This window comes from Bubalus kerabau, chromosome 11 (genome assembly GCF_029407905.1).
Source record: "Bubalus kerabau isolate K-KA32 ecotype Philippines breed swamp buffalo chromosome 11, PCC_UOA_SB_1v2, whole genome shotgun sequence".
In the NCBI taxonomy this organism is placed as follows: domain Eukaryota; kingdom Metazoa; phylum Chordata; class Mammalia; order Artiodactyla; family Bovidae; genus Bubalus; species Bubalus kerabau.
In genome coordinates this window covers 48706206-48849652 of record NC_073634.1, presented here as the reverse complement: position 1 = coordinate 48849652, position 143447 = coordinate 48706206, and the positions used below count along the sequence as shown (strand labels likewise).

Sequence of the window (143447 nt, the reverse complement as noted above, 5' to 3'; positions counted from 1 at the left end):
CTCCCCACCGAAGTGTGGTTCCAAGTCCCACGCAGGACACAGCGTCTCCATATGCCTCTGTGTCGCCAGCATTTCCACAGCTCCTCAGTGTTGACATGGGATGAATCCATCCCATAAATTTGGTTTAAGAACAGACAGGCCTTTGTTCTTGAGAATGGAGTCTTGCAGCAAGAGAAAGCCGTGCAGGCAGGCCAAGGTCAGGGCGCCTGCCTCACATCACCCACTTCTCTTGGCGATGTCTCCAGCCCCGATGACCCTGAGGGGGGCAGTGTGCAGACTGGAAATGGCCTGCTTCCTCCTGGCCTTGATCAAACTGCATGTCACTATCCCCCACTGACATTAATGTTTAATATCACGGCAGCTTAAGCCTTTAAAGGCTTGATTCTCATCCCAACAGTCCTGATCAAATGCCTCCAATGCTCATCATGGTCTCCAGACTCAGGCAGATGGTGGACTCTTGCCTTTCACACTGTGGATTACATTCCATCCACCCCACCCACCCCCAGCGGCCTGGCTGTTCTCTGCCTCTGAGAAGCCGGCCCTGTGACTTCTGTTTGAGTCTGGACAGTGAGAAGCAGCAGCAGGAGACAGAAATATGGGAAGAGAGAGGTCTCATTTTTCTGTCCCCGCCCTGCTCAGGGTCACGCCAGGACGTCGGGGTGATAGGCTTCTGTCTGCACCCCATATCCGGATGCTCTTGCATCTCTCTCTGAGGCCCCCACCACTGCCCATGACCTTTTGATCTGGCTGAATTGGATTCAGTTTCCTTCCAGGACTGTCATGATGCAAACCCTCTGGAGAAAATACTGGAAGAGAAAAATCTGGTCTTCATTCTCTCTGACTGTCCCAAGGTGAACCCTGGGCTTCAAGGAGATTCCTCTACCCCGGGGCACCAAAAATCAGAGGCCTTCAGCTCAGCTGCATGTCAGAATTCCTCAACAGAAATGTCTTGGAATATCAGTTCCTGGGCCCCACCCTCAGAGCATCCTACCTCTGTTGATCTGGGGTTGGGGGGAATCCTGTGTGGCGGAGCACTGGGCAAGTGGATGAGATGGGGCAGCCCCGGGCCGGGGCATCGCTTGTGTAAAGTCTTCCAGGTGATGCTGACACATGGGCAGGCCCAAGAGACACTGTCCTAAGCATCGCTCTTCCTGCCACTCTGTTTCCGAAGGTCCTTTCCCTTCTCCACGGAACAGCCCATCTGCCTCCTTCTCATCATGGAATCATCATGGAATCCCCTTCCAAGCCCGTCTCATGTGGGCTTTTCCTTGAAACTTTCTCCTTCCTCCAGCCCAACCAGGCCCGACACCTTGGTCACTCGAACACTCATAGTGTTTACTTCCCGCTGTTACTCCCCGTCTCGGGCCTCATGTGATGGTGGTTGGCCAGGGAGCCTGACCACACGATGACGGTGTGTGCTTAGAAAGGACCTCGTGGACATCTTGCCCAACTTCTGGCTCTGTGAGGGAGCAAGGCTCAGGCAGTATTGGGTCTGAGTTCGCAGCTTGGTGTCCTGTTATCCCTTTTCTAAATTAAAAAGGCTGGAATTGATTCCAGTTCAAATTCTAAGGCCACTCTTCTTGCACCTCCCTAGCTGTGTACTTCACATCACTTTAAAATGCTTTGCAGAATGGGACTTCCCCGCAGTCCAGCGGTGAAAGCTCTGTGCTCCCACTGCAGGAGGCATGGGTTCAAGCTCTGTCTGGAAACTAAGATTCCACAGGCAGCACTGCATGGCCAAAATAAATAAATAAAATGAAATGTTTTGTAGAAAATCAATTCTATAATCACGTTGTAGAACAGAAGCATGTTGTTCAGATATTACATCTGAGTATTAATTAACTGCTACAAATCACAATCCATAGCTACAAATACAATCCAATATTTTCAAAACAACCCAATTTTTTCGATAATAAAAACCCTGATTGAGTTGGATTTCAGTTTCTAAGTTTACTACATGAAATACACTTTTAAAGAATAAGCTGCTACACTTTGGGGGCTTCCCTGGTGGCTCAGATGGTTAGGAATCCGCCTGCAATGCAGGAGACCTGGGTTCGATCCCTGTGTCAGGAAGATCCCCTGGAGGAGGGCATGGCAACCCACTCCAGTACTCTTGTCTGGAGAATCCCATGGACAGAGGAGCCTGGCAGGCTACAGCCTATTGGGTTGCAGAGTCAGACACAACTGAGAGACTAACACACACTTTGCTTCTGGGAGATGAGGTCTTTTGCTGGTTTCTCTCACTGGGCTCGGGCAGTGGTTTCAGTTGAACAGTGAATGAGCAGCTCCATCATCCTTTCTTACCTTCCTCTCCTCCCCAAATGCTCTAATCCCTGTAGCTGTGCTCTAAAGTCTTATGTGTTGGTCCCTGATACTGTAATTACAATAAACAGATAACCAGGATGTGGAAAAGGACCATTTGTCCTTTGTAAAGTTCTCCATGTCTTGCTGGTCTGGATGTCAGTATTCCTACCTCCATGAACTTAGGGTACCAGGGGACAGAAGATACACCATTCTCTGCACCACTAAGGATGAAAGATCTGGGACAAATAAATGGGCAAGCTGTCCATGTAAGATGCCATTGACCAGCCACCTGCGCCAATGTCACAGGTGTTAGCACATGAAAAGATATGTGTTCTAGCACCTCTGAGGTGCGGAGATCCCGTTCATCCTTGCTTCCTCCCTGGGAGTTGCATATTGACTCCATTTTCACCTCCCATGGTTGTCCAGAGTGGATTCTGGATCCTAAGTCCAGGATCCTTAATAGTGGCCACGTCACCTTGCTCCTCCTCTTGTATAATTTATTGGGTTACTTTGCACCCGAAGAGGCATTGTGTTAGTTGCTCAGTCATGTCTGACTCTTTGCGACCCCATGGGCTATAGCCCGCCAGGTTCCTCTGTCCATGGGTCTCCAGTCATTATCATTCCTTAAGAAGGGAGTTTTTCATTTGGCACAAGGCACTTTTATTGTGTAGCTGTAGCAGAGTCCAGGAGCTGGAAAACATGGTCTCTTTAAGAGTCAAGTTCAGTGGTACTCCATCAGCTCTTCTGGGAGCCTTTTCTGAACTCCTCAGTGACTTCCATGGCAGTAACTGAAGTTATTTCCTGTGACAGAAAAGTTCATTACATGATCCCCTTTTGAAACGCCACGATGTTTCTCAGTTGAAAAAGAGTAATGAATAGTATCACATATATTCTCATGTTACAAGCTGAAATCATTTTTTAGATTCAATTGCTTTCATCTGAACTTATTTTTTTTCCTTTGCTGTGCAGAATAAAATAGAAAATCTATTATATTCAATGCCTGCAATTTTTTTTTTTGGGGGGGGTGGTTTCTCACCAGTTCTAGAAGACTCAGAGATCTTAATAAATACTACTAAGGATGTAGGGGTGTATTTACTGTGACATGAAGGGCCATCCCCTGTGAAAATAGAACCAGATGTCTATTTTCAGCAAAACAACACATTCAATGGTGGAGGAGGCTCGAGGGCTGAGACCATCACTTGGCAGTAAATTTAGATTTCCCTTTCCTCGCTGAGATCATATTCTCTTTTGATGTTTAAAATAAACTGTTTCATTTGGTCCCTATGATCCTAATTTCTGGTAGGGGAGATGTTTGAGAACTTGAAAATCAAGTCCTTCTTTTTGTCCTTGGAGAAAATCAGAGACAGTACACACAGGGGTAAGAAGCAGAAACCTGGCCTCTGTTCTGGGCTCTTTAATTCCTAGCTGATTGCCTCTGAGCAAGTTGCCACCAGAGCCTTGTATTAAAGTAACAATCTCAGGGTTGCTGTGACCATCAAACAAGCTGGGTAATTAGGAACAGCCACCAACATTTTATTTATTTATTTTAAAAATGTTTTTGAATTATTTGGCCATACCTCACAGCATATGGGATCTTAGTTACCCAACCAGGGATTGAACCCATGCCCCTTGCATTGGAAGTACAGTGTAGAATCTTAACCATTGGACCTCCAGAGAAGTCCCCAGGAACAGCCATCAGCATTTTACTTAATAAATGCACCTACTTTTCAACCCAGTAGTTTTATTTGCATTTTCTTACAGGAATTTATGTTACAGATATACTGACACAATTGCACAAATATATGTGTGTGTATAGGCTTTCCAGGTGTTGCTGGTGGTAAAGGACCTGCCTACCAATGCAGGAGTCATGAGAGACGTGGGTTCAATCTCTGGGTCGGAAAGATCTCCTGGAGGAGGGCATGGCAACCCAATCCAGTATTCTTGCCTGGAAAATCCCATGGACAGAGGAACCTGGCAGGCTACAGTCCATGGGGTCGCAAAGAGTCAGACATGACTGAAAGGACTTAGCACACATTCACATGTGTGTGTATACATACCTGCTGCTGCTGCTGCTCCTAAGTCGCTTCACTCGTGTCCGACTCTGTGTGACCCCATAGACGGCAGCCCACTAGGCTCCCCTGACCCTGGGATTCCCCAGGCAGGAACACTGGAGTGGGTTGCCATATCCTTCTCCAATGCGTGAAAGTGAAAAGTGAAAGTGAAGTTGCTCCGTCGTGTCTGACTCTTAGTGACCCCATGGACTGCAGCCTACCAGGCTCCTCCATCCATGGGATTTGCCAGGCAAGAGTACTGGAGTGGGGTGCCATCACCTTCTCCGATACATACCTACTAATATGGAAATATCCAGGTCTGTGTATGTGAAAAAAAAAAAAAAAAACCCACCAGAAAGAAAAGTAGAAAACCAATTACAATGTACTGAAAAGGATGACTATTCTTAATATATGAAAAGCCCTAAAACTTAATCAAGGAAAAAACTCCATATTATAAAAATGGGCAAAGAATATAAGTTCAGTTAATTAAAGAAGAAATTGAAATACCTGCTATATAACACAGGGAGCCCAGCTGGTGCTCTGTGATGACCAAGAGGAGTAGAATGTGTTGGGGGAGGGAGCCTTAAGAGGGAGGGGATATATATATTATAATTATGACTGATTCACATTGTTGTATGGTGGAAACCAACACAACATTGGAAAGCAATTATCCTCCAGTTTTAAAAAAACATATGAATATGTGTCAACATTCATCACACGGTGTAAGTAAAATAAGTATATACTATGTGTACATTATAAAATTGGCAAGATTTTAAACATGGTAATAATTATCATCAGATATGTGAAAATGAATTTTCCATGCCATATTGATGGGGGTGTAACTTGTACACACTTTCTTGAGCATATTTTAACAGTATGTATCAGACATCCCAATCTTTGCATCCCCTCTAACAAAAGAGTTTCTCTTCTAGAAATCTATCCTGAGGAATTAAATATATATGTACTCAGATATTTGCCTACTTTGGAACGATGTTGATAATAGAAGGGTGAAAAGGAAATGATTCAAACTTGCAACAATAGGGACTTTCCTGGTCGTCCAGTGATTGAGACTTCGCCTTCCAAAGCAGGGTGCATGGGTTCCATCCCAGGTTGGGGAGTTAAGATCCCACATGCCTTGGGGCCAAAAAAACAAAACGAAAAACAGAAGCAATACTATAACAAAGTCAATGAAGACTCGAAAAATGGTCTACATCAAAAAAAATTTTTTTTAATTGTTCAATAAATTCTGTGTGAAAGTATTAGTTGTTCAGTCATGTCCAACTCTTTGTGACTCCCTGGACTGTAGCCCACCAGGGTCCTCTGTTCCTGGAATTCTCCAGGTGAGAATGCTGGAGTGGGTAGCCATTCCTTTCTCCAGGGAATCTTCCTGACCCAGGGATTGAACCCAGGTCTCCTGCATCGCAGGCAGATTCTTTACCATTTGAGCCACCGGGGAAGCCCTCGATAAAAGAAACACTATTCAGTCATTTAAAATCAAGTGACACGAAGTGTTGGTTGATAAGAAATTTTCCCTTTGCCCTTCTCTCCATCCTGACTCTGTTCTTCTCTGAGATCTCAGTTTCCTCACTGAAAATCCAGAAAAAAATTCCGGAAGATATGGGAAAGCCCCTCTTCCCCCTCCCCCTGCCCATATCTCACACTGGCTACATTCTGTAAGTCTTCTAGGAAGCATGCTTCGTAACTGTCATTAAGCTATTATTTCATTAACTAGCTCTTGGTCAACAGCTCCAACTGGAATACAAGCTCTAGAAGGACTAACAGAGAAGTTGGGTCTGGTTCATTGCCCTTGTATAGAGTGGTACCTTGAATACTGTGAGCAGGAGAAAATAAACTTTAACATATTTCATTCTGGGGGGAAAAAAATCTTGCTACGTGTGCTGGAAGATAATACCGTGGAATATTAATCTTTGCATTTTTCTTTCTTAAAGTTTTTTATATGCGCGTTTCTCCAAGTTTCATTTAGTGGTGTTCAGATTGCTAAGAGGCAAATTAGGATTGAAGATGGCTGTAGCAGGAATGGAAAGAGCAAGAAACAGCCGACATAATTTTTTGATCTCTAAAATAAGTTCTGGAGGCTGACATCAGAAGCGATCGTTTTGAAAGCCAGAGTTTCTGATTTACAAGTGTCAGCTTTTGGTTAAGAAAAGATTCTTGAGACTCAAAAGCAAAGGCCTAGGAAGATTAGGGTCTCGAGTTTGCCTCCACAAACTGAACGGAAAAATAGGAGATCCAGATAAAGGTCACCTGGGGAGGCGTGGGGGCTGAGAGCCACCTTGAACGGGAGGAGGAAAGCACCGGGGCAGCTGTGGGGTGGAAAGGCCAGGCCACACGGATAGGAGCGGCACTTCTGGTCACCTGCCCTGGGGACCTGTGGATGATGAGCCCGCCCACCATCCACCCCAGGACCCTTATGCCAAGGGACCATGAGAGCTGAGTTTTCTTTGGGGTCTAGCAAGTAGAACTTGGCCGGGTCTTAGTTTTCTAACATATAAAATGTGATTAAAATGCCTGACTTCCAGGGCTCATGCAAAGAGTTCATTTGTGATACATATTTGACAAAATAGATGGTTGATACATGAATGCTGTGACAGCCCATAGCCTTTAGACTTTTTGTTTTGATTAGTTTTGTGAATCACACGGACAGGGGAGCTTGGCAGGCTACAGTCCATAGCGTTGCAAGGAGCTGGACAGAGCCAAAGCGACTTAGCATGCATGCACATTTTACAAGTAGCTCTCTGAGTCATTGGGTTTCCTTTGCAGTGATGTTCAAGCATAAACCACCTGTGGGCCAGAATCTTTGCTTGCAACAACCACTTGGTCTTGGGACTTCCTGATGGTCTAGTGGTTAAGACTCCAAGCTCCCAATACAGGGGGCCCAGGTTTGATCCCTGGTCTGGGAACTAGATTCCACATGCCACAACTAAGAGTTTGCATGTTGCAACTAAGACCTGGTGCAATCAAATAAATAAAAATTAAAAAGAAAAGCAAAATCATTATGTCTTAAGTGCCATTAAACTGAATAAATCGAGGTAATTGACTTTTATACAATTCTCTCATTGAAAAACACTAGAAGACCTCAAGTATGGTATTTTTAAATCCTTATTTTTGTTATTTTTCTTATTGCACTGGGACTTCAAGTACAACAGGGACTAGAAAAAGTGTTAGTAAACATTCTTGATTCTTTCTGACTTTAAAGGAATAAATACATCAGAGATTACAAAGGGAAACCGAAGATCGGACGTTGGTTTGTTTTTCATTCGTGGTAATGAAAATGCAAAGGATAGAATTTCAAGTTCTACTTTGGCTACTTACCAGCTTTAGGATCTAATTTAGATTGCTTAAACTTTTCTGCTGCTGCTGCTGCTAAATCGCTTCAGTCGTGTCCGACTCTGTACGACCCCAGAGACAGCAGCCCACCAGGCTCCCCCGTCCCTGGGATTCTCCAGGCAAGAACACTGGAGTGGGTTGCCATTGCCTTCTCCAATGCATGAAAGTGAAAAGTGAAAGTGAAGTCGCTCAGTCGTGTCCGACTCTTCTCGATCCCATGGACTATAGCCTACCAAGCTCCTCCATCCATGGGATTTTCCAGGCAAGAGTACTGGAGTGGGTTGCCATTGCCTTCTCTGAGTCTTCACTTATTCAGCTATAATATAAGCATAACACCAATACATAAAGTTGTGAGGAGCACAGGAGAAAAGTCTATGAATAGCATCAGGCAGCTACATACTCATAACTGTCCCCCACCCACACCCCCACCACCCGATCCAGTGCCTTGTCCCACCTGTGCAATTCTCTAAGGGCTTAAGGCTATCTTTGAATGAGCTATAGAATTGGCCATAGACTCTTCCTCCACTGCTTTTACAAAATGAATTTATCAGTAAAAGTCATTTTCTAGAATGTCCAAAGACTCCCCAAGAGATTCAACTATAGGGAATAGAATTGGCCGATGGATGTAAGAAAAGTGTAGCTGAGCTGTACAGGGAAATAAAAGATTTCAATCCTACCACCTCTCAATGGCTTCCTTCTGTTTCTGGGCTCTTATGTGACACACCTGTGTTATAAGCCTATCTGATTCATCAGATTATTATTGTTCCCTCATGTAAGTTATTTCCTCCTGCTATTTGCTGGTAGAATGGATTTCAAGGGGGTGCAGACTGCCTCCAGACCTCTGAATGGATTAACCCTCCTGTTGAAGATGGAACTTAGAAGCTGATGGAGCCAGACTTCTCCTGTCCTCAGAAATTACCTAGTGACACACCCAACGGTGAGCTGAACTCACTGAGTTGTATGTTATTTTTTTTTTAATTGCAGTAAAATATACATAGGGGTTTCCCTGGTGGCTCAGATGGTAAAGAATCTGCCTGCAATGCAGGAGACTGGTTTAATCCCTGGATCAGGAAGAGCCCCTGGAGAAGGGAATGGCTACCCACTCCAGTATTCTTACCTGGGAAATCCCAAGGACAGAGGAGCCTGGCAGGCTATAATCCATGAGGTTGCAAAGAGCTGGACGCGACTGAGCAACTAACATATTTTCATACTTTCAAAATATAAATAGCAGGAAATTTACAGTTCTAACTATCTTTGAGTGTACAGTTTAGTGTCAGTAAGAACATTCACGCTGTCCTGCAACTTTCACCACCATCCACTTCCAGAACTTTCTCATCGTCCCCCACTGAAACTCTGCCCATTAAACCTCACTCCTTCCCCCACTCCCTGCCCCTGGCCCCCACCATCTACTTTCTGTCTCTATGAACCTGAGTCCTCTAAGCACCTCATGTAAGGAGAATCACACGGCATTTGTCCTTTTGCGAGTGGCTTCTTTGAGGACAGGTTCTCCATGTTGTAGCATGTGGCACAATATCTTTCCTTTTTAAGGCTAATACTCCACTGTCTTTTTTTGTTTTTTGTTTTTTTTAATGTGGACCATTTTTACAATCTTTGTTGAATTTTACAAACTTTATTGAGTGTGTTACAATTTTGCTTCTGTTTTATGCTTTGGTTTTTTGACCGCAAGGCATGTGAAGTCTTAGCCCCTGACCAGGGATTGAACCTGAATCGCTAGCATTGGAAGGCAAAGTCTTAACCATTGAACTGCCAGGGAAGTTCCTACTCCTGTGTCTTTAAGGCCACATTTTGTTTGTTCATGCACCTGCTGTTGGACCCTTGGGTTTCTTCTTTTCGTGATTTTTGTAAATAATGTTGCTATGAACATGCCACTTAAGTTTTGAATAAAGATAGGTAAGAATTTGAATAATATTTAAAAAAAAGAAACCTTGAGTGATTAGTGTTGACCCAAATGGGACACAGAGTGACTGAACTCACAGGACTACTGGGAGGCGCTCAGCCACGTTCCCAAGCCTCTGGTCTTAGTCATTGCAATTGACTCATCATTAGCTTGGTCCGAGTTCTTTCTTGGGAATAATTGTGGGAGGGAATTGTCTTGGGGAACCTTCATTCAAGGTCTGCTCATCAGGGTGTTTTCTGGACTCCCTCCTGAGGGATGGGGGCTTCCTAGAGGGGAGATGAGAGGAAGCTAGATTCAGCTTCCAGGAATGTTTCATTTCATTTCACATCACATGCTTGCCAATGTCTCTGTAGCGTCGTCTTGCAGGGAAGGATGCTGGTCTCGGGATTTCTCTGGGTTCACACAGCTGGTAATTGGTGGGGCTGGGACTCAGTTGAATCCTAACCAGCTCCACTCCCACCTTTAATTGAGCTCCACCGGATTTATAGAAATTAGGAACAATTCACAGTTCATATCATACACACCAGTGATTCTCAAAAGTGTGGTCCACGGACCAGCAGTGTCAGCACCACCTGGAAATGTTAGGGCTGCTTCTCTCCAGGCCCACCCTCGAGTTTTGACTCTGACACTCTGGAGGTGGTCCAGGCACTCTGTGCTTTATGAAGCGCCCCCTGCCTCGCCCCTACTAAGGGATCCTCCTGTCCTCTCAAGTGTGGGAGCCCTGACCCAGGAGGCTCTGTTGGGGGAGTGGTGGATGCTCGGCCCCTCCACACCCTCCAGGTAACAGAGGTGAACCCAGGGAGTGATGATGGGTAGTGAAATTCCAACACAGCCTGGCAGTATTTTGATCCCAAAGAGCTTTAGGTCACCTAAGGGGCAGTGCTAACTCTAAATTTTAATTTAGCCAATGACCCTACTCCCTCCACACCCCAGCTGTTGCTTCCTGCATTGAATGACCTCAGGCATCCGGCATTTATTGAATAGACAACACCTTCCATCTCTGAGGAATGTCCATTTCGTCATCAGCTGACACCTCTCCCCTCCCCCACCTGACCACCTTTTCCTGTGCTCATGTGCATTGGAAATTTTGGACACAGATTTTAGTTCTTTCTACGCATGGAATTTGGGGCAGATTCCTAGCAAAGCAGAAGACAGATGCCCAGGAATTTACCCTCCAACCATCGGATTTGTGCCATTTCCTGATGGTCTCTTGGGGACCAGAAACAATGAGATGCAGAGTTCAACTGTCTGAACAAGATTCAATGGCAATTTTCAGTCAGTCAGATGTCAACAGAGGTAAAATAGATGTATATGGTGACTTGACATTTCAAAGCCCTGAAGATATGATGGTGGTCCTTACATGATCACATGGAGAAGGAACACCCTTGCACGTGAAATGACCCACTGTGATACCCTACAGCCTCCATCTGTGGAAGAATTCAGTGAGTGAGTGGAAGGGCTTGGACATGAGCTGGTGAGATGGTCGGCAGAGAGTGTCAGGGGTGAGTCTGGAAGGAGGGTGTTTTCTGGACTCCCTCCTGAGGGCTGGGGGCTGCCTGGAGGGGAAATGAGAGGAAGCTAGATCCAGCTTCCAGGAACGTTTTGTTTCATTTCGCATCACAGGCTTGCCAATGTCATTGTAGCATTGTCATCATGCAGGAAGGCTGAGAAGAGCTGAGATGGAGTCATAGTGAATTAGGTCTTTGAACCTGGGCAATACAACTGACTTAGCAGGAGCTGCCTGTGCATTTAGGATGCAGAAGCCTTGACGGGACAGGGACGTTCACACTCTACTCAGACCAGATAAACCTGCAGAGCCAGGGAGGTGCAATGCTTAGAACCAGGTCACTGGTCAAAACCCGCCTCTCCGGTTACTGACCAGACCTGGGGGGTGGGGCCTCCCCCAATCTTGAGGTTTGTTTCTCTCTGAAAGACTGTTGTGTAAACAACCCCTCCAGTGCCTGCAGGCCTGGCTGATGCTCTGAAACTGTCGGCCAGTCTCTTTTGTTATATAAATATGCAGCCTGATTATTTGAGAAGCACAGTAAATGTTCAGGCATCTCAGATATCCACAAACTCTTTATGAACCCTCTCAGCGTGTGGATTCATTAAATCCATGACACCTCGAATGTTATCACAGCCCAGCAAAAAGGAGAAGGGAAATTAACACTGACTGAGCGCACAGCACCGCAGGCACACGTGTGTCCCAAGCTTCCACAGACCTTACACACACACTAAGCCTTAGGACAATGTTTTCATTATTCCTGGTTGTAAATAAACAGAGGTGTAAAGATATGTGTCTGGGTTCACAGAGGCAAGAATTTGAGCCAGGATGCCTGTTCTCCCTGCCTCGAAGTTCTGTCCATTTCCTTTGGTAGTGTCTCACACTCAAGGTCCAGCCCGCACTTCTCACTTTGTGCCCAGAGCCCAGTGTGGTCATGCCCTCCCTAGCTTGGCTGGGAACCAAGCTCCCTGTCTTAATTGGAGTTCTTGCTTGGCAGAAAATGCCCTGCTGTCATTTTGGATTAGCTCACGAACTGGCTCATTTCAAATGCAATAAAAAATTAAATCACAAGCATGTAAGTCAAGACAGGAAGACATCACAGCTGGACTTTTCATGACAAAGCGTGACCAGCAGTTGTACGTCAACTGGAAAGCCAGGGAATTCCCTGGTGGTCCAGTGGTTAGGACTCTGCCCTCTCACTGCTGAGGGCCCGGGTTCGATCTCTGGTTGGGGGAACTAAAATTCCACCGGCCACCAAGTGCTTCAGCCAAAACAAACAAAAACATACTCACAAAACAAACTGAAAAGCCAACACCCATATAATACTTTTGCAGTTAACTTTTCACAATTAATTTTGAAAAAAAGAAAAATAATAGACTTTGAAAATTTTTGTGTTGCTCAAACAGTATAACTCAACCACAGAACAGTCTAACTCAACTACAGAGTTGGACGCAACTTAGTGTCTAAATAACAACAACAATTTATTCATTTATTTCTGTCAAAAAGCCAGAGATATGTTTCCAAGTCTTTAGAAATAAAGTGGAAGACATTTGGTAGGGAAGAAAACAACATATGCAAGCATGTAATAGCTGACACCCTGAAAATGATTCAAATCAGAGGTGTCAGTTTTAAACAATTCCTTATTTTGTCAATCCTGAAAATTTGAAGTTTAACACATCACATTTAAGAGGAGTGCAATTGCATTAAATGCAAAACTTCTGTGCTTTTATTGTTTATTTATAATAACACTTTGCAATCTGAACATGGCAAATGGAGACACTTAGGAATGATTTTGGGCACCCAGATGCGAGAAGCCTGTCCACACTCTGTCTGCCTCCCAGACCACCTGGCTCCCTTTGTCACCGGTCTGCTTTTGAATTCTCTCCTTGGTTTACCTCTAGGCTTCTTCCTTGGGCTTGTGTTGGCCAGCCTTCATTCCAAGTGCAAGATACACCCCCTGAGTTTACAACTCAGAACAGAAGAGCTGAGTGTCTCTAAAGCACTGGCGAAGTTTACAAGCCAAAAATCACGCCTGTTTGAAGAACTGCCTAGAGAAGAATTCTAAATCTCTGATGCTTCATCTTGAGGGTCTGATGGAGGATATGCTGCCAACTGTTTGCATGATAAACAGCTGATTACCATAATTCAGAACCCCCTGCATTCTAGGTCAAGAGTGACTTCTAGACTTAAAAAGAAGGCTTAAGATGTAAGAGAAGGAAACACCAACTTCCTCCCATCATCTGTCTTGGGTTGAAGGTAATAAACATTTATAAATTTGGGCTAAAAATACATGCCCCTCTTTAGTTCATGTACAAGCCTTAAAATAGCTGCTGGCCTGACACCTTCCCCCTCCTCCCTCCCTCCTCCCTGCCCCGTCACTTCACTCTGCATTGAGAGGTAGAGCAGCTGAAACCTCAGGGGATCCAATTGCTCTGGCCACTGTGATCACCAGCCAGTCCTGCAGGATCCCAATGGCCCAGCAGTCGGGTCCAGACCAGCCGGTAAAGACTGCAATTCCAATGGAACTTTGAGCAAAAATAGATCTGCTCCTGGGTCATCTGGAACCATACAGGCTTTGAGTTTTAATGCGAATTGATGAAAGCCAGGGTGTTCCTAACTCATTTTGATGTCATGCTCCAGGAGTGTTCAGAGGAGTGACACCCCACATGGTCCCCAAATTGAGACTCTCATCTCCTCTCATCTACTCTGCATTTCAGGATGTGAGTGAACTCATCACACAGGTTCTTCCGTGTTGATACACGGTTTCCACACATGTATCCAGGGCTTTATTTAACTGCATGTGGGTGCGTGCTCAGTTGCTTCAGTCGTGTCTGACTTTTTGTGACATCATGGACTGTAGCCTGCCAGGCTCCTCTGTCCATTAGATTCCCCAGGCAGGAATACTGGAGTGGGTTGCTATGCCCTCCTCCAAGGGATCTTCCTGACCCAGGGATCAAACCTGTGTCTCCTCATAGGCAGATTCTTTTCTGCCAAGCCACCAGGGAAGCCATTTAACTGCATCACACAGATGCTATTTTAGCAGTGGCAGCTGACAGGTAACCGAGCTTCGCTCAGGTGGCTCTCAGTGCAGTTTCTACTAAGGGATGAGGCAGGAAACCGGTGCACAGAGATCTCAGCACTGTCAGATGCCACTTCTGTGGCACTGGAGCAAGCCTGGTCCCGAAACCTGGGCATACACCGATTAGCAAGCTCTGGAAACTGCCATGCAGCCGGGTGGGACAGCAGCAGACCTGCTGTACGTCAACCTCGATTTGGCACAGGAATTCTTTTAACCTTAAAAAGTCACTTTGTATGCAGTGAGGCATGGTAACATTCTGACAGGTGGGGACAAAATCCGATTACAGAGCAGGATTGGCCCTCTGGTACTGCGTGCCCTGCCGTTTCCACAGGGAGCCGTTGGGCATGCTGTCTCCAGCTGGATGGGGGGAGGGGAGCGTCTTGAAAGGATCTTGGCGTCTGTGATGCTGGGAGAGGTTGTCCTTCTCCATACCCATGTTCTGACTCAGGCAGTTACAAAGTTCTGGCAAGATGAAGACAGGAAGCCATTGTTTCCTTTTCTCTTCTGAACAGAGTAGTGTCAGCCACACAGACAGCTTACTGTGCAGTGTGGCCTCCTCACCCAGGTTGCTGTCTGCAGGTAGGAGCTGGATTTGCTTGGAGAGTGGGGACCATCATAGAAGCCCAAGGATTCTGCATCTTAGCCTGCAGGAGGCAGTCTCTGGAAGTACCTCAGTGACATTTACCTCCTGATGTTAAAGCCCTTGTAATAGCCTCCTTTTGAGGGGGCAATGGACCTAGTCCCTTGATCCTAATAAAGAGAATATGGGGTGGGACTTTCCTGGTAGTCCAGTGGTTCAGATTTTGCCTTCCATTGCAGGGCATGCAGGTTCAATCCCTGGTTGGGGAGCTAGGCCAAAACACCAAAACATAAAACAGAAGCAATATGTAACAAATTCAATAAGGACTTTAAAAAAATGGTCCACATCCAAAAAAAAAAAAAAAAAAAAGAGAGAGAGAGAGAATATGGGAAAAGTGATGTCATGTTCAAGATTAGGTTACAAAAAGGCTGTGGTCTCTGTCTTGGGTACGCTCTTCTGCATGGTCCTTCTGTCCATGCTAAGGGGAGTTATTGGCCATGATGTAAGCTGACCAAGAAGAAGTCCATGTGGGAAGGAACCGAGGGAGGCCTCCAGCCAATAGCCAGTGAGGAGTTTGAACTCCTAACTCAACAGCCTGTGTGGCTGAATTCCACCAACCATGCTGGTCAATATGGAAACTGGGAGACTGAACCTTGTACCCCATCAGATGAGACCACAGCCCTGGATGGCTGCATGACCATGCCCTCAGGAGAGACCTGGCTCAGATGCACCCAGGAAACCGTTCCAGGTGCTCATCCACAGAAAGTGTGATTTTGCCTGTGCATGTCACTCTAAGTGTTACGTTTGGGGGTAATTTGTCACACAACAAGAGATAACTGATACGTAGCCTGGGGCACAGCACCCTGATCGGAGATAGAAAAATTTCAATTGTGTGATACAAGGTTTGCCCAGAATTCATCCTACAGATATTTCACAGGGCAGCATGAAAGACTCAACTATTGTCCCACTTAATAATTCTAATAATTTACTCCACTAAAAGCTTTTTATTAATTAACAAACCATCCCCAAATGACCTGCTTTCCTTTTTGTTGTTGTTGTTGTTGTTCATATTCTACCCACCCTTTGGTAGAAGTAGACAATCAGAGAACCAGAGCAAAAGCAGCTTGAGAGAAGAGACATGGGGACTTATTCATACAAAGTGAATAATCAGAAAAGTTGGCAGGTCTGATTCAGACAGTGACTGAATAATGCAACTAGATCCCGCTAGGTAAAGCAAAGCTGGGACAGTAAGACAAGAGTTTGTGTGTGTCTTTGGTATATATGTCCATTTGGGTAACATTTCTGTCTTCTGGTTTAATAATTTTGGAAAATTGAGAGGTTCAAGTTCAAATTAGAGGAACAGAGTCTTTAGAATTGAGGAAAAATCAATTAAAAATCAATTGTGTTCATGCTCAGTTATTTCCAACTCTTTGCAACCGTTTGAACTGTAGCCCGCCAAGCTCCTCTGTCCATCGGATTTCCTAGGCAAGAATACTAGAGTGGGTTGCCATTTTCTCCTCCAGGGGATCTTCCCAACCCAAGGATTGAAACTGAGTCTTTTGTATCTCCTGCTTGGCAGGTGAATTCTTTACCACTGAGACACCTGGGAAGCCACAGAAACCTACACAATATTGTAAAGCAATTATTCTTCAATTAAAAATAAAAAAATTTTTAAAAACTCACTTAGTCTAAGGATTTCAAAATATTTTCCCCCAGAAGTATCTTACAAAGATAAAATCTTAAGTAAACTTTAATATGTTAAATAAAAAATATGGTATTTTGTTAACATAAATTTATTTATACATTCTAAAAGACTCTGATGCTGGGAAAGATTGAAGACAAAAGAAGAAGGGGATGACAGAGGATAAGATGGTTGGATGGCATCACCAACTCAAGACACATGAATTTGAGCAAACTCCAGGAAATGGAGGACAGGGAAGCCAGGCACGCTACAGTCAGTCCATGGGGTTGCAGAGTCAGACACTTACGCATTCAAATCCATAACACTGACTCATAAAATCCATCACTGAGATCTATAGTATGAATACAGAGTTTAGGATTAGGACTTATGGGTCTCAGAGGCAGTACGCCCTTTCAGTATAGCTGAACAGAATTCAAATGATGATAATTCACAAAGACAAGTAGTTCCAAATGGTAAACATTTTAAACACAACTTTTTAGCAAGTCAGGATACATAATCCATTAAGCCAATTCAGAAACTTGATGGAGAAATAGTAAGGCAATTTTTATCTAACAATATCAGAGAAGTGCTGTTAGTTCTTAACTGATAGTTGTTTAATTTGATGGTGGTTGATCAAACACTGCAGCTCATGTTAATGATCACTGGAAAGGAAACACTTTTCAAATGTAACCTTGAACAATATAAAATTATATTAATTTGAAAAAATCAGACACAGAAATGCAGAGTTCTTTGTCAGATGGTCATTTGAAGTTTCTAAATACCATGATCTGCTTTGTTTTGCATGCTGAGTCCAAACTTAAGCTCTCAGTTTCAATCCTGACATTGTAATTATAATTTAAGGCATGCTAGCATAGGGGGCCCTCAGTTGCCAAATTTAGTTCTTTAAAAATATCAGCAAGATGTGCAAACAGCACAGGCCTGCTAGGTTTGAGGATTTTAGCTAAAGATACTCCTGTTACATAATAGTAATGGTGCCTCTCAGTGTAACCCGTGACTTCAGTATGAAGAGAAAATTCTGCAATTCACCACATTTATCACCATAAATATCTGAGAAGCTTGCAGTGGGAAGACAATCCTTTAATAAAAGCTGTCAATTTGTATGACGCTACCCAACACCTAAAAAAAAAAGTTACTTTCTTGGTAACAACCAAGGCCTGTTATACAAACACTAGCACATATATTGGCAATAATTTTTATGGGAGCAGTTTTCCTCCACTGCTATCACTCATTACACAGACACTGCCACCTTTTTATAAGGTTATCTGTGGTGTGTTATTTGTGTTCTAAGCAGTTACAGTTCCCTTCTCCTAAAATGTCAGTGGTGAGTGTTTAATAAAATGATAAATAGCTTCTTGTTTGCTGCAAGAACACATACAAAACCACAAAAATGGAGAAACCACCAACATCCATATACTTGCCTATTCGCAGTATAAAGATTTTACTTGTCTCACTCTTCAAGCCGATGGCTTCAGAACCTTGGACCTGTGTGTGTTCTCAGGTTCTACTTTAGACCCTGTACTTGGACAGTGATAGTCAACTTTTGGTACAAACTCTTCTACCAGCCTGAATCTCATTACTAACACCAATAGTACAGGATTCAGCAGCATTTTTTTTTCTTTCAAAAGTTAAGTACTGCAAAGGGTCTGAGACTTTACCTGACCTGTGAGGTAAAAAGTTACCTTGCATAGACTCAAGAATGCCGCCAGAAGATACAAGATTCTTGGGTCAGAGACAAAGGGTTTAGTGCTCCCAGAGAGTGAGAGGCGTGCGCTTTTATCTGCACTGAAAAACCTAGAGCTCAGGGAACTTGAGGTTCTTACTACAAGCAGCAAGCCATCAAATCCGCTCACCCACTGCCCTGGAGGGAATCATAGTCCTTGTTACATTAGACAGTAAACAGACCCGCCCACTGGCCTGTTAGAAGATACTACCTGTGTTTCCCAAGGCTCTTTGCCATGCCACAGCTTTGAAAGGACAGTCTGGAATAAAGGTGGTCAGAGCCTCTGGTTGCAGGATGAGCAGAAACACGAGAGACCCATAACCACCTCCCAGTGCCCAACAGCCAGTGAGTTCTTCCTCTGTCAGTTCTTCTCCTGATATTTCTGTCATTTAACTTGAATGACTCTGAGGGCACCTTTTTGTATTCACATTTCAGTTTTGTCTGGGGATCTGGAGAATTTTTAAAGTACATCAGGGGAATTCTGTACTTTGAGAATCGCTTCTCCAGTTCAGACCCTTATTTCATAACATCTTACCAGTTCGGACCCTTATTTCATAACATCTTACGGAAAAACCTGAATTAACTTTTTGGCCAAACCAATACAATACAATAAGGGAGCTGAGGCATGAAGTTAAGTGGCTTGTTTGGTCACAACTATGTAAGTGTCAATCCAGGTAATGGAATAATTAATATAAATCTAAGCAGTACCAGATGACAGCCAAATACCCTTTTCTTTAATTTAGAAACAGATTGTTTAAAAGATATTAGGGCAAAGGACTTCCCTTTATTAGGGCCAAAGGTCTTAACTTGGAGTTCCCCATAAGCAATGTCTGAGATTGGGATTACAGCACAAGGTTATTTGGGAGTGGATCCCAGGAAACATTATCAGGGGAGCAGCAGAAGGGATGACAGAAGGTTTTTTTATGAAGCAAGTTACTACTGCGGACACCTGAAGCGTCATCACACTGGGAACCCTGTGAGCCAGTGGAACACACGCTCTGGCTATCCCACCCAAGGGAAGACGGAGCTGGTCTGTTTGGCAGACAGTTTCCATCAGTCAGTGGCTGGAGGACTCTGGGAGGTGTCCTGTCCTAGTACCTCTAACCTTCACTTGGAGAGAACAGACTCTGAGCCAGGGAGAGCCTGGAGCACTGTGCCGCTGGCTGCAGAAGTGGGGTCCACAGGCAGGGACAGGGTGCTTTCCTGGATGTGAGTGGATGCCAGCTGTGTCTGCTACCCTCAGCACAGCCAGCCTTCATGGATAGTATGCACCTGTGTGCATCTGCTGTAGTCTAACTCTCCATCTCTGCATTGGGGTAAGTTCTTCAAATCTGATAGGGAGAGTGGTAGATGGTGATAACAGGAAAGGATTAAAGAATACAGCAAGTGCTGATCAAGGTGAGGAGGGATGCCTCAGTTCAGTTCAGTTCAATCGCTCAGTTGTGTTCGACTCTTTGCGACCCCATGAATCACAGCACGCCAGGCCTCCCTGTCTAACAACAACTCCCGTAGTTCACTCAGACTCATGTCCATAGAGTCAGTGATGCCATCCAGCCATCTCATCCTCTGTCATCCCTCTTTCCTCCTGCCCCCAATCCCTTCCAGCATCAGTCTTTTCCAATGAGTCAACTCTTCGCTTGAGGTGGCCAAAGTACTGGAGTTTCAGCTTTAGCATCATTCCTTCCAAAGAAACCCCAGAGCTGATCTCCTTCAGAATGGACTGGTTGGATCTCCTTGCAGTCCAAGGGACTCTCAAGAGTCTTCTCCAACACCACAGTTCAAAAGCATCAATTCTTCGGTGCTCAGCCTTCTTCACAGTCCAACTCTCACATCCATACATGACCACTGGAAAAACCATAGCCTTGACTAGATGGACCTTAGTTGGCAAAGTAATGTCTCTGCTTTTGAATATGCTATCTAGGTTGGTCACAACTTTTCTTCCAAGGAGTAAGTGTCTTTTAATTTCATGGCTGCAGTCACCATCTGCAGTGATTTTGGAGCCCAAAAAAATAAAGTATGACATTGTATCCACTGTTTCCCCATCTATTTCCATGAAGTGATGGGACCAGATGCCATGATCTTCATTTTCTGGATGTTGAGCTTTAAGCCAACTTTTTCACTCTCCACTTTTACTTTCATCAAGAGGCTTTTGAGTTCCTCTTCATTTTCTGCCATAAGGGTGGTGTCATCTGCATATCTGAGGTTATTGATATTTCTCTCGGCAATCTTGATTCCAGCTTGTGCTTTTTCCAGCCCAGTGTTTCTCATGATGTACTCTGCATATAAGTTAAATAAGCAGAGACAATACACATCCTTGACGTACTCCTTTTCCTATTTGGAACCAGTCTGTTGTTCCATGTCCAGTTCTAACTGTTGCTTCTTGACCTGCATACAGGTTTCTCAAGAGGCAGGTCAGGTGGTCTGGTATTCCCATCTCTTTCAGAATTTTCCACAGTTTATTGTGATCCACACAGTCAAAGGCTTTGGCATAGTCAATGAAGCAGAAATATATGTTTTTCTGGAACTCTCTTCCTTTTTCGATGATCCAGCGGATGTTGGCAATTTGATCTCTGGTTCCTCTGCCTTTTCTAAAATCAGCTTGAACATCTGGAAGTTCTCCAAGCCTGGCTTGGAGAATTTTGAGCATTACTTTACTAGCGTGTGAGATTAGTGCAATTGTGTGGTAGTTTGAGCATTCTTTGGCATTGCCTTTCTTTAGGATTGGAATGAAAATTGACCTTTTCCAGTCCTGTGGCCACTGCTGAGTTTTCCAAATTTGCTGGCATGTTGAGTGCAGCACTTTCACAGCATCATCTTTCAGGATTTGAAATAGCTCAACTGGAATTCCATCACCTCCACTAGCTCTGTTTGTAGTGATGCTTTCTAAGGCCCACTTGACTTCACATTCCAGGATGTCTGGCTCCAGGATGTCACAATGAGTGATCACACCATTGTGATTATCTTGGTTGTGAAGATCTTTTTTGTACAGTTCTTCTGTGTATTCTTGCCTACCTGAAAATAATTAAAAATATAGGTAGGAGGAGTGGGATGAATTGGGAGATTGGGATTGACATATATACAGTATTAATACTATGTATAAAATAGATAACTAATGAGACCCTCGTGGTTTTCCTGGTGGTTCGGTCAGTAAAGAATCCACCTTCAAAGGAACAGACCACCTGCAATGCAGGAGACCCAGATTTGACCCCTGAGTCAGGAAGATCCCCTGGAGAAGAAAATGGCAACCCATTCCAGTATTCTTGCATGGGAAATCCCATGGACAGAGGAGTCTGGTGGGCTATAGTCCATGGGGTGGCAAAAGTCGGATGTGACTTAGCAACTGAACCAATGAGAACCTACTGTATAGCACAGGGAACTCTACTCAATGCTCTGCGGTGACCTAAACGGGAAGGAAATGAAAAAAAAAAAAGTGATAGATGCACACGTATAACCGATTCGCTTTGCTGAACAGTAGAAACTAACACAACATTGTAAAGCAATTATACTCCAATAAAAATTAATTTAAAAATAAAACATAGGCAGAAGATGAGAGCAAGATAGAGAAGCAGAGGCCAAGAAGAACAGAGCAAAGAACCCTGGGTGTGAATCCAGTTGAAGGGACTCTGCAGAGGATGAAGGGCTGTGAACAGGAAGCAAATGGCAGACTCTCTCCTGAGTCCCTGTCCATAGAGTTTCGGCTGAGTCAGAACTGTCTTTCTGTTACAGATTAGAACAGTGACTCCAAAATTTTGAGTGGGAGGATCCCTTTAAACATAAACATATTTCTTTTCAAATATCTTCATGTGTTAGTGACAGTAGTTTAAATATGATTAGCCAACCATGGGACTAAAAGCTACAGTGAATTCAGTAATATCACAAAATTTGTGCTTTATTCCTCATGATGGCATCTGCATGTACTTGAAAAATAGCAGGTAATAATGACTGTGCAAGAGGAGAGTTTTCTCAGATGGTAGGTGGGGAGAGCACGCTGGTCAGGGACCCACCACAGTGACTCCTGGGTGAAGGCAAGCCTCGGTCTCAAAGGGGGCCATGGGGGGAGGGCCCTGAAAGGCCTGCCACGGCACTGCCTTAGACATGCATCCACTGGGCTTCCCTCAGTGGGTTGTGAGGATCAGACAAAGGACTTGGCAAGTGGTAAGAATACAATGAATGAGCAACTACAGCGTCAATAACTTAAGCAATATAAATAGCTAAACATATATTACATTAAAAAAACACTATTTCCAAATTTTTTGTTGTTCAGTCGCTGAGTCGCTAACTCCGTCTCCTGCTTTGCAGGTGGCTTCTTTACCATCTGAGCCACCAGGAAGCCCCTTCATTTACTATAGTGCATTTTAAAGAGGAGATACCAACTTGCAATATATATTTTTTAAAATTTCAACTTATGTCCCAGCTAAAGGGGCTTTCTGGTTAATCCTTACCCAAAATGAAATTTAATTTAGCAGAACAGCCCTATTCCTGAGGCACCCTGATTAACTGAGGTTTTATTATGAAATACAGAAATGTTTCATGTGTGATATTCGTTCACCTAAAGGCAGATTTCAAAATGGAAGTGTCAGTAAAATCCTCTTAGTTTTTCTGAAGTTATGGAGCTCCTGTTAAAATTTTTCCTATCTAAAATTAATTCCACTCTGCTGCTAATAACAAAAAAAATTTCTTTGGAAGTTTGATCATTTTTCTATCTCAAAGGAAGCATGCTTCAAGTTTTAAAGTTCTGATCTGTGTGTTTATAACCACAGGAAGTATTCCTTGGCAGAACATATCCATTGATGGAGGAATGCATAAAGAAGATGTGGTACATATATACAAAGGAATACTGCTGCTGCTGCTGCTGCTAAGTTGCTTTAGTCGTGTCCGACTCTGTGCGACCTCATAGACGGCAGCCCACCAGGAATACTACTCAGTCATAAAAAAATAACACCATTTACAGCAACATGGATGGACCCAGAGATCATCATACAGAGTGAAGTCAGACAGAGAAGGACAAATATCATACGATATCACTTATATGTAGAATCTGAAAAAATGGTACAAGTGAACTTGTGTATAAAACAGACACAGGATCACAGATGTAGAAAATAACCTTATGGTTACCAGGCAGGGAAAAGGGGAGGGATAAATTGGGAGATTGGGTTCGACACACTACTATATATAAAACAGATAACTAACAGAAACCTACTGTATAGCACAAGTAACTCTGCACAATGTTTTATAATGACCTATATGGGGAAAGAATCTAAAAAAAGAGTGGATTATATATATATATGTATGTACAACTGATTCACTTCACTGTACACCTGAAACTAACACAACATTGTACATAAATTATAGTCCAAAAAAAAAAAAAAGATCACACAGCGCACTAACTTTTCTCTAATTTATTTTAACCCTAAATTGCAGTTGACTTTATGGTGTTGTTTTATCTGTTTTTCTTTAAACAATTAAATAATGCATATCTGTGTCCTGAAGTCCTGAGCATCATTCAAAGCCAGAAGCAGGAGAATTATATTGATCAGATGGGGAATACAGCTTACTTTATTTGGTTTGTATGAAATTGACTCTATATTTGTGTGTGTGTGTTTCTAAAGCTTAATCCTGTCTGTCCCTAAGAGATGGATTTCATGGGTTTCCAGCCAATTCTTTCTCAAATCTGAAGAGGTAATGGAGATGTACTTGGGAGTTTTGGTGAGAAATAGACAAAATGTGGATAAAATGAAGCACTGAAATCTGAAATTCCATCAGCATTTATTTTGAAACTCTTTTTTTTTTTAAGATTTTTTTTTACCTGTACCGTTAAAAAAAAACAAAACAAAAAACTCTTTATTGAATTTGTTACAATGTTGCTTCTGCTTTGGTTTATTGACCAGGAGGCATGTGGGACCATAGCTCTCCAACCAGGGATGACCAGGGATTGAACTCACACCCCTTGCACTGGAAGGTAAGTCTTAACCACCAGATGACCAGGGAAGTTCCTGAAATTCTGATAGTGAGTTCATCTAGTTCCAGTTCAGTCACTCAGTTGTGTCTGACTCTTTTCGACCCCATGAACTGCAGCACGCCAGGCCTCCCCGTCCATCACCAACTCTCTGAGTCTACTCAAACGCATGTCCATTGAGTCGGTGATGCCATCCAACCATCTCATCCTCTGTCGTCCCCTTCTCCTCCTGCCCTCAATCTTTCCCAGCATCAGGGTCTTTTCAAATGAGTCAGCTCTTTGCATCAGGTGGCCAAAGTATTGGAGCTTCACCTTCAACATCAGTCCTTCCAATGAACACCCAGGACTGATCTCCTTTAGGATGGACTGGTTAGATCTCCTTGCAGTCCAAGGGACTCTCAAGAGTCTTCTCCAACACCACAGTTCAAAAGTATCAATTCTTCAGCACTCAGCTTTCTTTATAGTCCAACTCTCACATCCAAACATGACTACTGCAAAAACCATAGCCTTGACTAGATGGACCTTTGTTGACAAAGTCATGTCTCTGCTTTTTAATATGCTGTCTAGGTTGGTCATGACTTTCCTTCCAAGGAGTAAGCATCTTTTAATTTCATGGCTGCAATCACCATTTGCAGTGATTTTGGAGCAATCACCATTTGCAGTGATTTTGGAGTCCCCCAAAATAAAGTCTGACACTGTTCCCACTGTTTCCCCATCTATTTGCTATGGAGTGATGGGACCGGATGCCATGATCTTTGTTTTCTGAATGTTGAGCTTTAAGCCAACTTTTTCACTCTCCTCTTTCACTTTCAAGAGGCTCTTTAGTTCTTTTTCACTTTCTGCCATAAGGGTGGTGTCATCTGCATATCTGAGGTTATTGATATAAAGGCCTCTTTTCAGTCCTCTTTGCTAATGCTCACAGCCCTCTGTTCTCCTTGGCAAACTCATAAAGGTTTGGAGTTTCCATCCATCATTGAAGATGTATTAAGTGTCTGCCTTGTCCTGGGTCCACAGGAAAGGTGCTGGAGCCACAGAAGAGAATCTGACATGGTTCTGCCCTCAGGCTGTTTACATCTGAGCCAAGAGGGATAACACAATTCAAGGGCAATAAAGCTCATTCTACAGGTGGAAGACCCACAGCACTAATGCTAGTTTTATAGCCAATAGTCACTTGAGGGCAAATACTATGACTTGCTCATTTCTGGCTTCCTGTGGAGCACTCTCCCATTTAGTAAGTCCTCAATAAATATTAATTAAATGTAACCGAATGACCAAAAATAGAATTGTTTATCCCACACAAACCAATTTACCCAACTTTTCTGTTTTTGATATGGGCACTTTTTCTTTGCCGATACTCACATCCAAATCCCTCGGCGACAGTGGAAGCCTGTTCTCTTCTGCCCCCACATCCAATACTGTCCATTCCTTTTGAGCTTCTCCTCTCAACTTTCCTAGACCTGTTCCCACCCAGTCACACCATCCCAGTTTGAGTTATTACTTTTCTAACTTCCAAACTTCTATTTTTATTAAAAATTTTTTTTTTAAGTGTTGTAAACTTCTGACAGCACAGCATTTTTTGGCAAAGACACCAAATGAGTTATCCCGCCACCACGATGATGCCCACACTTAATTCCTGCTGCTCTGGAGCTTAGAACCCTGAAGACAGAGCCGAGGCTAGGTCCTGCCAAGGTCAAGCTCAGGGAGAGGGAAGGAAGAAGTCGAATTGCAACAAGGTTTCTCTCTGGAGCTGAGATGCCTGATGGCCTTTTGTTGCCTGTGATCATTGGAGGAGGAGCTCCATTGGGAAGTTTCATTTTGAACCTGATAAAACTCAAGAAATTGAGTTGCCTAGAGGAATGGCAGATGAACTGGGAGCTCCCTGAGGCTGCAGGTTTGAGAGTTAATCCCGGAACATCAGATCGGAAATATACAAAAAATGATTGAGCCTCTCTAAAAAGAAAGGTAGACATTAATGAAAACAAACGGGCCAATATTGTTTTGGGTATATGACTGTTGGAGGTTAGAACATGCCAGATAAGAACAGATGTGGGCAAGTCAGAAAGATAGTGATGTTAGATAAATGAACAGATAGATGACTGCTTTTCAGGAAACAGCAGAAATGCCATGTGCACAGAAAACTGTGCCAGATAAAGACTGAGAAAGAGATGTTGGGTTTCAGACAGAGAATGTCCTTGGTGAGTTTATAAAGACCCAGAGAAGGAAGAGGACTTCAACTCTCGATTCAGTGAAGGTTACAAAGCAGAGGAGTAGCAAAAAAAACTGGATCAATGTTGTTATACCTATTTTGAGTAAACTAATTTAGAACTGGGCCAGACCATTTACTATAAACTCTGCTTTCCTTCTTAGGAAGACAAAGTTTTCACAAAACAACAGACTGAGGGAGCTTCTTTCTCAAAGATGTAGAACAGGTGGCTGTCTCTGACACCCTGACCTTGGACTGATGGTGGCTCAGTGGCCTGATCCCCTCCAGCCACTGACCACTGAGTGCTTCCTACTGCCTGGAAGTATGCCAGGGACTTCCAGAGGAGCTGAGCAAACATTATTTCCATGTTGGATAGATTTTAGCTAGGGTAAGACACCCTTGTTCCACAGTTGAAGAAGCAGACAGTCAAACACTCACCTGGGACTTCAAAGCTATACTGGCTGCAGGACCCTCCTTGGGTACTTGTGTTGGGGAAGAGGCATTCATTCAGTGACATCATCTTGTCACCTGGGGTAAACTACGATTGCTTTAATATAATGAGAGGCCAGGAGCCTAAGGAAGACCCTCATTAACATGGATCCGGGCTATTCCACCAGGATATCAGAATCATTTGAATAGTAGGATTTCCTTTGGGGAAGCCACATTGGGGGAGATTGATGACAGACTTCTGGATACATGTGCCTGTTTAAGGAACCCTGTGTCTTGCCCCTCCTCTTGGGTTTCAGTCTTCCAAGTGTGTTTACAGGTAAGCATGCGGCCAGGCGGCCGGACGGTCCCACCGCCAATGACAACTCCTGGGACCTACATTCCTGCAGTTCCACCCAGGATTTCGCCCCGTGGGCGGGTTCGAGCTGGACACAGAGACAGGCACAAACATCGTGGTTTCCTCTTCTGCTTTTAAGAACTGCTTCCGACGATAATGAGGGAGTCAAAAAGTGTCTGGTTGGGAAAGTAAATAGATACGAGGAAAATAAATAAAAATGCCCAGAAGTAACTACACAGAGGAAGTGACATTTTTCTGTAAGTCACTTTTCTGATGGACCGCAGGCCTGCTCCGCCGAGGGTGTCGTGGGAAGGCTTCCGGGAGAGGGGGCGGTGGCCAAGCCCCAGGGCGTCCTGATAAGAAAATCAAACAAAAAGGGGATGGACCGACCACCCGTCGGTCCTTCGAGGCCGGGTTGCTGCTGTTCTCGCCTCTCCCGTCTTCCTATTCGCTCCCGGGCGCGCAGGGTCGGAGCCGGGCCTCCCCTCCCCTCGGCGCCCGGCACGGCCCGGCCCGGCCCAGCCCAGCGCAGGGTCCTTCGGGCCGGGCGGCGCCCGCGTTTGAGCCTCGAGCCAGTCCCGGCGCCGCCCGAGCCGGGCCGCCGTGCGCGCCCAGGTGGGTCCCGGGCGGCGGGCGCGCGGGCCTGGGCGGCCCCGGCGGCGTCACTGGGCGGAGCGGAGGAGGACGAGGAGGAGGAGGAAGGGCGCGCGGCGGGCGCAGCCGGGAGGGGCGGGGGCGCCGCGGCGGGAGCGAGGCCGGAGCCGAGTGGGCCGGCGGGCGCGGGGCTCGGCGGCGGAGGTCGGCCGGGCCCGCGGGGTCCGCCCGGGCCGTAGCGTCGGCCGAGCGGCGGGAGGAGCGAGCGGCGCAGACAAAGAGCGGCGCCTGGGCGGGCGCAGGGCGGCCGCCGCCCGGGACCCGCGCCGTTGCCCCGGCCTCGGCGGGCGGCGCGCGAGGTAAGCAGGGGCCAGGGGCTGGAGCCCGGGGGTCGGGGCTCGGGGGTTCTTGGCCCGGGCGGAGGCTGCCAACTTGGGCGGCTTGCGGAGTTGAGGGGCAGCCGGGGCGGGGCGCGCCGGGGCCGGAGCCGGGGTTGGGGGCCGGGTCCCTTGCGCGGCCTGGCCTCGCGGCAGCCGGCACCTTCGGCTCGCCCCCTCCCCGGGTCGGGCGGGCGGGGCAGGCCTGCGCGGTGGTCCCGGAGCGGGGACCGGGGAGGCCGGGCGCGCCTCCGGTAAGGACCGCGTGGATCGCCGGCCCCGCGCAGGCAGGACCGGGAGGCGAGCGCGGCCCGCACAACTTCTGGGATCGGGACTGTTGGCGACCCCGCGCGGAGCTGCTGTCACTTGGCGTCCGGGAGGCTTCCCGCGGCCCGGGGCGCTTCGTGCCGGGCTCCGCGTCCGACCGGGGATCGCCGGCCCCGGAAACAAAGTTTCTCACGATCGCGCTGCCCTGGTAGCTTATTCTGGGCGATCGAACCACCCAGCGGTTCTGGAAAAATTCGGTGTGTGATTGTAGGCGTAGACGGTAACTCCCTCGTGAGCGCATTCGGCGTGGAGCGAGTGGGGGGCGTGATTGCAAAGCGCTTTCGTGTGTGGACCGTAGCGGTCGCCCTGAAAGGGCTGCGCGTGTGCCGGGGCTCTGGGGCTCACTGGCAGCTCGTCCGCGTGGGGACAAAGCGGGAGCCGGCGCGGGGCGACCTCTGGCACTCAGGCTAGGTCGGGTCCCCTGTGTTTGCCTTTGTTTATTTTGCCAACAGGTTTGGGGCTGAGCCTGGCAAGTTTGGGTATGCGCAGGGGATGAGCAGGCCTCAGCGCTGGGCCCGCGCAGGCCCACTCCTGCCCTTGACCCCACAGAAAGTGAACCCCCGAGAGGCTACGGGGTGTGGCCTGGGGGTGGGGAACCCAAAGGTAGGGGAGTCCCGCCTGGTCCCGGCCCGGCTTCCTCCTCGGCTTCGCCGAAGGGATTTGGCAGGAATGAGAGTAATTTGGGGCGTGTTTTGTCCCTCTGCATCAGGTATCGTTGGCAACAGGGCTTTTCAGGGCTAAAAGCGACTGAAAATGAAATCAATCTGGGTGCTTTGAGTTATCACAGCAGACCTAAACTTTGTTTCCAAACACTGCCCATAATTCACTTACCCAGTGTCCCCAGATATTAATAAACGGGTAAATTAATAACAGGAATCGAGCCTGGGCCAAGGGTTTAGTAAATAGGAGGGCAGTGGTGAACAGGAGGAGATGAAGTGGATTCAACTGCGAGACTGAGCTGTCCATGTAGATTTTTAGATGGTCGGAACAGGGATTTCCCCAGATGTGGGTGTTAACCATGATTCTGAAGCAGTGACCAGGAGGGAAAATCCTACATTGATGTTTCTCCTCTCCAGGTTGATTAGATGTAGTATTGATTGACGGAGAAGGCAATGGCAACCCACTCCAATACTCTTGCCTGGAGAATCCCAGGGACAGAGGAACCTGGTGGGCTGCTGTCTATGGGGTTGCACAGAGTCAGACATAATTGAAGTGACTTAGCAGCAGTATTGATTGAAGAAAGTGGCCAGATCTTAGTGGTCCTCTGGCTGCCGCTAGCTGAGGCTGAAATTGGAAACTTAAAGCAGTGGTAAGCTGGTGGTAACAAAGAGGCCTCATCTGGGCTCCAAGCTTCTCAGCTGTTCCCTAGACACATTGCGGGATTGGTCCTGGAACATGGGATGAAGTTGGGTGGTGAATTGCATCCAGAGAACAGACTGACCCAGCACCTTCTCTCCCCACTTAAGGTGGGGCCTGATTAAGGTGATTTCAAGTAGCTGTGCTCACTTGTCAGGCTCTGAGGTTTTCTTTATCACATGCCTTGCACTTCAGGTCTCTCCATCTCTCATCTCTTGGAAGCTGTGATGTTTCCCAGCCTCTGTTGTTTGCATCAGGCGATGACTGAGATTTTCCAGCAAACGCATCATATGTACACAGTATTTGAGAAGTGCACTATTATCCATGTTAAACATACCCCAAATCTTTCTTGTGTGTATACAAACTGAATAACTTTTTTTTTTTTTTAATTTTTCATTGCTCTGGGTCTCTCTTGTCACCCACTGCTTCCTCTTGTTGCGGAGCATGGGCTCTAGGCACACAGGCTTCAGTAGTTACTGTATGTGGGCTCAGTAGTTGCCGCTCCTGGGGTGTAGAGCACAGGCTCAGTAGTTGTGGCACGTAAGCTTAGTTGCTCCACGGTATGTAGGATCTTCCTGAACCAGGGATCAAACCCGTGTCTCCTACATTGGCAGGCAGACTCTTCACCTCTAAGCCACCAGGGAAGCCCTGGATAAAATACCCTAAAGTCTTCTTGATTGTCTGGAATGACCAGATTCTCATCCTTTGTCACGTCAGTTGCCCCAACTAGATGAGGCTGTGTTGCACCATTCTCCAGGATATGCATGCTTGTAACTACCCAGCATGGCCAACAGTGTGAGCCGAGGGCGAGGGCCACACATGTTTGTCCCACACGAAGAATGGAACCGAAGGCTGCTCCCTAGAACTGCATGGCAGGGCAGTGGACCATGTTTGGAAATCTAGTAAGCTGACTTTTCAAAAATGGACAGGAAACTCCCCACAGCTCAACCCCAAGGCTTGCGAAATTAATTTTCCCATCCAGATGAGTGGCAAATGGCACTTCCAAATGGTTTCTCTTTCCTCAAATGAGTGATGGAAACCCCATGTTTTCAGAGGCTCAAAGTGATACTGTGATGATATTGTTAAATGCTTAAGGCAGCTTAGAAGGACAGGACAGCCTTTTAACAGTTTTGAAAGTATGTAGCCAAAGTAAAAATAGTTTATTTCTTTAGGCCATTTTAGTGGCATTGTTTTGAAAATTAGACTGTTTTCTTCTGCATTTCGCTTTGAATGGATCCCAAAGTATGTCAGTTTCTGAAGGTGTAATCGACATTCGTCAATTATAACTGCTTCCCTCTCCCTGCCCTAACAACACACACACAGGCATTTGTCATAGTCGGCCCTGTGGATTCTTTGTGTTCTTTCCAGAAAATACTGATTGAGCTCGTGAATGTTGAATTCTGAGTCTGTCAGTCATTAAGGCTCTAGGTTCATAAGGTTTTGTCCGCAGTGCATCCAGGTCCAGACAAGGGGAGGATTTGGTCTGGTGGCCTCTCTGTTTGAGAAGTTCTCTGTCCAATGAATCATTTATAGTCCTGAACCTAAAACTAAAAAAAAAGAGAAAAGGCAAGATGAAAAACAAACCCAACTGCATAAGCCCCTGGTGGGATGACTGAATATTTAACTTTTTCAATAGGGTGTCTGTGCATGTTAACCTGAACTGGAAACTCTGGACAGAGCATTTGTTATCCTGACCGCGGGAAGCTGGTCATTTAGTGTCCTTTTCTTTTTATACCGTTTGTGTTTTTAAATGTTTTTAAGAAAAGAAGCTTCAAGTGCACTCAGAAGGGAAATATTGCAGTTTCTCTTTTTGAGACAGTTTTGGAAAGTGGGATGTTTTTGCTGGTCGGTGGTTAACGTAGATCTGAAATGCCAAAGTTGGATAAAAATAATAAATGCTCATGTTCCGATGATAGATTACAGTTTACCAATTACTTTCCCATTCACCATCATATTTAGTATTAAGAGAACTTGGGGACCTGGGCTCTGGCCTTGACGTCAGTGTGAGGACCCCGGAGCCCAGGGACAGTGGCAGGGTGACAGAGCCCCCTGCCCTGCTCAGGAGGAGGACGTGACCCCAAAAGGTGCTGGGTGAGGTGGTCCTGAGGAGGCTGTGGATATGCCGGCAGGTCCCAACAAGGCCAAGTGTGTGGCCCCTGCCTGGCTGCTAGTGGGACCAGGGTCAGTAGGTGACCTCATGTACTGGTTTCAGTGTCTGAGCCTCATTGGCCTGGATGGTCTCTGTGGGTTGAAGGGCGCTTGTCCCGGTTTAGCGTATGCACGTCCACTCAGACTGTCCTCACAGATCCACAGACTGAGCGTCAAAAGGAAGCTGATTTCTTGCCGTTCTGGAGGCTGCAAAGTGATCATCAAAGTGCGGGCAGACTAGGTTCTCGGTGAGGCTCTCTTCCAGGCTCCGTTGGCCGCCTTCACTTTGTGTCCTCAGATGCCTTGTGTGTTTGTCCCTCTTCCTAGGAGGTCACTGCTCCTCTTGGGTTAGGGCCCCACCCTTCTGACCTTGTTGAACTTTAGTTGTTGCAGAGGTTCTGTCTCCAGATGAGTCACTTGGGTGGTGAGAGCTTCAACACTTGAGTACAGGGACAGTTCTGTCCACGACAGTCTCTCTTCAAAACCAGGCTGATGATTTTAGGCATTTCATGGCTTTTGTCTCCCAAGTGCTTGAAGACATCACTGGGGCAGGAGGGGAGGGGTGACAGATCAGTTTCCCTCACAAAGCCTCGTACTGCTGTGGTAGATGGGTGCTGGGCCCAGATGCTTCAGGTCTTGAGGAGAGAGGACAGCCCTGACCGATACCCTTTGTGGACATTTCCCCTTAGCCTGTGTTGGCTCAGCTGCAGCATGGTTTTGGGACCAGGATCAGCATCAAATAGGAGCTATATGCAAGTGTTGAATTTTGTGTGGAGACGAAGGCGTTTCCTGTGGATGGAACCCGCAGCCGGAAGTATCACTGGGACTGCCCTGTGACTGTGGGTTCGCCGGGAGCCAGGCAGGTACAGGCGGGTTTGGTAATGTTCACCCCCATCACATGTGTGTTTCTGGCCAGGGCGAGCATGAGCTGTTCCAGGTGGTCACCTGTGTGACCACAACTGCAAACCTGTCCATTCATGACTCACTCGGTCATTCAGGTGAATCATGCGACTTCTCCCCGCTCATTTCCACCGGAAACTCTGAACATCTTGGCTGGGAGTACTATCTCCTGACCTGCCTGCCTGGGTTAATGTCCCCAGCATTGCCTCACTGTGTCATCCTGGGTTCTCCCTCACCTCCCAGATCCCACATCTTATCAGTTTTACCTCTGAAGATCTCTTCCATCTGAGCCTGAGGTACTTACTTCTCTCTCACTGGCGCTGGCAGACCCCTCTGTTACCACACTCGCCTGATCACTGCACCCTGGTACCCAAACCTGGCTGTGGTCCCAGCATTGGCTCTCCATTGCCCTCAGGTCAGTGTCACCAGTGCCCAGCATGGGCCTGCACCATGGGCTCCTCCCTGCTCCCCCAGCCTCTACGTACACCTCCCACCCCTGTACACAGTGAGTGAAAGCCTGCTAGTTGTGATAACAGAATACCAGCGTTTATTGTCAGCTTATTTTTAAAGACTTGTGTACTTTGGGGCTGATTCATTGCTACCCTTGTAATAACAGCCTCGTGACACACAGCAGCTTTGTACCCCAAAACTGTGCTGGACCCTTAAGGAAGGAGGAGAAGCTGGTGCCAAAAATGCTGTGTCTTTTTTAACATGGGGTATTTCCTGCAAACACCCCTTGAAGAAATCAGTTGTTAAGAGCAGTGCTGTCCCCTTCAAATATACACATGTGAGTCACAGATGGGATTTTAAATGTCTGGTAGCCACACTGGACTCCCCAGGTGGCTCAGTGGGAAAGAATCTGCCTGCCAGTACAGGAGACAGGGGTTGGATCCCTGGGTTTGGAAGATCCCCTGGAGAAGGAAATGGCAACCCACTCCAGTATTCTTGCCTAGAGCATCCCATGGACAGAGGACCCTGGGACAGTCCATGGGATTCCAAAGAGTGGGACATGAATGAGTGAATAAACAACAACAGTAACCACATTAAAGATGTAGGAAGAAACAAGCAAAATTAATTTTCACAATGTATTCTTTTACCCAGTAGAGCCCCAGTACTTTTATTCCCAGTGTTCAACGTAAAACCCTCTTAATAAGATGATGCACATTCTTCTGTTCATGTGCAGCCTGTGAAAGCCTGTGTGCATTCTTCATCTGTGGCATGCCTCTTCCCTCCCCACATTGGGGTGTTCACTGGCCCCCTGAGACTGGTGACTCTGTGTGGGAGAGCACAGGTCTGTGCACTTTCATGATTCAAGCTTCATTTAGTCTGGGTTTTCCTAAGTTGAGATAGCTAAGAAGACATAGTGAGAGCAACCTGGAATCATAATCATGGTAATTATTATTCTTTAGCAGAAAGGTATAATCTCTGTCATGCTAAGGAAGACTGTAATATTCCATGTACTCACGCAAGTTTAGAATACTAGAACCTGATTTGCTTACCTATAATCAGAATGCTTATATATTTTACAAACGTTTTAAAATGTATTTTGAATTCTAGAGGTTAAATTACCAATGTGAAATAACTGTTTTGGGGTGTTAGTTTTCAGTGTACTTCTGATATATGTCAAATACTTAATTTCTAAGTACAGAATCTAAAGTCATAGTTGTTTTTTTTTTTTAATTTTTTTTTATGTATTTATTTTTGGCTGTCCTTGGTCTTTGTTGCTTCTCCAGCTTTCTCTGTCTTTGGCGCAAGGGTTTCTCATTGCAGCATCTTCTCTTGTTGCAAAGCACGGGCTCTAGGGCTCTTGGACTTAGTAGTTGCAGCACGTGGGCTCAGTAATTGCAGCTCCTGGACTCTAGAGCACAGGCTCAGTAGTTGTGGCACATGGGCTTAGTTGTTCTGAGACACGTGGGATCTTCCCAGACCAGAGATCAAACCCATGTCTCCTGCATTGGCAGGTGGACCCTTCACCACCGAGCCACCAGGGACGTCCTAAAATCATAGTACTTTAGGGATCATTGGGTTCTTCCTAACACACACACATCACACACATTGTAGTGATGGTACTAACCATGTTACACACAATATTAGCTCATTCAGTGCTCACAGAAGTTGAGTATGTTTGGTTGCTGTGTTTCTCTTCAGAGATGAGAGTAGAGAGACCTAGCAGGTTAGGCTGAATAAGGTTCCAGAGCTGGTCAGCAGATCTGGAATTCAAACCTGTCTGATTGCTGAGGCTCTGCTTTTATCCCCTAAGCCAGGCCACCATCTCTTCATTAAAAGAAAAGACATAAACAGAGCTGTAAACTTTTATGATGGTGTAGGATTAGAGAAACATGATGGAGAATCACAACAGTGGGTGGAGCTTGGGTGTCACTCATTCTGGACCTCTTATCAGCCCTGGACTCTGGAAGGATGTATGAGCAACCTTGGCTGCTCCTATGGTCCTGGTGGGTGTGCTCTGGAGGTGGTGCAGCAGAGCATCCCCGGCCTTGCTGCTCCTCCCTCAGCCTGCCTCCTGAGCACCACAGGCCAGGGAGCCCCAGACGGACCCAGCTCAGAGCTGGGTCTCAGCTGTTCCGCCACCCACCCCAGCCCAGAAAGCTTCCAACTCAGATGGCTGGACCCACCCCACAGAGCGTCTTCAGGGGTGCCTGAGAATTTGCTTTTCTCATGAGTTCTCAGGTGCTCTGGAGTTTTGGAAGACTGCTGCTCCAAGGTCTTGGTAGGAACCTTGACATTGACTGTCATCTTAGGCGAGGCTTGTAGTACCAGACCATTCTAAACTTCCCCTTCTTTTGTCAGAGGACCCTTGTGACCCTCTGTGCTGGGCAGCCTCCCTTAAGGGCAGATGGAACTGAGGTATAACTGAGAGTCTGGTTCTTTGCGTATTCGCAGGTCAGAAAGGCTGTGGTCTCCAATGGGCTGTAGGGCAGGCAGGTGCTCTTAATTCACAGGCTTAGATTTGCAGTCCAGCTGCTGCTCCTGTGGCAGGTTCCAGGAGGAGTAACAGCAAAGATTTATTTACTTAAACAAGCTTAATAATTCTCCCAGCTGCAGTGGGGGCGGCCAGCTGGGGAGGAACCTTCCGAGAGGGAGAGATGGGCGTGAGATGCTTAGTAAGGCGCCAGTGGCTGACGCCTTGGACAAGTCCTTCAGCATCTGCATCCATCTTCCTTAAAGGATGTGCCTTAGTTTTATAAGCCTGTGAGTTTTGGCTGAGCATTTAAGGATGTCTGCAAGTCAACAGGTATTTTAATGATGTTACTTGTGAGCCTGGCTAAAGAAGAAAAGAACAGTTCTCTATCCCTCTTTCCAGCTGGGTTTGTTTTTGTTGTTGTTGGACTTTTTTTTTTTTTAAGGATTAATACAAGAGTTTAATAAGGTCACTGGATACAGACCGAAGTTATACAAATCAATACCCTACCAGTTCTGTAACATTATAAAATATGATAGATGAAAAGTACTCATTTTCATTAGAAAAATGTTTCTAATAAAATATATATTATGCTTCATTAGAACACTAGCTGTGTTCATTTTAAGGACAGTCCCTTTAAAAGCTCATGTCCCTGTTTTCAAATGTGTGTGTGTGTTGGGGGCGGGGACACACCGGATTGGCGATGATGAGCTCTCTTGTTGCTCTGAGTGACGGGAATCAGCTTGGAGACATGGGTGTTAAAAACCACAAGCTGCTTGAGTATTTTTAAGAGACCAAGAAATATCAAGGGATTCAGGGAGTTACTTTAGAAACAGTTTCTGGACATTGGATCTAGGTGAATAGTGAGTTTTCATCAAACTGCTTTTTTTTAAGGAATATATTTAGGAACAGAATCTAGCAAGACAGATATAAAAAAAGACTTTTCCTTTCTTTTGATTCTTTTCTGTGTATTTCATGTTTGTGTATGACTTCCCCACCCTGATGGTGCGACTTCAGTCACCTGCCTTCGTACCTGCACTCAGATGGTTTTTCTTTAGGAGTACAGTTACCGCCGTCCATGGACCAGCCTGGCTTGTACGTAGAGGCTCTCCTCCCTTTATTCAGCCATCTCTGCTGCTTCATTTCCCTTCTTGGAGTCTCCTTCATAGGTCTGTTTCATGTGGTTCAGGAGATAAGACTCAGAAGTGACTATAAAGAAATTACCCTCTTTAAAAAAAAAAAAAGTAGGGGAAGGACAGCAGATCCTCTGCTGTTGTCCTTGTCATGCTGAGGGGGGCCTGCGTGGAACTGAGGCTCTGTTGAGGATCCCAGGTGAGGACTCTGGTGTTTAATTGTTGCTGCTTTAACTTGTCTGTGCCTTGCACCCCCAGGCTCAGGGCTGAGTGGAGGGAGGGGAGGGAAGGGTGCCCCGCTTTCTGCAGGAAGGAGATCCTCTTTTTCTTCACGTCTCAGATCAGAGAGGGTTGTTATCATCAAGAGCAGAAAATGTTTTCAGCATAGTGCATCTTCCCACAGAGCAACATAGTGCAAATTCCCATCTGTGTTTGGATTTTCCTAGCTGTTAGGTTTGGATTGAGAAATAGTGATTCACTTTTGCAAATACAAAGTAAAAATACCTTTTCAAATGTTGATATTAAAAGAAGAAACTTGAGACTTGACCCACTACTCTTGTATATAAATTGGTGGTTCTCAGCTGGGAGTGGTTCTGCCCTTCTGGACAATTGGCAGTGTCTGGGGACATTTTCCAGTTGTCCAAACTTGAGAGTCGTCCTGGTGTCCAGTGGGTCATGGCCAGGGATACTGGCCCATCTTGGCAATGCACATTACAGTCCAGACTTCAAAGGGTTAACCGCCCAACGATGTCAGTATTTCAGCAGCCTTGTTTTAAGTGAGTACTGCTGTACTTGGCTTAAACCTTTCAGTTAATGGCCCATGTATTCTTTCATACAGTTGCCCTCTTGGAGATCATCCCTATCCCGCCATCCCCAGAATTTTTATAAACATGAAAAATAATGCCTATTTAGAAAGCTGAAGGCAAAAGGAGAAGGGGGCGGCAGAAGAAGAGATGGATAGATAGCATCATTGACTCAACAGACATGAATTTGAGCAAATGCTGGGAGATAATGAAGGACAGGGAAGCCTGGCGTGCTGCAGTTTATGGGGTCGCAAAGAGTCAGACACAACTTCCCAATTGAACAACAACAACAACAGAAAGCTGAAAAGTATTTCTGCATCTCTGCAGTTAAATATATAAAAAGGAGAAACTTTAACTGACATATCATGGTTTATCTGTTGGTGGAAAAGTAGGGCATGCATTGTTTTTTTAAATTTTCTACTTCCATTTGGACCATAGAAATATGAAATGCTGATTTTGTAGGACGCATTAGGAAATCTAGCTGAACTGTGGTGACAATACATTCTCCTTAGAATATCCACTAACAGGAAAGTGATGGGGTCCCTTATCAATTGCTTGTAGTAAGTAATTGATTTTCAGAGTTTGGTTTGGTGAAATACATCTATTTACTTAGGCTCAGCGTCCTTACAATTGGTGATGGTCTACAGAGAAAAAATTCCTTTGTTATTACTAAAGTTTATTAGGTTCTAGGTTCAGCCTACTCTTCTTTGAGCGAATCACATCTGTTAGCTTTTGAATGCTTTATTTCCTTTTTTTGTAAGGTCTAAAATAAACCCTTCAGGGGAGAGAGAACGAAAATATCACAAATTAGACGTTATCCAGGGAAAAGGAAGGCGAAAATGATAATTTGGCTGTTAGTTTCTGAGTCTCAGGGTCTGGCTCAGGGCAGAGCTGCTTGTTAGCTGCCTGGTCTGGACTGTGATATTCTGTGTACGTTTTCTTTTTTTCCTCTATGAGCAGGTCCTGACTTGAGAAAGTCAGAGAAGCCTAGATATCCAGAGGGCAGCCAATTAGAAGTTTTCTTGGCTTAATCTTGATCTGTTTTCTGTAAATCATTTCCTGTTGCCTTGCTCTTCCTTTTTGGTTGGTCGCCTCTTATCTGCTCTCTTCCTGTTCTGTTACCAGGATAAACACAGAATCAGCACTCAGGGCGTTTTTGAACTTTTCTTGGTGGAGGTGGTTAAAGGTACAATCAGTCTTTTCTTTCCTTAGCCTCCCATCCTTGCGGGCACCGAGAAAGACCTCTTAGACAGTCATAGTAATAAGTCTTTGGACAAGCTTGGAAATTTGGCAGTGGTGTGCTGGCGGGCTGGGTAACACTGTGTGTTTCTAATTGTTGTGTGTCATTGTATCATTCAGTTCCGACACTGGTGGAGGGAGCAGGTGTTACTTGGCCACCTTGGAGAGGGGCAGCTGAGGGGCACAGGGGACAGGGGTTGGCTGCAGGAGCCCTGCTACCAGGTGATGCCCCAGCTCTGGAACTACAGATGCAGGACTTTTGTAGGGCTTTGCATTTACAGTATTGAAATCCCCTCCTTCCTCAAAATAAACCATTGGCCTGAATGCAGTAACGTCTTGACTTTTAATTATAACAGTGTGTGCCAAGTCGCTTTAGTGGTATCTGACTCTATGGACTGTAGCCCACCAGGCTTCTCTGTCCTTGGAATTCTCCAGACAAGTATACTGGAGTGGGTTGCCATGCCCTCCTCCAGGGGATTTTCCTGACTCAGGGATCAAACCTGTGTCTCCTAGGTCTCCTGCTTTGGCAGGCAGGTTCTTTACCACTAGCACCACCTGGGAAGCCCAGTTATAACAGGGGCTGGATTAAAACAGCCTCATCCTGAACTTCATAAATAGCTGGTCTAAATGTGAACTTGAAAGGTCTGGCTTCCTGTGAGCAGTAGAGGTACGCATGCTCTTTTCCACCTACTAGTAGTTTTTTTTTTTTAAATTAATTTGGCTGCATCGGGTCTCAGTTGTGGGACTCAGGATCTTTCACTGTGGTGCACAGACCCTAGCTGTGGTGCTGCATGGGCTTTGGTACCCCTCGGCATGTGGGATCTTAGTTCCTCCACCAGGGATTCAACCCCTGTCCCCTCGAATACTTAACTACTGGACCATCAGGGAAGCTGCCTCACCCCCCCTACACACACTGCTGGCTTGTCCAAGGTGCACAGCTCATTTCTAACTCCTCTCCACCTCTGTTTTGTGTTCTGGGAAGCAGAAGCTTAATTCTGATGTGTGTGTGTGTGTGTGTGTGCATGTGCATGTGCATGTGCATGCGCGCGCCTCTGCATACCCTGTTTAGGAATTGCAACTGTGCAGTTCCTTTTTCAAGAAGGGTCTTCAGAGCAGCCAGCCTGCATGGTAAACTGAAGATGCTGTTCCCTTTTTGTGAATCTGGCTGGCGGACCGCGTGTGTTGAGGACAAAGCTGCCTTCTGCATCCTGATCTGACTCACAGATCAGATTACCCCCCAGTTTGTTGTCACCAAGTTGTTGAGTGGTGGCTGGAGAGGAGCTGTGGCAGGAGCTGCTGAAACACACAGGGGGACCAGACAGATCTGCTCTCAGGGAGCTTGTCAGCCCAGCCTGGGTAACTTTACCCATTCATGATTGACTCTGCTCTCAGTTAACACGTTTCCAAGATGAGTGTCATGCCTCTGTGTGGGGTTCTGTGGGAGGTGCGAGGAAGACCCATGCAAAGTCCCCAGGCCAGTTAGAATTAATTTCAGATACCCCAGGGAGGGACTTCCCTGGTGGTCCAGTGGTTAAGGCTCCATGCTTCCACTGCAAGGATTGTGGGTTCAGTCAACTGTAGGGGAACTAAGACCTCACATGTCTCAAAGTGCAGCAGAAATATTAAAAAAAAATGTTTTTTTTTAAATAAAACATCAAATATTTCAGGGGAAGTGAGACAGCCCTGGAGACCATAGGGTGTCTGCTGAGCAGGGATTGCTTCACTTGCCCGTGGTAGAGCTCTGTGGTTGCTGTAGCTGGTCAGCACCCTGCCTCCACCGACCACCCCTCTCCATCCACCCTTACTAGGATAGTGCTGTCATCCAGAGTCTGCTTGAGGCCATGCTGTCGGTTTACTTAGGATAAACAGATGGCTTTGGAGTCAACTAGTCCATAATTTGCAGATTATATAAACTCTGCTTACATGTGATTTATTTGCTGAAGACTTTTATCCAAAAAAATAGCAAAACTACTTATTGTTGCTTTTAGTGGAATGCTGGAGTCAGGAAGCCCACTGATACTTCCAATTCCCTTTTTTAAGTTGATAATGTTGTAAATGCAGTATGCCATTACATTTTAACCTAGGAAAGATTTATTTAGTCAAATAACTCCTTTGCCTGGATTCGTAATGAATACTGTAAGTCAGCCCGGATCAGGCATTTTGCAGGCTTGTTTTTTATCCTGATAGTCTGTTCAAAGTGTTTCTTTAGTTTGTTTCTTTTGAAATGTAACTGTATTTTACTTCCTTATAGATTTTTTAAAAATCTTTTTCAAATGCAGTGTTTCTATTTGTTGACCTCTGCTACATCTAGTACCAGATTGTTGTGCCCTGTTGACAGTAAGGTGGTGGACCAGTTTCTGTGTGTATGTTTAGCATCTGGAAATACTTGAATCCTTAGCATTCAAAACAATTCAAGTCATAATTAGTGATTTGTCCTTTTGTTTCACACTGAACCCGTTTACAGTTCCTTTCGCTTCTGATGAGGTGGATTAGTGTAAAATAGTTTTTGTGATATACTGTAATTAATTTGTGATACACTGTAATTAATGCTTAGTGTTTAAATAAACGTAATTTGAGAATAAAGAGAATTTAATTTGCAATACAGATTTTATGTTGCAATTTTAAAAACTGATTGGAATATATTGATTCCTGGCTTTCAGAGACCTTAACAGGAGAGAATTTAATGCATGCCAAATAATTTTTCTTGGGTCTTGTTCAAGGGAGCAAGATCTTTTGTTATCAGTTCATGTATTTATTATTTTACACTTTGTAGTACATTTATTGTTCTATTTATAGAAGTACACACAAGGTATTCTCTGAAGAACAATAAGAGTTGTACAAAAATTCAACCATATAATTATTCTATTGTGTTAAGCTAATCAGTAAGTGTGTTTACGGAGAAGGCAATGACACCCCACTCCAGTACTCTTGCCTGGAAAATCCCATGGACGGAGGAGCCTGGTTGACTACAGTCCATGGGGTCTCTAAGAGTTGGACACGAATGAGCGACTTTACTTTCACTTTTCACTTTCATGCGTTGGAGAAGGAAATGGCAACCCACTCTGGTGTTCTTGCCCGGAGAATCCCAGGGTCAGGGGAGCCTGGTGGGCTGCCGTCTATGGGGTTGCACAGAGTCGGACATGTCTGAATCGACTTAGCAGCAATAGCAGCAGCAGCAAGTGTGTGTATCTCCTTCTGTTGAGTACATTTTGTTAACTTTTCCAAAGTACACTTTGTAATTGTTCAAAGGTATTCATGTTATGCTTTGCATGTATGGATTTATATATAGTATGTGTAGTTGTTGTTTAGTTGCTCAGTTGTGTCTGACTCTTTACAACCCCATGGACTGTAGCCCGCCAGGCTCCTCTGTCCAGGGGATTTTCCAGGCAAGAATACTGGAGTGGAGTGCCATTTCCTTCTCCAATAATATGTACAGTACATATATATTTAAAAATAAACCTTTAATTTTAGAAAAGACTTAGATTTATAGAAAAATTCCAAAGAGAGTACAGAGTTTCCACAACCACCATCCCGTCCCCACTGTAAATAGCATCTTCCATTATTCTGGTACATTGGTTGTTAACCAAGGTCCATACTTTTTTGGATTTTCTTAATTTTTCCTTAATGTTCTCTTGTGCCCCAGAATCCCATCGTGGAAACCACACTGTTTTTACTCGTGGTGTGTCCTGAGGCTCCCTTGGCTGTGACAAGTTTCTAAATTTTGCTTGTTCTGATGGCCTTTTCAGTGTTGAGGAGGACCAGTCAGGTGTTCTGTGGAATGCTCCTCAGTTGGGGTCTGTCCAGTGTTTTTCTCATGGTTGGACTGGGCTATGGGCTGTTGCGTCTTGTCAGAGTGTATGGTATCATCGAGGCTTATCCCCACTGACCCTGAACCCCCGGCTGAGGTTGTGTCTGCCAGGCTGACTACTGTAGGTCCTCTGAGGGGTGACCAGGTACTCCCCTGTCTATATTGAAGTCTTGGGAAGGAAGCTTGATGCCCTCGGAGGTCCGGTGGAGGGAAATGGGGTCACATCCGTGAACCCTGCCCTGGACATGTCAGTCAGGACCAGAAGAGGGAAGTCCTTGGGGCCAGGTTCATCTGAAATGTTTTCTTTTTCCATGTTATTGTAATAGATATTTTGTTTTTTATTATTAGAGGAAAATTGCTTTACAATGTTGTGGTTTCTGGCGTATGACAATATAAATCAGCCATAATTAAACACATATCCCCTCCCTCTTGAGCACCCTCTGTTCCCCCATCCCACCCCTCTAGGTTGCCATAGAGCACCAGGCTGAGCTCCCTGCACATGTGTAAGAGTAAGTGAGAGTGTGTGACAGAATGTCTGTGGACTTTGTCCAGTTTGGGCAAATAAAAACTAGCAGATCTTCCTGGTTTCGGCACACGCCTGATCCTTGGTGCTCTGAGACAGACTCTTGGGTCCTTTGGGTCCATCCTGTGCTCAGGCGGACCCCTGGTAGGATGGGGGCCTGAGATCATTCTTCTGAGGGAGGAAGTGCTCTGTGGTGATGGTGCTCCCACTGAGATCTCAGCCCGGAGCAGGTGTGCTCCCTCTGAGGACTCAGCCTCTCGGGTGGCCCCTACCACCTGCCCAGTTGCCCTGGCACAGCTCCAGGTGTGCGTGCCAGTAGGTGTGGGCCTGGGAGCTGGCTTGGGGAGGGCTGATCAGGGGAATGACCTTTCTCTTGGGTACAGAACAGGTCAGGGTTAAAGGCAGCAGCCTATTTCACTTTCCTGTTTGCCCCTCCCCTGCCCCCTAGTGATGGTATGATTCTAGGGAGGGGTGGTGGAAGGCCCCTTGTGGGGACTCTACTTACCCTTCTGCCCTCCCTAGAGCTACTCTGATTAGAGAGAATCACTTACATTTATTCACATAAATATAACCTGTATTGGTGCATTTTGTTCATTAAAATTGACTGCAAATAAGCATCTACAGTGACCTTTTTGGGTGTTATTTTCTTTAAGTCCATGCCTCTGTGTTAAAGTATAATTTACAATTTCCATTTTGACCTGTGGGTTTCTAAACATTTTTTAAACCCTTTTTCTGAGTTTTTGCTTTGACCGACATTGTTTCTGTGAGTGTCGGCGTCTGTGCGCAGAAGAATCATGACCATGAGGGCTCCCACTTTGTTGGAAACATTTAAGGAACTGGCTGGTCTTGGTTTTCTTCCTGGCAATTCTGCTGGAAGCATCCTTCCTGTGTAAGAGCAGGGGTGCACAAGGTGATCTCTTCCGCTTGGTGGAAGAAGCCTTGCCAGATTCCGGAAGCAGGCAGCAGGTGTGTGGCAGAGCGTCGGCCCCAGGGGGCTGGTCCAGCTGCCTGCGCACCTCCTGTTAACAGCAGCACAGGGGCCTCTGCTCTGATGGGTCCCCCTGCAGCCCCACCTAAGTCTGAAATCTAGGAATTTGTTGACTCTGACGGCCCCAGTTCACTACATCCTGTGACATTCTGAGTGGTTCTCCAAAGTCGTTCTTAACCCAGGGGCCCTGCCCAGAGAGGATGGACTTTAGGAAGCCTATGACCTTGGGGTGAAAAACTCACATTTCTATCTTCATTGGCTATTAGCTGAAATTGTGTTTCCTTCCACTGGGATTGTACACAGCACAACCTCAATTCACGGCTTTCTGAGAAAGAACTGGGGCTTTTCTATCACCTTGTGGTGGGTGCAGATAGGTTGGGATTCAGGCTGCTCTCATCGTCCTTTATTACACCTGCCAGACCCTCTGGGTCGGTGTATTAATAAAGGAGCACATGTTACTATAAGGGCTTCCCTAATGACTCAGTGGTAAAGAATCTGCCTGCAATGCAGGAGATGGAGGTTCAATCCTGGGTTGGGAAGATATCCTGGTGAAGGGGATGACAACCCACTCTAGTATTCTTGCCTGGAGAATCCCATGAACAGAGGACCCTGGTGGGCTACGGTTCATGGGGTTGCAAAGAGTCAGACGCAACTAAGCCCGCACGCATGTGTTTCTATGTCTCTAGTTCTTCTTTTAAATAATACTTCAGTAACTGTCTTTTAATACAGTTGCATAAAATGAAAACCATTTCAAAGCATCCTGAGAAGGAGGGCCTGAGCCGCCTCTCCTGATGTGGGATGGGGTGTGTGGCAGGGGGAGGGGCCAGGCTGATGGGGTCTTGGGTGCTGTCTTGTCTGATGTTGGAACTGCTGGGACCTAGGCCTTGGGCCAGAGATGGTCCACACAGGCATTGTAGAATGTAATTTAATTTTACTGCCTCATGGAACTCCCTCTAGTCATGGGGTGCGTATCTAGAATCTGCCTGCAATGCAGGAGATGCGGGTTCGATCTCCCCCCCAGTGCATGTCATAAAATCCATTGCCTATAAGAAAAATCCAAAAATAATTTTAAATTCAGTAAAAAGCCTAATTGTTGCTTTTTAAAATTTATTTAAATTGTTATAGTGGGAAGGTATATATCAGTTTATTATCTAAAAAAGCTAAAGTAACTAGTGTTGTGAGGTTTATGTTGATTTACTATTCTAGTGTTTGGTTTGCATTGTGGATTTGGGACTTAGGGATTTGTAGTAACTTCTGTTATCAGGAAAATGTCAGTGACTTTTAAAAATCTCTTGCATGAAAGAGTTGGACTTTCTGGTTCTCAGGGGTTACAGCAAAATGGTCCTTGGAGTTTTTGACCTTGTATTTAGAAGAAATATTTTATAAAATTAGAAATATTTTGGGAAAGGTTTGGGCTTCCCTGGTGGCTCAGACAGGAAAGAATCTGCCTGCAATGCAGGAGACCTGGGTTCAATCTGGGTCGGGAAGATCCTCTGAAGAAGGGAATGGCTACTTGAGTATTCTTGCCTGAAGAATTCCATGGACAGAGGATTCTGTAGGCTACAGCCCATAGAGTTGCAAAGAGTGGGACACGACTGTGCACTGAACACTTTAACTTTCATGTTACAAAATTAGAAATAGTTGGGGAAAAGAGTTGGAACATGGAGCTGTAAATGCCAGCTGCTGGTGGTGTGGAGGAACCTTCCTCAAGCCTGAACAAGGCAGTGACAACCACTGATATTTACCTAACGTTCCATCTGCTGCGTCTGATCTGATCTTCTCTGCGCCCCTGCAGGCTGCCTCATCCCTGTGTAAACAGGGAGTTTATCCAAGTGCAGTCCTGGCAGAATGTCTGGAGCATTTTTCGTTGTGGGTGTGTTATACTTGAACTCGTGTGTGGTGACCCTTGGCGGTGGCTGGCTGGGTGTCTTTGCTGGACAGGTGAGTGGGGGGCAGACATCTGCATCCCTGATGCACCCCCAGGGCTTGGTGGGCTGTGGGCTGTGGGCTGCCAGGACCGCATCCCGAGGGCGCCATCCTGCTGTGCCTCCAGCTCCTGGCTGCCCCCTCCCTGGGAGCTGGATGATTGGTCAGTTGCTCAGGTCTCCCTAGGGGGATTTGTGACACTGACAGGTAACAGTCTGAAAGTGCAGGCTGAACACACACATGCTGAGTAAGACCTCATATTCGGAGACTCATCTTTTCTGGTACCCCTCTTTTTTGTGGGATTTCTTTTATTAAGCAAGGCAATGTACTAACTCTTCTTAAAAAAATTGTTTTCATTTATTTATTTGGCTGTGCCGGGTCTTAGTTGTGGGACACGAGCTCTTTAGTTGCAGTATATGGGATCTAGTTCCCTCACCAGGAATTGAACCCAGGCCCCTGCATTTCTTGGGCTCCAAAATCACTCCAGATGGTGACTGCAGCTATGAAATTAAAAAACACTTGCTCCTTGGAAGGAAAGTTATGGCAAACCTAGATGGTATATTAAAAATCAGACACATCACTTTGCCGACAAAGGTCCATTTAGTCGTGAACGAATATACAAATGTAAAAGTTGGACCATAATAGCTAAGTGCCGAAGAATTGATGCTTTCAAACTGTGGTGCTGGAGAAGACTCTTGAGAGTCCCTTGGACTGTAAGAAGATCAAACCAGTCAACCCTAAAGGAAATCAACCCTGAATATTCATTGGAAGGACAGAAGCTGAAGCCCCAATACTTTGGCTACCTGATGTGAAGAGCCGACTCATTGGAAGAGACCCTGTTGCTGGGAAAGGCTGAGGGTAGGAGAAGAGGGTGACAGAGGATGAGATGGTTGGATGATGGCATCATCTACACAATGGACATGAGTTTGAACAAACTTTGGGAGATAGTGAAGGACAGGGGAGTCTGGCGTGTGTCAGTCCGTGGCGTCGCAAGGAATTGGACACGATGAACAACAACAGCAAGTGTTAATGATCCTATTGGCTTTATTCCCTGATTCATGTGTCAGGCAGCTTTCCATCAGCAGACAGGAGTCCTGGGGAGCTGGACAGAATGAAGGACTTTATGGGCAGAAGGGAGCAGAGACCAGGAGGTCAATTTGGACAGAGTGGGTTGGTTATTAAGGTCATTATTAAGGTCATTATTAAGTATTAAGGTTATTAAGGTCACAGGTTGGTTTTTTCCTGTGTGGAACGGACAGCAGGGGTCTGCCAGGCAGGTGACCTCACCAGTGCTGGTCACATGATCCCTGATGGACTGAGTTCAGATTCTGTTTGTGGGAGAGTGGAAACTGTGTTAAGTCTCCACTTGGTGATGTGGGGCTTACACTAGGTGATTCCACTTCAGGACCATGCTCTTATTTTTAACAGCATAGAGCAGGGGTTGGCAAACTCTGGCCCTGGCGCCAAACCCACTCCCCACCTGGTCTTGTGAGTGGTCATATTAGGACCTGCCCTGGCTCGGTCATTTACATGTGGTCTGTGGTTGTCTTCCTGATTCCAGGCAGGGCTGAGTCATTGCCTTAGAAACTAACTCCCAAAGCCTGAGATATTTATCTGGTCCTTTTCCAGAAAAAGTCTACCCACCCTGTGTACCAGGAGACAGGGAGGTGAGGTGAGATTGGAGGTCTTCCTCTGTCACTTTGCTGGTAGGAGCCCAGCGCTTTTTCCTGTGATAAGAGACAGGGATGCTTGTCACTGGGGGGGTGGTAGGGTAGGGGTGTTGAGGGGTTGGGGGAGTGGGGTTGGGGTGAAACTGCCCCACAAGCCTGGGGGGTTCCAGCACATCACCTGCAAACACTGAATCCATATCAGCGCCTCTCCCTGTGTCACCCAGAGCCTCCCATTCAGGTAGCCACTTTCTTTCTACATGTGAAGATTGGAGATGCCCAGAGGATTCCAGGCCCTGAATTTTCAGAAATGAAGGCATTTAAAAATAGCGCCCCCCCCCCCAACCCCCGCCCCTACACACACACTCACTCACTCACTAGAACTGTAATATAAGCTGCAAACATGAGCTAAATACCTGTGCTTAGTCATGTCTGACTCTTTACGATCCCATGGACTGTAGCCCACCAGGCTCCTCTGTCCATGGGATTTTCCAGGCAAGAATACCGGAGTGCGTTGCCATTTCCTCCTCTAGGGTATCTTCCCAACTCAGGAATGGAACTCAGGTCTCTTGTATCTCCTGCATTGGAAAGTGGGTTCATTATAACTGTGCCACCTGGGAACTTTAAATTTTTAGTAATCCCATTAAGAAAGCAGAAAGATATTAATTTTTGTAATGTATTAATTTAGCTAGCACAGTATCATTTTAGCTTATAAAAATGGCTAGTGGGATTGGTGATTTTTACATTATTGTGTGTGTGTGTGTGTGTGTTTTTCTTTTTCAGTCTCATCTCTGGGACCTGGTGAGACCCTAGAGCAGGACACGGCAGACTGACTGCATCTTAGCGTTCAGTAGCCATATGGCCAGAGGCTAGAGAATGGATGGGTCTCATGTTTTCTGATACCAGCTGTGTGTCCTGTAATTTAGTTGAATTCTGATACCAGCTAATAGAGGTTGGTGCTATCAGTTCAGTTCACTCACTCAGTCATGTCTGACTCTACGATCCCATGAAGCATGCCAGGCTTCTCTGTCCATCACCAACTCCTGGAGCTTGCTCAAACTCATGTCCGTCATGTCGGTGATGCCAGGCAACCATCTCATCCTCTGTTGCCCCTTCTCCTGCCTTCAATTTTTCCCAGCATCAGGGTCTTTTCCAGTGAGTCAGTTCTTCGCATCAGGTGGCCAAAGTACTGGAGCTTCAGCTTCAACCTCAGTCCTTCCAATGAATATTCAGGACTGATTTCCGTTAGGATGGACTGGTTGGATCTCCTTGCAGTCCAAGGAGCTCTCAAGAGTCTTCTCCAACAGTTTAAAAGCATCAGTTCTTCGACACTCAGCTTTCTTTATGGTCCAACTCTCACATCCATGCATGATTAATGGAAAAACCATAGCTTTGACTATATGGACCTTTGCTGGAAAAGTAATGTTTCTGCTCTTTAATATGCTGTCTAGGTTGGTCATAGCTTTTCTTCCAAGGAGTAAGTGTCTTTTAATTTCATGGCCGCACTCACCATTTGCAGTGATTTTGGAGCCCAAGAAAATAAAGTGTGTCGCTGTTTCCATTGTTTCCCCATCTATTTGCCATGAAGTGATGGAGATGGATGCCATAATCTTAGTTTTTGAATGTTGAATTTTAAGCCAGCTTTTTCACTCTCCTCTTTCACTTTCATCAAGAGGCTCTTTAGTTCTTCTTTGCTCTGTGCCATAAGGGTGGTGTCATCTGCATATCTGAGGTTATTGACATTTCTCCCAGCAGCCTTGATTCCAGCTTGTGCTTCATCCAGCCCGGCATTTCACATCATGTACTCTGCATATAAGTTAAACAGGGTGACAGTATACAGCCTTGATGTACTCCTTTCCCAATTTGAAACCAGTCTGTTGTTCCATGTCTGTTTTTCCATGTTCAGTTCTAACTGTTGCTTCTTGACCTGCATACAGATTTCTCAGGAGGCAGGTAAGATGGTCTGGTATTCCCATCTCTTGAAGAATTTTCCACAGTTTGTGGTCATCCATAGTCAAATGCCTTTAAGTAGTCAATGAAGGAGAAACAGATGTTTTTCTGGAATTTTCTTGCCTTTTCTATGATCCAGTGGATGTTGGCAATTTGATCTCTGGTTATTCTGCCTTTTCTAAATCTAGCTTGAACATCTGGAAGTTGTTGGTTCATGTTCTGTTGAAAGCTAGCTTGGAGAATTTTGAGCATTACCTTGCTAGTATGTGAGATGAGTGCAGTTATGTGGTAGTTTGAACATGCCTTGGCATTGCTTTTCTTTGGGATTGGAATGAAAATTGACCTTTTCCAGTCCTGTGGCCTCTTTTGAGTTTTCCAAATTTGCTGGCATATTGAGTGCAGCACTTTCACAGTATCATCTTTTAGGATTTGAAATCATTCAACTGGAATTCCATCACCTCCACTAGCTTTCTTTGTAGTGATGCTTCCTAAGGCCTACTTGACCTCACACTCCAGGATGTATGCCTTTGGTGAGTGATTGTACCATCATGGTTGTCTGGGTCAGTAATCTTTTTTGTATAGTTCTGTGTGTTTTTGCCACCTCTTCTTAATCTCTTCTGCTTCTGTTAGATCGATACCATTTCTGTCCTTTATTGAGCCCATCTTTTCGTGAAATGTTCCCTTGGTGTCTCTAATTTTTTTGAATAGATCTCTAGTCTTTCCCATTCTATTGTTTTCCTCTATTTCTTTGCACTGATCACGGAGGAAGGCTTTCTTATCTCGTCTTGTTATTCTTTGAAACCCTGCATTCATATGGGTATATCTTTCCTTTTCTCCTTTGCCTTTAGCTTATCTTCTTTTCTCAGCTATTTGTAAGGCCTCCTCAGACAATCATTTTGCATTTCTTTGTCTTGGGGATGGTTTTGATCTTGGCCTCTTGTACAAACCTCCGTCCATAGTTCTTCAGGCACTCTGTCTATCAGATCTAATCCCTTGAATCTATTTGTCATTTCCACTGTATAATTGTAAGGGATTTGATTTAGGTCATACCTGAATGATCTAATGGTTTTCCCTACTTTCTTCAATTTATAGGTCGACCCTATAGATGAAGGGCTTAGTAGATGCCAGGGGTTGAGTCTGGACCCTGCTATGCTTCTGACCCACTGGCTATAATTTCGGGATTCCCATGACCCTCCTCTTCGGGTTTGAGAATTTATTATAATGACACAGGGTCAGGGAGGCACTTTATTGTCAATGGTTTATTGCAAAAATACATCTCAGCAGCAGCCAGAGGGAAGAGGGGCACGGAGCCAGGTGTTGTGGTGCTGGCTGGGGGTCAGTGCTGGAGAGGCAGAGTGTAGGCACCCTCTCTGGGCACACAGCCCTCCCAGCACAGCAGGCTGTTGGCTAACCCCTGGGCACCTAGATCTGGTTCTGGAGTATTCATAGCCCAGTCTCCAGCCCCCTCCTCACCCTGGTGTCCCACCTTCCAATCTCAAGGTTGGTTTTTCCTGGCCAGGCCCCATGCTCAACTATGGGTGGTGGGAGAGGGCAGCCTTGGGCCACTTCATCAGCATCAGCTTGGGTGTGGCATAGGAGCTGGTTACCAGTAACCAGAGACACCCCCATGACTGAGGACATGCCCACCTTCAGGGGGTCCGTGCTGGGACCAGGCCACGCATGCGTTTGAGTGATGTGAGGATGCCCCACACTGCTTCCCGTCCCTCCTCCCCGGGGCCGTGCCCCCTTAGAGAACACTCCTCCTCTGTGGAACAGCTGACATGGCTTATGTCACATTCCTCTCCACCCTCTGAACTAACCGTGCCTCTCACTCCCCCTGTTCTTGGTTCTCAGGAAGCAGACGCAAGAAAAAATATAGTAACATTTCTAGGGAAGCTCAGAGATAAGTGCAGCACAGAAATTGTGACTCTGTTTCTAATAACTTGAAGAAGAATCATTAAACTGTGGAGGGGCTGTGGCTGCAGCTTTTCTGAGACATGGGAGGTATGGAAAAACTGCCACGCCTTCCGCTGTGTGTGGAACCCCGGGGTCAATTAGATCTCAGTCCGGGCAGCTCCCGTCCCAGGAGCCGGGCAGTCAGGCTCCTCCCTGGGTGGGAGGACCATGTGCACAGAGGCACTGCCAGGAAAACTGGTTTAGGAGGAAAAGCAGAGGAAAGCTGGGATTTTTATTCCTCACGTAGGCTTCGGTCTGCCTTCCTTGTGTGACGTGTCTGCATTCTTAACGTTTACTTTTTAGCTCTTCCTTAAGGCTTTTAAATCCAGGGGTCGGGAAACAGTTCATATCTTGGTCTCCCGGGAGGACCGTGTCTCAGGCCTGTGGTCTTGCCTCTTGAAGCCTCTGTTGCCTGCACTGGAATATGGATTGTTGTGGAGACGAAAATGAGGCAAAATGAGTAAAAGCGAAGTCCAGGAGCTGTGTGAGTTGAACACAATTGCTAAAGAAATATCTGAGAATCAGCACTAAAAAAAATGTAATATTTTACATGCGACTTGGGTGAAATTCCTTAAGCCTTAAGGGCATGATGAAAATTTCTGTTATTGGAGCTTGAATTAGAAGTGGACCTAGTTCTAAGCTCTAATGTTGAAGATCTTTAAAGAGTGGTATTTGTATCTGGCTTTTATTTTTCTGAGAATTACAGCTACATCAGTGATCAAATACAGTGTTTTTCCATAGCTAAGAAGTACTGAAACTGACTGTAAAATGTATGTGTGTGATCAAAATCACAGCTAAAATAATTTCCTTGTTGATAGAAGGCTACAGAATGTCTTTCCAAAGAGTGTGCTCCAGAAACAAGGGCTGTTGATTGGTAAAATGAGGAAGACCTGCTTTACTGTTTGAATCATCTGTCACGTCACAGAGGGCTGCCTGCCTAGGATATGGATGTTGATATTTAGGAGTCTGAGTTCATTATTTTACATTCAGACATCTTATTTTTAACAGGTCAAGAAAAATATGTTTGAAGAACATATTTTTAGCCTTTTTATTTGTTCAGATATTCAAGAAAGTCATTTTGGGGAAGTAAGCTATAGTGCCCGTCACTCAATCGTGTCTGACCCTTTGCCACCCACGGCCCAGCAGGCTCCTCTGTCCATGGGCTTCTCCAGCAAGAATACCGGAGTGCGTTGCCATTTGCTTCTCCAGGGGATCTTCCCAACCCAGGGATTGAACCTGTGCCTCCTGCATTGCAGGCAGATTCTTTACTGTCTGAAGCACCCGATGCTTGGATGGCAACACTGACTCAATGGACTTGAATTTCAGCAAACTCTGGGAGGAAGTGAAGGACAGGGAAGCCTGGCGTGCTGCAATCCATGGGGTTGCAAAGAATCAGATATGACTTCGGGACTGAACAGCAATAGCGAAACCATAGTGCCTTAAGTAGATTTTTAGATGGCTGATAATTTGGGTTTTCTGTGTTGACAGTCCTGCTGTTAATCTCACTGTCTCTATCCTCCTCCACAGTTTTCGTTCTGACTCTATAGGAAGAAACACAAAACTGAGTTATATTTCGGGCGGATATTTTAAGAGCGGTTTCCCATTCTTTCTCATCACATGGCTTCGGTGATTTATTTTAAATGTTATTTTCTTGTGAGGCAAGGATAAATTTTTTAAAAGCTAGTGTTTCTTAAATAGAGGCTGTCTTAGCTGGAACAGCTATACAAAATACCACAGATTCGGGGAGGGGGGTGCTTAAGCAGCGGACCTTTGTTTCTTGCCCTTCTGGAAGGAGACTGGAAACCACAGTCAAGGGAACAGCAGATTTAACTCCTGGTGGGACCCACTTCCTGGTCTGTGAAAAGTGCAAGTGTTCGTTGCCAAGTCCTGTTCGACTGTTTGCATCCCAATGGACTGTAGCCTGCCAGGCTCCTCTGTCCATGGGGATTCTCCTGGCAAGAACACTGGAGTGGGTTGCCATTTCCTCCTCTAGGGGATCTTCCTGACACAGTTCAGTCAGTCGCTCAGTCGTGTCCGACTCTTTGCAACCCCATGGACTGCAGCATGCCAGGCTTCCCTGTCCATCACCCACTCCGCGAGTGTGCTCAAACTCATGTCCATCAAGTCGGTGATGTCATCCAACCATCTTACCTCTGTCGCCCCCTTCTCCTCCTGCCTTCAATTTTTCCCAACATCAGGGTTTTTTCAAATGAGTCAGTACTTTATATCAGCTGGCCAAAGTATTGGAGCTTCAGCTTCAGCATCAGTCCTTCCAATGAATATTCAGGACTGATTTCCTTTAGGATTGACTGGTTGGATCTCCTTGCAGTCCAAGGGATTCTCAAGAGTCTTCTTCAACACCATAGTTCAAAAGCATCAATTCTTTGGCACTCAGCTTTCTTTATGGCCCAACTCTCACATCCATACATAACTACTGGAAAAACCATAGCTTTGACTATATGGACCTTCACTGGCAAAGTAATATTTCTGCTTTTTAATATGCTCTCTAGTTATCTTCCAAGGAGCAAGTGTCTTTTAATTTCATGGTTGCAATCACCATCTGAAGTGATTTTGGAGCCCAAAAAATAGTCTGTCACTGTTTCCATTGTTTCCCCATCTATTTGCCATGAAGCGATGGGGCTGGATGCCATGATCTTAGGTTTTTGAATGTTGAGTTTTAAGCCAGCTTTTTCACTATCCTCTTTCACTTTCATCAAGAGGCTCTTTAGTTCTTCTTTGCTTTTTGCTATTAGGGTGGTGTCATCTGCATATCTGAGGTTATTGATATTTCTCCCGGCAACCTTGATTCCAGCTTGTGCTTCATCCAGCCTGGCATTTCACATCATGTACTCTGCATATAGGTTAAATAAGCAGAGTGACAATATACGGCCTTTACGTACTCCTTTCCCAATTTGGAACCAGTCTATTGTTCCACATCCGGTTCTAAGTGCTGCTTCCTGACCTGCATACAGACCTATTGGGAGGCAGCAAGGTGGTCTGGTATTCCCATCTCTTTCAGAATTTTCCACAGTTTGTTGTCACCCACACAGTCAAAGCTTTGGCATAGTCAGTAAAGCAGAAGTAGATATTTTTCTGGAATTTTCTTGCTTTTCCTGTGATCCAGTGGATGTTGGCAATTTGAGCTCTGGTTCCTCTGCATTTTCTAAATCCAGCTTGAACATCTGAAAGTCCTTGGTTCACTCTTGAAGCCTGGCTTGGAGAATTTTGAGCGTTACTTTACTAGCGTGTGAGATGAGTGCAATTGTGTGGTAGTTTGAGCATTCTTTGACATTGTTTTTCTTTGGGATTGGAATGAAAACTGACCTTTTCCAGTCCTGTGGCCACTGCTGAGTTTTCCAAATATGCTGGCATATTGAGTGCAGCACTTTCACAGCATCATCTTTTAGGATTTGAAATAGCTCAACTGGAATTCCATCATCTCCACCAGCTGGGATCAAAGCCGCATCTCCTGCATTGCAAGCAAATACTTTACTGTCTGAGCCACCAGGGTAGTCGCTTCCTTTTTGCTGTGTCCTCCTAAGGTGGAGGGAGGGCTTTGGCCTCATCCCCTTCCTCTGAGAACATTTATCCCGTCAGGGGCCTCCCCCTCATGACGTCAGCTAGACCTGGAATCACCTCCACACGCCATCACCCTGGTGCTTAGGTCTTCAGTGTTTGCATTTTGGGGAGACACAAACATTCAGTCTTAACAGGAGCTACTGAGACTTGCTGTGACTTCATAACCCTTTCTACAAAAAGCACGGACCTTCTTTAACAAAAGCCAGACATGGCTCAGATGGTAAAGAATCTGCCTGCAATGTGAGAGACTCAGCTTCGATCCCTGGGTCAGGAAGATCCCCTGGAGAAGGAAATGGCCACCCACTCCAGTATTCTTGTCTGGCAAATTCCATGGACAGAGGAGCCTGGTGGGTGGCCACCCACTCCAGTATTCTTGTTTGGCGAATTCCATGGACAGAGGAGCCTGGCGGGGCTACAGTCCATGAGGTCACAAAGAGTCAGATACAACTGAGTGACTAACACTTTACACACTTGGTTTAACACAGTTTGCCACTGCTCCTAACGTTACTTTCTTCCATCTCAAGTGAAAGCCCTTCTGCTGTCAGAGATTCCCTTCTCCTGTGAGGCCCACCCACCCTCTCAACTCTGTGCCTCTCCTGCAGCTGTTGCCAGGGTTTCTGGCAGACTCGCTCCCTCCTGGGGCAGCTGGAGGGCCTAATTTTCCATCCCCTCCCTGCCACCATCCAGATACCCGCTGCTGCGGAAGCATCCAGGACTTCAGCTTGAAGCCTTGGGGAGATCAAGCAGGTGCACCATCCCCTGTTTGAAGCCTCACCTGGAAGCCCTACCCACCTGCAGCAGGTGTCTGGTGGGGAGGTGTCCTGCTGGGAATGCTAATGGGGCTTATAGAGCAGTTTCTCCTCAGCCTGTTGGAGATGCTTGTCTTTTCTGGCCCCAGGTTGGAGAACCTTGAGTGAGACTGTTGATTTTAATGTTCTGAAGGCCCAGCAAACACTCTGCTTAATCCCCAGAGAGAACCTTTGGTCTGTTGACACGAACACAACTGTGTCCCACCCATCTGTCCGTGGTCGGTGAGCGTGAAGCCTAGAAACAGGAAGGTGTCCTGCTCTCTCCTGTGAGTGTGGGCAGCGTCGTGGTTCTCAATTGTATCCGTCATGCACTCAGCCATCCATCCCAGACTTTCCAGGAGGGCCTGATCTCCAGGCGTGGACCACCCACCCCAGCTCAGGGCCAGCCTCGATGCCCAGCCACCCTGAGCCTGGACGTGTTGCTGGGGGCTCCACTTGGGGCCCTCCCTGCAGAGGACACGGCAGGAGGCGGCACAGCTGTGGGGCCTCTGAGTTCTGTTGTCTGAGTCCTCCTTTCTGGAGTCAGCTTCCTGGCCTCTCCCGTGGTCACAGAGAGGTCATCTTGGGGGCGTAGCCTCCCTTCTCTGGACCTCCATCTCTGGGCCCCCCGACCCCCTGAAACAGCTTTCATTCTGCATGTCCTTCTCCAGGGATTCACTCAGTCCTTGCGTCCCCCACGTCTGGGGAACAGCCAGGACCCATCCTGCTTCACTCACTCCACCCCTCCTCGGACGGCTGCCCCTCATCTCTAGTGCTCTGCTCATGACCCCCTGTGATGTGTGTGCAGCCTGCAGAGCAGGTGTGTGCAGCCAGGTTCAATGGAAAGATCTGTGCCCTGTCACACCTACGGCTCCCCCGCTTCCTGGTCCTATAATAGCACCCCAACCACAGCGTCTGGCTCAGCTCATACAGGTATCATGAGATGCCACACATTGGGTGTTTATAAACACGGGCATTTACTTCTCACAGTCTTGGGGGCTGCACATCTGAGATCCCGGGGCCAGCTGGTCAGCAAGGGCATCGCCCTGTGTCCACTTGGTGGCAGGCGCTGGCAGCCCTTGGGGCCTTCTTTTAAGGCACTAAACCCCTTCATGAGGCTCCACGCTCACCACCTGAGTGCCTCCCAGAACCCCCCACCCCCCACCAAGTACCATCACCTTGAGGGTAAGGAGTTCCGCACAGGAATTTGGGGGGCACATCAGGGTTCATGAATCATATACTGTGGCATCTGAGCGTGTGGTTATCTCTCCCTTGAAAGATTTCGTGCTTCAGTGTCCTGTTGGACACGTATGCGAGCATCTGCTCTCTGCTGAGCACTGTTCTAGGCTCTGGTGTCCTGTAAGGGGAGGAGATGATCTGCTCCCCGGGCCTGCGCCCAACTCCTCCGAGGGTGAGTGGTGGTGTGGACTTCTCTGGGTAGTTCGATGATCATTTGTTTAACTAGTTCAATTTGTTTAGGAAAAAGAACCCTGATTTGTATCATAAGAAAAGTACCAGAGACCTGAAATGAACCCCACGTCCAGGAACCCTAACTGACAGGTGTCTGCATGAAGGAGGCTTCAGGTGTGGGGTCCTCCCCACAGCAGCCCTCCGTCTGCCCTGTGTGGAGATGTTCTGACCGACGCTCAGTCTTTTCTGTTTGAGCAAAAATAAGGCTGATGATGAATCAGAATCTGGTGGCCTGCCTGGGTAGGATGTATTGAAAGTGAAAGTGAAGTCGCTCAGTCATGTCCCACTCTTTGCAACCCCGTGGAGTGGGGCTTACCATGCTCCTCTGTCCTTGGGATTTTCCAGGCAAGAGTACTGGAGTGAGTTGCTATTTCCTTCTCCAGGGGATCTTCGCAACCCAGGGATTGAACTCCGGTCTCCTGTGTTGCAGGCAGACACTTTACCCTGTGAGCCACCAGGGAATCCTTAGAATGTATTGCTGCTAAGTTGCTTCAGTTGTGTCTGACTCTGTGCGACCCCATAGACGGCAGCCCACCAGGCTCCCCTGTCCCTGGGATTCTCCAGGCAAGAACACTGGAGTGGGTTGCCATTTCCTTCTCCAATGCATGAAAGTGAAAAGTGAAAGTGAAGTCGCTCAGTCGTGTCCAACTCCTAGTGACCCCATGGACTCCAGCCTACCAGGCTCCTCTGTCCAGGGGATTTTCCAGGCAAGAGTACTGGAGTGGGGTGCCATTGCCTTCTCCGAGAATGTATTGAGTGCTTGCTTAATGCCGGGTACAAGCCAAGCACTTTACTTATTTGATCCTATGTGTGTGTGTTTAGTTGCTCAGTTGAGTCCAGCTCTTTGTGACCCCCATGGACAACAGCCTGCCAGGCTCCTCTGTCCATGGAATTCTCCAAGCAGGAGTACTGGCGTGGGTGGCCATTTCCTGCTCCGGGAGATCTTTCCAACCCAGGGATCAATCCCAAGTCTCCGGCATTGCAGGTGGATTCTTTATGGCTGAGCCAGCCTGGAAACCCCATGATTGATACACAGTATATCATCAGTAAAGCAAATTTTCTTTGGAATTGTGTGATTATCTAATGTAACACGGTTACAAAGTTTTATATGATGTGTAATTGAAAAAAGTACTTTCTAAAATTGCTACCAGATGGAACTGTTAAGAAATTAAGTAACGTCCCATTGTCCTTATATCCTGTGGTCTGCTTTTGACTTAACTATTTTTCGTGAAAATACTAATCAGTGATGTTCAGGTGTGGGGAGCAGGGGCACACGGGTGACGAGAATTTGGTTGGTTTTTAGATTCCTAAGAGATAGTTTTGAACTACAGAGAGTGGTAAATCCCAGCAATCACTCAGCCCCAGTGGTCATCTTCTGGGGACGAGTCTTGTCCCATCTTTGCCGCCTCGTGCCCCTCCCGACCATCACGTTCCTGTTACTTGTAAAGTGGACTCCAGGCACATATCATTTCTTGATACATTTTTAACCAGACTGTAATTTTTAATTTCAAATTGGTTTGTTTGAAATTAATTCTGTTTCCTCCCACTTGTTTATTTTTCTCACATGTCAGGATGGTCCCTTGATATTATGTTCTTCATTGTCTCCTTTGGGTTTTAAACATTATTTATGGGTTTACGGCTTAATTTAAATAGCTTCTTTTGTATCTCAGGCTACCTTTCAACTGAAGAATAATCAGTTAATTATACCCTGTTGAAAATTAGTTCTTTTCCCTCTGTGACTCCCATGCCTGGTTGGCCCAACCAGAGCACCGCCCCCTCCCCGTGTATGAGCTTCATGGGCTGCACTGATTCACTGGGACTCGTTAATGTGAATGTTTTTTCTTTGTACACTTGTCATGCTCATAATCTCCTCATCTGTGAGTGCGGTGGGCTCGCTGGTTGTCAAAGTTCCCATTTGGTTTTGTGGTTACAACACAAAACCCAGTATGAGGCGTGCTCCCCCCCCACCCCACGTTGTTTAGGGAGTTGATGACACCCACCCAGGAGAGTGGAGTTTGAGGAGAGTGGAGTTTGAGGGCCCGTGGTGTTTTGCTTTGGCCTGTTTGGCACAGCACTGTGGGTGTCCCTGACCCCGGGCAAGGTGGGTGTGGGGGAGGAGGCCACATGTGGCCCACCTCCCCTGGGAGCCCAGGGTCTGCACTGGTGTCTGGTGTGACCCGTAGCTCTCACTTCCCCTTCCTGTCCTGGGTGGGAGTGGGAGACGCCCTGCTTCTGTTCCAGCTATAACGGCCACACCTCCTGGATTTTCTGTAACAAACTCTCTTCCTACTGTTTCCCCTTCTTTCTGTAAGCATTCCAAATATCTTGCAATTTCAATGTTCTCTGGAAGCAGCCAAAGAAATTTTGGGGGCGGGTCAGGATCATCTGTCACTTCACTGGGCATTTGGCTGGTGGGCCATTCCTATGGCCGGGGCAGGGCCACCCAGCTGTGGTCGCCGGCTGCTTCCTGTGCCTCCCCTCCCCTCCCCACCCACAGAGCATGTGAGTGTCCTTGCTGTCCTCTGGCCCAAAGAGGAAACTTTGATACTTGGAACTTGACTAGGGAAGGGAACTTCGAATTTTCTCCATGTTTGGCCACTGAGTGACTAATGCAGTTTGCCTGCCTACCTTTCACGGCCCCTCTGCTTCACAAGCTGGTTCTGGTACCCCTGTCCTGCAGGGCGACATCAGCTTTTCCCAGTTTCCAGGGATCTTAGCCATCAAATCACAGGTGACAGGTGCAGAGTGACACACCTTCCTGGCCTCTTTCTGTTTCAAGTCCACTGGGAGTCACCACTGCTGTCTCCCTTTTCCAGGTGATCTCTGCTCTACCCAGGCCATGGGGTTCTTCCTTGGGGGTTCTCTTAGGAAACGGGAATCTCTTGGGTATTTTGGACGGGGAATGTGTATGAAATGTGTAAAGGATCGCAGCAGCCATGGGGCAGGAAGAGTCACCCAGAGATGGAAACCAGGAGCTGCTGCTGTCCCTGGTCTGGGAGCAAGTCCAGGACCCCTGCCCTGGGTCACCAAGCAGGAAGCAGAGCTGTGGGCCACCCAGCCCCCACGCTCCCAGCCCCGGAAGCAGCTGGAGCCTCCCTAAGTGGCGGCGGGGGTGGGGACAGCAAATGTGCCCTTCCTCTGGCTGTGTTGCACCAGGGCTGCTGTCCTGCAGAACTAACCAGAATGCGGCTGGCAGGGACCTGGGGAACACAGCTTTCTGGTTTTCTTTTCTGGCAGCACAGAGTGTGGCCAATGCCTGCATCCTGACACCAGCAGGCCACGCGTGGCTGGGGGGACACTTGAGGTGCTAGGGGAGCGAGTGAGCCACCTGCCTGCGGTGGGCGAGGGTGGCGGCTGCCGTGTGTCTCCCCTATGGGGTCAGCAGAGATGGTGGAGGGTCCACTCATCTGCAGACCCTGCTCACCAGCTGGTGTGGACTCGTGAGCTAAAGCAGGGCTGGCACAGGCGGCCTGGGCTGACAGGTGACTGCATGCTGCTCCAGTGTGGCTGGGCTTGGGGAGCAGGTCGTGGGCGCCGGTGTGCATGTTTCTCATCCGGGTGCCAAGTGTGAGGACTTGGGGCCCTGTGGTTACCCTGGCATGTCACATGATGGGTAGAGGGACAAGCTTGTCTTTGAAGCTCTGGTGCAGACAGTTCACCAGCGACAGACAGGAAACAGCTTCAGGTGCCCAGAGGATGCTGAGTCCCCAGGGGAAGGGGTTGGGGTGAGGGGTCATGAGGGTCAAACCAGGGCAGGGGGCTTTCCTCATCCATCCACCCCTGGGTCCCCTGTGACCTGAGGAGCTGGCTCATTTCAGGCCAGACTATGAGGCTCACAGCTTGTGGGCACCTGTACCTCTGTCTTCCCCAGCAAGCTCAGGGAGATGACAGCCGCCTTCTCCAGCTCCCTGAGCAAGACAGGAAGTTGTCAAGGGGCAGGTGTCTTGTAAAGGGATGTTGGCAGGGGACCCGGTGCGGGGCAGGGCTTGTAAGGGCGAAGTAAGCCCCTGCCTCAGTCCCCCTCCCAGTATCCATGGTGGGAAGTGGCCTCCGCTGGCCACGAAGGGTATGTGTCTGGCATTGACCCTGCTCTGAAGCCTGCCTCTCAGGCAGGGCAGTCAGCAGACCATCCCCCTCAGGGTGGAGAGTGCAGTCTGACCTGATGGTTGCCCAGGTCATAACCATGTGCAGGGGACGGGGAGAAGAGCAGCACAGGGCAGGGGGCAGCGTGGGCTCGGGCAGCCTCCTGGTGGTGTCTCCAAGCTTGGCTGGAGTCCTTGTACCCTGCTGCTGGATGGGAGGGAAGGAAGGATGCCCTTGTAACTGGTTGTGCACATAAACTGGGATAAAGATTATTTTTAAAAGAGCTTTACGAATATGCTCTAAGAATATAGTCTTCTAAATGTGGAAGTCTGGTTTTAGAATATTTGAGCAATTTTTGAGAATAATTTTATTAGGAACAGTTAGTGTTTATAAGAATACCTCCTGAAGAGACAAAAATGCCAGCATTCAGGACTTCTTCATCTTTGCTAGTGCTAAGTTGCTTCAGTTCATGTCCAACTTTTTGTGACCCTGTGGACCATAGCCTGCCAGGCTCCTCTGTCCAAGGGATTCTCCAGGCAAGAATAAGAGAGTAGGTTGCCATTTCCTTCTCCATGGGATTTTCTCAACCCAGGGACTGAACCCTCCTTTCCTGCATTGGCAACTGGATTCTTTACTGCTGAGCCACCAGAGAGCCTGCTTTAGGATAGTTCTCTTCTAATCACTGTACCATCCTTTGTCAGAGTGTGGCAGCATCTCCTCTACCCCCTGCCAGGGGAGGATGCGGTGTCACAGCCCAACTGGGCATCCTGGACAGAGTTCCGTCTCAGAGTCCAGACGCTGTGGAGGACACGCTGCGAGCTGTCACCCAGCTCGCAATGGAGGAGGCGGGGGTGGGAGAGGGCAGGAGGAGAATCTTATCCCCACCCCAGGGGAGGAGGGATGCAGGAGGAAGAAGGCGGAGGACTCTGATTTATCTTACTAACCAGGTTTGATGGGCTTCCCTGCTGGCTCAGCAGTAGAGAACCCACCTGCCAATGCAGCAGACTTGGGTTCAAGCCCTGGATTGAAAATGTCCCCTGGAGAAGGAAATGGCAACCATTCTAGTATTCTCACCTGGGAAATCCCATGGACAGAGGAGCCTGGAGGGCTGTAGTACGTGGGGTCACAGAGTCAGACACAACTTGAGTGAGCATGAGCATGAACCAGCTTTGGCTCCAAATCTATTGATGAGTCCATGAAGTAAAACACACACTCATACACACACACACATCCTGGGCAGAACGTTGATTTCGGGGAGCTCGTATATCTGTATGATGGGGTTAATTTTCTTTGCTGTAGAAAATGAGGAACTGATGTGAGAAAAACAGCACATGAGAACTACCGTCCAGGGGACCGTGTGTGATCAGACCCCCCTTGCCGCCTCATATCACACGTGTACCCACACACTTGGTGCTTGAGAACTCTCTGGGCTTTGTGTGTTTGCTGTCCTGAAATGATTTAATTCAGTTCTACTCTGACTTTCATAAGTGACTCCTCCTCCTGTTTATTTACTTTTGTCTTTCCTATATGACATGACGTTATTTTCACCAAGCATGTTTTGAATGCACGAGAAACGAGGCGTACTTTTTTTTTGAGGTATATGTTTTTTAATAGAAAAAATGTTCTGATTGCATGATTAATCAAGAAGAATGAGTTTTACTGTAGTAGACTATTTGATAAGTTTCAGAAGTGAAATTTTCAGTATTTAAACCTTTGCTTTTCAACCTCTAGGATAAGTTGGGGCCTGATGTTATAAACATGTAGATATCCATCACCGTGGTTTTGTACTTTGGCTTCATATGTGTGAATTTATGTAAAGGATGGCGCACGCACACACACGCATGCACACACACCCTTATTTTCATTTGGTCTCTGGCTTTAAATTCCTATGTCCATCCACATATCCTGCTTCTCCCGTGCCCCTCAACCTGTCCAGATGGGATGGATAAGATGACCATGTTTCTGTCTACATGGGGACCCCTTTGAGAGTGGAAGGTGCTGAGCCTGCAGCCGCAGAGCAGAGGTGGCTGAGGTCACCAGAGTCTTGAGCAGCCGGGCACGCCCTTCCCGTCGTCCATGCGGGGCCTCTGTCTCTTGCCAGCTGTGTGTTCGTGTCTTCCTGCTCCAGACCTTTCTCCCTCTCATCAGCCTCTTCACTGGGGTCGACCTTCTGATACATAGACTTACTTCTCTGGTCCCCAAGTCAAGAGGCTCTTTACACATCTGATTCTGCCTCATCGTCCACCAGGTAGCCCCTGTATGGTGGGGTTCCACAGTGGTCATTCCCAGCCAGGAAGCGTCTGCCCACCCCGACCTCTGCAGGTGCAGTTCCCGATGTCTTGCCCACCTCCACTGCCGCCTTGTGGGCCTAGAATGGCATCTCCCCTTTGAAGGATCTGCATGACCCCCGGGCCTTCCTTCTCGGGTTAATACACGTCATCTCCTAATTCCCCCACTCCGTCTCCTGGGAAGTGGGCACCAGTGTGCTGAGAGCCTGGTCCCCTGACCTGGATCCTGGCCCTCCTCTTGGCACTAACTTTGGGCTGGTAAGGCTCTTAGTGCCTCAGTTTTCTCATCTGAGAAAGGGGGACGATAGTAGTAGTTAGTTCCTGGGATAGTTGTGAGGTTTGTACAGAACAGGGCCTCAGAGAGCCTGCTGCTCGGCAGGCAGTAACCCTGCAGTTGGTGCTGTCCGTGGCCAGCGGTGGCCGTGCCCTCTCTGCAGCGCTCGTCCTACATACGTGTTTCTCCAGCTGCTGTCTGTGTGAGTGTAGGGGCTCTGGGAGCATCATCAGGCTCGAAGGCTTTACTGAGTCACTTTGTGAGTGTGCATGTATATATATATGGTTTCATCACTCAGTCATGTCTGTTTTGAGACACCATGGACTGTAGCCCACCAGGCTCCTCTGTCCATGGGATTTCCCAGGCAAGAATACTGGAGTGGGTTGCCATTTCCTCCTCCAGGGGATCTTTTCGACCCAGGATTAAAACCCTTATCTCCTGCATTGCCAGGCGGGTTCTTTACCACTGTGCCACCTGGGAAGCCCCATATATATATACGTACATGTATATTATTCCCTGCTTGTTTCTTACTGCAAATACCTTGAGTTGCGATTCCACATGTGCAGCTATGGATGTGAGCATATCTGAGTGACCTGAAGACTTGAGGCCACCTAATCCCTTGAGCAGAGGGAGGGTTTCTGATGAGACAAAGAGCTGCTTGCCCAGGTTGGACGTCTGTCCCTTTCTCCTTGTGTCCTATGTCCTGGAAGCTGGGGGCAGGAGTGGGAGGGGCAGGGAAGGATGACCACATGCCAGCCAGTGGCACGACTGGCTTGTAAGGAAGAGCCTCATCTGATATAGAGAGTGAGCTGTGAGCTGGGGATGGGCTGCTGTGGGGGTCCCACTTGATGGTCTCTTCCTCTGCCTCCCTCATCAGCATTTCTTACAAATTTAATTTAAAAAATTGGAATATAGTTGGTTTACAGTGTTGGGTGGTTTCAGGTGTACAGCACAGGGATCCAGTGATGCATCACTGGTTTGGGATAGTTTGAGTGGGAAGGTTGCCTTCCCGAACTGGTCGTGGGCAGGCAGGCTGGACGCACCTGGGGGCTTGTGCTGGGCCCTCCTGCTCGGCTCCCCAGCCACAGCCAGGAGGGGCCAGTTTCTCTGCCACCTGGGTTCCAGGTGCCACGTCTCCCGCTCAGGTGATGGTTGGAAAGAAGGCTTCTTGAGGACTCAGGAAAAAAAGGCAGTCTTTTCCTAACTATTGAACTTAATGCAACTCCTACTCGCAATCTTCCTAGGCAGTGCCTGCTGCACGTAACATCCCATGTTCCTGTCTGCCCACTCCTGACTTTATTAGTAGGTAGTGTCTGCTTTCCATACTTCTCTTTCTTTTTACTTCCTTAGAATAGTTTCATTTTCACGGCCAATTTAGCTCAACTCATATGATGTCTAATGTTAAAACCTGGTAACTTCTTAGTGTTGCAGGATCCTGCCCATTGAAATTGTCTGGCTGCAGCTGTCCTGACTGTGGAGAAGCCAGGGCTCGGGGTTGGTGGGGGTGGGGGAGTGTACAAGTCATGCCTCTTTTCAGCACTAGTGGCCACAGAGCAGGCGTCCCCAGAGCTGACCTCAGGTCATCTGGGCTAACACAGCATCCCTGACATTCCTGATTAGAAGGCTGTTTTCCGTGGGAGATGGGGCAGTAATGCTGACTGCTGGGCTGCATTCATGGGTGGGGTATAAGCTGCCCCTTTATTTCAAGGCCTAACAAGCCCCACTTGCAACTGATCCATGAGCACAGGCAGCGAGCTGCTCCAGGGCAGGCCCTGTGTGGTGGATGCCTCTGATCCATGGAAGGGAAGCTGCCTTCCTGAGTCTTGTTGGCCAGTGAGGGTCAGTGGAAGGCAGAACCCTGAGGTGGTTGTCACCCTTCTGGGATCATCCCTGATGCACCCTAGGAAGGATAAGCCTGGGTCTTGGTGGCTGCTGAACTTGGACCCAAAAGACAGCAACAAGTCTTCATGTTGGGCTCTCTGAGTTCTTCAAATTTTTTATAATTTTTATTTATTTATTTTTGGTTGCACTGGGTTTTCGTTGCTGGGCACTGGCTTTCTCTAGTCACGATGAGCGGGGACTGTTCTCTAGCTGTGATGTGCAGGCTTCTCATTGTGGTGGCTTCTCTTGTTGGGGGAGCACAGGCTCAGCAGTTGTGCGTGGGCTTAGTCGCTCCATGGCATGTGGGATCTTCCCAGACCAGAGATTAAACCCGTGTCTCCTGCACTGGCATGTGCATTTTAATCCACTGCACCACCAGGGATGTCCTGGGCTCTCTTTCAACTGTGTTCTTTCAGAAAGAACAAGCAGGGTGGCGAGAATGTGTCGAGTGCTGTTTAGAAGCCTCCAGGGTTCTCTGTCAGCTGCCTGAGCCTGGCTGGCCCCCAGTTCCTGCCCCCCGCCCTCCCCCCGGGGAGCCTGTGCTTTGTCACTCACTGGAGGAGGCTTCCTTAAGTCCCTTCTTACAAGTAGGTTTGTTGTGAACGAACAAGGGTGTCCCAAATCCAGGGGCATGGATGGCATGGCATACAGCATCACCAGCTCCTGGTCAGCCCCTGCTCCAGGGAGGCTGTGCTCAGAAATGCCAGTGGTCACTGCAGGGATCAACTGCCCGGGGACTCAGATCCTTTCTAAACTGAGAGCCTGAGTTTGTGTTTTATGGGAACATCTTGTTACTGTTTAACGAGGAGGCACGTGCGGGTACGTTTCTGTCTGCCAAGGATGGAGGCAGTGGGAGATGGTAAAATAAGATCTGCATCATCCTGGGATGTCTCCCTCCCCACGGGCATCTCTTCTCCCAAAGGCGGGTGGAGATGGCTCAGACAGGAAGGGGAAGAACACAGCGTCCCCTGTGATGCTGTTGCTGATGGTAGTTCAGGACCGCTGGGGCATGGGGTTTGCCTGAACCCTGATCACTTCTGAAGGGTGCTTGATAATCCGTGAAGTGCTTTGTTTTCTGTCTGCTGTGTGTATAAGAAGATGCAGGTTAGCTGCAGGCAGAGGTGGCGCGGGCGCACGAGGAACTGGCCCGAGGCGTGCGCGTGCGCGAGCGCGCGGGCACCCCGCCTCCAGCCCCGGAGTGGTTCGCAGCCGGCTCAGGGGGAAAAAAAAAAAAAAGAAGATGCAGGTTAGTAACTGCTGGTCCTGGCAACGTTACTGTTCGGTCAGTGTTGATATCTGGTTTTTCATGCGTACCCCCTGGAGGTGCTTTTCTGGACTCACTCCTATTAAAGCTTTTATTTTGTGGGAGTGAATGATCAAACACTTCTTCTGGTGTTGCCTCAGAGCATTATAAATTCCAAAGAGCTTTGTTTTGTGGTCACTGAGTTGAGTGGTTATTGCAGTGTCTTTCTTTCCTTGGATACTTGAGATCGCTGTCTGGTCCCAGGTGTCTTTAATTTCTTTGATCCATCTCTAAAAGAGAATGCTTCGTGTTTTATGTATGGCTTTACAGCCTTTTTTTTTTTTTTTTACACTATTTATTTATTTGGCTGCTTCCAGTCTTAGTTCTGTCACTTGGGATATTTCCTTGCAGCACAGACTTAATTGCTCCAAGGCATGTGGGATCTTAGTTTCCCAACCAGGGATCAAACCCATGTCACCTGCATTGTAAGGCAGACTCAAACCACTGGACCGCCAGGGAAGTCCCTTACAGCCATTCAGAGCCCTCAAATTATTAAACTTGAAGAAAAAATCATTTGGTTCTTTATTGAATTTGGCTCCTCGGTGCCACTTAGTTGCCATTGGACTGTGGGGTGTCGGCCATCGAGCCTGGAATTCCATAATTTATTTATTTAAAATAAAATTTATTAAAATTTGTTTTATTTAAAGTAAATATATAAATCTGAGCCACCAGGGAAGTCCATAAAAGACGCCAGCTGAGCTATTTCAAATCCTAAAAGATGATGCTGTGAAAGTGCTATACTCAGTAGGCCAGGAAATTTGGAAAACTCAGCAGTGGCCACAGGACTGGAAAAGGTCAGTTTTCATTCCAATCCCAAAGAAAGGCAATGCCAAAGAATGTTCAAGCTACCACACAACTGCACTCATCTCACACGCTAGCAAAGTAATGCTCAAATATTCTCCAAGCCGGGCTTCAACAGTATGTGAACCATGAACTTCCAGATGTTCAAGCTGGACTTAGAAAAGCCGGAGTTGCCAACATCCATTGGATCATAGAAAAAGCAAGAGAGTTGCAAAAAAACATCTGCCTCATTGACTGTGCTAAAGCCTTTGACTGTGTGGATCACAACAAACTGGAAAATTCTGAAAGAGATGGGAACACCAGACATGTCTCCTGAGAAATCTGTGTACAGGTCAAGAAGTAACAGTTAGAACTGAACATGGAAAAACAGATGGGTTCCAAATTGGGAAAGGAGTATGTCAAAGCTATATATTGTCACCCTGCTTATTTAACTTTTATGCAGAGTACATCATGAGAAATGCTGGGCTGAAAGAAGCACAAACTGGAATCAAGATTGCCAGGAGAAATATCAATCACCTCAGATATGCAGATGACACCACCCTAATAGCAGAAAGCGAAGAACTAAAGAGCCTCTTGCTGAAAGCGAAAGAGGATAGTGAAAAAGCTGGCTTAAAACTTGCATTCAAAAAACTAAGATCATGGCAATCCAGTCACATCACTTCATGGCAAATGGATGGGGGAATAATGGAAATAGTGAGAGACTTTATTTTCTTGGGCTCCAGTATCACTGCAGCTGGTGACTGCAGCCATGAAATTAAAAGACGCTTGCTCCTTAGAAGAAAAGCTGTGACCAACCTAGACAGCATATTGAAAAGCAGAGACGTTACTTTGCTGACAAAGGTCCACCTAGTCAAAACTATGATTTTTCCAGTAGTCATGTATAGTTGTGAGAGTTGGACCATAAAAAAAGCTGAGTGCTGAAGAATTGATGCTTTTGAACTGTGGTGTTGGAGAAGACTCTTGAGAGTCTCTTGGACTGCAAGGAGATCCAACCAGTTCATCCTAAAGGAAATCAGTCCTGAATATTCATTGGAAAGACTGAAGCTGAAGCTCCAATACTTTGGCCACCTGATATGAAGTACTGACTTATTAGAAAAGACCCTGATGTTGGGAAAGATTGAAGGCAGGAGAAGGGGGCGACAGAGGATGAGATGGTTGGATGGCATCACTGACTCAATGGACATGAGTTTGAGTAAGCTCCACGAGTTGGTGATAGACAGGGAAGCCTGGCATGCTGCAGTCCATGGGGTTGCAAAGAGTTGGACATGACTAAGCAACTGAACTGAACTGAAGGTTGTTTTTTTTTTTTTTTTTTTTTAATGTGGACCATTTTTAAAGTCTTTTTGAATTTGTTACAGTATCGTTTCTGTTTTATGTTTTTTGTCCACGAGGCATGTGGGATTTAGCTTCCCAACCAGGGAGCAAGCCCATATGCCCTACATTGGAAGGTGGAGTCTTAACCAGTGGACTACCAGGGAAGTCCCAAGGCTGGAGCCTTTCAGAAGGATGGCCACAGTCTGGTCTTGGAGGTATCCCTGAGTTCCCAGGTACTAAGTGTATAATTTTCCTAGGACCTTGGAAACAAAGTACCACACAGTAGGTGTCTGAAGACAAGGGAAACTGTGCTAGCACTCCCTCTGTGACCTGTCGGGCCGTCGATCCCTCCTGGCCCCTTCCAGCTTCTGTTTCCCAGACTGTGGGCTTCCCTGATGAGAAGTTTTTTTCTCCTGAGATGTCCTGGGAAAAAGCAGTCATGGTGTGGTCATGGGGAGAGACATAGGGGGTGTAATTTCTATGATCCCAAAAGATGGAAGGGACTCAAGTCAAAAGGCAGCTGGGGGAGAGCTGGGCTTTAGTTTTGCTCATGCTCTGCACAGACCCAAGTGGCTTTTCCTGCCCAGCGCAGGGGAGAGGTCAGACTGGCCACAGCACTGGTGATGTGGAAGCCGCCGGAGCTTCTGTGACTGCGGGCCACTCCTGCTCCTCTCTGGACATGAGGTTCTCGGGGGTTCCTCCTGCTCAGGTAAGTTTAGTGAAAGTTCATTAAACCTTGCAAAGCACCTGGCACCTGCCTGCTGCCCTGTGCATGCTGTCTCCCTGGATTAACTTTTCTCCTTAACAGGGATGAAACTACCCTTAAAAGGATGCAACTACCGTTGCTTGTCCTCATCCCTTGTCCAGTAAGAACAGGAACATGCTGTTTCACATTTCTATGTATTTAAATAGCTGCAGCATGTATCACAGTTTGTGTAGCTTGTGTCAGACTCGTCTGTTGACCAATGCAGAGCCTACTAATCTCCCCCAAGTGTCTTCTCCTAGGACTTTCTATTTTTGTTGTTGTCTTTCAATGTTCTTTTTTTTAAAGATATTTTTTGATGTGGGTCATTTTTTAAGTCTTTACTGAATTTGTTACGATATTAATTCTGTTTTATTTTGGGTTTTTTTTTTGGGCCCCGAGGCATGTGGGAACTTAGCTTCCCAATGAGGGATCGAACCCAAACCCCGCAAAGGAAGGCAAAGTCTTAACCACTGGACCACCAGGGAAGTCTATCTTTCGATATTCTTTTCCCATAAAATGCATACTTTCCCCCCACTAGTTTCCCATTTCCTCCTCTTTATTCTAAAGTAGCTTACATCAGTCATAAACCATTGCCATTCAGTGCTCTGTGCTTTGAGACAAAAACCATCTGTACTAATTCTGTGTGTGTTTGACGGAGGAGGAGGAGCGGGGGAGCCCGTGGATCTCTTGGTTACTGGTTTGCGTTCTTTAAAGTGTGTTCAAGTTGCATTTCATCATTTCAGAATTTTCAGTGGATAGAGACAAATTCCTACTTAGTATACGGTGAATGTGAACTATTTAATGCATGTTCTCTGACCATCTGCTCCTCCTCCAGGCCTTCAGGCTCCTGTGCTCGGGCTGGTCCAAGAATTGAAATTGTCCCCCTTCATCAGCTGATTGACCGGGACCCCCAGCCCCCCAACCCTGTATGGGGTGATGACCAAACCAAGGGTGCACTTGATCCCAAGTGTTCAATAACTTCTTTCATTAAAAAAAAAATTGACCTATTAATATTTCTTTCAATTCAGATAAGAGAGTTCTTTTCCACTGAAGAAGTTTCCCAGGGTCAGGCTGATGAAGATGATTCTCCTGCCAGAATTTGTTAATACCGTCCTATTAATATGGCCAGTAGAAGGGTCTGAGAGACAATGAGTAAAGCATTATTGCCCATCAGTCTCTTAGGAGGATCAGGCTCTGAGGTTCTTAAATTTGTCCCAATTTAACCAGAGAGCTTTTTAAGACAGAAAGCCACCCTTCAACCCCCACCCCTCTTGGTTTCTGTCTCAGGAGTCCAGAGTGGCCTCAGTTATTTGCATTTCTAAGAAGCTCCCAGGTGATGCTGCTGCTGCCGCTACTGGTCAGGGCATGGGTGGAGCCCCTAGATGAGGAGGAAGAGCCAACTTTGCACAGGTGGCTGTCGGCTCTGACTTCTCGCTGCTCTGATGGGGGGAGTGTCTGCTCGGAGTCTAAATCATAACATCCTCTGGCGTCCCTTAAATGCACAGAAACAGAACTGGCTGGCCTTCAGACACCTTGGCATTTATTGCTTTTGCTGCATGAAGGGTTATCTCCTGTTGGTGCGGTAGGAGGAGTTAAGAGTTGATTTGTGAGCTAAATACATGGCACCCAGTTCTCCTTCCTTGGAACCCACAGGAGGGCCTGCATGGATTGATAAAAGTAGCCATTAGGAAACTGCTCTGTCATGAAAACTGGTTGATCCTATGACAGTGACAGGCTCTTGTCTCCTCACTTCCTGCAGCTTGTATAATCGCTTACCTCCTATTTTTAGTGGCACTGCTGACTCAAAATGGGAACCGATTCCAGGCTCTGCCTCTCAGTGCCCTGTCTGCAGGGGGCTGGGCTCTTAGGCGGGTGAGGCTGGGGGCTGGCGCGGGTGAGGTGGCCTGCTGGAAAGTGGATCCCTGGGCAGGGGGCCTGGGAGCCCCACCACTTCCGCTGACCCCTTATTGCTCCCGCCAACCCAGGCCACCACCCAGAGGAGCCCTCTGGGGCCCCTGTTTCAGGGCAAGGCTGCATGGAGTGTCTCACCATTGATGGGGATCTCGCTGCCCCCCAGCCTGTCTTCACTCTTAGGGGACAGCTCAGCACCACGTGGGCTGGAGGCACCTTTGGCCTCTGTTCTGGGTGCAGCTGATGGAGGTGGAGCCAGGTGGAGTTTGTCTTCAGCTGCTTGGCCCCTTTCTGTAAGTCCAGGTGGCTTGTGCTGCCAGCTGGTATGCAGTCAGGGCATGGTTGGAGGATTGGTCCTTCAGCTTTGGCCTCTTGAGTCGTGCCCCAGGAGGGGTCTAGCCAGCTAGCCCGTGCCCGTGTATCCACAGGGATTCACAAAGAATCAGCTAGAACCCAACAGTCCTGCTTTTGCATCAACACAGATATGAACCTGAGGATGGTTCTCTTGTCACTGGAGCTTGGCAGGAGGTGAAGGACTCTGCCTTGGTGCTGCCCCTCCAGCTCAGGACACCCTGAGGCTCTGGAAATATACTGGACCAAAGTGACCATAACTGGAAGGTGCTTGATACCGTGTGAGCCACCCTGAAAACCTGTAGCCTGGGGCTCACCTGTCCTGCACCTACCTTTTCTCCTCGGTTAAAAGAAAGGCTTAGAGCAGAAGAGTTTCATCCTTTCCTTTAGGATTTAAATCTAGTAATTTGTAAGAGTGATGGCTCAGTGGTAAAGAATTCACCTGTCAATATAGGACATGCAAGAGACACTGATTCCATCCCTGGGTCAGGAAGATCCCCAGAGGAAGAAATGGCAACCTACTCCAGTATTCTTGCCTGGGAAATCCCATGATCAGAGGAGCCTGGTGGGCTACAGTCCATGGGATCACAAAGAGTCAGACACAACTGAGTGACTGAGCACACACACACATGCACAATTTGTAACAGAACGTTGACTTCGTCTGGAGGAGCCTGGGAAAGTAATGTCAGTTACAGCCACACTGTAAGGAATTGGCCATTTTTCCTGTCCTCCCTGTAACCTTGTCTGCCTTCACACCCTGGACTAGTAGCAAGCTATGTGGATTTCAGGATGCCTGTCCTGAGGGACTGGCAGGGGTTGAGGGTGTGTGGGGTATGGGCTTAGAGAATGCACTTTATCCTTCTCATGTCCTTACCAGCCAGCGTTTCCAGTAGTGGGATCTTGAGTCCCTGGGATGTCCTTACACTTTACTTGTACAATCGTGTGTGTTGTTTAGCGTATGTTTATATCACTTTGTTTTATAAGGTGAATGTCTCCAGAGTAAGGAGCATGTGTGATTGGTTCACTTAATGTCTAAGCTGATCACAGTGACCTCTGTAAGGAAGGGCTTCATGTAGGTTTTCATCTTTATAATTTTATGATTCAGAGAAATCAGTGCCTGGCATCCTTCCTGCAGCCTGTGACTGGGAGGAGCATGCCGAGTCTGATCGGTGTGAACGTGACACAGCTGCTGTTAGTCACTGTTTTTATAGGACACTAAATGCTTAAAAAAATTTTTTTTAATTGGAGGGTAATTGCTTTACAGTGTTGTGTTGGTTTCTGCCATACATCAACATGAATCAGCCATAGGTGCATGTATGGTCCCTCCTTCTTGAGCCTCCCTCCCACTTCCTATCCCATCCCACCCCTCTAGGTTGTCACAGAACACCAGGTTGAGTTCCCTGTGTCACATAGCCAATTACCACTAGCTATGTAATTTACATATGGTAGTGTATACGATTCAGTGCAACTCCCTCAATTTGTCCCACCCTCGCCTTCCCCTGGGTTTCCTTGGTGGTTCAGTCGTAAAGAATCTGTCTGCAACGCAGGAGACGGGGCTTTGATCCCTGGGTTGGGAAGATCCCTTGGAGAAGGGAATGGTAACCCACTCTAGTATTCTTGCCTGGAGAATTCATAGACAGAATCCATAGACAGAAGAGCCTGGCAGGCTACAGTCCATGGGGTCGCAAAGAGTTGGACACAACTGAGCGACTAACACACACACACTCCTTGCCTTACTGTGTCTACATGTCTGTGTCTCTATTGCTGCTCTGCAGATGGGTTCATCTGTACCTTTTTTCTAGATTCCACATACATGTGTTAACATATGATATTTGTTTTTCTCTTTTTGACTTACTTCACTGCATAACAGGCTCTAGGTTCATTCACCTCACTAGAACTAACTCAGATTTATTCTTTTTATGGCTGAGAACTATTCCATTGTATATATGTACCACAACTTCGTTATCCATTCCTCTGTCGATGAACATCTAGGTTGTTCCCATGTCCTGTTAACTAGATGTTTAATATCTGTTGTATATTCAACCTTTGAGTAAATTCTTAAGGCTGTTGAATGAACTAATTTCACTTTCAACCTGTTAAAAAGACATTTTTTTTTTGGAAGTATGTTCAGCAGCTGACACAAAGGCCTTAGTGTCTTAGCAGTTGACTGTAAACAGCAAGCTTCCGAGTGTGTGCAAGGCTCTGAGATTCCTCTTCAGCCTCTTCCTCTACCCAGTGAGGCCTTGACACCTGGAGGGAGAGGAGGTTCCCCTCGTGGCCCCACCAGCAGCACAGTCTGTCCTAGAGCTTTGAGGGCCTTTGTGTATAGAGAGTGGCCTGGAAGTTTCTGCAGGCCCTTCAAGCTCTCACATTTTCAGATTCTCTTCATTCTCTCATTGCAGCATGGGATTTCTTAGTTAACAGGATAATCAATTCAGTGTCGTTTTCTGAAGGTAGAATCAAAGAGGGAATCATGAATATGTCAGCTTCAGGACTCATCAGTTAATGGCTAGTCTCATTTCATCTAAACTGCCACCCTCTCCAGTGACTTTTGTTTAAAGCAGACCCCAAATATCCTTTCATCTGAAAATATAGCAAATATTCCACTAGCAAAAATTCCTTAATCATACCAAGTAGGCAGTTGGTGTTCAAATTTTCTAGCTATCTCAAATATTTTATTGAAAATTTGCATGTTCAAACCAAGATCCAAATAAGGTCTATAAATCTTCATTGTTGTTCAGTCACTAAATTGTGTCCAATTCTTTACAACTGGACTGCAGCACACCAGGCCTCCCTGTCCCCTACTATCTTCTGGAGTTTGTTGAAGTTCATGTCCATTGAATTGGTGATGCCATCCAGCCATCTCATCCTCTGCTGCCCTCTTCTCCTTTTGCCTTCAGTCTTTCCCAGCATCAGGTCTTTTCCAATGAGTCGGCTCTTCTTGTGGAGCTTCAGCTTCAGCGTCAGTCCTTCCAGTGAGTATTCAGAGTTTATTTCCTTTAGGATTGACTGATCTGATCTTGCCAACCAAGGGACTCTCAAGAGTCTTCTCCAGCACCACAATTCAAAAGCATCAATTCTTCGGCATTCATGTCCATAGATTACAGTGGAATTATTTATTGACTTCTCTGCCCTCTCATTTTTTTTTTTCATTGTGGTTTGATTGGTTGGGGAAAAATGGGTCTTTTGTCCCCACTTTGGGTTTCCTACCTGTGGTTCGGCATAGAGGCCCCTGGTTAGTATTGTCCTGTGTGCCCTTGTGTCCTGGAAGCTGCTGGCCACAATGGAGATCCAATTTTGGCAAGATGACTCTGTGATGTTGTGTGTGCTCCTGTTGGAGTGAAGCTGAATCTGGCCTCTGTACCATGATACTGAGTTAAATCTTAGAGACAGAGTTTTGGGTGAAGTAGGGAAAAATAGCTTTATTGCTTTTCCAGGCAAAGAGGGCCACAGCGGGTTAAAGTCCGCAGAACTGTGTGTCCTGCCCTGAGCAGGTAGTGAGGAGTGTTGTAATCCTGGTTCAAAGAGGGCATGGTCAGCTCTGGACATTCTTCTGATTAGCAGGTGGAGAGGTAAGTAGGAGTCAGCACCGTCAGCCTTGTGGTTCCAACAGGTCTGGGCTGTCCTTGCTTGTGGGCAGCAGACAGTTAACCTCTCCCAGCCGGTGGGGGTTTCAGTGTCTGCAGAAAAGCTCTAAGGTATTGTTGTATGTGTCCCTTGAGGGGAACCAGGACCTGCCCCAAGGCTACACTATTGTTTCTTGACTGCTCCTCCCTTGTCTCTGCATCCCCTCCCTTCCCTGATTAGCAACTGTTTGAGCTTGCCCATTGGAACTCAGGGAGACCTGGAGGCTGAATGAAGCCTATTTCCTGTAATCAAGAATCAAAAAAGCGGAGGACACAGAAGGCTTTCCTGCCCAGGAGTCCCGCAGGGTCCTGCTGGGTATCAGGGGCATATGGGAGAGGGCAGGTGTGGCGGTCTGGGCTCAATCCATGGTTCATCATTCCCATGGGATGCTGGCACTCAGCCCAGACTCCCATGCATGCATACCAGCCTAGGGCTGTGCCTAGGGGCCTGTTTTGCAGGGAGATTGGCCCTTTATTTGACAGTGTTCACAAGTGGTGTTGCTTCCCCAGGACTGTCATGAGCGAGGTTTCTGTTTGGTTTTAGAGAAATCAGGAGCTGTGATTTCAGGAGCTGACCTCCTTGCTACTATGGGAAACACCCAGCCGTGGCCAGTGCCCACTGCCCAGGGTTGGTGGGGTAGGAGTTGAGGGGCTCCAGTTCCCTTCCACTAGTGCCTCCCCTCCTAGCTGTGCTCCCTTCATCAGAAGATGGAATTTGGGGACCCTAGTCCAGGAGACATGGATGCTCAGCACTCCTGAGCATTTAATCTGGGCCTTTTCAGTGGCTAAAGGTGTAGAGTTAAAAAATAGTCACAACGTACAAGTTGAGAGTTATATTTTATTCTGGGGGGAGTTTTTAGAACTTCAGGAGACAGCACCTCAAGTGACCCCGAGGGAACTGCTCCAAGGAGATGGGGTAGGAGTCAGGTTATATAGAAGTTTGCAACAAAGGGCAGGTAGTCTGAACATCAAAACTGTTTTTGTGAATTAAAGAAAACCAGGTATCTCATGTTAAGGAATTTAGTGCTTTTCTGTGTATGGGAGGATGTATGATTCTGGGCTCACTGAAATCTTTGCTTTCATATGCATCTCAGCTATCTGGGGCCAGCTTCCTTCATTTTTCTTTCTTTTTTTTATTTTAATTGGAGGCTAATTACTTTACAATATTGTATTGTTTTTGCCATACATCAACATGAATCCGTCACGGGTGTGCATGTGTTCCCACTCCTGAACCCCCCTCCCACCTCCCTCCCCATACCATCTCTCTGGGTCATCCCAGTGCACCAGCCCCAAGCATCCTGTATCCTGCATCGAACCTGGTTCTTCAGAGCTCCTCGTAGGGAGTGGCTGCACGCTTGGTAGCTGCTGGATGGCAGGTATTGTCCTCCTTCCTGGGCACCCTCCAGGCTCAGGAATTGGCATTTGGAGGGCTGGAATTGCTGGTGGCTGTGACATCCTGGTTTACTGATATGGCAGGAAATACTTCAATTTCTCAAAGGTGGTTTCATTTACTTGTTTTTTTTTAAAAACATAATCTATTGTAAATTCACAGTATTTCTAGTTCAGAATTAGAATTACAAGGTGTTTTAGTTCTTTGATTTTATATTTATATCTCTTTTCTCTTACGCTGAAAATTTTTATCCCTGGGAACATGAACATAATTACCTATTTGCTTGATTATCTCGCTTTATTTATACACAACCCATAGAAATGTTTAGAATAGCTCCACCAATATTTTTACCCACACTGTGAGTAGTGAAAACAGCTGAAGATGTTTTTGTCCTCAGGATTTATCCCACTAGGAAACTGCAGCCAAATGACTGTGTTTCAGAGTCTTCCGGAACAATTCCCCTGTGTGTTCATGCCACCACTTCAGTATATAATTTGGTTAATTTGTTTCCATTTTGCTTTTGATTTTTAGAACTTAAAAAATTACTATCAGTTTATAATTATGTAAACCATTTTCATGGTTCCAGAGCCAAAGAGGTGTCTGCAGAGAGGTCTGCTTTGTGTTTCTGCCTTCTCTTCTTACTCCTTCCATCACTATTTTTAAAAGGGTTATTTTTCTTTCTCTCCTTTTATTTATAGCCTTGTAATGCAAAGTACGTACATGTCTTCATAAGTTAGATATTTGTTTTTAAATTTTTATTGCTGTTTAGTTGCTTTACAATGTTCTGTTAGTTTCTACTGTACAGCAAAGTTGAATCAGCTGTGAATCAGCTGGGAATCAGGTGTACATATAAACCCTCTGTTTTGAATTTCCTTCCCATTGAGGTCACCGCAGAGCACAGACTTGATTGCTCTGTGCTCTATAGTAAGGTTCTTATTAGTTATTTATTTTATACATAGTATCAATAGTGTTTATTTTTAATACTTAATGTTTTCTTAGATAAACAATAGCACAGTCTACCCACTTACCCCAAACTAGAACTGGAAGATTGTTTTCTAAGGATGAGGCAAGTTGTAGCTTAGTTAATCATGACCTTGAGTTAAACTGAGTATGCCTGTCGATTCAGTTATTTTGGAGTGGGTAATTACAGCAACTAGGGCTTCCCAGGTGGCTCAGTGGTAAAGAATCTGCCTACCAATGCTGGAGACACTAGAGATGCATGTTCGATCCCTGAGTGGAAAAGATCCCCTGGAAAATGAAATGGTAACCCACTCCAGTATTCTTGCCTGGAGAATCCCGTGGACAGAGGAGCCTGGCGGGCTGCAGTCTATGGGGTCACAAAAAGAGTTGGACATGACTAACTGACTGAGCGTACACAATTACAGCAACTGCTGCCCGAACATTCTAATCACATTCCAAAATATTAATAGTTAGAAAATACATGAATATTTCTGTCTTGTTTTTGCTGTTGGGAAAAAAAAAAAGGAAACTTGGTCTGTTTAATTTACATATATTCTAGTTCAGTGGGTCTCGGCCCAGTGATTTCATCCCCAGGGGACGTGTGGCAGCATCTCAGATGTCTGGGGATGTTTTTGATCATTGCAACTTCAGGCGGGGGGAGCCCTCAGCTCCTGCAGTGAATGGGGAGCTCCCCCAGCCAAGAAGTATCAGCCCTGTATCTGCCTCTGGTCAGAGCCCTGCACAATGGAAGAGGCCTTGAGACTTGGGGTCACCCCGTTCCCTCCCTCCCTCTCTCTGTCCCTCGTCCCTTTCCTCCTCCCTTCCCCCTTCCCTCCCCTCTTCCCCGCCTCTCTTCTTTTTCCTCCCCTTTCTTTCTTCTTTTCCAGTAAAAGTAGATTTTTACGTCTAGGAAAACCGTTTACAAAGACAAGCCAGAAGGACACCAGCAACTGTGCTTTACCACCTCGTGTGCAGAGAGTCCAGCACAGGAAGCCCTGTTCCGTTCACCCTGGTGTAAATCCCACGTGCAACTGCGTGCTTTGAGGGAAGCTGATTCTGCTTCAGGATGGGTCTCAGGAAGACGGATGTCTTGTTTGGTGCGGGCACATGGACCACCACCTGTAGGACAGCAGTGCTTGAAGTTGAGGTCGTGATGTGCTGACAGCACTGTGGCTTCACGGTGGATCCTGACGTGCTGCCCGCTTAGAAAGATGACCGTCAGAGGCACACGTGGGTGTGGGCGGCAGTGGGCAGCTGGCAGTTCTGTGCCTCTTAGGACATTCTCTTGTCATTGACAGCATTCTGCATTCCTCTGGGGGTCGCTTTCCCATCTCTGGACTTTCCATGCCAGAGTCCTATGAGATGCTCATTTTCAACTAACAGGGTGAGTGGTCCTATCTCTGTGTGGTTTAATATGATGTGGATGGGGGGCTCACTCCTTTTCTCACATTGGGGACCCTGAGAAGTATCAACAAGGTGCCTGGTTGCCCCCAGTCATTACCAGAGTGGGGCACCTGGAGTGTGATCACAGGGCGTTGGAAGCAGGTGTTGGAGGCAGTAGTGTCTGGTCCAGTGATGGGCTCGCTGGCCTCAGATCTTAGCATCCCTTCTGCCTGTGGTGATGGAGGAGGCAGGTGGGTGGTGCCCTTCCTCTAGTTTCTACATCACTGCTCTTCCCCAGGTACCACCCACACTCCAGCAGGTCAGTTCACCCAGCTGCACAAGTCACTGGTCGGCATGTGTCTGTGGCATAAGAGAGCATAGTACAGGTTGATTCTGTGGAAAGAAAGAGGTGTCTTTAGGAAAGTTAGCCGCTAAGGTGACAGCTTGCTGGTTTTCAGCCCTGGGGAGCTGGGTTTATCTGATCGTTTTGTTAAACATTTGCCTGTGAACTTCAACTCTTGAGACTGCTTTGAAGGGACCTGTGGGGGTGGAGAGCACCCTGTTATGGTTACGGGGTGGTCCTGCAGAAATAGCCCAAGTCACCAAAATTCCTTTTGATTTTAACTTTATGGTCCAAAGACACAATATTTATTGTCCTTTAGGCCCTTGACTGGAGTCTTATACCACCTCCCCTCCTCGTTCAGCGTTTCCCCTGCCTCCCAAGGATAGCCTTATAAGCCTTGGACACTGAGAACCTGAAGGGCTCACTTCTGTTTCAGCATTTCTACTGACTCTGGGGGAAGCCCTTAAATATTGACAAGGGTCTGAAGCCTTGGTTCATTTTTTTATTTTTTCGGCACAGAAATAAATGGTTTGTGCTATTTTTGAGTGGTGGATTTTGAACTCAGGGTGTAGGGCAAAGTAGTTTCCATGTCTTTCTAAAGAGGAGAAGCAGGCACCTCTTGCGGCAGGTGACCTTCTGATGGGGACAGTGGGAGGCAGTTCTTAACCATTCCTGGGCAGGTGTGGGCGGCCACGCTCTGGACAGCTAGCCTCTTGGGCTTCAGGATTGACAGGGGTGGTGGTCCTGGCCTTGCAGGATTCCTGCCCGGTGGTGGGGGAGGCATCTCCTAGCAGTGAAGGAAGACATCATGGGTTCACCATCAGGCTCCTGTGATCAGACTTACGGGCAAGTGCCAAGCCTTTTGTAACCATAATCAGTTAAGACAAAGCAAAGGGCTGTAAACTGTAGAATTCTGTTGGTGTCTGCCTTCCTGTAGAAACAAGATGCTTCTGGGACTTACCTGGCGGTGCAGTGGATAAGAATCTGCCTGCCAATGCAGGGGACTCCGGGTCGATCCCTGGTCTGAGAGGATCCCACATGCCATGGAGCAACTAAGCCTGTACAACCACTGAGTGTGCCCTAGAGCCCATGCTCCACAACAAGAGAAGCCACCAAAAGAGAAGCCTGAGCGCTGCAGTGAAGAGTAGCTCCCCCCACCAAAACAGAACAACATGACAAGAAAGAAACAGGATGCTTCTAGAAAAGAAAACCAGTTTGGAAATCTGGCACTGAAAACCTTTCAGTGTTGTAGTGTGGACTCGCTAGTTTATGGTTTTATAACTGGCTAAAGGTTCTGGCGTTAACTGCAGGTTTCCGAGTGGTTTCATCGCCCTCGGTCAGGGCTGACTGCAGGGTGACTAGTTGTGTTCATCTGATTCAGTTCATTTCCTAGGAGAACCAATTACAACCCCATTTTCACTAATTTACGGTCGTAATCCATCTATTTCAGAGCCAGGATTAAATTATCGCCTACCTCCAGAGGATGTATGTTTGAACTTAAGTATCTGTGGGATTTTCATATTCTATGAAAGACAAAGGGGTGAAAGTTAGCTCGTTGTTAAGTTTTGTTTTCTTCTATTTACTGTTATTATTTTGTTGGAAAATTTTTCCTGCATGTATTTTTTTAAAAAGACAACTGAAACCTCTAACATCAAGGGAAGCCTTCCTCCTGTCTCAGGCGCCCACATGACTTCACTGGAGCAAGACCACTGCTTCTTGTGTGTACATCCACTGTTCTGGAAATAGCTAACTACCAGCTTAACTTCAACTCCTCCGTCCATGGGATTTTCCAGGCAAGAATACAGGAGTGGGTTGCTGTTCCCTTCTCCAGGGGATCTTCCAGACCCAGGGATCGAACCCAGGTCTCCTGCATTGCAGGCAAATTCTTCACCATCTGAGCCACTGCTGCTGCTGCTGCTAAGTCGCTTCAGTCGTGTCCGACTCTGTGTGACCCTGTAGACGGCAGCCCACCAGCCTCCCCCGTCCCTAGGATTCTCCAGGCAAGAACACTGCAGTGGGTTGCCATTTCCTTCTCCAATGCATGAAAGTGAAAAGTGAAAGTGAAGTTGTTCAGTCGTGTCCAACTCCTAGTGACCCCAAGGACTGCAGCCCACCAGGCCCCTCCGTCCATGGGATTTTCCAGGCAAGAGTACTGGAGTGGGGTGCCATTGCCTTCTCCGAATCGGAACTACTAGGGATACCCAACTACCAGCTTTACTCAGGTCATTTCACTTTCTTGTAATACAAAGACATCTCTCCTTTACTTACTTTTAAAAAATAAAGTCATTGAATCGTACACTTTAGTTGGTGAATTTTTATGGTCTGTGAATTGCACTTCAATTTAATAAAAAGTAACCTTAGAGTCTGGGGACTGATTTGAAGAGAAAAGATGAAGAGTGGAATACTTTCATCTTTATGTCATCAGAGGTGACTAGAGAGGTTCCCCAAAGATCTTTGCAGCTTGGGTTAAAAACATATTTTTATGGAGCCTTTAGAAGGAGGAGCCTGTGATGAGCCTGCCAAGGTTCCTGCTACATAGTTAAGTTCACTGGGGTGATGAATCTCAGCATGAGGAGGGTGAACAGCAGGTCGGTAATTGCAGGCAGCTTAACCAGGCAGCAAAATGGTAGTTAAGTTTCTTCATAGATAAATACATGTGTGGAAAAGAATCTGAAATGTCCTTACCTTACTTTTCGGAGTTGAGAACGTAAGTTTGAAGTCCTGTCTCTTTAGAACCTAGAGACATCTGTCTTGTTTTACAAGTGGTTAGTTTTCAACGTGTGTTCACTCAGTCTTATCCGACTCTTTGTGACCCCATGGACTGTAGCCCATCAGGCTCCTCTGTCCATGGGATTCTCCAGGCAAGAATACTGGACTGGGTTGCCATTCCCTTCTCCAGGGGATCTTCACGACCCAGGGAACCTGTGTCTCTTGGCATCTAATGCATTGGCCGGCAGATTCTTTACCATTGAGCCACCTGGGACTTCCCTGTCATTCAGTGTCTGGTGCTGTTTAATCAAGCTGTTCCTCTCTGATAGCATCTCAGCCATGTCCTTTCTGTCCATTTTGACGTGTCTTGCCTGCATTCCCGGTGGAGCCGTGCCCGTCCACTTGGGTGGAGGACCATTGTGGGGAGTGATGGCTGGGAGTACAGGTGTCCCCAGAGTGTGGGCTGTTAGTTTGATTCTCCCCAAGGAAGGTGTCAGGTGGGTCCTGCCCTTGGCCATGGTCTGTACCACAGCATGGATGGTGGCCTGGAGACAGGTGTGTGGGGTTTGCAGGTGAGGAGTGGATGGAGGGGGGCGGGTTGTCCAGGCCTGAAGCAGAATGAGAACTCTTGAGAACCTGCAGCATTGGACTGCAGGTGGTGTGGAGGAGTGGACCAGGAGGGTCACCAGGGGCACATGTCTCTGCTTCCTCTCAGAAAGCCACCTGACAAGTGTAGTGTGAGGGGCCAGATGGGCTGTGCAGGTGTGAGGTTGCCTGTGGGGGACGCAGACTCAGCCAGTGTTCTCACGTGCAAAGCATCATCGGCATACCTGCTTTCTGCAGTGGACATCCCTGCTGAGGCCTCATACCATGTGCAGAGACGATGGGGGGTGACCCACAAGGGCCTGAGGTCCCCGCTTGGGCCCACTCCTCTTTCTGCTTTGTGGGGGTGAAGCCTACATCTGTCTTGTCTGTTGTATGTCCAGCACCCCACATAGTGCTCAGAAGACTTCAGAAATACTTGCGGAGTGACTTGTCTTCAAGTCTGTCCAGAAGAGAGAACTTTTAGGAAACTTGTCATTTTTTGACTTAGGAAGGATTTGCTTGCTGAAGAGGCCCTAAAGGACCTTGCAGCTCCTCTCACTGTTGGGAGGTTAGTCTCAGGAAGGAGAGATAAGACCTGCTTTCTAGTCCATCATAAACCACCTTTATGTAAAACTATTATGTTCATATAAGACACTGCTCACTTGTCTCCTTTAGAGATTTTAAAATTCTGCTCAGATACTAATGGGTACTTTGGATGGGACACATCTATTTTAGAAGTTATCTAGAAAAGTTGAACTGAATTTTTTTTAGGCAAGTTTTCTTGCAGCAGATAAAGCAGCACTGCCATGTCACCTCATGTCTGACTTGGGTCCCTCCCTGGACTGAATCCCCTAAGAAGGATGGCATCTGTTTTGTGCTTTATTTACATACAGTGTCTGCACAGAGCAGATATGTGTCACATTTCCATTGAATAAGTGTGACTTCCATTTATTTATATCAACGAGGTGACTGATACTCTCTCCAAGGAAACCTGGTGTCTGAGGCTAAATGGCAGTCTCTACAGTGCCCAGCTGGAGAAGGAAATGGCAACCCATTCCAGTACTCTTGCCTGGAAAATCCCATGGATGGAGGAGCCTGGTAGGCTACAGTCCATGGGGTCACAAAGAGTCAGACACGACTGAGCGGCTTCACTTCACTCACTTCATACTTTATCACTGGAGAAGGAAATGGCAACCCACTCCAGTATTCTTGCCCGGAGAATCCCGTGGACAGAGGAGCCTTGTGGGCCATGGTCCATGGGGTCGCAGAGAATCGGACACGACTGATGTGACTGAGCACGCATGCACAGTGCCCAGCTGCTAAGATGTGCACTGGGCTGTGCGTCCCCTGGAAGAGAGTCTTTGTGTCCTTTGTCACGTGTGAAGGCATGGCCAGCCTCATCACCTGCATGCCCCTTCTTCAGACAGGCCTGGTGTTCAGATGCTGAGGGTTTGGAGATAAGTGTTCTTGATTCTGTCCTTCTCACTTTCTCTTCTTCCCTTTGCATCCCTTTGTTCTTACCTGGGGCTGATGTCATAACCAGCTGCAGGTGGTCTGATTCAGCAGGTCTCAGTGGTTCTGTGTGCAATGAACAGGCAGTAGGGAAGGGGAACCCTTCCATTTCTGAAATGTGTGGTTAGAACACTCCTATTTCAGCTCTTACACATCATCCGAAGATAATTTTTGTCTTTTTGTTCAGTCATTAGGTCATGTCTGACTTTTTATGGCCCCATATACTGTAGCACTCCAGGCTCCTCTGTCTTCCACTCTCTCCCAGGGTTGGCTCAGATTCATGGTCCATTGAGTCGGTGATGCCATCCTGCCCTCAGTCTTTCCCAGCATCAGGGTCTTTTCCAATGAGTCGACTCTTGGCATCAAGTGGCCAAAGTATTGGAGCTTCAAGATCAGTCCTTCTGTTGACTATTCAGGGTTGATTTCCTTTAGGATTGACCGGTTTGATCTCCTTGCTGTCCAAGGGACTTTCAAGAATCTTCTCCAGCACCACAGATCAAAAGCATCAATTCGTTGGTGCTCAGCCTTCTTTATGATTCAGTTCTCACGTCTGTACATGACTACTGGAAAAACCATAGCTTTGACTATGCTGACTTGTGTCAGCAAAGTGGTGTCTCTGTTTTTTACTACACTGTCTTTTGCTGAGCTGTAAATTTGAATAATGAATCATAAGGTGCAGAGGAGGTTTAACTTGTTCCCTAACTTTCTTCTGTCTTTGTGTTCATGTTTTCACGGAACAAGTTACATGCATGGAGACCATGGTGAATTTCAGGATTTACTGATTTCAAAGCATCCTCCTTAAGGAGTAGGCCAGGGAAACACTGAATTCTGAGAGGGCTTGAAATCATGTCCTGAGTGTTTCCTCTGCTCAGAATGGCATCGTGGAGCCCAGTTTGTCATTTCTCTGTGCATGTAAGTGAATGGATCTCAGCTTTTCTTTGATGTGTACAGTGGATGAGGGTTGTTGGAGGAAACCTGGCTGCATGAGGAAGTGGGTTTTCTTTTTGCCAGGTGGCCGTTGAAATGTGTTTCCTCTGTGCCCAGTTGAAAGGCTGGGCATGTAGATTTTCATGCTCTTGTCGTGTTTTAGCTCTGAAAATGCTTACACAGCTAATCTGGCTTTTATGTTTATTTCCACTTGGAGCTCAGCGGGAGGCTCTTTGGAGATATTCAGACAGAAATGACTTAATTGGATTTCAGCCCAGACACAGCATATGAATGGCTTTATGGATGGCATTAATTGGGCCGTTGCCATGGGAAGTCATCTATACATTTTTGAGCTTGAAAGTTTAGAAGTCCTCTTTGATTCATTCAGTCTCTCTCACTGGCTTCTTGCTAGTTTATTTGATCAATGACATACTCAAGAAAAATAAATTTATAGCAATAAAATGAAGACATATGGTTCGTTAGCAGAACCATCATTCGGTTTTGGCACGGGTGCACTGATTTGTGATGAAGGCTTCATGTTGACACCCAAGAGCTGGATCAGGCTGTGTGTTAGGAATTCAGGGTCTCTTGGTTTGAAATTTGGGAGAAGAGGATTCTAAGCCCTGGAGCACTGAATGGTGCCATTGTTGTTCAGTCGCTAAGTCATGTCTGACTCTGCAGCCCCATGCACTGCAGCATGCCAGGCTTCGCTGTCCTTCACTATCTCCCAGAGTTATGTCTCTCAAATTCATGTCTATTGAGTCAGTGATGCCATCCAGCAGTCTCATCCTCTGCTGCCCCCTTCTCATTTTGTCTTCAATATTTCCCAGAATCAGAGTCTTTTCCAGTGAGTTGGCTCTTGGCTCTTCGCATCAGGTGATCAAAATATTGGAGCTTCAGCGTCAGTCCTTCCAATGAATATTCAGGGTTGATTTCCTTTAGGTTTGACAGGTTTGATTTCCTTGCAGTCCAAGGGACTCGCAAGAGTCTTCTCCAGCACCACAGTTTGAAAGCATCAATTTTTTGGTGCTTAGTCTTCTTTAAGGTCCGACTTTCACATCTGTACATGACTACTGGAAAAACTGTAGCTTTGACTGTACAGACCTTTGAGGGCAAAGTCACGTCTCTGCTTTTTAATACACTGCCAAGGTTTGTCACAGCTTTCTTTCCAAGGAGCAAGTGTCTTCATGGCTGCAGAGATTTTGGAGCCCAAGAAGGTAGTCTGTCACTGTTTCCACTTTATCTCCATCTATTTGCCCTGAAGTAGTGGGACTGGATGCCATGATCTTAGGTTTTTGCACCATTGTGGCAGATTCTATAGAAATCACTGAGGAAGTGTAAGTTTATTGGATGATGAATGTCTGATAAGAGTCATTCTATCGAGAGCCTGCCATGTGGCTGAACCATATGGACGGCAGCATGTGGAGGTCCCTTGCTGGAGGCACTTGTGTTGCCTTTGAAGGGGGGCGGTTTGGTTATAAAAGAGCAATCGCTGCAGGAATGAAGGACGTTCCTGTAGAATGTTCCAGAAGAGGGGACCTTTGGGTTCATTCCTCCTGGACGATGAGTTGGTTTTGGCTGGACAGTAGTTTTAGGAAGCTGCAGGTGTGAATCTCTTCCTGAATGGTGGAAGAAATAGACATAAAGGCACAAAAGTAGGAAATGTGGGTGAGTCATGTTGACCATTTTTCAGAATATTCAAAAGCAGCTAAATATACTTTAAAAACACAATGATATTAAAATTCATATTCAATTGGCATGATCATGAGTTTGTTCTCTGAAAGTATTTTTTTTAACCATTAGCCACATACAGTTAGAAATGTCGTTTAGATCACCTGTGTGTATAAGTTATCTCAGATGAGAATTCAGTGTCTATATCTTCTTTCTTTCCTGTCTTCCCTTCCTTCTGTCTTTTTCAACAAAAGAGGTTTTATTCAATAGTGTGTTTTCATGTTTAAGGTTTATCTTGGTCAGCATGCTTTCCATTTGTGGTGTAATTACCTGGACAACAATGAAATCCTGTGGACACTTCGTAAAGAATGCAGGTGACCCTTCGCAAAATATTTTGTGTAATTGGACTATCCAGTTATGGCATTGAGATGTGTATATATACGCAGGTATGTGTATATAGGGTTGTATACACACACCTACATGTATGCTGATTCTGAAAACTGTGATTTGGGTCAGTGGAAATAGGTTCAGAGAAACACCTATGATGCCTTTTGGAGGATGGGGACTGTTGTATTAAGAGGCTAGCATCAAATATATACACAGAATCTTACAAAGCATTAGAACAGGTGTTACTAATGTTATTCCTATCTGCTAGAATTCTGAGGCAGCGACCGTCAAATTTAAATCCATATTAAGATTTGCCTTATGATTTCCTTGTCATGGTATTTTAGATAAATGTATTAATACATTTTGGTTCCACATCATCAATTTTGGGTAATTCTCACATCCACTCCCGTGTGCTGAGCTCACAGCTACAGATTAGGGGCATTGAGACCTTGTCACAACTGAGGACGTGGAGGAACAGGACCAAGGTGGGAGGGGCGTGTGGGGGCTGAGCAGGTCTGGGGCCCACGGCTCCTGCCATGTCTTTTGGTCATGGCGTGTGTGGTCGACCCACTGCCGGCAGTTTTGTTCTCTTCTCAGTTCTAGAAGACTTGAAGGCAGATGTCTGCATTATTTCAGAACACAGAACCCTCAGAGCTCGGCATCTGACCAGTGACCCTGCTCCCCACACCTCCCCAGCCACATCTCCTTGAGGCTGTTCAGAGTTAGAAACTCATGCTCTTTCTGCCCCATTTTCATTAATCAACTTGTGATCCTCACACAGATGCAGTCCACTGATAACCAGTGTTATCATTTAAATTGATTCCAGCCCATGGCAGAAAAATCTGGTGGTTTCCTTTTCAGGACAGTTTTATCTTGAGTAAAAGTCCAAATTTGGTGGGACTTTCTGAAATGTGGACCCCACATCTGGCTGTCAGCACTGTGCACAGGGTAGTAAGAAGCAAGTGGGGTCCTGTCTCTGGAAGCATTAGCGTTGTTTTTTTCTTTTTAGTAAAAGAAAAAAATGTAATTGCCTTTAGCTTGACCTGCAGATGAGGGGTCTGGGCAGTTCACTGCGTGTGTCTTGCATGTTTATTTCATACTCATGTACTATGAGGTTTGGTCATGATACTCATCTGGCATAATCCAAGAGTCTTGAGCTTATATGCAGTGTTCAACAGTCAAACAGTGTAACTCAATAATTTTTTTCTGCATTGACATCTAAGAGAAATAGTGCCTTTGTTTTTATTTATGTATATACTTTATTAATTTTAACAATGTTGTGTTAATTTCTGCTGTATAGCAAAGTGACTCAGTTATACACATATATATGTTATTTTTTATATTCATTTCCTTTATGGCTTATCATAGGGTTTTTTAAAACTTTTTACTTTATATTGGAGTAGAGCTGATTAACAATGTTGTGATAGTTTCAGGTGAACAGTGAAGGGACTCAGCCATACATACACATGTATCCATTCTCCCCCAAAGTCCCCTCCCATCCAGGCTACCACATAACACCGAGCAGAGTTTCCTGTACTACACAGTAGGTCCTTGTTAGTTATCCATTTTAAATACAGCAGTGTGTTCATGTCCATCCCAAACTCCCTACCTATCCCTTCCCTTCATCCCTCCCTCCAGCAACCATAAGTTCATTCTCTAAGTCTGAATCACAGGATGTTGAATATAATTCCCTGTGTTATACAGTAGGACCTTGTTGTTTATCCATCCTATAGATAATAGCTTATATCTGCTAACCCCAACCTCCCCATCCCACCCCTTGGTAACCACAAGTTTGTTCTCGGATTAAGGTGGCATGTGTGGTCATGGACTTGCGTCTTAGAAATTATGACACTGTCCTTCCCTGATTTGAGAGGCAGAAGCCGGGCTCCTATTGTGGCAGACACTCCAGACTGATGGCAGTGATACACGACCTTTGCCCAGGTCTGGAGGTTCTGGCCCTTTAGTGGTGATCCATGTGGGGAGAAAGAGTCCAGTGGGGCTCTGCAGTCAGGCGGGCCTGGGTTTGAATCCTAGCTCTGGGCCTGAGGGTCTGGTGGTTTGAGGTGTGTCTCCTGGGCTGCCGTGAAGGTGGATGAGGCTTTGGTGAAGGTGGAGCCATCAACACAGTGTCCCTGGGACCTGTCCAGCCGCTTCTCTGCTTCTGTGGGTTGGGAGGTGGAGTGCTGGTCTTCATGGGGAGCCTTTAGAGGATTCACATCATCTGAGCAGTAGGCAGGACTGCATGTCCATCCTGCCCAAAGAGGGGGGGCTCCAGTCTTCGGCCTCAATGGAAGGTCATGAGCCTCCATTAATCCTGAAGACTCTACAGCAGGGAAGCCTGTCAATGATGGACACCAGCCCTGAATGGCCACATCCACTGAGGTTCAGAGGAAACCACTCAGGTGGCCCAGAAAAGCAGCCAGGGCAGGCTCCGTGGGGCACCTGGAGTTCAGGCGGGGCCGGGACAGATGGTTTGGGTGTCTGGAGGCCAGGCCCGTGGGGACAAGCAGGGCTGCTGGTTAGCAGCCACCTGACCCGAGCACCCTCGCTGGTGTCCTGGCTGAATGCCCCCCGAGACCGGGAAGAACCCCAGGTCGGGCCCAGGTTTTCAGAACATAGTGGAGAAAAAGAAAACCTCAGTATTGCAGAGAATTCAGATAGTCCTCTGGTTTTGCCGTGGTAGAATGATCGGGGTCCAGATCATTGTGGAGAAAGGGGTGCATTTAGTATTTGTGTTAATTTCCTTTACTCTGTCCTCATCGCTTTAATTCCTGTGGGGAGATGCAAGTGGTGCTTGTGGGGAAATGCCTTTAAGGACAAGCATACACTGTCCCCTCCTGCCTGAGTAGGCTGTGAAATGTCCCCCAGTGACCACCTTGGCCCCAGTGACCTTAAACCTGGCAGTGTTGCCAGTCAGAGGTGGTTTTCTACAAAGTGTATGCTTTCCTGGTGGATTCTATCACATGTTGTACTGAAGACCTGATCTGAAGTGCTCGTCCTTAACAGAGGCTTTAAATAGTCCACGTTAAACGTGGCAGTGGGTGGACTTCATGGAAACCCAGCAAGGGAGCAGCTTGGTCTTTGTGTTCACTTCTGAGGAAGGTGTGTGGTTCGTGCACTGACGCTTGGTCAGTGAGATGCTTTTCTTGAAGAAAACACCACCCCTCCATCTCACACAGTCGGATCTCAGGTGACCAGGCCATCTTTGTTGTTGTTCAGCTGCGTCTGACTCTTTGTGACCCCATGGACTGCAGCATTGCAGGCTCCTTCTGTCTCCCGGAGTTGGCTCAGATTCATGTCCACTGAGTCAGTGATGCCATCCAACCATCTCATCCTCTGCTACCCCCTTCTCCTCCTGCCCTCAATCTTTCCCAGGGAGGCTCTGGTTGGAACCTTGTCATTGGCTCAGATCCTGGGCATCCACCTGGATGGCCACAGCGAGTGTCAGAGGACAAGACTTCCAGACCCAGGCCGTGGCACTGGTGAGCTGGGAAGGAAGATAAATTTTCTGGCACTAGGCTTGCTGCTGGTGTGGTAGGTTCAGCTTTGGAGGCTTGCATTCCTCACTCCAAGACTGCTAAGGAGAATCTCTGCCTCTATGAGAACATTAAGTCCCGCGGCAAAGTGAATATTAGTATCTATCCCAGGAGGTTATTGGGAAGATTAAATCACACACACATATACACACACCATGAGAGCACCATACACACAGGGGGCAACTCAGACAGCCCCCCAGACACCCAAGGGCCTTGGCTTGAGCTCTGACTCTAGGCACATTCACTTTTCAATGAAAATTTTAAAGCTACAACTTATGTCCAGAAGAACCCCTGAAAATACTACTAATACAGAAGCGGTGTTTGCAGACACAGCAGTGTTTAGCCAGTGGGTTTCTTCAGTAAGTGGCATGTGTCAGGCCCACAGTGAGAAATAGGAATCCTTGGTCAGGACTGGAGTCCAGATAGCAAAGCGTCTGTTTTCTGTCTTGTTTCTGAAAACACACGGCAGAGAGAAGGCCTCCATCCTGGTGCGCATCTAAGATCTCGTCCAGGTCTCGTATCCCTGGTGTGTCTGCCCAGCACCTTTCCCTTGTGTTAAATCATACATTCAAACAAAACAAAACAAAAATCATTCAAGCCCTTAAAATAATACCAGAGAATGCATAAATGGAATTCATTTTTTAATCGACATTTGTGAACTTGCCTTAAAGCCTTCCCTGAATTATTCTTTTCTATTTGACTAAAATAGAACTCGACTCTTCTGTGGGGTGTTTAATAATGTTGTGAGTCATCATCATGATTTGATGAATTAATAGACCTTGTACAAGTGAATGGTCAGGACAGATCCCTTCAGGCTTTGAAGCATAATTAAAGATGCCAGTGAACCCTCTTGGAGTCCACAGTGCCTCAGGGTCCCCTCAAAGGACAAATCAGGACTGAAAATAGGTACCCAGGTGTCAGGGGCCATAAGGCCAAATCCCACAGCTGGGAGGGAGGGGGTTGCGGGACCCTCTGTCGGCTCCTCCTCTGTAATTTCAGGATGCTGTCTTCAGATTCCTGTAGCGATATTTTCTTTTTAAAAATTTTTATTGGAGTCTAGCTGATGTACAATGTTGTGTTAGTTTCCATTGTATGGCAAAGTGAGTCAGTCATACACATGACATATACATACAGTATAGCCTCTCTTTTTCAGATTCTTTTCCCGTATATGTCATTAGAGTATTGAGTAGAGTTCCTTGTGCTATACAGTAGGTCCTTGTTAGCTATCTATTTTATATATAGTAGTGAGAGAGAGAGAGTGTGTGTGTGTGTGTGTTCATCCCGATAAGGACGAAGCTGTGGGTCTGGCAGGGCCTTTCTCAGTGAATGGTCCGCGCAGGAGATGAAATCTCTACATGATATCCATTCTCTGCAATTCTTCTCCCTAATTAGGCTCCCAGACAGGCTTTTTGAATTTCCACTTGGCAGCTGCTCTTTTGTTTTCAGCAGGCTTGGAGGGTGTGGGCAGCGATATTGTGGGGAGGGGGCTGGAAGAGATCTGGGAGCTTGGGTCCCTTGGTTATCCCCAAGGGGGTCCCCACCTACCCTCTGCCTCCACGTTGACCCAGGGTCTGGAAAGTAGAGCAGGGCAAAGGAGTTTTTGTTTGGGTCGAGGTCAGTAAATATAAAGCACATTTTTTCCTGGGGTCTATTAAAAATATTTGGAGAAGGAAATGGCAACCCACTCCATTATTCTTGCCTGAGGAATCCCATGGACAGAGATGCCTAACAGGCTACAGTCCATGGGGTCAGAAGGAGTTGGACACAACTGAGTGACTAAACAACAAGTAAAATACTGATTTCAGGTAAACAAATAATCAGTTATTTCTCAAGCAGTAACTTAAAATCCAACAAGCAAGCTGCCCTGATAAATGGTCTCTTCTGTCTCTTTTCAGATTTCCTACGTTCCTTTTCTTCGAGCAACTTCCTGGATCGTCACTCTCTGCTGAGATTTGAATTGGATAGGAGAATTTGGAGAACTCCAGCAGCTTGGTGACTTCAGGTGCAGTCAGCTGAGGAACTCAGCCTTTGAGGAGCTCTGCGTTGTGTGTCACCTCTCGTAACTGGGTGCCGAAGGTGAGTGTGGCTTTCCGCCTGAGACAGGCAGGAGGAGTGACTGCTTTCGCCTTAGATGCCCACGTTGCACTGGGCGTACGCTTTACGTTAGTAAAACGGCAATAAATGTAGCTCTGATTTGTTTAGCCTTATAAAATGTAAGTTGCCAAGGGATGTGGTTCAGAAATTAGACTCACTGTTCCTGCTTTGGTACATGGTGGCAGCAGGTAAGCTAGGAGGCAGGACCGTGGGTGCCTCCAACCTGTGAGATGCCCGGCGCCTGAGCTCCTGGCTGGACAGGTAGCTTGTGTCTGTAGGAGATGGGCCTTCTCTGTGTCGCGTGGGATGGGTGTCCGGAATACGTAGGAGCTGTCTTCAGGGTGAGCTCCATCTTGTGAGGCTTCATCCTAGCTTGGATGCTGGGAAGATAAGGTTGCATCAAAACATCAAATGGATAAGGATTCCGAGGGAGGGTTTATGTGTTCCTATGAGAAATCTTCTCGTGTTAAAATTGTACTTGTGCCACAGCATATGGCTTGAGATTCAAGGCTCCTGGAATAACAGGTACTGGACAAAAGAATATCTCTACAATAGGCATTTCTCAGCCCTAACATGATTTTGGACCATTTAATTTAGATGATACAAGATGCTGGCTGGCAGTCAGTTCCTCTGGGGTCCTGGCTCTGACTGGGCAATAAAGTGCTTTATGAGAAGGTCCAATTCACCTTCAGAGTGTTGTCTCCTAAGTGGAGGTTTGTTGTTCACTCACTCAGTCGTGTCCAACTGTTTGCAACCCCGTGGATTGCAGCACACCAGGCTTCCCTGTCTTTCACCATCTCCCGGAATTTGCTTAAACTCATGTCCATTGAGTTGGTGATACCATCCAACCATCTCATCCTTTGTCACCCTCTTCTTTTGCCTTCCATCTTTCCCAGCATCAGAGTCTTTTCCAGTGAGTTGGCTTTTCTCATCAGGTGGCCAAAATATTGGAGTTTAAGCTTCAGCATCAGTCCTTCCAGTGAATATTCAGAATTGATTTTCTTTAGGCTTAAGTGGGCTTCCCTGGTGACTTAGATGGTAAAGAATCTGCCTGCAATGCAGGAGACCTGGGTTCAATCCCTGGATTGGGAAGATCCCCTGGAGGAGGGCATGGCAACCCATTCCAGTTGAACATAACTGAAGTGACTAAGCACAGCACAGGATTGACTACTTTGATCTCCTCACAGCCCAAGGGGCTCTCTAGAGCCTTCTCTAGCACCACAATTTGAAAGCATCAGTTCTGCAGTGCTTAGCCTTCTCTGTGGTCCAATGCTCACATCCATACATGACTACTGGGAAAACCATAGCTTCGACAGTACAGACCTTTGTCAGCAAACTGATGTCTCTGCTTTTTAACACACTGTCTAGGTTTGTGGAGGAATAACACCCAATTTATGAGCTTTCCTTTCAAGGCTTATTTTGCTTCTATTATTCACAAATTCCTTTATACTATTCTTTAAAAAAAAATTTTTTTTGTTTTACATTAGAGAATATAATTGCTTTGCAATGTTGTGTTTCAGGTGTACAGCAAAGTGATTCAGTCTTATATAAATACACACATACATTTTTTTCAAATTTTTTTCCTTTTTAGGTTATTACAGAATATTGAGTAAAGTTCCCTGTGCTATACAGTAGGTCCTTGTTAATTATCTATTTTTATATTAAGTAGTCTATACATGTCAGCCCCAAACTCCTAATTTATCTCTCCCCCGACCTTTCCTCTTTGGTAATCATAAATCTGGCTTTAAACTATTCTTGAACCCGTGACTTCAGACTACAAAATCTCTTGGTTTGAGTGTTGTAGATTTCTTACTTTTAATATAAATTAGAATTTTCTTTCATTTGGTCTAAAACTGCTACTAAACTTTTTGTAAATCAGGTTTTTCTTCTCAACCCCCTTTTTGTTTTTGAACCACCTGGATTTCAGTTACGTTCCCCTTTGATGTGTGGCCAGGAGAAGGTCATGGAGTCAATACGTCGTGTCTTAGAGTAAGATGGTGAATTCTGCTTTACTGTTTCCTTAGAGCAAGCGACCCTCTTCCCACCTGTTTGGGGAAGAGGCGGGGCATCCATTGTGATTTCCAGGTCAGGTCCTGATTTGGAATTGAGAACCTGGAGCTCATCTCAGCAGCTGATCCAAGCCCTCCTCCTCTCTGTGTCCCCGTAAGTGACCCCGAGACTGCCTTCTCCCCACAGGACGTTGCCGGCTCTCTCTGGCTTTACGTCCTCCTGGGCAGTGAACAGCCCCTCCCAGGTTTCTCTTCCAGACCTTGTGTGAGTGGACGGCATTGGGTGTTTCATGTCCAATCCTGGGAGGTTTCCTTTTCATAAAAAAATCTTAGCGATGACCACTCAATTTTTTAAATAGTTGTTGAAGGGAAACCTATTAAAACTTGCTCATTTGTAAGTATAGTCATATATCAATTGGTTTGTTAGATTTCATGCTAATCTAAGCTAGAAATTAGTGTAAATCCTTGAATCTGGTCAACAGAATTCATTAGTGATTCATCAGTAATGGAGTCTTGACATGAATTCTTTAGAAGCTCGGTCATGGGTGACATTAGCAGACTCTAAGTGACTGTCAGGGTCCTCTTCCAGAAGGTCATAAGTCAGGGGGAAATCACAGGCTTAATTGAGGAAGTGTTGATGTGTTCTGCGTAAGTGCCCAGCGAGAGTCTGTTATCAGCACGCAAACAAGAGGTGATGCCCGGTGGACAGTTATATGCAGATTATCATGCAAAGATACTTACAAAAATATTTGTATGCATGTAATTTTAAATAGACTTTTAAGTTTATGACAGACACAGCAAAACCATGATTTTCTTATTAAGAATTGCTTTTGTGGTTTTGAAAACTGTCCAGTGGGAAAATCAGTAGATCTGTCCTTTCACGTAATAAATATTGACTGTGAGCACAGCTGGATTCTAGGCTACTCTTCCTGCTGTGACTGTTTCAGTAGCTACAAAAATAGATGGAATACAGTTGTTCCAGACTCTTTTTCTTGTGGCCTTGTGGGATGGGGTGTGACCCTGACAGCTCTGGTTTCCGCTATGTCAGGTTCTTAGAGCAAGTCTCGAGTGCCCGAGGCAGGGAAACTGAGTGAATTTTAAAGAAGGGGACTTGGAGCAGGGGCATCATGGGTCTTAAGGCACAGGGCTGCTGCCGCTGCTGATTAGCTGCTAAGTCATGTTGGACTCGGCAACCCCATGGACTGTAGCCTGCCAAGCTCCTCTGTCCATGGGCTTCTCCAGGCAAGAATATTGGAGTGGGCTGCCATTTCCTACTTCTGGATCTTCTGATTCAAGGATCAAGCCCAGTTGCATGGCAGGCAAATTCTTTACCCTTGAGCCACCTGAGAAGCCCATGGTAATCAGTCTGCACATCATTTAAGCAGTAACAGGTGGGGACTGGCATATGCTATTGGGTCAGTGGTCTTTGATGTGCCCACAGGAAAGGTGACGGTTTGGTCAGCCTGTCACTTGCCTTGTCCTGGAGAGAAAGAAAACAGTGCCAACCTGGTTAGGTGCTAAGTGAGGAGTCAGCCTCGGAAACATTTCCACATTACTGGGCACCCCAAGTTGGTGTCATCTCAGCTAGCCGTCCCTGGGGCTGGACCGAGGGGAGCAGTCTTGAGGGATGTCAGCTGCATCTCTGGGTGCCCCCCGAGCCCCCTGTATCCAGGGCCTGTAGTCCCTGCGCTGCATTCTTTTCTCCCCTGACCATCCCTCCCATGTTGAAATTAAGGAGCCAGGTCCTGAGAACTCCCCGGCCTTGACTTTGCCTGATTTGAGGGGAGTGGAGATCATGGGAGGAGCGTGGAGACAAGCCCCTTCCATTTCCATTGGAGTAAACTTAACAATGTAGAGTCTGCCCTTAATTATTCCCTGGATAACTCAGCATTGACAGTGACTCACTATTGTTGGAGGCTGGCTGGTATTTCCTGGAGATGGAGGATGTGAATAGTTCATATGTTGTGCTGAAGATTGTTTGAAAATCTACTTGAGGACTTTTTCAGGAGAGCAGTCTAATAGGTGGAAGGACGTGGGTGTTATACAGGAAGACAGTGCGTAGATGACAAGACATATGGGCACAGAAAGATAATCCAGACTGGATTTCATGCTGTGGCAGTTGCTGATGTGAATACCCAAGGTGTAAATGTTAGCATAGGCATCATTGTACTGACCTTTTCTGTTATCTTTTTAGTCTTTATTTCATTTATTTTTTCTCTGATTACTATCCTTCCTTCTACTAACTATGGGCTTCACTTGGTCTTCTTTTTCTGGTTCCTTGAGGTGTAAAGTTTTCTTTATTTGGATCTCAGTTTTTTTTTAACGTGGGTTTTTATCACTCTGAACTTCACTGCTAGAACTATTTTTAATGCATCCCATTAGTTTTGGTCTATTGTGTTTCCATTTTAATTTGTCTCAAGATAGTTTTTTTTATTGAAATAGACTTGATTTACAATGTTATATTAGTTTCACATGTACAACATAGTGATCAGTGTTTTTTATGCATTGTGAAAGTGAAAGCGAAAGTTGCTCAGTTGGTCCAACTCTTTGCAACCCCCATGGACTATAAAGTCCATGGAATTCTCCAGGCCGGAATATTGGAGTGGGTAGCCATTCCCTTCTCCAGGGGAATCTTCCCAACCCAGGAATCGAACCCAGGTCTCCCACATTGCAGGCAGATTCTTTACCAGCTGAGCCACAAGGGAAGCCCAAGAATGCTGGAGTGGGTAGCCTATCCCTTCTTCAGGGGATCTTCCTGACCCACGAATCAAACCAGGATCCCCTACATTGCAGGTGGATTCTTTACCAACTGAGCTATCAGGGGAGCCCTTTATACATTGTACTCCATTTAAAATCATTACAAAATAATGGCTATATTTTCTTGTGCTTTAGAATACATCCTTGTTGCTTATTCATGGTAGTTTGTGTCTCTTAATGTCTCATATATTTTTTTATTTCTTCTTTGACCCATTGGTTGTTCAGTAATATGCTATTTAACTTTCATGTATTTATGAATTTTCCAATTTTCTTCTTATAACTGATTATTGTGATGGGAAGAGATGTAATTTCATTCTTAATTTTATTAATACTTGTTTCTGGCCTAATATATGATACTGTATATCCTGGAGAATGTTCCATGTGTGCTTTATAAAAATATGTGTTCTGCCTGCCCCTATTGGATGAAATGCTTTGTCAATGTCCAGTCCATCTGGTCTAGTGTGTAGTTTAAGTACAAATTTTCTTATTGATTTTCTGCCTGGATGATCTATCCATTGTTGAAAGTGGTATATTGAAGTGCCCTACTATTACTGTATTGTTGTCTATTTCTCCCTTTAGGTCTGCTAATATTTGCTTGAAATATTTGTTGTTGTTCAGTCACTAAGTCATGTCCAATTCTTTGTGACCCCATGGACTGTAGCACTCCAAGCTTCTCTGTCCTTCACTATCTCCTGGAATCTGCTCAAATTCATGTTCATTGAGTCCGTGATGCCATCGAACCATCTCATTCTCCGTTGCCTCCTTCTCCTGTTGCCCTCAATCTTTCCCAGCGTCAGAGTCTTTTGCAATGAGTTGACTCTTGGAATCAGGGGCTGAAGTATTGGAGCTTCAGCTTCAGCATCAGTCCTTTCAATGAATATTCAAGGTTGATTTCCTTTAGGACTGACTGGTTTGATCTTGCAGTCCAAGGGACTCTCAAGAATCTTCTCTAGCATGACAATTTGAAAGCATCAGGGGTTACTCAGTGTCTAGGGTTGGCTGTAGCCTTTGATGTTCTAGTAGATGTAGTGGCTAGAGCTGCAATAATTGGTTTAAATAATTGCCCAGTAAGTACTGAATGTTGCTTAACAAAAAATTTTATTGTGTTGATTCTACCACAGTTAACCTACTTGTGAATCAGTGGAGGCAGATGTAAAGTACCAGGTACTTATCAGGGGCTTGACTCAGGCTTGGCCCCTCCAGGACACTGCTGCTGCTGCTGCTGCTGCTGCTAAGTCACTTCAGTCTGACTGTGCGACCTCATAGACGGCAGCCCACCAGGCTTCCCCGTCCCTGGGATTCCCCAGGCAAGAACACTGGAGTGGGTTGCCATTTCCTCCTCCAATGCATGAAAGTGAAAAGTGAAAGTGAAGTCGCTCAGTCGTGTCCGACTCCTAGCAACCCCATGGACTGCAGCCCACCAGGTTCCTCCATCCATGGGATTTTCCAGGCAAGAGTACTGGAGTGGGGTGCCATTGCCTTCTCCATCCAGGACACTATCTGTGGCTGAAATACAGGTCCTTATTACCCCCTATTGCATAGGCAGAGACACTGAGCGAAGATGGTTCCCAGGGTCTCAGAGTGGAACTCACACAGCAGCGTTCTGCCCTGCCCATGGTCCACTGCTTCCAAGCTGGTATTCCTTCTGCTTCCTGTCTCTGACATCCCACAGAAGTGACATGGCGGAGACTGGTATTGGAGTGCTTTCCTTAAACCAGGGACCCCTCACCACTCTGAGAGATGAAACAACTTGGCCACAACCCAGTGCTTGTAGGACAAAGTGGGCTGTGCACCCACATCTTTCTGACCCAAAGCCTTTCATTCTTGCTCGACAGTGAATTTTATTTATTTTCCCTCGCAAAATCTCCAGCAACAAAGGTTGGTTTGGAAACCAGTCCCTTTGGAATCTCAAGGAATGCATGAAGGAAGCCTTTGGAAGGAGTTGAGGGTGGGAGCCGAGACCTGAATCCCCCAGAGGCTTCGTTCCTCCCGAGACCCCAGGGCCAGCTCAGTGGTCTTTGGACCTGCACTTGTGTCCGTCTCAGGTGTCACTGTGTGTTTGTGGCTCCCAGTTTACCATCTGACCTCTGAGAGAAGTCATTTGTGGAGGCAGAGGGACCTCTTACCCTTCCTATGTGCGTGATCATCCCATGTGTCCCCTGCGTTTTCCATAGTACCTGTGTCAAGAGCAAAGCCACAGAAAATCAAGATTGATCGTTTCTTTGTGCAGCCATGAAATCATCCTTTTCTGCTGGTTGAGGTGATGATCAAAGCTTAGGCAAGCATTTCCCTTTTCTGTCACAGCCAACATGCCCCATCAGTGTGACTTGCTTGAAGGCTGGACACAGATTGTTGCTGTTCAGTTTCTAAATCATATCTGACTCTTTGCAGCTCCATGGACTGCATCTCGCCAGGCTTCTCTGTCTTCCACCGTCTCCCGGAGTTTGCTCAAACTCACATCCGTTGAGTCAGTGATGCCACCCAACCACCTCATCCTCTGCTGCCCCCTTTTCCTCTTGCCCTCCATCTTTCTCACCATCAGGGTTGTTTCCAGTGAGTCAGCTCTTCACATCAAAGGTGGCCAAATTAAAAACACAAAAAGCAAACCCTTGCCCCTGCCACCCCCATTCTTTTCCTTAGGAAAGATTATAGAAATGAATTCATAGCTTTACAGTCATGTCTTCACTACTCTCTGAATTGTACCTTATAGCTTGCAAATGAATTTTCTTATAAATTCTAAGATCAGGTGATGTGGCTATCTCCCCCCCATTTTATAAAAGGTGGAAAAGAGTCTGAAGAGTTCACTTTATTTGCCAGGATGGCCCAGCAGATGGTGATGCCTGACTCAGGGCTGCATGGGGGCTATGGGGGCGCTGACCACATAGACGCTGTCTTGGTCTCAGCGTCCCTGGACCGCGTGTGTACAATTCTAAGAAACAGGCCACTCCAGCCACTTGGAGCTTTAAATAGAGCGCTGCTGCACTTGAGGTTCCAAAATTAGGAGAGGTGAAGAGTTTTTCTTGGCATCCTTCCTCCAGAAAAGCAAAAACATATTTGTCCTGTGTCTGTGTGTGTTGCCGGGTAGGGGTGTCAGCTTTTCAAAAGCAAACTAGACCTCAAATGGGTAAATTTTTTGGAGGTAATGGATGTATTTATTACCTTGTTTTGGGGATCAAGGGTATATGCATATGTCCAAACTCATCCATCTATACACATTTAATACGTGTCACTTCTAAGCGTACGTCAGTAAAGCTAAGAAATGCTGAACTCATCCATGGCCAGATGAGAATTCATGTATGTACCCACTGCAGTGTGTGCCAGTCTGGAGTTGTTTTTTTCTCCCCCTACACTTTTTCTGAAGTGTAGAAAACTGCAATGAGCAGCCCTAGTGGTCCAGGAACACAGTTGGAGGGTCACTGGTGGTTCCAGGGGTCCTACCTTCTCCTGTTGCTGGCCTGTCTCAGTGCAGAGAGTGGAAAAGCACCTTGAGTTTTAGGTTTCTGCTGATCAGAATCAACTTTGCTTTTGGCTATTATGGAAACTATTTGATTTCAAGATGTTGAGATGGTTATAAAATCATATTGAGTGATATGGTATGAATCAAATGAGTAACTGGTATGAAAGGTATGAATAAAGGGTATGAATAACTGAAACCATGAAAGATCAGTTTAAGGGGAGCAGTTTTTGGTGCTGTGTTAATGAGCAAGACAGTAGCAGAAGCAGTTTTGAATGCAGGCCAGTAGCCCTCAGTGCTTGCTGAGGGGGGTGACCGTGTCTACCTGCTGGTCCCCAACTGGGGGCCAACCCTGCATCTCACTGTGAAATAACATCTGCCTTCTGAGCCTCTCGGAGTCGACTTTGACTGACAGTCACATTGACATGTGAATTGACGGAGTTGGTGGAGGCTCTCTGGCCTGCCCTGGCTCTCCCACCTGTATGCAGACCTCCCCAGGCACAAGTGGGCAGGCCATGGTCAGGGGCAGCCCAGGGCAGCCCCCAGCTCACTGGGGGAAGTGGGATGCTTCATCCACAGGGGGCGTTTCTGTAGAAATGCTGCTTCCTTTCTGGCACCCCCACCCCTGCACCCTGCCATCCAGGACTTGGGGAATGAGTGGGAAATGCAGGGAATCTGAGGACCGCCCCCCTCCCGCCCCAAGTCAGCCTTGCTTTGGTTGGAGGGATTGGGCACGAAGAGCCTGTGCTCTTAACCTGAGTTCTTACAGCAGATTTTGTGACACGTATAGAGATAGCAGTTTGCCAACAAAGGTCTAGATAGTCAAAGCTGATGGTTTTTCCAGGGGTCGTGTACAGATGTGAGGGTTGGGCCATAGAGAAAGCTGAGTGCTGAAGAACTGACAGTTTTGAACTGTGGTTCTGGAGAAGACTCTTGAGAGTCCCTTGGTCAGCAAAGAGATCAAACCAGTCAATCCTACAGGAAATCAGCTCTGAATATTCATTGGAAGGACTGATGCTAAACTCCAGTACTTTGGTCACCTGATGGGAGGAGCTGACTCATTGGAAAAGACCCTGATGCTGGGAACGATTGAATGCAGGAGGAGAAGGGGACAGCAGAGGATGGTTGGATGGCATCACCGACTCAATGGACGTAAGTGACTAAGTCGTCTGACTCTTTGCAACCCCATGGACTTAATTCCTAAACAATAACAGCAACAAGCAACTCAGTATCAAAAATACATATAACCCAAGAAAAACTGACCAAAGATCAAAATGGATATTTGGCACCCACCCCCAGATGTGGTGGGCTTCTCTGGTGGCTCAGACAGTAAAGAATCGTCTGGCAGTGCAGGAGACTCAGGTTCAATCCCTGGGTCGGGACAATCCCCTGGAGAAGGGAATGACTACCTACTCCAGTTTTCTTGCCTGGAAAATGCTATGGACAGAGGAGCCCGGCTAGCTTCAGTCCACGGGGTTGCAAAGAGACAGACACGACAGAGCGACTGACACTTGCACTTTTTCAAAGCCCCTCTTTAACTGTCAGAAGCAGGGTTGCTCTGGACCGAGCACAATTTCTGTGCTGCGGATGAGGCGTGGAGATGCCTCCTGGTACTGTGTCAGCATCCAGCTTTCCATCCAACCCCACATCATCTTCCCAGGCAGAACTGCCTTCCCCCCGTCTTGGCACAGTAGGAGGATTTCCACTGCCTCCCAGCCTCCCTGATGCTCACATCATCAGCCTGGGCCATTTCTGTCCATCTAGTGTTAAAAGGCATTCCCCCTGTGGTCTTGGATCAGAAAAGCAGTGAGCTTTTCTGAGTTGATTCATCATCTGTGCTGTCCTTCTGGACAATGAATGACTGTCTCCACTTGCTTTCAATTGAGTTGTTGTTCTGTTGCTTCTTGAACTGCAGGACTCTCTATATATTCTGGGAACCGGTCTTTTGTCATTATATGTACTGGTTACTTTACAAGTATCCTATTTTTAAAATATTTTTTGATGTGGACTGTTCTTTGAAGTCTTTATTGAATTTACTACAATATTGCTTCTGTTTTATGTTTTGGTTTTTTGGCCTCAGAGGCATGTGGGAATCTTAGTTCCCCGACTAGGGATCAAACCTGTACCCCCTGCATTAGAAAGTGAAATCTTAACCACTGGACCATCAGGGAAGTCCCAATTTCATCATATTTTTTCTATTTCTTTATTTTTAACTAGAGGATAATTGCTTTACAACATTGTGTTGGTTTCTGCCACACATCAGTGTGAATGAGCCATAGGAATCCATTTATCCCGTCCCCCTTGAGCCTCTGTCCCACCTCCGTCCCCATCCCACCCCTGTAGATTGTCACAGAACACCGGATGGAGCTCCCTGTGTCACACAGCACATTCCCGCTGGCCGTCTGTTTTACGTATGGGGTGTATACGTTTCCATGCTACTCTTTCAGTTTGTCCCACCCTCTCCTTCCCCCACTGTGTCCACAAGTCTGTTCTCTGTGTCTGTGTCTCCCTTGCTGCCCTGCAAATAGGCTCATCAGTGCCATCTTTCTAGAGTCTATATATATGGACTCCATATATATGTACGATATATTTTTTTATCTTTCTGACTTATTTCACTCTGTATAATAGGCTCTCAGTTCATCTACTTCATTAAAATCGACTCAACTGCGTTCCTTTTTATAGCTAATATTCCATTGTATGTATGCATACCACTACTTCTTTATCCATTCATCTGTTGATGGACATCAGGTTGCTTCCTTGTCCTAGCTATTGTAAACAGTGCTTCAGTGAACATTAAGGTACATGTGTCTTTTTCAATTATGGTTCCTCAGGGTATGTGCCGGAGAAGGCAATGGCACCCCACTCCACTACTCCTGCCTGGAAAATCCCATGGACGGAGGAGCCTGGTAGGCTGCCGTCCATAGGGTCGCTGAGGGTCAGACATGATTGAGCGACTTCACTTTCACTTTTCACTTTCATGCATTGGAGAAGGAAATGGCAACCCACTCCAGTGTTCTTGCCTGGAGAATCCCAGGGACGGGGGAGCCTGGTGGGCTGCCGTCTATGGGGTCACACAGAGTCGGACATGACTGAAGTGACTTAGCAGCAGCAGCAGCAGGGTATGTGCCTAGTAGTGGGATTGCTGGGTCATATGGTAGTTTTATTCCTAGTTTTTTTAGGGAATCTCCTCCAATCTACATCCATAGTGGCTGTATCAATTTGCATTCCCACCAACAGTGCAAGAGGGTTCCCTTTTCTCCACACCCTCTCCAGCATTTTATTTGTAGATTTTTTTGATGATGGCCATTCTGACCGGAACAAAGTGATAACCTCATTGTAGTTTTGATTTGCTTTTCTCTAATAATGAATGATGCTGAGCATCTTTTCAAGTGTTCATTAGCCATCTGTATGTCTTCTTTGGAGAAATGTCTATTTAGATCATCTGCCCACTTTTTGATTGGGTTGTTTGTTTTTCTGGTATTGAGCTGCATGAGCTGCTTATATATTTTGGAGACTAATTCTTTGTCAGTTGTTTCATTTGCTATCATTTTCTCCCATTCTGAGGGATGCCTTTTCATGTTGTTTATAGTTTCTTTTGCTGTGCAAAAGCTTTTAAGTTTAATTAGGTCCCGTTTGTTTATTTTTGTTATAATTTCCATTACTCTAGTAGGTGGGTCATAGAGGATCTTGCTGTGATTTATGTCAGAGAGTGTTCTATGTTTTCCTCTAAGAGTCTTATAGTTTCTGGCCTTACATTTAGGTCTTTAATCCATTTTGAGTTTATCTTTGTGTATGGTGTCAGGAAGTATTCTAATTTCATTCTTTTATATGTAGCTGTCCAGTTTTCCCAGCACCACTTATTGAAGAGGCTGTCTTTGCCCCATTGTACATTCTTGCCTCCTTTGTCAAAGATAAGGTGGTATCCATAGGTGTGTGGGTTTATACCTGGGCTTTCTATCTTCTTCTGTTGGTCCATATTTCTGTTTTTGTGCCAGTACCATACTGTCTGTGTGTTAACATACTGATGACTGTAACTTTGTAGTATAGTCTGAATCAGGAAGGTTGATTCCTCCTGCTCCATTCCTTCTCAAGATTGCTTTGGCTGTTCAGGATCTTTTGTGTTTCCATACAAATTGCCAGTTTCATCATATTTTGATCTGGGAGGATTGGTAATTCCTATTAGAGAATCGAGATTTATTTGAACTAGAATGATCTTTTACTGTGCCAGCTATGCATACCACTATTTATATACTTTAATGCTTTCCTATAAAAAGGAGTCTTAAATTCTTACAGCTCTGCTGGAAGGATTATGTGTATGCTTTGTATTGCTTCAGTGTTCAACATCCTGTTTTTAAATTTGGAGACTGTTAAAGATAAATGCAAAGTTTTCAAATCATTTTATTGACAGGTATGTCTCTAGGTCTGAGACAGTGCCTCCTCAGTAGTTTAATGAGCTTTGCTGAACTTTCATCTTTCCTTTTCTGTTGCTGCTCTTATCAGTTGTCAGAAAGAGTTGGAATTTTGCCCTTCCTTATTGATCTGTATTTCATGAATATTTATGTATATTCTATGTATTTTTCCCCTTTTACTCAAAGTAGCTGAATGACACAAAATTTTAAATTTTAATTGAAATTATTCCATGGCTTCCCTCATGAATGAAGAGCCCTTATTATGTAGAATAACAATGATGGTATCAAAGGTGAGTGTGAACGTATGTGTTAGCAATTCATTGTGTCTGACTCTCTGCGACCCCATGGACTGTGTAGTCCACCAGGCTCCTCTCTCCATGGGATTTCCCAGGCAAGAATACTGGAGTGGGTTGCCATCCCCTTCTCCAGGGGATCTTCCCTACCCAGGAATCAGATCTGGGTCTCCTGCATTGCAGGCAGATCCTTTACCACCGAGCCACCAGGGAAGCTCCTATCTAAGGTGAGATTGTTTTAAATAAAGTTTCTTAATTGTGATTCTGGCTGCACATCAGGACTTGAGCACAGGAAGCAGCATCTCAGTGTCTTCTGGTGGTGGAGGCCACACAGCTGCTGGCAAAGAGCACCCATGCTGCTGTTCATGTGCTCTCTGGGTACACAGGCTCAGGCCCTTCCAAGTGCTCGGTTTATGAGGAGACACAATCCTTGTTTGCGAGGAATCTTATTCAGCGAGAAAACAGACAATAAAAATGTACATGAGGTCCCAGTAAGTGCCAGGGAGAGAGAAAGCAGAGCAGGAAAATGTGTGTGTGTTGGAGGGGAGCAGCTGTGGATACAGCGGTTCTTTCAGATGAGCTGGGTGGAGACTTGGTTTCATCAGGGTGGGCTGTGAATTTGGGAAGGAGGGAGGGGGCAGGGGAGGCAAGAGGAGCAGGGAGTGTGAGCTTGGAGGAAGAGCTGGCCTCGGATTGTGTTCTCCTGTGGTGGGAAGGGTGCGAGGCTTGAACGGAGGAGACACAACCTACCGTCCGTCCGTTTAGGAGCATCACAGGCCACTGCTGGGAAGGCAGACCGCGAGGGTGGAGATTGACCCAGTGGGGGAGAAAAAACTGTGTGGTCTGGGCCCAGGTGGGGCTGGCTTGGAGCTGGGCAGTGGAGGGTCCGACGGTGGTAAAATTTGAGAAGTATTTTGAAGGTGAACTGAAATGAAATGAATGGGGTGCGTGTATTCTGTGAGACGTGCCAAAAGTTTTGCCTTGTGGGCACCTGGACGGATGCTCATCTTATGCTCATGGACTCAGAGCGGGTCTGGGGAGACAGAGGGGGTGGATTTTGTGGTCGCTCTTTGATTGGTTTTCTTTTGCTGTGGTTTGGTGTAAATGGTGAAGAGTTCCGTTTGGGTGAGTTGGAGAGCAGTTGGAGGTGTCTCAGAGGTGGGGGAGGGGGTCCACGTCTGGGGCAGCACGTGGAGCGTTCAGGTGGAGGTGTCTCAGAGGTGGGGGAGGAGTCCACGTCTTGGGGGGCAGGGCTGGAGGCTGCACTTGGGAGCAGCTTGTTTAGAGAGGGAGCAAAAGGATGGGGTCAAGGCCCCCCAGACAGCCTAGGTCAGAAGCATGAGGAGGGGCCTGTGAAAGAGGAGGAGAGAAAGTGAAGCAGGGCTGGGTGCGCCAGGCAGTGGAGCGGAGGGCGGCCCTTCATTGGCTAATGGACAGTGTCTGCTGTCAGCAGGCAGGAAAGACAATCCAGGAGAGAGAGGAATGACCTAGCCAAGAGAAATGGCAGTGACCACAGGACAGGTTCCTTTCTGAAGAGCAGGGTGGGCCCCATTCAGCGCAGATGAGGCTTTCCTTCCCCAGGGTCACCTGCGTCGCCTGAGGTTACCTGTTCACCTGTTCACCTGTTCACTGTGTGGGAGAGCCCGTTATGTGCTGACAGCGGCTGCTGAGGCTGCAGCCACCCGGCCTAATGGGAAGGTCAAGGAAAGGCACCGATGATCCAAGGTTAATATGCACCTGCCTCATCACCCTTCTACGGAAGGACTCATCTAGCCAGCCTCAAAGAAGACCAGGGTCATAAACAGCTTTAAAATGTTGCCAGTCCCATTTGTAATATAAACCTTACATGGAGGAAATGTGATTTATTGAATTCAATTCAAAACAGAGACAAAAGGACCAACAAAACAAGTGTAATATTTTACCTCTAGCATATTAACCTGAATTTCAGAAAAATACCTGTGTGCACACGTAGATATAGACGTGTCCAAATGTAGAGCTATGAGCAGATAATTGGTGTAGAGAGCAACCGGTAAGAAAAGAGACTGACTACATGGGGGGAAAAAAGTCATCCTTACCTTGATTTTCAACATACATTCTGAATTAGTCCAATAAGGTAATCTACTTCAATATGGGTCTCAAGGCTTTTTCTTTATAAGAGCTCTTGCTTTCAATGCGGTCAACCAATTATAGAAATTCACTCAAATAGAGGTTTTCAGTATGACAACCCACTCCAGTATACTTTCCTAGAGAATCCCATGGACAGAGGAGCCTGGAGGGCTACAGTCCATGGGGTCACAAAGTCAGACACGACTTAGCAACTAAACAAGTAGGAAGAATATTAGCAAAGATGTCCACATCTTCCTCCTTGGAAACCTGTGAATATGTTAGGCTATGTGGGGAAACATGGGGGAAAGGAGGTTGCTGATCAGCTTATCTTGAGGGAACACCCTTGTAGGCCTTTGTGACCACAGAGGCCCTGTGAGCAGGAGAGGAGGCAGAAGAATAAGAGAGGAGCCTGCCTGGACCAGGGCAGTGCCCAGAAGCTGGAAGACATAAGGACCATTCTTCTCTGGACCCTCCAGAAGGGACATGGCCCTGCCCATACCTTGACTCAGCTCCAGTGAGGCCCAGCTGGGACTTCTGCCCCACAGAACTGTAAGGGAATGAACTTGGGCTGTTTCAAGCCACTAAGTCTATGCAAGTGCCTACAGCAGCCCACGGAAAAAGAATGCCACAAGTAACCATGCCAAGGTCAGTCCAAACAAAAGTAACACTTTCATTGTTTTCTCTCATTTATCACACTGTTTTCCCCCCTTTGTTTATTTTGCAAATACTTTAAAATAGTACACTTGCTTTAAGGAGACTCACTCAGAGAAACGGTGTCAGAAGCAACTTTAAAAGACCTTATAAATTCTTTATTAAAGTTTCAGGTTGCGTGGTAGATAAGACTTGCCAGATACCAACTCATTTGACAGGAGTTGGCAGGAGCCTGTGATGTCCTGAGGGGAACAGAAAGGCCAGTTGGTGGCTTTCTGCAAGCGTATCACTAATTACAGCTGCTAGACTTCAACTTCAAGTAGGACACGATATGGAATCTCATGTTGCTCCAGCTCTTAGCAAGTTAATTAAGCCATGACGAGAGTCAAGGTATTACCGCTTCCCTAAGGCACAAAAATACACTACATGTAAAAGAGAAAATAAACAACAAAACGGGCTTGGCACGCCTTCCTCCATGGGGACAGGCACACAGTCAAAGATTGTTGTGTTTAGTTGCTAAATTGTGTCCAACTTTGCAACCCCATGCAGCGTAGCCCGCCATGGACAGACTCCTCTGTCCATGGGATTCTCCAGGCAAGAACAGTGGAGTAGGTTACTATTTCCTCCTCCAGGGGATCTTCCTGACCTAGGGATCAGAACCCATGTCTCCTGCCTTGGCAGGCGAATTCTTTACTGCCAAGTCACCAGGGAAGCCCAGTCATAGGAGGAGCTGCTAGCATCCCCCGGTGCCCATGGGGCTGTTTCCTGATGGTGAGCTCATCCCAGGTCTGCAGTCACCCTGTGAAGCAGAGACGATGGATCTACAGAGACACTGAATGAATGATGAAACTGGGGCTTAGAGATGTAAGATAACCTGTCCACATCCACAGGCTGGAAAGTGCCTGAGCCAGGATTCAAACCCACGAGAAGGGTCTCATCCCAAAGCCTGAGCATCCCCCACTGTCCTCTCTTGCATGCTAGTACTGGGCAGGAGATTTTGGCAGCCTGGCCCCCGACACTACCCGTCAGTGGTATAGCATGCACCGTGCTTTCATGCTGACTGTGATTCCCGTTCTGAGTCTGTGTGTGGGCAGGGGGCTCAGCTGTTTTCACAAACTCCTGGAGGAGGTGGTCTTCTTGCCCCACACGACAGAAGGGCAACTGGGCTGAGGTGCACAGCTGACTCCAACCCAGGCTTGTATGACATGAAACCTCGCCCCTTAATCACGACATCACTGGGCTGCCTCCGGGGGTCTGGGTACCTCCTGGGGCGAGGCAGGTACTGCTGTCTTGTCCTACAGAATGAGAGGAAGGCCAGGGGCATGCACAGAAGGCCCAGCTAAGCATTGATCCCAGATTATTGTTTTTTATGGTAATTTTTATTTGCTTGGCTGTGCTGGGTCTTAGTTGTGGGGTCTTTGCTCTTCATTGTGGCAGGCGGGGTCTTGAGTTGCAGCATGTGAACTCAGGGTTGTTGCATATGGGATCTAGCTCCCCATGCAGGGATCAAACCCAGACCCCTTGCACAGTGGGCAAGAAATCTTAGACACTGGACCACCTAGGAAATCCTGAACCCCAGCCTCTTTATTCAGATTTTTTGTTTGCAGTTATGACCGAGTGGTTCAGCTTGGCCCCCGAGACCCCTTTGGGAGTGTCCATGAGCATTTTGGGGTGTTGGTTGTTCTGAGAATTATGTAACCCAGCCCTAAAGCAGCAAGCTGAAGTTAACAGGCTCCTTTTTAGAGAGTCCCAGAATAGGATTGATATTATTTTAGGAGTTAGTGACAACTGCCGGGCCAAGAAAGTTTTATAACTATTCCAGTCTGTTTGGGGTTTTTTTTTTTAATCTTCTTCCACCCAAGACTTGAAAAAGCAGCTTAGCATGTTAGATTTTCTGAGTTTCTTTAATTCAGTATAAAATAGGGTTTTTCTTGCTAATCTGTATCACTAACTCTTAAAATTGTATGACTGGTCTCATGACATGAAACATGATCTGGCTGTAAAATATTAACTTTGTGGCTCTTCTTTCTGTTGGCTATAGGTAGGTGAATACTAGCTTAGTGAATGAAGGCAAAAATTTGATTTTCTTGACTTGCCCAAGCTGGAGGGGTAAACGTACACTATGCTTTGTATCTGACCTCGGTTAAGTCCTAGACCACATCAGAGTCCCATTTCTGACATAAAATTTCTGTAGTCAGTTGGAACGTACTTCCTCAGACTTTCTTCTGTTATGGCTTTTCCGTATTAGGAATTTAAGTCCATTTGTACATCTGGTTTATATTGGGGAATAATCTTATTTCAGCGCCAGCCTCTTCTTATTACACAGTTCATCCTACACTCATATCAGACTTCTCATCACTGGAAGGACTGGCTCCTCTTGGCCTCCTGGAGCAGTTTCCCAGGACCTTGGGTGGAACCCCCACTCTCGCCCCCCTATCCTTACCAACAGCTTCCTCCAGGATGCCGTCCAGCCAGCAGTCTCTACGGCCTGAATGGCCACGGGAAGACAGAGTGGGGTCTGTGGCATGGGTGCTGGTGGGCGGGGTGGGTAGACCTGTGCACTGACTGTGATTGGTTGTTGATGGTGGGTGTGGTTATTGTTGTGGTTGTTAATGGGGGAGTGTGGTCATTGGGGTGAGGTGGTTGTTGATGGAGCGCTGTGATTGCTAGGGTGAGGTGGTGGTTGATGGTGGGCTGTGATCACTCACCCAAGAAGTGAGCACAGGAGCACAACCCTGGGCTCAAGTCCTGGCTCTGTTGTTCAGCAAGTCACTGAATCTCTGATTGTCTCTCTTTAAAGTTCACACTTCCCCAAGAGGTGGGTGTTTGGAGATTAAACGAGCACCCTGTGCACGCCAGTGTCCTCCCCTAGACTGAGCACTCACTTCCAACAGTCCCTGCTCCGGACCCAGGAGGAGCACCTTCAAGGAGGGCTGTCAGAGTCACCTGAGGCCTGTGATACCCTAGGGATGTTCAGCCCCCGCTCCTAGGGGTCCCAGGTGACCGATGAGGGTGGAGCCAGGCACAGCATGTTCTAGGCTCCTTTCCCTGTGATTGTCAACCTGCACTGAAACCTACCATGCCAGCCAGAGCCTAACTTACCAGCTTTTTCACACAGTTAAATTGTACAGAAAATTTATAGATTGCTTTGATTGGTCTTGAGTGATGTGCTGTTCTTGTTAAAATCTCTCTTTAAAACAACTGTAATTTAAGACACAAACCTGGTGCCCCAATAAAATACTGTCTGAACCCCATTCCTTTTAATGCTCAGGCCCCTCCCCTCACAACTGAAAAAAGAGAAACGACCTCCATGACCTTCAAAAACCAAACCTGACAGTGAGTTCAGTACATGTGGAGACACCCATGGGCTTGAGATTTTCTGAAAGTAGATAACAGTATTGCCTACAGTTTGGAAATGAGCTTTGTGTAAACTGTCTCCCTGGATATTGTGTACATTATGCATAAGGTTTATTAATCATCTCCTCTGTCCCCAAAGGTTTGTTATCTGTAAGTCTGGAAGTTAATTCATGAAGGAGGAAAACATGTATTATTTATAAGTGTCTTTAGCATCTAGCAGCAGAGAGTGTCATGTTATTTAAAAATGGGATTCATTCTTCTGTGGAGTCAGTGCGCTAGGTCCCCTCTGTCATCCTGAAGTGGCCCCTGTAAAAATGAGAACTCCTCCCTGTCAGAAAAGGAGAGGGTTTGAGTCAAGAGCCTTTCCATTATTCATGTCTTCCTGGTTTTGAGTAAATGTGTAGTCATTTAAAGGACTGAATGTTGAATTTTTCTGTTGCAAACATACTGGCCCATCTTCTACCTGAGAAGTTAGGAAATAGCTCATAATTATAGTCATTATGGAGCTTCCCCAGTGGCTGAGTGGTAAAAAATCTTCCTGCCAGTGCAGGAGATGTGGGTTTGATCCTTGGGTCGGGAAGATCCCCTGGAGGAGGAAATGGCAACCCACTCCAATATTCTTGGCTGGAGAATTACGTGGACAGAGGAGCCTGGTGGACTATGGTTCATGGGGGTCACAAAGAGTTGGATATGACTGAAGGACTAAACAGTAACCATAGTTATTGTAGTCATTCAGATATACTTTTACTATTTGTTACTTTGAGAACTGACTTTCTGAGGTATGTAATGTACTGAATTCTTTGTTGTTTTGATAAACTTTTAGTTTTGGAGTCATTTTGTATTGCGGTTCACTCTTGGTATTGCACATTTTTGGGTCTTGACAAACGTGTCATGACATGTGTCCACCATTACTGTATCATGCAGAATTGTCAGACTGCTCTCAAAATCCCTGTGTTCCACCCAGTCATCTTTCCCTCTGTCGCTGATCTTTGCAATGTCTCCATAGTTTTGCCATTTCTGGAATGTTATGTTCTTGGATTTATTGAAGAAAACATGACACTTCTTAAAGCATGGTTTAGCTGATTTTACTCAGGGAAGTACTTTGAGGGACTTTTGCCATAGTTGAGAGAGACTGGGCTCACATCCACCTACAGGAGGGAAGAAGGAGGGAGTTTGTAGTCCAGGAGTGAGGGGGTAGGGAGCACAGAGAGGAAGCATCAGAGGTGAGAGGGCGTTTCTGGCTGTACTGACCTCACAGGATACCTCCTAAGAAGAGGCGTCACCTCAGGATTCTTGCTAGAATGCAGAGAGTTGATGCCTAGTCTGCGCAGAGAATTCAGAGGAGTCTGACTCAAGTTTGGTCACGGAAAGAGTCTTTGTGAGAATCACAGTTTGCAGCCTTCTCAGGTGGGCTTCTTCCATGTAGTCTTATATGCATCTGAAGTTCCTCCATGTCTTTTCATGGCTTGACAGCTCATTTCTTTTTATCACTGAGTAATATTTCACTGGGGCTTCCCTGCTGGCTCAGTTGTAAAGAATCTGCCTGCCAGTGCAGGAGACGCAGGTTCAATCTTTGGATTGGGAATATCCCCTCGAGAAGGAAATGGCAACCCATTCCAGTATTCTTGTCTGGGAAAATCTCATGGACAGAGTAGCCTCGCAGGTCTCAGTGAGTCAGACACAACTCAGGAACTAAACAACAGCAACCAATAATATTCCATTATTTGGATGGACTGTAGTTGATTTACCCATCACCTACTGATGGACAGCTGGATGACTCCCAAATCTTGGCAGTTATGAATGAAGCCACTATAAACATCTGTGTTTCAGGTTCCAAGAATGATTTTATATTTATGGAAAAGCTGCAAAGATAGTGCAAAGCATTCCAAATATCCCCCACTCAGTTTTCTAAGTGCCAACATCTTGCCTGACCAGGGACATTTGTCAGAAGTAAGAGTTGGTTAGTGGTAAACTATTGACTAACTTCACTTTGTTGCTGTTGTTATTCAGTCACTCAGTCATGTCTGACTCTTTGTGACCCCATGGACTGTAGCCCACCAGGCTCCTCTGTCCATGGAATTTCCCAGGCAAGAATACTGGGGTGGGTTGCCCTTTCCTCCTCCAGGGAATCTTCTCGACCCAGGGATCAAACCCATGTCTCCTGCATTGGCAGGCAGATTCTTCACCTCTGAGCCACCAGGGAAGCCCTAGACTTCACATGGATTTCACTGGTTTTCATACTTGAGGATCAGTCCAGGATACCACTTCAGTTTGAGTGTGTCACAGTCATTAAATATGTTCAGAAAATTCAGCTTATCCCGAGAAAATGGATGTAACGATGTCAGCTATAAGAATCTGGTATTACTTAACCAATGAACAGAAGATGAAATGGTTGGATGGCGTCACTGACTCAATGGACATGAGTTTGAGTAAACTACAGAAGTTGGCGATGAACGGGGGGCCTGGCGTGCTGCAATCCATGGGGTCGTAAAGAGTCAGACACGACTGAGTGACTGAACTGAACTGAACATATTTAATTATGGTACGGTTATTTTATGTAGAAGATTTTGGAAGGCTTTTGTTGTTTTAAGCAAAGCATACAGAGTTCCCACTGTGCAAAATTAAGATTTGCTTGATAAGATCAAGCATTTTGTCCTTTCTAAACAAAATACTAAAGCTTGTTGAAGGAAGGTCATCTTAAGGTTTTTTCAAGACCCCAGAGACAGCCAGTTGCGGACTTGTTTTTTAAATCCTTTTATTTTGTATTGGAGTATAGCTGCTTAACAATGTTGTGATAGTTTCAGGTGAACAACAAAGGGACTCAGCCATACATATACATGTATCCATTCTCCCCCAAACTCCCCTCCCATCCAGGCTGCCACATGATATTAAGCAGAGTTCCCAGTGCACTACAGTAAGTCCTTGTTGGTTATCCATTTTAAGTATAGCAGTGTGTACATGTCCATCCCACACTCCCTAACTATCCCTTCCCCCAGCCTTTCCCATGGCCACCGTAAGTTTGTTCTCTTAAGTCTCTGAGTCTGTTTCTGTTTTGTAAGTAAAATTCATTTGTGCCATGTCCTTTTAGAGTGCACATATAGGGGATGTCATACAATTTCCCCTTCTCTGTCTGACTTACCTCAGTTAGTATGATATCTCTAGGTCCATCCATGTTGCTGCAGATGGCATCACTTCATTCTTTTTGATGGTTGCCAAGTTGTAATAAAAGCTGTCAGGGTATAGTTTTCCAAGTGGATGCAGTGGTGTTTGGCCAGGGCTCTAATGACTCTTCAAATGTTTTGCTGGCAGAAGTACTCCATGAAAGATGACAGAGGAGGTCATCGTCATAGCCAAGTGGGACTACACGGCCCAGCAGGATCAGGAGCTGGACATCAAGAAGAACGAGCGCCTGTGGCTACTGGACGACTCCAAGACGTGGTGGCGGGTGCGCAACGCAGCCAACCGGACAGGCTATGTGCCGTCCAACTACGTGGAGAGGAAAAACAGCCTGAAGAAGGGCTCGCTGGTGAAGAACATCAAGGACACGCTTGGTGAGTGGTGGGCGTAGCGGGCCCCTGGGCTGGACCCCAGCCCAGAGCGGAAGCACTCTCAGGGCGGGGGGTGGGAGGGGTTGTCATTTTCATTTGTGTTTGAGGAAAAAAAGGCATCTTTCTACTTGTCTTTTTTAAAAGTCTCTGGACTTTGAGATGCAGTGCAGAAATAGCCTGTCATTTCCTCAAGATGTTCAAGTTTGGAGGATTCTGTAAGCTGACCCTTCCGTGTGTTTTGAACCTCCACCTCCCCCCCTGCACATCTCAGTCTCCTGGCATCAATGTTCTGGAGGGGCCTGAGATGGGAATTAGCCCCTCCAGGCACGTCTACAGCTCCGCCCGGGTCATTCCATCCAGTCTTTTTTCCCCACTAAATCCTGTGCATGGGGCCTTTGTGAGTAGAGGAGGAGATGGTGAAAAGTACCTGGAACCTGGTGAATTGTTTCCCCCTGTTGAATTGGCAGCATTTCATACCACAATTGCTCATGGTGGCAGCTAAGGTGGGGACTCGGAGGGGGCAGTATGATGCCGAGGCCGCTGGGGTGACTCACAGGGGGCCAGCTGGGCACCTGGCTTTCTTCCCATGCGCCTGTCCCCTTCCCTGGTGTCTGAACATGAGAGAGGCCACCTGGGTCCCCTGGAGTTGATGGTGTCCGGTCTTGATGTGGGCATCAGGCTTCCTTGCAGTGGTGACGGCTGCAGAGGGAGTAAGAGTTACTCCTGAAGGTCAGGTCTGTGATATCTCCTTCCCTGAGCACCATACAGTGACCCCTGAGACCACTGGCTGTCACGGAAGAGTTTGCTCTTGAAGTAGGTCAGTGTTATCACCCACGTTACATGTCCTTGAAGTTTTCCTTTTTATTTCTAACCTGAGAATTAGTTTCATTTGAGGGAGGGGAACAGGTAGGGAAACTGAAAGGAAAATTAAGCTCTGAGTGTGATGAGTGTTGCAAAGTATTCATCTTTCATTTTCTGCAGTCTTAAAGAGTCCACTGACTTTCTTTGAAACCATGTGAAGCCTTCACCCACTGGAGAGTAATTTTGTGTCATGGGTTAGGTTATTTCCATGACTCTGAAAGAGAAATGAGACACTGGCCTGTGTGTGGATCACATCAGCTACTGTAGACTGTGCCCAATGGAGAAATTCCACTTTTCATGAGCAATCTGATTCTTTTCCATGAAAGTGACACCCATTTGTCTTTTTTTCCAAGCTTGTCACTTGAAAGAAACACGTTGTCCTATGCGTATAACTCTCCATTAACTGTGATCTAGAATTTTGGAAAGCATGACTAGGTAAATACTTTAGGAGTGCCCTGAACTTGGTTTTATTTCTTCTTTTCCTCATCCACTCAAGTCCCTTTTTTTTGGAGATGCTCAACATTGTTGATTTGTTTTGTCTTCTTTCTTATCCTTTTTAAAAAAGATATTCTCAAGATTCTAGTAAAGAATGATGTTGTTTAGTCACTAAGTCATGTTTGACTCTTTGTGACCCCATGGACTGTAGCCTGCCAGGCTGAACTGTCCATGGGATTTTCCAGGCAAGAATACTGGAGTAGGTTGCCTTTTCCTCCTCCAGGGAATCTTCCCGACCCAGGGATCAAACTTGCATCTCCTGCATTTGCAGGTGGATTCTTTACTGCTGAGCCATAGGGGAAGTGCAATAAAGAATGAAACACCCAGAAATGGGATGCATTGCGGGGGAGTGAAATAAGGTGAAGGTAGCCCTCCAAGTTACCCACAAATCCCCTTGAACAGCTTGTCCTTCCTCCCTTCAGCTTTTAGAACAAGAAGACAGCTGAGCTGTGAAGCACATCTGTGCTCGGGTTCAATTTTTCACGAGCCGTGGTCAGTCTCTGGGACTCCCAGGACTCAGGGGGCATCACTCAGCCAGCTTGTCCACGTGTGGAGTGCCAGGCTTTCTCCCCCGCTCCAACAGATGGCCACTCAGCTCTGCAGGCTCATGTCTCCTTCCACGGAGCCAGCCAGTTCCATTTTGGGAGAACACAGATTGCTAGAAAGCTCTTCCTTAAATAGAATCAACATTCGCTCCTCTGTAACTCTCTCCGCGCAGCTCTCCTTGGCACTCGAGAGCTGTGCTGGGGAACCGTGCTCCTTTTCTGGGGACTGACCACCCTTCTCCACCCTTCCTCCCCCGTCAGGCCTTGGAAACGTTTGCACCAACCGTTATTTACTGTAAAAACACCAACAAAGTTATATTCTGAACATCCATATCAATCCACAGCAGTTAATATTTATAGTCTAAGCAGTGGTCCTCAACCTTTTTGGCCCCAGGGACTGTTTTCGTGGAAGACAGTTTTTCCACCGACTGGAGGGGAGAGGATGGTTCCAGGATGATTCAAACACATTACATTTATTGTGCACTTTATTTCTATCATTCTTACATCATCTCCACCTCAGATCATTAGACGTTAGATACGGGAGACTGGGGACCCCTGCTCTAAAGGCTCACGGGGTTCAGCATTCCCATCGCCTGGGAGAAACGCCCCCCTTCGTGGTTGGTCTTTTTTGCTTTGATGTGTTTACCCTGCTCACCCAAAGCCTTGCTTTTCTTGGACAAAGAGACCTTGTTGTCTTGGCTTGAGTCTTCCATCAGCCCCTCAAGCAGTGTCACTGAAAAGGGAGGCGCCCGACAAGAGGTGGAGTGACTTATCTCTCCATCATCAGACCTGTCGCGGCATCAGTGTTGAGAAGGAAGGTGCGAAGACTTTCCCCATCCTCTCCTGCCTCCCGCTGGTCTTTGGAGCTAAGCCTTCCAAGGCTTCTGGTTTAAATCGCTGTGACCTGCGTGCTGTCGGAATTCCAGTGTGATCCTAGATGGATTACAGAGCCAGTAGATTTTCTCTCCACCGTGCATTAGAAATAGTGAAAACAGGCTCAGAAACCACACCACATGTGTCAACCTTCTAATAGCTACTCATGACATCATCCATGTTTGTGATTCTCCTGCTATGGTTAAAGCCAGATTAAAATTTCCCCGGCAGACACCTGGCTTGGCACAAAACAGCACAGACTTCCCAGCAAAGTCCCTGTGTACCACATGCGTGGTGACATCTCTGGTTGCAGACAGCTGTGATCCACAGAGCCTCTCTGGCTTTTTTACATTCCCGCACTGGGTTGAGGTTGGTCGCCAGTTTAATTCAGTCACTTCTTATCCTTTGTTAGGCAGAAAGCAGTGCATGTAGGCATGCTCAGTCGGGTCCAGTCTTTGCAACCCATGGACTGTAGCCTGCCAGGCTCCTCTGTCCATGGCATTTTCCAGGCAAGAATACTAGGTTGCCATGCCCTCCTTCAGGGGATCTTCCCGACCCAGGGATCAAACCTGAGTCTCTTCTGTCTCTTTCATTGGCAGGCAGACTCTTTACCATTAGTGCCACTTGGGAAGCCCCTAGACAAAAAGCAGAGCCTTCCCCCCGAAGAGCTCTCTGTTAGGAAACAGATAACATTCTTTCTTTTCTTTTAATAATTTATAGTTAAGTAAAACAACATGAGCACTTCTTTGCATACAGGCAGTGCATTGATGCATACATGCAACCATAGATCTCTCGTATTCAGCTCATGATCATGAACAGTCAAAGAGAACTTTTTCACTGATAACAAGGAGCCGTCCTTATGAATTGCTTCTCCTGGCAGAGTGCAGGTAATGTTTTAAAGGCTCAGCACATCCCTGGGCTCCGACCTGGCCTTGGTATTTCCATGACCTGACTCATAAAACCATGCAGGTGAGGTGTTGTCAAGCCATGTGCTAAATTTTCTTAGCTGGGGAGGTATTTTATCGAAGAGCTGTCTTGCTTGCTACTTCTCGACAGTAGCTGGACCCTGCTGCAGTCCCAAAGGTTAGCTGTCTTCTCAGTGGTCACCTTAGGCCCAGGTACTGACCAGGCTGCCTAGAGAACCACAGCATCATTATAACCTGTTAGTAGCCACCAGTGGAGGGTTGGCTCCAAGGCCCACATGTCCACTGCTGACTACCTCCCACGGTGTCTTGAACCAGCAGTGGGCTGCCACCAGGGCTGTTCCTTAGCCTTGGCCTCTATGTGACCTGACCTGAGGCCAGTTAGTCACCTGCCGGTGGTTAGCACCAAGACTCCACCTCTCTGAGTTCACGCCAGACCCAGGAGCAGAGAGAGGCTGCTGAAGGACCACTGCTCACTCTCTGAAGTACACCTCGTGCTGTCTGGGTTGAGGCTTGTGGTTGGACAGGGACTGGTCCTGGGAGTGAAATTCCCCAGGTTCCTCAAAGCGTATCCATGTGGGGTTGACTGAGCGACTTACTTCTGACTGAGCGACTTACTTCTGCAAGAAGAGGCACAGACGGGACAACTTGGGATTTTTTTTTTTAAACTTTTTTATTTTATATTGGAGTATAACAAATTAACAATATTGTGGTAGTTTCAGGTGAAGCGCAATGGGACTCAGTCGTACATGTACATGTATGCATTCTCCTCCTAACTCTCCTCCCATCCAGGCTGCCACATAACATTGAGTAGAGTTCTCTGTGCTGTATGTAGGTAAATTTGTTTGTTTGTTTAACCAACTCGAATATCAGGATTTAACTGGGTGGGCATTTGACAGGACTTTATAGCAAAGATAGGCAGCTAGGATGTTAAAAGGAAATTCTAGTGGTATGAGGTTCTCTATTTTAGAGATGAAAAACCAGGGTCTTATTCATAAAGCTTGAGTGGTGTGTGAGTATGACAGTAAACATGTGTTGGTGTTAAGGCCCTGGTTTTGATGGCAGGGTTGTGTTGAGGAGGAGGCTGTCTGTGTGTGTGGAAATGCACACCAGGTATTGAGGTAATGGGACAGGACACTGGCAGCTTGCTCTCAGATAGCTCAGGGAAACATATGCTTTGTGCTGTTCTTACAACTTTACCAAACATTAAACCAAATGGACAGACATCAAGTGGCCTAGGTTCTATTCCTGGGTCCGGAAGATCCTCTGGAGAAGGAAATGGCAGCTCATTCCAGTATTCTTGCCTGGAAAATCCCATGGACAGAGGAGCCTGGCAGGCTGCAGTCCATGGGTTGCAAGAGTGAGTCGGACATGACTGAGTGACTAAACCACCATCACCATTCAGAGATCAGAGGATCACTGAGCACCTGCTGAGATCAGACCTGAAAACGAGGCTGCCACTGGGCGTGAACGTGCCAACCGAATCTTCCCCAGAACGTCCCCAGGCCGTGGCTCAGAACTTTCTGTAATCATCCAGCAGTCCTTTGTGGGTCTGCAGCAGGCAGGGGAGGGAATCTTGCTTCTTGCTGGACCAGTCCAGGCTGCTTCAGCCAGTTCAATAAGCACATCTTTGTTACAACAGAGACGGGAGAGAAAGATGGTCAGAAAGCACCTCGGGGCCCCAGCTCTGTGATGCTGCAGCCTTGGGGTGCCCTTTCAGGCCCCGCAGGTCTGTGGGTCTCTGCTGTAGTCACAAGCATCCTCGGCAGGTCTGAGCAAGGCAGGCAGCAGGCGATCTGTCCAGATGAGCCCAGGGCGAGGAATGCCACGGTCCATGATTATCTCAGGCTGAGCTGGAGTTGTTCCTCCTTCTCTGTCCCTTGGAAGTCCCTCTGAGCTCCTTGGTTCCTGCTGAGTCACCTCTGGGAACAATAGCCCAAGGCTTTGAGATGAGTGTCAATGTGCTGTGGGACCAGCCCTGTGTCCTTGTGCATGTCAGGAGTGGAGCCCAGCGGGACGGAAGAAGGGGTAGCGCTCAGCCCCTGGGTCTTGAGTGTGGGTGGACCGGAGGAGCAACCCTGGCCCGGATGCATGGGGCTCGTTGGAACAGTGGTGCTGTCCCCCGTGGGCCACTGGAAAGGACTGGACAGTGCCCCTCAGCTCCTCTTTTATCCTTCTAGAAGCATTGGTGCATCCAGTCACTCCTGGCCCCACCTGCAAGGCTGTGTTGGTTTTCTCCCACCTGTGCTGTGCCCTGGGACTGTAGAGGACTAGCTACTTCGTGAGCATCCTTTACTCTTGGCCCCGAGGGACTCACTTATCAATAACTAACCCGGTTCCTTTAATGTTGCGGGGAGCGGGAGCTGTTAATGAAAATGATTGAGAAGCCAAATGTCCCAGGAGTACACCTCTTCCTCTTCTGTAAATTGATTTCCATTTTGGCAGCAGTCTCTTTGGCAGCAAGCACATCCTCTTGTATTTGCCATTCACAGGCTTTTAGTATGACATGATTTCTGTACTCAGGTAGCCCTCAGAATTGTCATCTCTTTGAAAGCCTGTCTTTTATCAAACTGTTCATTGAAGGAAGGCATACTTATTTTTAAAATTTTTGGAAAATAGGATAAAACAGAAATCACTTGTGATCTTATCACCCAGAAGTAATGACTGTTGGCATTTGCATCTGTTTGCTCAGTATACATGTAGAATCAAAATAAGATTGCGGAGGGGACTTCCTGCTGGAGTCAGTACCGGCTGTCACTAGGCAGTTGGTGCTCAAGTATCTGCCCTTTCTGCCAAAGCCTGATTTCAACACATGCTGGAAAAGAGGTTTACTATATGAGTTTGGTCTCCTTGCTTGGTCAGTGGTCAGGATGCTCAGTGTTTTTTTATTTTCTATAAACAACCTAAGAGGAGAAACTAATTCTTTACATTTGTCTTATAAGTAGTTTGGTTTTCTAGGTTGAATGTCCATAAAGGATAAGAAAATTACTGCTAGTCTTTCTACATGTCATTTAAACATAACTTCCTAAATGAAGTCACCGTCTAAGGAACCAGTACAAAAAAGTACTTTTTTTTTTTTTTTTTCATTTCAAAAAAGTACAAAACCAAACCACTCCCCTGATGCTGAAGCTCCACTACTTTGGCCACCTGATGCAAAGAGCTGACTCATTGGAAAAGACCCTCAATCTGGGGAAGATTGAAGGCAAAAGAAGAAGAGGCGACAGAGGATGAGATGGTTGGATGGCATCACAGACTCAATGCACATGATTTTGAGCAAGCTCTGGGAGATGGTGAAGGACAGGGGAGTCTGGCATGCTGATGTTCATGGGGTCACAAAGAGTCAGACGTGACTGAGGGACTGAACAACAAGAAGCCACCCCCTAAGTTTGTATGTAGCGCATGCAAAGAATATTGAGAGATATCAGTTTGATTTTAAACATCCAGCTTCTCCAATTATCATCTCTTTACCATGTTTTAGCAAGGACTCTGGGTTTTCAGAGCCACTTTTAACACTTGAGGTTTACCTCTTCAGTCTCTGCTGTATAATCTATACAGTTGTGCGAACCTGAATTACATATAACATGCCATAATTTAGAACTCTAGCTTTCTGTCTCACGAGATCATTCACAGTACAGACGACCTGCCAAATGCAGTGCCCACAGACAGTGGAGACGTCTACAGAAACTGTGGTGCCAGCACCCAAAATAAACTTGGATTTGTTTCCATATATCATGAGCGTCCAAGTATTTAGAACAAAAAATGTAAAACAACTCACAACAGATCAGTGGGTGGATAATTAGAGAGAAAATAGAGACAGATTGTTCAGAAGAATGCTAATGGGAGAAAAGCCAGGAGGGGCCATGGGAAGGAGGAGGGGCTGCCCCCTCGAGAAGCCGGGGAGAAGCAGGTGTGCGGTGACACGGGGGTTGTGAAACCAGATGCGTTGTCCCCTGGCCCCTTGTGCCCCAAGGAAGGACGAGGACAGCAGGTAAGGTATTTCCCAGTTTCTTTCCCACCAACTGGCACCTAAGTTGCTTCTTATTAAAATAATCATTTTTCTACAGAACACCCTTTCTTGACTCAAGTTACTCAAGTGGGAGCCTTCAGTTATAGAAGAAACGTAGACTAAAAATGCTGAGAGTTTAAGTAAAGCTTTCTTGCCGTGTTTCTAACTGTGCTTCCCCATATGGCCTGGCTCATTTTTAGACCCCATGCATATGTCTCAAACGTTCCTTTTCCCGATTACACATTCACGCCTGTTCCCGGGGGCCAGTGTGGGTGCGGGGAACATTGTTCAGGGCGGGTGCCATGGAGCTGACTGCAGAGCCCCTCAGGCTGCTGGCCAAGCAGGCTCCTTCTCTCCTGCACCCCCCACCCTATGCCCACCACAGCTCTAGGTACAGGAGGGCAAGTGGGCATCTGGAGGGCTCCTGCTGACCTGAGCTGGCCAGAGTCTGTCTGTCAAGCATCAGTGATTTTGGGTAGGCTGGATGTTCCTTTGCTTCTCACCGAGCACTTTTTCACGTCATCTTTGTCTCCAAGTCATTCCCTGATCTCTCCAGGCTGCTGTCTGTCGCTTTTTCTCAACTCTCAGCTTCCTTTCTCTGCTTCTGAACTCATGGATTCTGTGAGTGTCTGGATTGTCCCAGTGGTTCTCACAGCTGGGAAGCCTCTGGAGGTCACGTCTTGGGGAGTGTTCAAGCTGGGGCTGTGCCTCCGTTTCCTCCTGGAAGCCAGCTGTCCTGGGGTAGCTGCTGGCAGGGAACCTTCATCTATTTTGTATTTTTGATTTTTCAGAAGCAAAACAGTTGAGGGTCTGACTTGGGAAATTTACAAGTGGCCATTTATAGTGGAGCGTGAATTGGTGGTGAAGTGGTTGGGGTGTCTTTCTGCAGTGATGTGAGGTAATGGTCCTGTCATATTAGCCCATGTGTTCAGCCAAACTCTAGTGACAAGAGTTGACTGTAAGAACCAGATGGACCACTTACAGTTCTTCTGTGGTTGTTTCTTGTAGCCTAGTATGTACAGTTGAGTTTGAAAAGTGAGGTTCATTTGACAGCTTGGTGTCTCTGTAGAATCCTGGCAAGACCCTGGAGATGACCTGGCCCAGAGCTCTTCTGTGACCATCAGGCAGGTTGACATACTTGTCCCGGGTAACAAAGCACTTTGTGGCACAGCTGGGAGCAGCCCTGGGCCAGGGTGGGTAGCGGGAATTGGGGTCTGGAACCCAGCCCCTTAAGACCTCTTTTGGAGCCTGCATGTGCCTCGTCCAGACTGGCATGTGGTCCTAGAGCCTTGGGAGATGGAGTGTCTCTTTTACTCCCTCCCTGAAGGCCCACTTTGCACTGAGGAGCATCTTCTCCTGGGACACTTCAGAGGGGCCCTCGTGTCCCAGCAGCTCCCAACCCAGCAGGCAGGACTGGTCAGCTGTGCACCCCCCACCACCCAGTCCCACAGGAGCATTTTAGGGAAAAACAGACACATGTACGTCTCTGGAGAAAGCACCATCTGTTGTTTTCTCCACTGGACCTTTGTCCTCACCCAGAAAGGAAAACAGCGTATGGACTGATAATAGCAGTAAACACCACAGCCATGGTTGTACAGCTCCTGCTGTGCGCTGGACACTGCACACGTCCTTTCCTCAGGCTTCGGACTCTCACGGCTGCCCCACCCACCCCTGCAGGGCCACTGACATCCTCGTGCTACAGATGCAGAAACCCAGTAGAGACAGTGCAGAACCGCCAGGCCACAAGCCAGTGGGGCAGGAACCGAGCTCGGTGCCTGGTCAGAGCTGGGGTTCAGTTGTCTCCAGCCAGTCACCCCACAAATGTGTTGACCCTGTGTGCACTCTGTTCTTCGTTATTGTATTTCATTTTACCGAGCAGGTGTGGGCTCAAAAAGTTGCTCTTGTGCGCCTCTGCCAGTGACAGACGCTAAGTGATGCTTCAGAAGGTCATAGTGAATGCTTGCCACCTCCCAACCACCGCCCCACCTCCCCAGGCACATCACATTCAGAGATGCTTGTGCTGATGGATTGGGTATATGTGTTGAGAGGTACTAAATATGTATTTTTAATTACAATTTATAATGAAAACCTTTCAAAAATTCTTTACCCTGGCATCTGTGCTACCATTTGACTTTCACATTTGGTAGAAAATCCTATGCTTCTGAACCAGTTTTTTTTTTTTTTTTCCAGGCTTACACATTCAGTTATGTTATTTGACTGCCTGCTCATGGGGAAATGGGCTCTCTTAGGAGCAGGAATGGAAGTTCTGCTTCTGGACTCATGGATCCATTGATGGTGTACTTTGCCCTGACATGTCTCCCTCTGTGCCAGTTTCTGGCAAGTCTGCCCACGGGAAAGGGGACCATCTGGGCACATGGATGGTGACTTGCTCCTTTGTCCTGTCAGCCCGACCTAGGCCATGTGGGTTTGCCACAGGGATGGGAGGTCCCATCCATCCAACAGCCATCCATTTCTCCTTACCCCCTCCGGTCCTACACATCCCCTCCCTGAACTTGGGGCTCCATATGGCATATAATAGCATGTTTCATTGCAGGGTAAGGTGTAAGCCTAAGGTGCACATGCCTAGGAATAAAAAAAGTAAAATCTCCTGGGTTTACTGCAACTTGGGAGAGTGGGGGCACAGAGGGTGGGTCAGGAAATGGTGCCCTCAGGTTCCGGGAACATAGCCTGGCTAGAGTAGGGCCTCCCGCCCTGGCCGTGGAGTTGCTGGCTTACAGACACGTGGTGCCTGGACAGGGGAGGATCTCAAGGCATATGGAGGGGTCAGCAGTGCGTACTTAGGGGTGGGGGGCAGGGGTGGGTATCAGGCTGCTCCTAATTAACCTGAGCTCTCCTGGCAGCCCAGTTGTGTTCCCTGAAGAGATAAGTCTGCAAGGACTGATGAGGCAGACGAACTTGTGATGGTGAGATAGAAAATGGAGCTTGTTAAACCGGCAAACATTAGTTGAATGCCCGCCCTGAACCAGGCCCCAGGCCCCAGGAAGATGAGTGCAGCAAAGGGAGAGGGCACTGGGCAGGTGGGTGTGTGCTCCGCAGGCCTGGGGGCCCCAGTCGCCCATGAGGAGGACCTCACAGTGCTGCTCGTGTTGCTGATGGGTCTGGTGCTGAGCACATCCAGGGATCAAGCCCCGTTTTCCTCTGGAGGGAAGGCACCTAGCGAGTGAGTGACAGTGGTGCTGAGCTGAGTATGTGTCTGGGGCAGAGAATGCCAGCCTGGGTGGGTCCACTCTGGAAGCCAGTGCCCAGCTCCCCATGGTCCAGGCCATCATGACAGCTCCTCTTATTCCTTTGATCTCCCCACCCAACAGGGGAGTAGGAACAAAGGGAATTCTCAGGACCAAGCTGTGCGCTGTTTGGTCCCTCAGTCATGCCTGACTCTGTGCGACTCCATGGACTGTAGCCTGCCAGGTTCCTCTGTCTGTGGAATTTGCCAGGGAAGAATACTGGGTGGATTGCCATTTCTTCTTCCAGGGGATCTTCCCAACCCAGGGATCTAAGTCTCCTGCATTGGGAGGTGGGTTCTTTACCACTGAGCCACCAGGGAAGCCCAAACTGTCTTTACTGCAGGGAATTAAGGGAGAAAGAAGTACAAGCTATCCATAGAAGTGCATTGGTGTCCTTTTGGGGAAAAAACAAAGATCTGCCAGTGGCCACAGTTTCCCTACTGTGGAAGCTCCCATGCTGGTGTAGCTTGGAGGCATGGTGGGCAAGTGGCCACCTCTCAGGAAAGCCTAAGAAGCACAGCCAACCCTGCAGTCCAGGGGCACGTCCCCAACTCGGGCATCGTGCCTTCCTCCCTAGGCTCGCTTCTACAAGGTTGCAGAATTCTGTGCATTTTAAGCAGGTTAAATCATTTTTACCCTAGGGCTTTTCAAGCTGTATTACACCTCATGCACAGGAAGTGATGCTTCAGGTGACAGCTTGGCCCTGACTCACACATGTAACTGAAGCAGCAGTTCTATGTTTGATGCACTCTGACATCTTCTGTTTTGTTTCCTTTTAAAAAGAAGACAGTGCATACACACACACAGGCTGCTCAGACCCCCTTAAACTGATTTTCTGATCCACTTGTGGGTTTGCCACCAGAATATGAAAAATTCTGCCTTAAATTTACTGCATGCACTGTTTTTTCTAAATCACTCATCACTGCTTGTGAGAAATCTGTGCAGTTTTGAAAGACGGGAAGGAAGGAGAAGGGTACGGGTTTCTCCCCAGGGTTGCTGCTCTGTTGCCACCCTGGGAGGGTGCCGAGTGTCCCCAGAGTGGAGGACAGGTGGTGGCTGGCAGAGCAGGACAGGTTTGAGGGGTCTGAGAGCTATGGAAGGTCTTCAAGGTCATTTGGTCCAATTTCCAGCCCACAACACAGAAGATACCTCTGTCCTGATGCAGAAGATATTTGTGTACCGATGCCTTTTTGTTTGTTTTGTTTTCCTCCTAGTGGCATATGGCTGCTCTCATCATTTTCAGACTTTACACTGTTTTATCCTCATGGTTTGCTGGTGCTCTGGCTTTTTTTCTTTTTTAGGAAAGCAGAGATCAGATGTGGTAATTCCCAGCTTTCAGGCATTTGGCCACTGTTACCTCTGTTGCTGACTGGCTGGTCACCAGCCAGGGGGCCAAGTCCGTTCTGCATCAGTGTACAGGCGCTGCCCCTTGGCTGGGGCCCTGTGTGGAGCCCTTGCAGGGTCCCACTCAGCTGAATCTGGTCCCTACGCTGAGCTTTGCTGTTTCTCTACAGGCCTCGGAAGGACCCGCCGGAAGACGAGCGCACGCGATGCCTCCCCCACGCCCAGCACGGACGCGGAGTTCCCCGCCAACGGGGGCGGCGCCGACCGCATCTACGACCTCAGCATCCCGGCCGTGGTCAAGTTCGCGTATGCAGCAGAGCGCGAGGACGAGCTGTCGCTGGTGAAGGGCTCACGCGTCACCGTCATGGAGAAGTGCAGCGACGGCTGGTGGCGGGGCAGCTACAACGGCCAAGTGGGCTGGTTCCCGTCCAACTACGTGCTGGAGGAGCTGGACGAGGCAGCCGGCGACGCGCCCGGGGGCTCAAGCCTGCGGCCCGGTGCCACGCTCAGCAATGGGCAGGGCGCGCGGGCGCTGCAGGTGGTGCAGACGCTGTACCCTTTCAGCTCGGTCACCGAGGAGGAGCTCAACTTCGACAAGGGCGAGACCATGGAGGTGATCGAGAAGCCCGAGAACGACCCCGAGTGGTGGCGCTGCCGCAATGCGCGTGGCCAGGTCGGCCTGGTGCCCAAGAACTATGTGGTGGTGCTGAGCGAGGGCCCGGCCCCTCACGCTGGCTCCGGACCCGCGGGGCCTGCTCGTGCTGGCCGGTTCGCAGGCCGCGAGTGGTACTACGGGAACGTGACTCGCCACCAGGCCGAGTGCGCACTCAACGCGCGGGGCGTTCAGGGCGACTTCCTTGTGCGGGACAGTGAGTCCTCGGTGAGTGCAAGATGGGGTGGGTGGGCAGAGGGGTGTGCACATATGTGGGCATCTCTGTGTGTGCACCAGGCATATAGGGCAACTTCTTCCTGCTTAACAGCAAGTCCCCAGTGAGTACAGGGTTGGGTGGGTGGAGGGGTGTACATGTATGTGTGCATCTCTGTACTTGTGTACCAGGTGTGCAGGGCGACTTTCTCATCAAGACAGAGTCATTGATGAGTGTGGGGCAGGGTGGGTGAAGGGGTGTGTACACGTGTCTGGGTGTGAACAGATATGCATCTCGGAGTGTGTGCATGTGTGCAACTTCCTTGTCAGGACAGAGTGCTCAGTGAGTGTGGGGCGGGGTGGGTGGAGAGGTGTGCATGTGTGTGCATGTGCACATCTGGGTGTGCATGTATACGCGCATCTAGGCATGTACACATGTGTGGGTATGCACTGGCCGTGCAGGACGGCTTCCTCCTCAGGGCAGAGAACCCTTGGTGGGTGGGTGGCGCACAGGAAGGAAGCAGAGAGCATGAAAGTGTGTGGAGGTGTGTGAATGGCCTCAGACAGCAGGATTATGTGGGCCTCATGTTAAGCAAGATGAACACAGATGCTCTATACAGCCTGTGTCCTGAGGCCCCAGCCCCACCTTATGCTGACATCCACTTGGACTGCCCAGCCTTGGCTATATCTCTGCTCTGCAAGGTGCGTTCTTGTAGGTGAGATGGCAAGTACAGAGTGTCTCAGCTTCTGGAGATTTTGCTGCCTCGCGAGTGGGGTCACCCCTGTTTTGTCCTGCAGACCCAAACATCATTTTCTCCCGTGGTTTCCCTGTTGATGACCCAACCTTGTTTCCTCTCTGGGTCTGAGATGCATCAGATGTTCTCAGCAAGGCAGACGCCCTGTTTCTGACACAATCTTTTGTTGGTTGGTATGTTTTTCTTTTTAAAGTGTGTAATCCTCAGTACGTCTCTGCCACAGGCACCACTGAGTTTATCTCTGAAAAGCTTTTAAAGCACTCAGGAACAGCACTAAAAAAGGAAAAGGACAATTGTTAAGAGAGGGGTTTGTGTGTACAAGTTGAGTCAGTGATATGAGGCCTCTCGACTTGGAGCATACCTGTTTCCAGCACAGATTTGGGGTCTGTGTTTCAGGTGGGTGGCTAAGTCTGTCTGGGGGAACTGGGCTGTCATTCCAAGTACCTTTTTGTGTTTTCATTGTGGAGGTCCTAAGCTGGTTTTGTTAGTCCTTTTAAATACACCTGCCTTGTGTATTTAAGTGAAGCAAAAGTTTTGAGGATGGAGTCCAGTGTGAGTTTTGAGGATAGAGTCCAGTATGATCATTTTCTGTTGGTTCCTATAGACTTCAGCTTAATTGTATAAATGCAACCTGTAAGACTAGTCAGCCCATGCTATGTACTGTAATTGTCCCCTGCAAATGTTGATACGACGATTACTAAGTGCACAGTCAAGATTCCTATTGACTGATCTAGAGGGAGTTCAAGCCCACAGAAGTGGTTTCCCTTCAGACGGAGAGGGGCAGCTGTGATGGGGTGGAACCGGCCCCCCAGTGGTGGCAGCAGCTCGTGGTGGCAAGCACATGGGACCTAGACAGTAGCTGCATCTGAAATCTGGGCAACGAGCTTTTCTCATCCAGTCAATGGTTTCTGGCAGGACATCACATTAAGTTGTTCTCATATGAAGTCTGCTCCGTGCACAGATCAGGAGGCTCCAGAGAATCGGGTCCAGAGCACTTGCAACCCCCCTAAGCAGAAACTCAAAGAAAGCACCAGAAACCCTGTCACAGTAGGAGGTGATCGAGGGAGAAGGATGATTCAGAGTCAAGGAGTCTCGTCCTGATTTAGGAACGTTGGGTTTGAAGAGGCTTCTTAGAAAGGAGAGGGGTAAAAGCAGCCCCCCGGAGTGGAGACAGTGCCCCTAGGTTCTTCTCTATGGGGCTGGGGAAGGGGAAAGTCTTTAGCAGGAGGCAGATAGTACCACTGGCTTAGAGAAAACCTGTGACTTGTCCATGAGACAAGCACATACAGGCCATGGTCACTGTCAGACCTTGGGACCAGGTCCTTTTAGAGGTAGAGGAAGGTAATTTTCTTATCTACACTCCACTCCCAGGAACTTGAAGAAGCAGCAGTGTTACATTTGTCTCGGGTTATGAGAGGAGAAAGCCTTTTCTAAATAACTAAAGTATTGCTTGTTTATTTTAACCATTTGGGGGTGGGGGGGGCCTTTCCACATTTTGTTCCTTCTGTTTTAATTTAGAAAACTGCGCTACGACAGCTCATCGTGTGCTGGGCCACTGGCTCTCGGGGTGGGGAAGAGGCTCTCTGGGACTTGCTTAGCTCTGCCCCTGCCATGGCCCCGGCTCGGCCTGAAGGCTGCCATGTGGCCCAAGGGTGTGCTGGACTGCTTGTCTGGCTGGAACCCGCTGTTACACGTGGCGCTGTCTGCTGTGTGCACACCTGTCTTGTGCTAAAGAGATACTCAGGGACTCTCAGGCGTGCTGCTGCTCTTCTCCTGATGGCAGGGCTAGTCGGCTGCGCTGTCTTCATGCTCATAACTAGGTCTTTGCCCACCTGTCATCTGCAACCGTGAGGAGCCGTTCAGATGGACAAGTCCATCGCTTATCCATTTTCTGCCTCCACTGCCTCTGCTTCCTGCCAGCAGCTTCCCGTCTTCTTTCTGCCTGTTGTCTTTTTCCCTGTTCACTCTGGCATCTCTAAGGTGAGAGCCTACCGTTCAAAGCTGCGTGAGCCCGGAGCTCCACAGCCTGACCCAGCTTTGGGGTCCCGTTTCTGCAGGACCCACAGGCATCCCCATTCAGTTTCCTTTTCCTTCCTCTAGGTCTCTGTGCTCAGGGCTCACCTTTGGTCACCGCAGGACCTGTGATTCCTCAGTAAGCATAGCGTCTTTTTTAGAGTGCCTCTTCAAGATGCATTTCATTTTTTTAAATATCCTGAGCAATTTCAGTATAAATGAGCAAGATTCTTGCTTGATACTTTGCATTTAAAAATATTCCGTATTTTTCTGTATTGAAAAGTAAAAAGATCTGAGTTCTGGGAAATCTGTGCTTGGGCGGGGGGCGGGAGGGGTGGACATATATTTCAGAACAACAAGCAAAGCATTGGCATATCCTACGATATCCGGGGTCAGTGATGTGTAGGTATTTCAAAGGCGTGTTTTAGACATGGTTATCAGCCAGTGAATGAACCAGATGACCCTGTTTCGGCCCTTTTCTATCTTTCATCTCAATATCGAGTTTTCTCTCTCCTCCTCTCTTGCTCTCATTCCTCGCCTCTAATTGTCATTTACCTTTAGCAGCTAAAGATGGAACAGTGTCAGTTCTTCATATTTAATCATTATATTCCATCCATATCTCATTAAATCTAGAAAATTTAAAATTCCTACCTGCCTTCTCATCTAATGCTCATCGTAAATCCTTATGTATTTGTTCAGACTTATTCTGTGGATACGGCTAGGAAACTGTATTACAGTGAAGAATAACCAGTTACTAAATTTCTGTGTACTCTGTAAACTGTCAGTGTTTTATTTTTTCAGTTGCTGTAGAAAGTGACAGCTTACAACTAGGTTGAGGTCTGCAAAGCATCAGCCTGTGGTGTAGGAAGCCGTTTTTCTCTGTAAGATGTTAAAGATCCCAAAGAGATCATCTATTTCCCTGTATTTTGTGTCCCTATGTTTTTGTGTCATTTATTACGAAGGGCTTTGGATGGAGTTTTATCTCTGCTGTATTATGTGTAAAAGAAGGTGAAGAGTGCTGAATCCCCTTTTTTTGGAGGGAGATGCTGTAGAAAGTGGAACAGAGGACTGCTTGTAACCTGAAACCTGATTTGTGGCTAGAGCAGAAGGAGGCGGTGCAGGCGGCTGGGCTGTGTCACTGAGTGCCCTGGGGGGATCCTAGTCACGTGGCCGAGGGCGGCTCAGTGGCTCCTCCTGGTCCACAATGGGAGGAGACCTCCCATCGCTCTCTCCTGCATGCTGCTCAGACTCTGCTCTCTCCTCCTGTGGACCTTTGCATACATCTGAAAAATTGTAGAGTACAGCTGCCCCCGTCGCCCCAGCACCTCCTCCCTGCCCAGTCTAGGCACACACACCGTTCACACCTCACTCCTCCTCCTTTCCGTCTGGGAAGCCTCCATGAGCCATGCTCCTGGGTCCCATGATGGGGCCTGTGCTCACAGGTGTAACCGCCTTCATTCGTGGCTGTGCTGCCCCCATGGCAGCCAGGTCGGCAGTGGAGCGCATGGTATGTCATCCTGTCGGCTGTTGAATCCCAGCACTGTGTGAGACCCTAGAAAATATTCTCCACATTCACTGATGATGCAATTGTCCAGCATGTGTGTGTAGATTCAGAGTGACTGGGAGCCAGCAGCAGCCAGAGGAGGTGCCAGCATGCCCAGCCCTTCCTCTGTGCCCACTGACCCCTGGGCTTGTGAACTCAGGTCAGACTTGGTAGCCTCAGGCTCAGGATTGCTGCCACCAGGGGTCCAGACAACCTCCCTTCAGGCTGCAAGTGTAACATGAAGAGAGATAAGTGTCCAGTAAATCAGTGGGAACTGAAAAACAGCTCTTTCAAACTAGAGTGCAGGTGTGAGTATGCTCAGTGTGTGCATGCTCAGTAGCTCAGTCCTGTTCAACCTCATGGACTGTAGCCCACCAGGCTTCTCTGGTGAAATTTCCCAGGCAAGAATGCTGGAGTGGGTTGCTATTTCCTACTCCAGGGGATCTTCCCGATCCAGGGATCGAACCTGCATCTCATCTCCTGCATTGGCAGGCTGATTCTTTACCACTGAGCCACCTGAAAACTGTCAAATAATTCATCTGTAACAGTATTCAGAAACATTTTCATAAAAACCCCCAGAACACTAGCTCCCTTGATGTAAATGTTTATTGATATACTTGCTGCTGTTGTTTAGTCGCTCAGTTGTGTCTGACTCTTTGCGACCTCATGGACTGCAGCATGCCAGGCTTCCCTATCCTTCACCATCTCCTGGAGCACGCTCAAACTCATGTCTGTTGAGTTGATGATGCCATCCAACCATCTCATCCTCTGTCACCCTCTTCTTCTCCTGTTCTCAATCTTACCCAGCATCAGGGTCTTTTCTAATGAGTCAGCTCTTCACTTCAGGGGCTCAAAGTATTGGAGCCTCAGCATCAGTCCTTCCAATGAATATTCTGGGATGGTTTCCTTTAGGGTTCACTGATTTGTTCTCCTTGCAGTCCAAGGGACTCTCAAGAGTCTCCTCCAGCACCACTGTTGGAAAGCATCAATTCTTTGATGCTTAGCCTTCTTTATGGATATACTGCTTGCATGTAAATTCACAAGTACCTGTTAGAAATGATTCCCTCCAAGAATTAAAAGCTGTAGTGGAAATTAAAAAAAAAAACAAAACTGTATCTTGGGACTTCCCTAGTGGTCTAGTGGCTAAGACTGAGCTCACAATGTGGGGGACCCAGGTTCAATCCCTGGTCAGGGAACTAGATCCTGCATGCTGCAACTAAGACCCAGAGCAGCCAAATAAATCAATATTTAAAAAAAAAAATGAAATGGGTCTAATAAATTTTAATATATGAGAAAGGTGTGTACAGCTGGCACATGTATTAATAGCACCAGTGTAAACCTTTCCGTCTTCCTACTCCATTTCTTGTTAGCCATAACTGCAGAAGGACTGTGAACAGGCTAGTCTCCTAGGCTGGAGGGCTCCATTTTCATTTACGGAAGAGAGGTAATTCAGGCTTTGCTCCCAGTAATCTGCTGATCACTGCAGTCAGTTAGTGCGGAGAAAAGAACATAGAAATTGCTAGGGTTTCTTTGAACTGTATCCCTTGTTTTTAAGAGCACTCAGGCACAGGCAGACCCAGAGTGAGGGGTGGGGGGCCCGCAGCCCCAGTAGGCACACTCCGGCCCTCCCAGCGAATGTTTTCTGCCCTGATTGTGGTTTCTCGGGGGCTTCCCTGGTGGCTCAGATGGTAAAGAGTCTGCCTGCAGTGTGAGAGACCCAGGTTCAATCCCTGAGTTGGGAAGATCCCCTGGAGAAGGAAATGGCAACCTACTCCAGTATTCTTGCCTGGAAAATCCCATGGACAGAGGAACCTGGCAGGTTCCAGTCCATGAGGTCGCAAAGAATCAGACATGACTTCACTTTTCTGTGGTTTCTCAGCCAGTGAAGGGGAAACACCTTGTCCAATGAGATGAGCTGAGGAGCCCAGGTGGAGGGAGGAAGGTTTGCATTCTGCTCTGCTCGGCTCTCCGTAAACATTTCTTTCCTGGAGGCCGGCAAGCCCACCTCTTCTCTCAACTGCCAGAAGTCTTTACTGCCTGTCCTTTGAAAACAGTTCCTTCTCGACTTGCAGGAGAAATTCTGCAAGAATTGTTTACATTTTGGTCTCAAGATGCGGGCGAGGAAAGTACTTGCCCACCGGAGATGGTGTCTGAGGCATCTCACCGACCTCTAGGGGCCAGTGACTGCAAGTCAGTCCCACCCCAGATGCTGGGCTCGTGGGCTTCAGTCCTCTTCTCAGTGTGGTTGAGCCAGCAGACACCCGTCAAGTTTCTGTGACATGCTTAGCTTCAGAATGTCGCTGAGTCTTCCAGCCCAGTGCCCACGGTCAGTGCAGACCAGTGTGGCTCCATCCTTGATGCGACTTCCCCAGGGCTTTGGGGACAGACAAGCCTGTAAGGACCAAGACTGGTGGCCCCAACTTCTCAGGGATCCGCTCCCCACCCCCCACCCCCACCTTTGGAGCAGCCCCTTTTCTAGTCAGATCCAGGGGGCTGGCTTCTTGAGAAGGGAAGAGAATGCTGGCTGTGCCACCCAGGGGTCCCCTGCAGGGAGTATCTAGAGCAAGGGCTGACCCCTCAGGACGGAGTCAGACAGGCTTCCCCAGGCTGGGGGTGGGCTTTGTCATGGAGCCACCTCCTCCAAGGTGCATCTTAGCACATGAATCACATTCCTGTCTTGTTCTCATGGCCCTGACCGCTTGAAAGCACTGTGTGTGGTTCACTCAGACCTCATCTCAAACTGCATCTAAAGCCCCTGGACGGCCCTGCCCCTGAGCTGCTCATTCAAGGGGTCTGCAGTGGGGCCTGAGAATTCACTTTTTCTGACAAGCACCCAGGTGATGCTACTGGACTTGGGAGCACAAATTGAGACACCCTGGCCCAGTTCATCCTCAGGCTTCCTTTAGAACTTGGTGACGTGTAACAGTGCATTTTAGCACATAGATCAGAAGCACAGAGATGCTGGAATGAGAGTTCTCTGAAGGTTCGGCACCCCCTGCTTGGTATAAACTTAATTCCTCCCATGTCCTTAAGTTCAAGGTTTCTGATCAGGAGCCCACAAAATTAAAATTACTGTCTCTGCTACAGCGACCAGTTTTACTGCCGTAATGCATATGTACAGGAGACATATCAGGAGGCTAAATTAAGGTGCTTAAATGAAAAGCAAATTCAGAAAGTCATCTGCTGATTGTGGGGCATAAGTAAAATTGAGTCTATCACATAGTGACGCCGTCTCACGCACGCCGTCTCACGCACTCCCTCCGTACGATGCTGCTTTGTCTATGAACTGATTAAAGAGTCTCTAAAACTAGCTCAGTGCCCGGCTGGTCCTAAACGTAAAACTGAAGTCGCCTTCTATCTTTATCAGAAGGCACAGGCTTTTGGCACAGAACATATATACGTCTAAAAATGAACAGATCTTGAAACTACACATTGCTTCTTGAAAACCGGAAACCCCAAGAGAGAGCTGAGCATGTATATACTGCTAATGTGTATATACTCCTGGACACACGGCATAGTGACTGCTCAAGTCTTCACCCACCAGAACTGACTGCCACGTGACAGGGGCCAAGGGGCTAATGCTCAGGCCGTCCTGTGCAGAGCACCTGTCTGGCGGTACCTGTTTACTTTGTTCTGTTTTCAGAAATATACAGCATCCAGCTTGGGTGGGAATACTGATAACACTGAGGCCAGCTCACATTCGTCTTGATCAGTCTTGTGTAAATGTGAAAATAGCAGTGATTTGAGAATTGTGCGGTTGATTACTTAAAATGTCCTTCTGTGCCGTTTCAGTTCAGTTCAATTCAGTCGCTCAGTTGTGTCCGACTCTTTGCGACCCCATGAACCGCAGCACGCCAGGCCTCCCTGTCCATCACCAACTCCCGGAGTTCACCCAGACTCACGTCCATCGAGTCAGTGATGCCATCCAGCCATCTCATCCTCTGTCGTCCCCTTCTCCTCCTGCCCCCAATCCCTCCCAGCATCAGAGCCTTTTCCAATGAGTCAACTCTTCGCATGAGGTGGCCAAAGTACTGGAGTTTCAGCTTCAGCATCATTCCTTCCAAAGAAATCCCAGGGCTGATCTCCTTCAGAATGGACTGGTTGGATCTCCTTGCAGTCCAAGGGACTCTCAAGAGTCTTCTCCAACACCACACTTCAAAAGCATCAATTCTTCGGCACTCAGCCTTCTTCACAGTCCAGCTCTCACATCCATACATGACCACAGGAAAAACCATAGCCTTGACGAGACAGACCTTTGTTGGCAAAGTAATGTCTCTGCTTTTGAATATGCTATCTAGGTTGGTCATAACTTTCCTTCCAAGGAGTAAGCGTCTTTTAATTTCATGGCTGCAATCACCATCTGCAGTGATTTTGGAGCCCCCAAAAATTAAGTCTGACACTGTTTCCACTGTTTCCCCATCTATTTCCAATGAAGTGGTGGGACCGGATGCCATGATCTTCGTTTTCTGAATGTTGAGCTTTAAGCCAACTTTTTCACTCTCCACTTTCACTTTCATCAAGAGGCTTTTTAGTTCCTCTTCTGCCATAAGGGTGGTGTCATCTGCATATCTGAGGTTATTGATATTTCTCCCGGCAATCTTGATTCCAGCTTGTGCTTCTTCCAGTCCAGTGTTTCTCATGATGCACTCTGCATAGAAGTTAAATAAGCAGGGTGACAATATACAGCCTTGACATACTCCTTTTCCTATTTGGAACCAGTCTGTTGTTCCATGTCCAGTTCTAACTGTTGCTTCCTGGCCCGCATACAGATTTCTCAAGAGACAGGTCAGGTGGTCTGGTATTCCCATCTCTTTCAGAATTTTCCACAGTTTATTGTGGTCCACACAGTCAAAGGCTTTGGCATAGTCAATAAAGCAGAAATAGATGTTTTTCTGGAACTCTCTTGCTTTTATACTATTTTAAATTTTTTGTATTAAAGTATGGCCAATTTATGAGGCTTTCCTGGTGGCTCAGCAGTAAAGAATCCACCTGCCAATTCAGGAGATGCAGGAGACTCAGGTTCGATCCCTGGGTCAAGAAAATCCCCTGGAGGAGGATATGGCAACCCATTTCAGTATTCTTGACTGGAGAATCCCATGGACAGAGGAGCCTGGTAGGCTACAGTCCCTGGGATCACAAAGAGTCGGACCTGAGTTAGCAACTAAACAACAGTGGCCAATTAACAATGTTGTGATAGTTTCGGGTGCATGGCAGGGGACTCAGCCATACATATACATGTATCGGTTTTCCTCCGAACTCCCGTCCCTTCCAGGCTACCACATAACACTGAGCAGAGTTTCTTGTTTTATACAGTATGTCCTTGTTGGTTATCTGTTTTAAATATAGCAGCGTGCATGCTGATGGCTGGTTGATCCGATGAATCATTCATGATGATTCATTTCTTTTTTGGGGAAGGGGCATAAGAGATCAAGTTGGGGAAATAATTTTCAAGTTCTGTATCCCCCTGCTGCTGCTGCTGCTGCTAAGTCACTTCAGTCGTGTTTGACTCTGTGCGACCCCATAGATGGCAGCCCACCAGGCTCCCCCATCCCTGGGATTCTCCAGGCAAGAACACTGGAGTGGGTTGCCATTTCCTTCTCCAATGCTTGAAAGTGAAAAGGGAAAGTGAAGTCGCTCAGTCGTGTCCAACCCTCAGCGACCCCATGGACTGCAGCCTACCAGGCTCCTCTGTCCATGGGATTTTCCAGGCAAGAGTATGGGAGTGGGGTGCCATTGCCTTCTCCCTGTATCCCCCTATCCATCCTTAATCCTCTAATGGCTGTGATTCTGGAAATAACACACAACCCAAAGCCTAATTGGATCTAGATCTTCCTATCTCCTCCTGAAATTTTATCCCCGCAGTGTTTTCTGGGCTTCCCCCAAGGCATTGGGCCCTGAGTTTAGTATAGAGATAAGATGAGGTTTTCCCCTCAAAGATTTATTTGGTCTATTTTGGGCAAAGGGACACATAGTTACTAACTAACTAACTGAATATGTCTATCTCTGTGATACTGTTTTTAAATTTATTTTAATTGGAGGATAATTACAATATTGTGATGCTGACAATTGTGACTGTTGGGGACCAGTGGCCCACCCCGGATCTGGGTTCTGCTAGACACCCCTTTCCCTCAGTTGTCATTGGTTTATATAGAGTTGTCTGTCATTTTGCAAGATCTGTTCACTTTTGATCAAACGTTTGCAGAGTCAGTGTAAAAACCAGTGAAGGGATGCTTGTTGGTTTTGTCCTGGTGGGAGACATGCGAGCAGGGGCTGGGTTGATGGGTCATCACCAGCAGTGAGTTCCTGGTTTGGGGAAGGGTGAAAGTCTGGGCTCAGAATTCACTTTAGACCTGGATCATACAGCTCCCACCATCTGTTGGGCTCTCTGTGGACACAGCCGTGGATTAGATGCAGCCCTGACCCACAGATGTGTCAGGATGTCTTCTGCTGGACAGTAGCCAAGGAGGTGTTTCAGTGAAAAAGAATCCATGTAGCAATGCAGGAGACGTGGATTTGATCCCTGGGTTGGGACAATTCCCTGGAGAAGGAAATGACAACCCACTCCAGTGTTCTTGCCTGGAGAATCCCACGGATAGAGGAGCCTGGTGGGCTGTAGTCCATTGCATCTTGAAGAGTCAGACACGACTGAGCGACAATAACAACAAAGCCAAGGAGAGTGGAGCTTATCCAGTCTGGGGATGCAGAGGCATCTCCACGTGGCCATTCTGTGCTCCGAGACCCTCAGGAATGGTTGAGTAGGGAGAGGGACAAGGGGTGGCTCAGAAACGGCAAGAACAGGAGTGACAGTGAGACGGGGGCAGGGTGGGACATCCTTCCATCTCATTGATCGGGTCTGTGTCACCCATCATGTTCCAATCTCATTCCTTGTAGTTATCCACCTTTCCTAGCACTGCTTATTGAAGGGACCATCTTTTTTCTGTTGTATATTCTTGCCTCCTTTGTCACAGAGTAATTGACCCCGAGAGTGTGGATTTATTTCTGGGCTCTCTATTCTGTTCCATTGACTTTTTTTTAAATCAAAGATTATAATTGTACAATATAGAGAAGTATAGAACAAAATACAATTATTGGAGGATAACTACCCTACAGTATTGTGTTGGCCTCTGCTGCACATCAACATGAATCACCCACAGGTATACATATGTCCCCTCCCTTCTGAAGCCCCGTCCTGTTTCTCTCTGCATCCCACCCCTCTAGGATGGGATGCATCCCAACCCTCACAGAGCACTGGGTTGGGCTCCCACTGGCTCCCGTACACATATGGTAATATGTATGTTTCCATGCTATTCTCTTAGTTCGTCCCACTCTCTCCTTCCCCCAATGTGCCCAAAGGTCTGTTCTCTGTGTCTCTACTGCTGCCCTGCAAATAGGTTCATGAGTACCATCTTCCTAGATTCCATACACATGTGTTAATACACAATATTTGTCTTTCTTTTTCTGACTTCACTTTGTATAATAGGCTCTAGGTTCATCCACCTCATTAGGGCTCATTCGCATGCATTCTTTTTCTTTTATAGCTGAGTAACATTTCCAATTGCATATATATACCACAGTTTCTGTATTCATTCATCTGTCTGTTCCATTGACCTTGGTGTCTATACTTGGGCCAGCACCATGCTGTTGGCTGAGCTCCTAATAGTGGTAGAAGCCAGAGGAAGTGTATTTCTAGCCGCTGCCTATGTACAGACCACTTTCTACAAATCCAGGAACTAGCTAGGGAAATGAAAAATGTGCATTGGTTAGCATCGGTGCTGTACATTTCAGAACAAGTCTCCAGTTTTCAAATAGTGAAAGCACATTTTGCACCGAAAGTACTAAGTACAGTGTCACTTTCTTCGATCCAGAACACGAGCATCTCACCAGCCTCCGGGTGGTTCTAAAGATCAGGAGGTAGCTGCCCTGGGTGTGGACCGGAGCCCAGTGGTAACCTGTGTGTGTTCTCTTTCCCCCACAGCCCAGTGACTTCTCCGTGTCTCTCAAAGCATCAGGGAAGAACAAGCATTTCAAGGTTCAGCTGGTGGACAACGTCTACTGCATTGGGCAGCGGCGCTTCCACACCATGGACGAGCTGGTGGAGCACTATAAGAAAGCCCCCATCTTCACCAGCGAGCACGGGGAGAAGCTCTACCTCGTCCGGGCGCTGCAGTGATGCCCCGGGAAGGCGCCCTGGCTGGGCTGTCCTGCAGGCCCCATTCTCTCCACCTGGTCCCTTCTTTGTCCAGGTCGGTTATTTGCCACCACCCCACTCTTTGCCATCCCGGGCCCTCCCGGCTGGTTTTCGTGATGAGAGGTGGACAGAGCGAGTCGGTTCACTTTATTCCTCCGTGGGAGACAGCCTTAGTCCATTCACACCGCTCGCGCCAGCAGACCCCCTTACAGACCTCGGGCGCCGTGTGGATGCACCAGAGCTGCCCTTATGTCCATGAGCCACAGAGCAGGCGGCACCTGCCTGGGGACCCCCAGTCCTGACCCCAGCAGCCCTCCATCCGTGTCGTTTGCGCTCCCACAGCTCCCAGGCTCTCCGGGGACAACCCCGGGCGCTGTTAGCAATACTGGAACCACCGGGCAAGACGGGAGGGAAGATGCTGTCCAGTGCCTTTGGGGCTGCGCTTGCAATAAAGAAAAGAGGTCCTGGAATGCCGGTTTGCAGAAGAGGGGCCAGAGACTGGGGGAAGACAGTGGTTTCGGAAATTTCCCCCCAACGTGCCATCAGCAGAGTGCTCTTTCCTCTTGCCCTTCGGCTAGTTTCAATCTCACAGTGATGTATTTAATTCTCAAAGTCATATGTACCTGTAGCCATTTGTTGACACTAATGCAGATGATTAAGGAAAACAGGTGATCTTTGGGGAGGGGAGCAACCCACCACACTTCACACACACACACACACACACACACACGCACGCACGCACGCACACACACACAAAATATATATATATATATATATAGTATTTGCTTTACAGGGAAATTTTTCAGGGTTTACAAAAGGATATGTGATTGGTAGTAAAAGACACAGAATGTTTATGAAGAAATTGCATTTTCTTTTCTCTTTACATCTGAACTCCTTTATAGTTCCAATATACAGTCTTGAGATGGCACATTCCTACAGTTGAGGAAGGGGTCTTGAGACCTCCTAAACTGCATACTCAGTTTTTTGGATATTGTAATAAAAAAGTATTATGACGAGACCCTGTGTGTGTTCATCTTTTGCCAAGCCTGGACTGAGCAGTGGGGAAGGGGTTCCTATAAGCTTGAGCATTCCGTGCCCCCAGGGGAGCGCTTTGAGGAGGACTTCTAATAAATTTATTACTTGTGTGTTTTCTTTTTCTATGACCACATTTTTGTATCTTGAAATAATAAATTTTAATTAGCATGACTCCAAGAGAAACCAGAATCTCAAGTTTGGTCTTAAAATTACTCTTTGGAAATTATATACGTCACCAGCCTGTTATCAGCTAGCCTTCTCTCCTCTAGCTTTCCTCTCCCATCTCCTGCCTGCCTCTCATGCACTGGGGAAGCCGTTGTCCAGCTCCTCTGAGCGCTGGGCACTGGGAATACAGAGCCAGAGAGCGCTGGCTTGCAGCAGACACGTGCTCATCTCTCCCTCTTTGCTGGACTTGGCATCCTTGTCCCAGCTCCTTGAGGTGGTTCTGTGATCATGCCCATCACACAGATAGAGAAGGTGAGTCACCAGATGATTGC

General features: G+C 47.0%; 2 protein-coding genes across 4 annotated transcripts; one reads left to right on the top strand and one right to left on the bottom strand.

Moving 5' to 3' along the window:
- Window positions 1-27593: 27593 nt before the first annotated feature.
- On the bottom strand, window positions 27594-28688 carry LOC129623800 (basic proline-rich protein-like). Its single transcript, XM_055541725.1, has one exon. The coding sequence runs from the start codon at window positions 28686-28688 to the stop codon at window positions 27594-27596; it is 1095 nt and encodes a 364-aa protein (XP_055397700.1).
- On the top strand, window positions 27665-142933 carry NCK2 (NCK adaptor protein 2). 3 transcript variants are annotated; one of them, XM_055540267.1, is made up of 5 exons: window positions 27665-27764; window positions 93477-93657; window positions 116021-116262; window positions 128722-129431; window positions 141703-142933. In XM_055540267.1, exons 3-5 carry the CDS (start codon window positions 116037-116039, stop codon window positions 141895-141897), a joined length of 1131 nt encoding a protein of 376 aa, XP_055396242.1. In that variant the 5' UTR covers window positions 27665-27764; window positions 93477-93657; window positions 116021-116036; the 3' UTR covers window positions 141898-142933. The 3 variants fall into 3 exon arrangements, with proteins under 3 accessions (XP_055396242.1, XP_055396241.1, XP_055396243.1); XM_055540266.1 differs by lacking the exon at window positions 27665-27764 and adding an exon at window positions 27882-28102; XM_055540268.1 differs by lacking the exon at window positions 27665-27764 and adding an exon at window positions 35830-36104.
- The last annotated feature ends 514 nt before the right edge of the window (window positions 142934-143447 follow it).

Coding starts and splice junctions, on each gene's coding strand:
- LOC129623800 (XM_055541725.1), bottom strand. CDS start 28,688: ATGCGCTCACGAGGGAGTTACCGTCTACGCCTACAATCACACACCGAA.
- NCK2 (XM_055540267.1), top strand. CDS start 116,037: ATGACAGAGGAGGTCATCGTCATAGCCAAGTGGGACTACACGGCCCAG. Junction 116,263..128,721: donor GAACATCAAGGACACGCTTG/GTGAGTGGTGGG, acceptor GTTTCTCTACAG/GCCTCGGAAGGACCCGCCGG. Junction 129,432..141,702: donor TGCGGGACAGTGAGTCCTCG/GTGAGTGCAAGA, acceptor TTTCCCCCACAG/CCCAGTGACTTCTCCGTGTC.